Source organism: Cherax quadricarinatus, chromosome 88 (genome assembly GCF_038502225.1).
Source record: "Cherax quadricarinatus isolate ZL_2023a chromosome 88, ASM3850222v1, whole genome shotgun sequence".
NCBI lineage: Eukaryota > Metazoa > Arthropoda > Malacostraca > Decapoda > Parastacidae > Cherax > Cherax quadricarinatus.
The window spans coordinates 65815-209993 of NC_091379.1; the positions used below are offsets into that span (position 1 = coordinate 65815).

Sequence of the window (144179 nt, forward strand, 5' to 3'; positions counted from 1 at the left end):
CACAGGAGATTCATCTTACTTAATTATGAACATTTATTCCCGTCATTATTTAACGATACTTGACCCATTTGTCCTTGACTGCTTGTACTTGGCCACTATAAGGACACCAATGGAAATAAGCCATTCGGTCACTTTTTTTTTGGGGGGGGGGTTATCCTAGGTAATTTACACATGTTACTTATGTATGGTAATTAGTGTAATGTATTTATATGTTCATGTACCTAAATAAACTTACTTATTATCTTCTTGGACACCTGGGTGCCTTGATAATGAAGGGGGGGGGGGGGGTTAGGCCTATTGCGGCCTAAGCTGTTAGTTGCCCTTTAAAACCCCAACAACAAGGTGCCACTCTTCACCTCAGTAAGTTTATTTTTGCTCTTCTCACGTAATTTTAAACTTGTGTAATGATTTTATATAGTAAATTCTGTAGAATTAAACTTAAGGTAACCCAAGAGAGTTCAATAAATAAGTATACATATTTCCGCCGCATAGTCTGTACCCTTAATGATGTTACAATAATAATAATAATGATCTTTATTTCTACAAGTACATGATATAACTTATACAGACCATAGTTGACATCATTGACATAATATATAAAAAAGACCCTGGTTATGCAGAGTATTTCTCGCAACTTGGGTTAATTTTGTCCCCAGGATGCGACCCACACCAGTCAACTAACACCCAGGTACCTACTTACTGCTAGGTGAACAGGGACAGCAGGTGTAAGGAAATATGCTCAGCATCTCCACCCGTGCCGGGGATTGAACCACGAACACTCAACGTGTGAGGAGAGTGCGTCGTCAACCAGGCCACGGCATCACTGTAGGAAGGAGCCCAAGCTTGAACTCTGAGTCTGGTTATATTTTTACACCCTTCAAAGGTGGTGTCTTAATGCTGATGAACGCTTGATCCAACTTCCTTACCTGGGTTGCTGAAGGGCTCTTGATTAGATCTCTTGATACTGGCGAATCAATCTTGAGCTAAAATTTTTTCATGATGCTAGTGAAGAGTTCTTGATCCAACCTCCTCCATGGTGTCACTTTGGTGATGGTGAAGGGCCCTTGATCCAGCCTACCTTCAAGGTGCCTTGATGTTGAAGAGTTTGTTTCAGACTACTTTCAAGGTGCCTTGATTATTATTATTATTATAATCAAAAAGAAGCGCTAAGCCACAAGGGCTATACAGCGCTGCTCAAGGTGCCTTGAGCTAACCTTCCTGTTCGAAGATCAAGCCTGATTTAAAGGCACTGCACAAGCCTTTTTGATTGAACACTTCAAATCGATTAAAAGAATAATGTTCGTGAATTCATGTCCCATAATACCAATAAATAAGGCGTGCCTATTTTTTTTCCTTGAGAAAATGCTTGGAAAAATCATCTTGTGCCTTATAAGATCAAGGTCAGAGTCAAGGGTAAGCTTTGTGTTACTGAAGTTCATTATAGCACCCCAGTACGGGTGAAAACATTAGAACTTGTTTCCTTAAGACACCTGCTGTCCATGTTCACCCATCAGCAAAATAGGTACCTGGGTGTTAGTTGACTGGTGTAGGTCGCATCCTGGAGACAAAATTGACCTAATTTGCCTGAAATGCTCAGCATAATAAGGGGCTTTCTTTGTAGTATGTCACTGATGTCAACTATGGTCTGTATAAGTTGTACATGTAGAAATAAAGATTATTATTATTATTATGCTTCATCTGGTTTAAAATGACATCCAACAGGTCCAGCATGACGGACACAGCTGAGTCTGGCAGACACATGGCATCTGTCATGAACCAACTTGAAGATACATCTAGAGAAATTAAGGAATGCTATGAGAGGTTAGATAACATATTTTTTTAGTTTTTCAAATTAACTTCATTTCTGGGTGTACATCGTGAAATTTTTTATGACATTTGTCTGTATGTTCTTTCACACAATGTATTTTGGAAGAAAGCAGTGACATGTGAAACATGAATTTAGATTTTAAAATATTTAAAAAAAATTAATAAAATCAATGGGCCACAGGAAAAATTTTGATTATCTGACCAAGCTTTGTTTTGCCTAGTAATCAGAAAACAAAAATTTATATTGCATAGAATAATCTGAAGTGTATACAAGCTCATTTGTTTCTCATGTGTATTATGAAATTTTGTTATAAATTTTTTTTTGTATATTGTATTTGGCATTATAACCATCAACTTTGTTTTCCTTTTACTGCATTTTTCTTTTAATATATCACTGTATTGTAAAAAAATATATACTGTAAAAATTTTATTAGTGTAAATATTTTAGTCATTACTTGAGATGATAATGTATTAACATAATGCTGACTCCTTCTGGGTTTGATATATGCAGCATTTTACAATAGTACTCTGTACAGTATAAATGTGGATGAGCTTGGATCACAATGGTAGGCAATATTATCCTCATAACACGTGTTTAGGTAAGGTTTGGGAAAATGCAGGTCTAAGTTTTTTTTTCCTCGTACAATTACTGTTCAAAATGTCTTCACCCTTGTAGAAAAATGGTAATATACAGTAGAGTAAAGTGTATCGATAGAACTGAGTGGAGACAAATAGTTTTTGGGACTTGACAAGCTGCTGGAGTGTGAGCAAAGTACATATTTTGTGAAGGGATTCAGGAAAACTGTTTATCCGAACTCAAGTCCTAGAGGTGGGAAGTACGTTGCCTGCACTCTAAAGGAGGGGTTTGGGATGTTTGCTGTTTGGAGGGACATCTGAACTGTCGTATCTGTGCACCTATGAGAAGACAGCGATAGTGTGAATGATGGTGAGAATGTTGCTTTTTACAGGTCACCCTGCCTCAATGGGAGACAGCCAGTGTTAAAAAAAATGCATTTGCAATTATTGTAATACTAAAACTTTGATTGCAGGCTAGACTTTATAGAGACAAAGCTGAGGCGCCGCCACTACCCAAGTGAAGAGAAAAAACGTCTTGAGAAGGAGGTTAAGGACATTAAAACACATCTTTCACAACATGAGAAAAATCTTCGTAGTCTTCGTGGGGAAAACCGCATTGCTATGGTGCTCTCAGTGTTGATATTGGCCTTAGGCATTATGATTTATATTGTTTACTTCATTTTTTTTGCTAGCTGAAATTTTGTGGTATGAGATTATAAACATTAAAGATGTTTATAGCTAGCTATTTGTTATAAGCTTGTTTGCATTGATTATCAGTATGGTGCATAGTATTTCAATAAAATGTACTGTACTATGTTGGTAGCAAATATCAAATATATTCTTTGCTAATCATCTCTTCCATTTTCAGATAAACATTTACTGTAGTATTAAGGTGATAAGATACATTCCATCTTCCATATGAATATACTAGAGGTAGCTACTATATTAATTTTTAACAAGTCAATTATTAATTTCATATTTACTTAGCAAGATTTTGATGGTGCAATAATTAAAAAAAAAATGTGCAACTGACACTTGTATTGTAACTGATGTACACATGAAGTATACTGTAGGGAAAGTAGGTATAACATTAGTGTTGAAAAAGGTAATGCAGCACACAAGCATGAACTCTGCAACTAATTATTATTATTATTTAGAAAGATACATAAGCGAACACTAGGACATTAGAGAATGTCACAGTCCGAAGTATTTCCTAATAAATATGTCCTAGTGTTTGCACAAGTGTCTTTCTTAACTAATTTGTCGGTATCTATTACCAAGGTTTATACCATTCATTATTATACTGTACTTGCAAAGTGGTCAAACCATATAGCAATTAAAGGAAGCAAGTTATGCTTGATGAAAAGGACTAAGGTATACCTGATGTACACGTACTAGCTATGCGCCTAGTAAAAATCTTTACAAAGGCCAAGAAATTCATGGGGCCAAGGCTGTTAAGTGTTGTAAGTTTCTAGTACAGTAAGTCTCTTCATATACAATTATTGAATTTTTTCACACACACACACACACACACACACACACACACACACACACACACACACACACACACACACACACACACACACACACAGACAGAGCTGCATCTGATGAATCACTCTCACATTAGTACCTTATAATGGTAGTTCTCTAGTGTGAGTTTCCATAAGCCTTTTTTTACTTGCATATTTTTTTTTAAATGTGGTACAATATGTAGTACAGTTTTCAGCATTTAGCAGTAGTCTTGATATACTACATAGTTCCTGGAAATGATTTCATTCATGGAGAAGTGCTAAATCTGTAGGGGTTATGGAGAACCTGGAAAAAATGAGGTAATCAGATTAATTAATCCATACAAGTTATACAGCACTGCTTTGGTAGCATTTACACAATTTTTGCTTTTATCCACTCGTTAGATTTTTATATTTAGGAATTTCTTAAACTATCTAATGTCTCAAGTTTACTACATGTTGCTTAAGTAGGTATGTGGGTGCTTTTAACGATTGTCCTGTATAAAATTTTTTAACTGTCATTAGGGAACAAGCAAACTCATGGATTACAAATACATTAAATATTTTATTAAAAGTTTTAACATCATTTATCCTATGAACACTAACATCAAAGAATACTTATTCAAAGGCACTTCTTTACATTAAATATGCATTGCTAATTTCTAACAAGATTTGATAACCTTAAAGATAGTTTTAGTTTATTGACAAGGACAGACCAGCCATATGGGAGGTGCTGTCCTTCACTCGGAGGTTTGGTGCAGGCAAGTGTACTTTACCAAAGGACTTCCTGATGTTAATATGTCCCACACATTAAAATGTAATGCTCAAGTATTATAAACTTACCTGCTGTATTAAAATGACTTAAGAAAACCCAGAAGGTAAGTTTTCTAAAACCATATGTAGAATCAGTCCTGTTTTATATTGTGCCAAAAAGCATAATATAAAACATGGTGCCAAGAGGAATTATATAATATGGAAGTTTTTACATAAGCTATACTATAAAATCCTGTTAAACCATTAAATACACTCATTCCTTACAAAATTATAAATTTTTCACATAATTATATAATACTGCCAAACCCTATTTTACAAGGGACAGTCACACAAATATAGTTGCTAAATCTTTGGCACCAAGCAAGGCAGCATGTCATAATTCTCATTGTTTCTTTTCTGCCACAGGTCTACGAGGCACAAAATTGTAATAGAAAGTACATATACTTTAACTAAACATTTCTATAAGAGGGAAATTAATGAGTACCATCATTAGTCTAACAGTCCAATACCATCATTTGATCAAAATGAATGTTTTAATCACAATCTAAAAGCAAATCTTGAATGTTCGTACACTCCGTCATTTTCCCGATTTCTACTGGGATGGATAAGAATAAAAGAATGGTTCAGTGTGACATATCATAATGAAGCACTAAACCCTTAAGAGTCATACAGCACTGCAGGGTAGGGTGTGCTAAAGGTTTAATATGCTTGACCAGAGACCAGTGAGGGTTAAGAGCATAAGAGGTAAAGTTAGGAAGGGCAGTGAGGAGTGCCAAAGGAAGTATAATTAAAGTTAGTATAACAAATCTGTTGCTGACAAAAAAATCAGAGGGTTGGTGTGACAGTAAAGGGAAGGAGCTGATATAAGTGGCAGAAGTGCTGGAGGTGAGGAGAATTCAGGTATTTAAAGTCAATGACAGTAAATCAACTTCAGTTATAAAGTTAGTCTACATTAACCCCTAAACTGTCCAAACGTAGATCTACGTTTTTTTACATGCTTTCAAATGGAGAAAATCAAGGTCGAAATGCTACTTGTGAAAATGTAGATCTACGTTGGACAGTTGAAGGTTTAAAAAAAGATTTTCATAAAGGAAAACAGAGTACAACTGGCATGCCTCTTAATCTGATTATAAAATAATAATAAGCACCAAATTTTACATCTCTGTAAAAGAGGTTGAAAATGAGCACTGTGCTCACAGAAGACAGAAGATTATCAGCACAACCTAAAAATTCTCGTAGTGATGCTGGACCTCTGCTTCTCTTCATGACAGGACTAGCAAGCCATGACATGTCAAAGCACTTGTGAGAGTGTTACCCACAACCAACAGCAGTGAAGTGGGGATGGCCACAAGCCTAAGTGCAATTTGATTAAATGCAGTTAGTTGATCATCTTAACTCTACCATCAATCTAATGTAGAGTTAGTACTAAGAAACAGTTGGAAAAAAAGTAACTGCCTGCAGAATAATAAGACTAACTGCAAAATGTGAAAAGGAGTATACAAATTCACTGCCCTGAACACCAAAATGGAACATACACAGCAAAGGATTCCTGTATGTCTACAGCGGATGCAACACAACCAGAACTGAATACAATAAGATGGAAGTGGAAAGTACAGTGCATGCACTCTGAAGGAGGGGTGTGGATATGTTGCGGTTTTTGAACTGTAGTATATTGGTGTAGCTCTGGCAAGACAGTGATGGAGCGAGTGATGGTGAATGTGTTTCTTTTTTGGGTCACCCTGCCTCGGTGGGAAATGGCCTACGTCTTTAAAAAAAAAAAAAATTACATTCAAGGAAAGCCCTAAAACTGTGATCATTCAGCACCTCATGGCAAGGATGAGAGAAGAAGGGGGTTAATTTATGTAGCAAATAAGAAATCAGAATTTGCCTTCAAGGTAGCAAGTACCCTGAGTAAGAAGAGCTGAGTCAGCAAGTCAATAGTGGTGGCATCTGAAACAGTTATTTGATGATTAAGACAATATAACAGAGGAAGTGTGTATGAAAAAATGAAAGAATTGGTTCACCTACAATGCACACTTATGAGAGACTATAGCAAATAAGACAGGCATGGTGTTAACCCTTTGACTGTCGCAACCCCCAATCCTGAGGTGTCTCCTGGTGTCGCAAAATTTAAAAAAAAAAAATGATTTTTCTTATGAAATGATAGAGAGAATCTTTTCCCGATTGTAATGACACCAAAAAAAACGAAATTTGATGGAAAAATGACGGAATTATGCTCTCGCAAAGTTAGTGACCTCGGCGCAGTTTACAAATTGGCGATTTCGCCCACTTTCAGCCCTATTTTCGGCTAATTCCCTTGTTCCAGTCGCCCAAACTCATAGCTATTTCTTTAGAACTCCATTTTTTTCTATCGATTGAGTACAAGAAACTGCCCATTTACCGATTTCAACTACCTAATAATGTGGTCAGAAATTTGCAATTTGGTCAATTTCACGAAAACTAAAAAATATGACAATTTAAAAATAAGGTCCAGAATGAACAATGCAGACATTCCTGGCTCTAAAATAACATTTTCTTCATCAGTCACGTCTCCAGGCCCCTCTGATATTACTCTTGCTTTCTATTTTGAATTTTTATTAAAACAAAAAATAGAAGACTTTATTGGACAATGGCATCATTTGTTTACTTTTGAACATTGGCAAAAATCAAACATTTCCCCTACTTTGAGCTCCATTTCTAGGTTCTTTTTATAGTAAAATCAATCAAAATCACCTCTATTTCTATAATATGTTTTCCATTCTATCAAATGAGACCAAGAAAACGAGAATACAACCATAAATACTATACGAAAATAGACCACAAAGTCGGCATTTTAATTAAAAAAAACGGTCGGAGTTTTTTTTCTCATTATGCACTGTGTGCTCCAGGATTTTTTTTATATGGTGCACACTGACCACACAGACCCATTCTCTCACATGTGGGCCTACCAGCTTTCTCCTGCTTGATTTGAAGCCGCTAGAATTTATGAGTATATATACGTCAAACACGGTACCTCGTAAGACGTATATATACGGCCGCGACAGTCAAAGGGTTAATATGGATGATGGTATTAATGCATGGTGTCGATGTGGATAATGGTATCAAGGCATGGTGTTGATGTGGATGATGGTATCAAGGCATGGTGTTGATGTGGATGATGGTATCAAGGCATGGTGTCGATGTGGATGATGGTATCAAGGCATGGTGTTGATGTGGATGATGGTAGCAAGTCATGGTGTTAATGTGGATGATGGTAGCAAGAAGTGTCCACAGTATATATGTGCTATAAAAATACTAGTCATCTGCAGCAGTGGTTCTTCAAAAATATGAATAGGAAAATATTGGGGTTTAAAGTTATCGATGTGCACATCAGTAGCATTACTGGAGTTTACCTGGAGAGAGTTCCGGGGGTCAACACCCCCGCGGCCCAGTCTGTGACCAGCATAAGTGAGAGATTGGAAATAGAAACAGTGTGTTTGACTGGAAAGAGAAAAATAGCAGTCTTGGAGTATAGGAACTTCCTCATAAGCTAGCCAAGAAATTTTACAATGGACTGAAGGATATGAGAAAGGAGGATTGCTCAAAGATGATGAGGGAATGAAAGACAGGTGTGCGGAAGGACAGGGGATAGTTGGGGTAGAGGAGAGTGCAAGAGGAAAAGTAAAATTACAGTTGGTGAAAAAGTTAGTGGAACTTTCAACATGGTCAGCAAGAGTTAATGTGCTGGAGCAGCAGAGACAACAAAAGTGAATTCTAATATGTTAAACTGACAGTGCAACCTGACAGTCCTCGCACAGTAGTGCTGGGTGTTCCACGAGGTATCCACGAATGAGGCGCGTGTGGCTAATAAGTATGTAGGTACTTAGGAAAGCAGTCTCCTAAACACAACAGCGGTGGGAAGACAACAGCTAGAAACTCAAACATGGCTGGGCAGAAAACAATTTGCTGTGGACCAGCTCAGATAAATGTTGTTGCTGTCAGTTGCAGAATTGTCAAGAGATCGTTGAAAAATAATCTGAGCAAGGAATATCTGTGGGAGGTAAAAGAACATGTGTGTAACTAATGTGACGCATTAGTTGCACATGTCCTTTTATATAACACATTGTCAGTACTTCTACCAACATTATTATAACCCTGTGGGAACTTGGAAGGTCATGAACAGCTTCTATACAACAAGATGGACAACAAACAGCAACTACACTCTGACTGTACCTTTCTTAAGTTTATCACTTCGTCTGAGACCACTCATTCCTAGAATGACTAAGTCTAGAACATGTTCATACAGCATGACACCAATGAAACAGTCATCTGCCCAAATAAAATTGCAGGCCCATAGATATAGCTCCAATTGCATCCAGTTTCCTATCCGTTTCATAATAAAAATGCTTTCAAATGAGCTGAGGTAGGTAACAGCTCTTAGCTTGTAAATAAAGGTTGGCACTCTTCACTTAAACCTGTAAAAACCCTTGTGTGGATTAAAAAAAAAAAAAAAAAAATAATACAAGGGTCATGAAGACTGGGGAAGGAGCAAGACCAGAAACAGTATAGAGTAGGGGGACAGAAGCTGTGCACCTATCTTAAAAAGAAAGACCTAAGGGTGAGTATTGTGCCTAGTATATCACCATAGGCTCACTTCAGTTGAATAACTTTGCAGTTGATGCTTGTCTGGCAAATCTAAGAGCAGCCTTCAGGAATCTCAACAGTGTCATACCAGGACCTTCATAAAACACTTTTTTTAGGCCATCTTGGGGTATGCAACACAAGTATGGACCCCCACACACCTGAAAATGCATGTAAAGACACTGGAAAAAGTGCAGAAATAGTATGCAACAAGGCTTCTTCCTGAGCTAAGGGGCATGAGTTGTGAGGAGAGGCTAAAGGAATTAGACCTAATGACATTGGAGGACAGAAGAACCAGAGAGGACATAACATACAAAGTACTCATTTGAAGCTATAAGGTAGACAGAGAAAGAGAGAGAGGCTGTTCGAGACATGAGAAATGGGAACTCGGGGACACCGTTGAAAGTTAAAGGCACAGATGAGCCACAGATGTTAGGAAGTATTTTTTAAGTCAGAATGGTCAGGAAGTGGAATGATTTTGGTGAGGAAATACAGGAGGCAGATTACATACATAGTTTTAATTAAGAGCCAGTATGATAAGGCCCACGAGGCTGAGAGGGAGCGAATCTGAAAAGTGACAGGTTAAGAAGGGCCAAGAGCCAAGACTCAACCCCTACCCCTGCAACCACAAGTGGGGTGGGTGTACACACACACACACACACACCTTCATACTTTCCGATAATCAGACAAGGTATTGTACCTTAAAGGCTTCTGGCAGCATCTTTGATACCATCTTCAGTGGTACTGTACTTCATTTACATAACATTCACACAGTTGCTTTCTTCATCCTTCACTCTCAATGCTTCATCTGCAATGTTCTTTGTTCTTCACTTGCATCTGTAGTCCAACACTACTTGCTAATCTTAAGCTTTCATTTACTTTCCTGATGTATTAAGTCAAATCTGTAAACTAATAAAAAAGCAGAATTTTTTTGTGTGCAATATTTAACATTATCAGAATAAAGCAACTTGTACTGAAACTTTTCAACTTTCTAAGCACCTTCTCCAAGCTATCAATAATCTTATGTACAGCACTTCATTGGCACTTATAATAAAGAAACTTTAGTATTTCTACAAAGATTTTTTTTTGAGGATTATGTGTAGCACAGTAATGCATATGTATACACAGTACTGCAGGTGCTCCTCAATATGCGATGGGGTTACATTCCGAAGATCTCATCACGAGTTGAAAATATCGTTAGTCGAATAAAGTAACTACTATCACTGAATAAGTAAATAAACAAATAATTACTATAAATACCAATACTCAAAACTTAATACAGTACATGTAAATGAATAAAAGATCAAAATTCAATGTTTGATGACTATTGAATGTGCATCACTCTCACACCATCATACAGTCAAAATATCACAAGTCAAACCATTGTAAGGTGAGAAGCATCAGTATATGTTCAAAGACTTGAATAACCCCAAGTTCAAATTACATGTTGTGTACACATTGCTGGGAGAAAAAAACATCTCTACAAGTCCCCCAATCATGGATGAAATCATCACTCCATCCAATTAAGGAGCTCACAGTTGAACAGGTTTGATCGCTGCTTAGCGAAATGAGGCAGGGATGACATGTGCTCCAACCCCAGCCACAATGTAAACACAGCACTAATACATGTACACTGTATGAATAAACAAAAAGAATGGATGGTTACTTGAACCATGGTCCATGTATGTAGAAGGCCCAACTCTTCAACCACAGAATTCGTGTAGAAAATTTTCTAGCAATGGATGATGGTTACACTGTTGGACCTGCTACCATGCCTCTTGACTCATGAAATCGCAATAACATGATTGCAATCAGACCACAGAATGAGCGAGGTTTGAACCCATGGCGAGTAGTCTTAAAACTCCAGGCCACTGTGTAAGTCACTGGGCCAGCTGGCTACAACAAGATTCATCTAACTAGGTGCTAGGTATACAGTGGACCCCCGCATAACGATCACCTCCGAATGCGACCAATTATGTAAGTGTATTTATGCAAGTGCGTTTGTACGTGTATGTTTGGGGGTCTGAAATGAACTAATCTACTTCACAATATTCCTTATGGGAACAAATTCGGTCAGTACTGGCACCTGAACATACTTCTGGAGTGAAAAAATATCGTTAACCGGTGATCCACTGTATTTCTATACACCATAGAGGGGTTAGCCTGGGCCCCACTGTGGGGCTTACGCACTGGCCTGGAGCTTTACGACTCGCTGGCCATGGATTCCAATCCCACCTGTTCTATGGTCTGAGCCTCTTCATTCTTCTGTTTACTCGCTGACAGTTACTTATGATTTATCTTGGATTTATACACCTGTATACACAAAATGTATACTATAGAAATGGGAAGCAATAATCCACTTCCTTAACTTAATTAACCCTTAAACTGTCCAAACGTAGATCTACGTTAGAATGTGTAGCGCTCCAACCTTGATTTTCTCTCTAAGAAAGAATGTAAAAAAAAAAAAAAAAAAAGTAGATCTACATTCGGAGCACTTCGCGAGCGAACGTAGATCTACGTTTGGACAGTCAGAGGGTTAAAATGCATTGTTGCTATTAGCCATATTATCACATTGCAATACTTGTGAAGTACAAGCATTAACATTATACTGTTATTGGCCATAACACAAGTAAAAGAGGCCTGAGAATTAGCTAATCCTCACAATAAGACTACGAAAATGTAATTCCACTGATATAAATGCACTTCAATATCCAATATACTGTATCATAGATGCACAAATAGGCATTTATAAATAGTATTCTGGTGGAATAATACACAAATAACTCATAGAAGAGAAGCTTACTACAACATTTCAGTCCAACTTGGACCATTTAGTGTAAATGGTCCAAGTTGGACTGCAAGTTATCACAAGTTTCTGTCTCCTATATGCGGGTTATTTGTGTATTGTTCCATTCACGGTATTGTGCCTTTTTGTTCTTTCTGGCAGAATAATATTTTGCTGTATACTAAACCGTCTATACCCATTTATATCATAGTGTACGTATATTGTATCAAATATATTTTGCATGTTGATGCCATGAAGAGAATCATCTCTGGAAGATCAATGCCAACATTGCTACAATGACTGACTCAACTTTCTGATGGTGAACACTCATCATCTTGTTAGCTGTTAACATTACAAACCCCAAAAACAGTTGTAATGCATTTATAACCTGAGATAACACAATGAGTAAAGGTAATTCATGATTTTATCTGTAAAGTCTAGAATGGCCTAACAATGATTTTTAAACAACAGTTTTGCTTAATAAATAATGTAGTTTAAGCTGGTTTATGATCTCTCACTAGTCACCAGTAGTTCCCAACCTTTTTGCTTTGACAAACTATTAACTAGAAGGATTTTCAGGCCCTCATGCTTATGAAAAATTTAAATATGTATATAACATATATAATACAGTGCATATATATACATACACACACACAAACATAGTTACCCTTTCTATTTTTAAGCTTAGTTTGGATCAGAAGCCAAGGTTGGGGACCCAGGCACTAGTGCAATTCATATAAGTTATAATTTGCTAAAATCTAAGTTATCAAGGGACAGACTGACTTGGACTCCATCACCTTATTCTCTACCTGTGGGTTAACATTTAGGATCAAAGCTCATGGGGACAAAATCTTGGACCTACATTATTTGTCACAAGCATATACATCTAATATTATACTGACTACGGAGATAGTCAATGTTTCTCATTCTGAAGCATGCTACATAACACACTAGTCAAAATTTCAAGTCACATTTTATCACTACAGAGGATGGATGGACTATCTACAAGAGGTCAGTAGGTATGTTAAATCACAGGAATAACATTGGCAGACTAAACTCCATATTACATGGTTTTTATCACATATATGACTGGAAAGTCAGAAATTTACAGCATTAATAGACATACAATTCTATTTTTCACGCAAAGCCATATGAAATATTAATTAGCAGATGGGAATAATACACAAATTCCTTTTTTTAATATAAATTCTCACTAAAAAAAAAAAATAGAAATGTTAAATGCATATTTATGAATTTTCACAAAATATTTATTCTGCAATGAGGGTGAACTAAATAGAAGTCAACCTGGAGAGTACTAGAGGTACCCACTCTTAAAATGCAAGATGTGACTGCAAACACTCAACACCTGGGAGCAGCATGTCTGCCACGCAAGGTTCAGAGCCGATCATCCTCACCATAGCAGAAACTGAAGCTCATCATATCTGGATGAAGGCAACAATTTAAAAAAAAATAAAAAAGGCTAAACTACATACAATAAGGACAGGATTCTGAACTAGTGGTATCAGTAAAATCTATTAATGCATTTACAGAAAAGCTATTGTTTTACAACAGTACTTTAAACTACTTGTTGGGGGTGGAGTAAGAGAGGGCATAGGAGGTACTGCACTTAACTTTTTTTTTAACAAACCAGTCATCTCCGACTGACGTAGGGTGACCCGAAAAAGAAGAAAGGCTTGCCAGAAACATGCTGACATTACAGTTTGGATGGAAAAAAAAAAAAAAAAACTGCTACATCCCCACCCTTCCTTCAGTGTGCAGGCACTATACTTCCCACCTTCAAGACTATTAAGTCAAGAAAGATTCAAGGAGACAGTATAAATTAATGTTCGCAGTTCCAGTAAGACGAAGGTCAACACGAGCAGCGTCATGCAGAATATAAATACATTCCAAGAGAAAGGATAATCACATGAAACACCAGAATGTGACAAATGAACTCAAATTCTTTCTTGTGTACCCTCCTCCATACATCTTATTCACTAACTTGTAAATAGTGTAAGAGTCTCCTTGGGGAAAAACAAGAAAATTCCAATACATACTGGCATGTTAAAGAATAGTAGTAATAATAAAGAGGTTGAAAAATAAAGTTGCCTCTATAACTTTCCTGGTGACAAAGAATATAATTCTGGGTCATAATTTTTCTAGTCTATAAAGCATGTTTAATATTCCTATTATGTACAGTACGGTACCTGGAGAGGGTTTTGGGGATCAACTTCCCTGCAATCCAGTCCTTTAAAGTACAGCACTGTACTACATTCATCTTCCTGCAATACCTGGACTCATTCTTCTCTCCATTTCCATGTACAGTACCTAACTAGAAGACAAGTAAATATAACATGCATGTATGCATGCATGCAGAAAGACTATAGAATTTATGTACATCCTATGTATACTGTATGCATGCTATTAACTGCAGTGGGAAGCACTTTGATATGAGCGGTACATCACAACCTACTCGCTACACTGTGATTCTCTTCTGTAATTTGATTAAAGCATCAAATGGCAAACAATTGATAAATGAGAAACTCTTCTGTTGCAAAACTGAAACACAGGTAAAAAGGGATATGTATATACTGACCCTGCTGAAGGGGTCTCAGTTAATTAATTGGGACAGGAGTAAATTTTGTGATCATCTCTTAATACATCTTAGTCTGTCTTAATTAATGTATGTAGTTTGCATTTTCTTTTCAGAAGAGTTTGTATATAGTTATCTTTTCCTTATGTCAATTTTCATTCTAAATGGCTTCACTCATCTCTTAAGCAATAAAAACTCCCTCCCTTCCCGTAGTTTTATGGTCATCACCCTCTTTCTTCACTACGAATGAAGCATAATATATTAATGTGATATCAGTTTCCTCATGATAGTCACCTGTGACCTCATTGTGTATTACTGTACAATACACTGAACACACTTCAGTTACAGTAAATATCATTGACAAACAAGAAAAGACTCATTTACACTGAAGCTTAAAAATAAAGCTCATTGATATAGTCTATATAATACAGAAGAGTATATAATTAGTTATGTATGGTAAGCATGAAATAATTGAACTAATTGACAATGATTAATATTAAACTGTCTGTTTCTTGGATAAACCTTCAAATACTGTAATGACTGACACGTAAAAATAACATAAAATATACCACGAAATGGCGACTACAACTCTGTTTCTGAAGTTTGCAAAAAATAATTTGTTGGCATAATAATTACTGCATTTAACAAAATAATTTTATTTTATATATAGTAGAGCACTCTCATGCCAGATGCTTGGAACTTGGAGTTACAGAAAAAAAAAAAATTCACATGAAAAACTTTATAAAATTCAACGCACACAAAAATTCAGAAACAAAAACAATAGGGCACTTGCCAATGACTGCTATAATTGTCCTCTTCTATTTGCACAGTACACATTTATACAGTACAGCTAAGTCTTCATTAGTGTGAATAATGAATCCCATGAAGTGGTCACATCATTCGAATTTACAGTATTTGAATTACAGGAGGGACCCGGTCACACAGCTCTGAAGTGACGCCGTCCATCCTTACCTTACGCAACCAATGTCCGAAATGGTAACAACGGCAAAGCACCGGTAAGAGCATGAAACATAATGAACAATGGCTCAATTAAACCATACCACGGGCTAGTACTGAGCTTGTGGTGAGTGAGTTGCAAAACTCCAGGCCAATCCCAGCCTGTGGTATGGTTTGTTTGCAATTGTGTCATTATGATTTTGTGAGTCATAATGGCTCAAAAGCCAACAAAAACATGGAACACCAAAAATAGGTGCTGTATAAACAGGGCCCTCCTATATATGTAATCTTTGTGAACGGTTTCAAGAGTATGGTAAAAACTAGCATTAATATCGCACTCACTGGAAATTCACACTAATCAAGACCGACTTAATTTATTATAGTACATCACGTGGGGTAGGTGGTGGTATGGGAAATGTGTTATTACAGCATAATATATGCAAGAATGGTTGCTCTTAACTGTTAAAAAACAACTGCCATGCCATTGCTGCGTTTGCATGTTTTTTTAACGCTTAAATAATTTTGTCAACTGTTTTTTTTGAAATTTATTGATGCATCACATGTTTTCTGGAACACTGTCACACAACTGTATTGGCTGCAGGTTTTGTTGTCATTCACTTGCTATTAACAACCTACATAATTTGGGAGGTGGGTGGGTGGGTAGGTCAGTCAGTCGCTCCCTCTTCCCTTTCTCCTTCTCCCTTCTCTTTATCTTCATAATCTTTATATCTTTATCTTTCTCTTAGTGCCTTGTCAAGCACCTACATATCAGATGTAATAAATGACCAAGAGAAGAAATCTCTCCAGTATCAGCAAAATTGAAAAGAATTAAATGGGGTAAAATTACAATACATAATGGTGCCACCACTGGGATGGGTAGTGAACTGCTGAGCCAATTAATGGAGCTAAAATTCATTTCCAGTGGAATAATCTGTCACTTCCCTAAACCAGCTGGACTGGCAGCCAACTGGACCAGCTGCCTGGGATTATATTTAAGCTTTCAAGAATTCACTAAAACTCTATGGAATGTGAAAACCCCATGAACAAAATCAAGGAAAAAAAAATCCAGCTTTTTCTAGTCAAAAAAAAAAAAAAAAAAAAAAAAAAAAGTAACTGTGCAGTGAATGCTTTCTTAACCATCCACCACTTAAAACAAATTTTGACTATCACTCCTACTTGTAAGTTCAACTATTAAAACAGTTACCCAGCATAAAGCTATGAAAATAATCGATATCAACTAAGACCAACTGCGCTTCAACAAAGAATACAATTATCAAGTATAGTACAGTATAAAAAAATTTAAATTACATTAATTATTCACATATAAATAAAAAAATAAATAAATTTCTAAGTAGACCATTTGAATTTGGTACAATATTACAAACTTTAATACCATTCCCCATAATGCTTCGACATGCACAGTCCTAACATACTGTATTTTCCGGAAAATAAGGTGCACCTGTGTTCCCCACAAAAAGTCTTGGAAAATCAGCTTGTGCCTTATATGCTCAAGGTCAGGGTCAAGGGTAGTCTGTGTTAAGCTTTAGTATAAAGCAAGAGGGTAATTAGCCCTTGAATGTGATTTCTGATTTACTGTTATGATACTTCTGTCATGTGCCTTATATGCCAGAAAATATATTATATTCTGAATCTTGAATTGAAATATACAGCGATACGAATAAAAAATAACTTAAAATGTGGCCCAAACTTCCGACTGAAAGTCACTTGCGAGAACAAGTCCTCAAACACACACAATCATAGAGACCACAAATCATAACTCAACAGGTGCAGTACTTGGCACTGTTTCTACCCATCAGTGCACTTCCATCTATCTCCTCTTAAGTCATTCTTCTTTCCAGGATTCCAAACACTCCTCCAGACACCCAATTCCCACACTCTCCCAAAACCTGTATGAGAGAGTATGACAAGAAAACATGGCAGAATGTTGTTTCTGCTATATAATTATCATAGTGTGTAGGGTAGCAGCACACTGCTAATGCATCCAAATTTATTATATATAAAAATATCACACAACACGTCATTCAATTAAAAAAAAATTACATCACTACTTATCTTCAAAAAATCCACTGATCAACCTAAATAGTCTTTCCAGCTAAGCTGTTAAAAAGCTGGCTTGACTCTTATTAAATGATAAAAAGTAATAAAAACCATCATTAATAGTGTTTATCAGCTTATTTTTCAAATCTATTTCAAGTGCTAAGATCTGAACACCATAAAGAACACACGAGTTTCGCTGTCTCCTAATACATGTACATTCATTTTCCCCATAATTTACCTTGTCCATAATTACTATCGTATTTACTTTGCTTTCGTAAGGTGAAGTCTAGGGTCTTTCCTTAATTCATGGTATGGTAGATTACAGGGAAAAATGAACACTTTATTAGAAGACATGGGAACTTGCTTGCCCGTAAACTTTCTTCAAATCTATTTCAAGTGCTAAGACCTGAACTCCTTAAATGTCTTCAAATTTCTTGGTTACCTGTTAACTTATTCCACAAAATTTACAGTACCAATGACGATGTACACTGTACTAAAATGTCAGTAAAATATAAAATACCAAAAGGAAGGTCTTAGAGATAACAGGAAAAGAGGCATCAAAAATGTAGAGAAATAAATCCAAGACTTAAATGACTTGTGTATTAATGAGTGAGATGACCTGAAGGCGAGTTAGAAGTAGGGCTGGATTAAGACATGGGCTTTAGGGGCTGCAGCCCAGGGGCCCTCTGCCAGCTGGAGGGCCTCCAGAGATGTTATCAACTTACAATTTACTGATGTTTTGGAGAAAACTGTTTCCAAGAAATTACGTAAAGCAAATGTTTGAATTTTAATTGTGAAATTAAATTTCACATTTCTTAAACTTTTTTCAATTTGAAAATATCACTGGAGGCCTCACAGTACCTGTAGCCCAGGGGTCTATAAAATCTTGATCCAGCTCTGGCTACAAGCACCAGGAAGGGAAGCTATGACTTAAATGAGTTGCTATACTGTCAACTAGTGTGAAAACTTACACAAAAGTTGCAGAACAAGCTTTAATTAAGCCAATATTTTGCTCTGTGTAGAGCTTTATCAAGTCATGACTTTATGAAGTCCTAGACAGAGTACACCAATGTCTCAATAAGAGATTCTTCTGTAACTTTTATCTGTCTTCACACTAACAATGCTGCTTTCTGCCCTCTTGCAAACTCTTTCTTGTGAGGCTGGCCTTAGATACAATCATCCCCAGATATTTCAACTGCCTTTAGTGTCATGGATAGTTTAAAAGGACACCGAAGGAAGGACTAGAAAAATCTGAGAACAATATAAGAATCTATTGGAGAGACTTGCATACACACCATTTACTGCCCGTTATCTTACGCAAGTTAACTTTAACAAATAATAAATCTTACAGAGAACTACCGTGCATGAAGTTCGCTGAAGATTGCTTATTAATTTACTTTCCATGGCACAAACACACATACTGGCAATGAAAAATTTGTGTACTCTTGTATGCATAAATACAAAGCAAAATAATGCAGGTAATTACAAATGCATACAACCGATACCCTGTGTCAGGTTTTTCTTAATATAATTAACAGAGCACATTCAAGATTTCTTTATAGCACAAGTGTTCATCCTTAACAAAAGCTAATGAATGATTGGTAAAGAGGACCAGCCTACAGACCAACCACACTTTGCTGCAATGGGAAAGAAGAACGAGGGACTGATACCTTAACAAATGTTGATCACTGGGACGGAGGTACTCAAGGTACATCAGTTATTTTGGCAAGTCTATCTATGAGCATCATACAGCTAAGTGGAATGCTATAACCCAAACACCAGGAAGAAGAGCATTCTGTGTAATAGGAAAATTTCCCCCATTGGATAATGCTATACAGGAGGGCCACACATACACAGCACCATCTTTTCGATGTTCCACATTTTCACTGGCTTCAAATTGAGCCAGTGCTCATTATGTGATAAATGATTTAGAAAACTAACAAGTTGAAAAGTTAAACACTTGCACAACATTTAGGAATCTTTATTGAGGAAACATTTTCTCAATACAGATAAATGTTGCACAAGTGTCTCATTCTTTCATGTTCTTTATGTTCCATGTGCCGGTGATTGTCACCGGTGGGGCTCAACTGAAAACCAGGAAAAGCACGCAACACCAAAAATAGGTGTTGTATAAGCAGGGCCCTCCTACAATTATTTTTCCTAACATTCATGGAATTTGTTATTTTAAATCACAAAATAACAAATACAGCATTTATAAGGAATTTTTACCCCAGTTGCATTTTTTAAAAATATCACATGACCAAAATCTATATCCATGGGTAAACAGAAGAGCACATGGTTAAACATTGCTAGTTTGAACATTATTTTTTTTCCATGGATTATCCACACTGAGCTGATCTATGACACAGACCATCACAGGTACAGGAGGGCCCTACATATATAGAAGCTATTTTTGGTGTTCCACATTGTCGTTGCCTTCCAATCGAGCTATTGTTCCACGAGCCGGGGGCAGTCACTGGCAGGTGGAACATAATGAACAATGGTTCAATTTGAAGCCAATGAAAACATGGAACACTGAAAAGAAGATGCTGTATATGTATTGGACACAAGCTAGTCATACTCTCATGTGCCCCATAGGGATTTCCTGCATTGGTTTATATTTTACACTCACAGATTTGTACCCCAAACATCGACTCACATTATATCATATTGCTTTATAAGTCAGAGCAGTTTGAAGCATTTTCTGACATACCACATTTTTAATTATTGTCTAAATGCTTAAAAGAAGTTTAAAAGAAATTCTTGTTTGCACTACCTTGTGCATGCCAAATCCAAGTTCCCATGAACTTTCTGCCAAATTCCCTCCACACTATAAAGAATGAGATTAATATGTTGTGAGTGTAACTCACTCTGGTTTATGTAACCAAGGAGAATACAGTTGTTACCTCATGCTGGAGAGCATCTCTCTACACCTTGTAGTCTTGAGTTTGTATTGGTAAAATACCAACAACATATTAGATCAACAAACATGTGCAACTATTAAGACATTTGTTGGATTCTGTGTAATAACTGGGAAGTACATCTCGTCACCTTTAAACTTTAAGTGCTAATGAGTTTCCCCTCAAAGAACTGTCTTATTAGTTGCAAGTGTATTCATTCACCTAACGACTCTGCATTTTATTGGTGTTACCTAGTAATGTAATGCTAGACAGAATCACATTAACATACATGTGAATTTCTAGATATGGTTTGAATTTTATTGAGCAGGATTGATATTTATCCTAATCCAGGATCTTTATTTTCTTAAATACCCCTTAGAGTATAATAAGTATTGTGTAGATTCTATGGTGTATGACTCGTTACAAAAAAAATCCATAATAAGGAAAATCTGTTTCCTTACATTCATGTTATCAGACATGACAATTCACTTGAAAATCCTGTATATTTGTTCAATAGTTCTGTATCTCAAGCAATCATCTATTGTTAATATTTATCATAGTGCATTTAGTTTAAAAATTTCCTAATGAAACTGGAAATCCCCTTGTAGGCTCAAATATGAACCATTAAGAATTATTTTTTTTAGTATTTTATAGTCTCTGTAAGCCTTTATTATTTATAATTACATATTTTTGTTGTTTTCATCTTCAATTAAGAGTGAGTAATATATAGAGCACTCCAATGTGAACCTACGCATTCAGAAATACAATGAAGGTTCATTTATACTTAATGATGCTACAATTTCCACAGATCAGTCACATTAAAAACTGAATTGAATGCAACTTGATCAGGCCCTTGCTCATTTCTCAAGAGCTGAGTGAATTTAAGTATTCCTTCACCTGACAGACTAGTATAAAATACAGCTAAAAATCCTTAAAAATGAAAAAAACTTCTATGGCATAAATACAACTTTTGCTTACGAACAAATGGGTAAAACTTATCTGTTAAAAAATCATTCGAAGAATGCCTCCTTCACAGAAGGCATAAAATTTATTTAACAGCTAGTGCAATTATCCTTTTAGAATACCATTGTCATTTCATCAGCCAGCAGGTGCTACAGAGTCTGTGGCTCAGAGAAACACACCACACCTGGGTGTAGAACAGGAGGCTGTGTTGTCCTCTTGAACACCTTGAAAAGAAAATCAAACAATGACAATCAATCCAGAGTTATTGACTGTTTGACTCTAATGGCAGCAGCCACACCTGAAGTTCCTAACATGTTGCCAGAGAATCGCATCAACCAAATAATCTCTGAAACCAATACTAATCTGGTAATTCTATGAGTAGCCTTCAGGAACCTCAACAAACCGACAGTAACAATGAACATGCACACGCTACATTAAGTCAGTTTGTCCATAACCATTGTGAAGGAGTTTAATAATGAACCTTAATTTTCTCCAAGTGTCCATTCCAAATTGTGGGTTAGATATTAACTGTTCCAGCCCCCAGTTCTGCAGCTTATTCTTTCCAATTATATACAGGAGGGCCCCACATACAAAGCACCTATTTTCAATGTTCCATATTGTCGTTGGCTTTCAATTGAGCCACTGTTCCGCCCTCTGGTAAGAATCGCCAGTGGCTGGAACATAATGAACAACGGCTCTATTTGAAGCCAACAAAAATGTGGAACACCGAAAAGATGGTGTTGTATATGCTGGGCCCTGCCATGCTGGCAAAACTTACCTCATCCAAGAAGTGAGCCAACACTTGATAATACCCAGGGCATTTCCAGGTCTCATTATGTGAACCTTGAGTGAACTGCATAAGACGTTTTGCTGGCGAAGCACAACAATGGTACAACTCCATCATCATGCGGGGAGGTACCAGGGAGTCAGCCTGGCCCGAGAGGAACAACGTTGGCACTACCACTCGGCACATTTTGTATTTAGACAGGTACTGTGGAGACACAGAAGATAGCATTTACAAATTAAAAATATTGTTGTTCTCAAATGTTATTTTTTGTTGTATTTTAACACACAGGCTGTTACCCACCAAGGCAGGGTGACATGAAAATGAAAAAAAGAAAACACTTTCATCATCACTCACTCCAACATTGTCTTGCCAGAGGTGTGCCAGTATTACAGCTCAAAAACTGCAAAACATCTCCACAAAAAACACTAAAACTGCATGGATCTTCTAATATACTGACAACAAAGACTACTCAGCTTGAAATGTGAAAAAAAAAAAAAACATCCTGAAGGAATGTGTCATAAAAAGAAAGATACAATAATAGAATAATTCTCAAGGAGATATACAAGCCATCTTATTAGCAGAATATAAACTAACCTTATTCTTGTGACACCAGTGAGGTAATTTAGCAAGAACTTTCACACCAGAGAAGAGCACCTTGGCCATATCTGGTATAGATGTAAAAGTATTTTCAATCACCACTCCTGCCACTCTGCTGCTGATCTCTGTCCGGCTCACACAGTCCACGGCCACTGCTCCACCTCAAAATTTATGTTCTTCTGTTAGTCACTGCTCAGTTCATAATAACTTCTTTACCTAACAATGCTATGCTCATTCATGGAACACCATACCCTAATATACAAGTGAAAAGGGCTGGGTTTGATTAGTACCTGAGGTACTGAAGCAAATTTTTGGGTAGCTTTGAGAAAAAGTTGGACAAATAGGTGGGTGGGAATGGTTGGTTTTGAGAAGAACCTGCCTTGTATGGGAGAGTAGGTTTACTGCAATGTTCCTCCATTCTTATGTTCTTAATGGAAAAAGCTTCAGTCACTTCTAGAGTGATCAGGGGTTACAGGAATGAAACATTGTCTAATAAATATGTCTTAGTGTTTGCTAACATGTCTTTCTAAACCAATTTGTCAATATCTATTACCAAGGTTTATTTTTATTATTTTATTATTAACACAATGGCCATTTCCCACCAAGGCAGGGTGGCCCAAAAATGAAAAACTTTCACCATCATTCACTCCATCACTATCTTGCCAGAGGTGTGCTTACACTACAGTTATAAAACTGCTACACTAACACCTCTCCTTCAGAGTGCAGACACTATACTTCCCATCTCCAGGACTCAAGTCCGGCCTGCCGGTTTCCCTGAATCCCTTCATATACATTACCCTGCTCACACTGCAACAGCATGTCAAGTTTATACCAGTATATGCATTTATAACAATGATACCTAAATACTGCATAATACCTCATTACCTCTTATGCCTCAATCCTTTGAAGAAACTCCTATACGAACCAACCACGTCATATTTTTCAGAATTTCAGGTGCTCCTTTCTTTACGATGGGGTTATGTTCTGATGAACCCATAGCAAGTGTAAACAAACGAGACACTTGTGGAACATTTGGGTATCTTTATTCCAAAAATGTTTTGCCATGCAGTGGCTTCTTCAGTCCAATGCAGAGAAAGGTGGAAGAGGAGTTTGAAGTAATCGGTCCCTTGACCTCGAACTGAAGAAGCCACTGCTTGGTAAAATGTTTCCAGAATAAAGATACATAAATGCTGCACAAGTGTTTCATTTATGAACTCATCGTAAAGTGAAAATATCCCAAGTTGAATATGATAAATAACTACTGTTATTGAATAATAAATAAACAAATAATTACTGTAACTAAATACCAGTACGCATTTAAAAGTAAATAAATGAATAAAAGTTTATCCTATCAATAAATGTACAGTACAGAATGTGTATTGCTATTCCACCATCGTAAAGTCAAAATATTGTAAGTCAAACCACAGTAAAGCAAGAAGCATCTGTATGACTCACTAGGGTCATACAGTGCTGCAAGTACAGTTTTAAAGATTCACTGTCAATGAGAGATACAAGTATGTCATGTATAATAAATCATAAAAAATTTCTTACCTAATGATCTACCAAATACTATTATTTTATTTTGATCTATATCTGATCTTGTCTTGAGGTAGGATATAGCAGCTTGAGCATCAAGATAAAGCCCTTCTTCAGAGGGTGTGCCCTCGCTCAGTCCATAGCCACGGTACTCCAACAACAGCAGGTTGATGCCAAGCCATCGATACATTCCATATACATTGCTTAGCCTGTACATGTATAAAAATCATTAAATCAGAATAAAGTACAGCATAATGGGTAATTCCAGAAGAGATCAACTATTTTTTTTTAACAATGGCCATTTCCCACCAAGGCAGGGTGATCTGAAAAAGAAGAAACACCTTCATCATCAATTACTCCACTGTCTTTTCAAAGGCACACCTACACTACATTTCAAAAAAGATAGGGGTGGGGTTCAAACCTAAGGAGAACGGTCTTAAAACTTCAGGCTAGGCCAGGCCAGCTGGCCGAGAGGCTTATGCACTGACCTGCAGTTTTAAGACTTACTTGTCATGGGTTAAAACCCCACTCATTCTGAGGTTTAATAAAAGATAAAAAATAATACTGTTCCACTACCACCTCAATTTTGCTGAAACACTTTTGGGCAGTAGTTCCCAAACTTTTTTTTAAGGCCATGTAACTCCTTACACACTGAGTCAACACACTCACCATTACCTTTGCTACTTGAACTTAATGTGTTCACAATCATATGAATCATGATGTACCTCCATTACCTTCATTTTACAAATGTCATGTATTTACAGCTGCACTAAAGGGTAATTAGGCATTTTTCAAACAGCCAATTCCATGGCATCTTATATGAATGACAATGGAAAATAATAAGACTTATGGCATTCACCCCAGCAAATGTAAGATTGGGGAAGAGGCCAGAAGACCAGACACAGTACAAATTCAGAAGATTGAAGCTGTAGACCTCACTCAGAGCAAAAGACTTAGGGGTGAGCACAGTTCCCAGCATGTTGCCAGAATTGACGAGTAAGGCACACGTGGAACAGTCGAGTATCTTTATTGTTGAAAAGTTTCTATTACACAGTGGCTTCTTCAGTCAAATACAGAGGCAGTAGTGAAATGATGATGATGATGTAATTAGTCCATCAACCTTGGAGAAATAGTATTGAGGTAGTCAGCCCTTCAGCCTGGAGAAGAGCAGCTCCATGGTCTGGAATGATATGAAGCTGCAGCATGAGAATGGGGTCTTAAATCCTGTCAAAGGTGAGGTGGAAGATCTTGAAGATATTGCAGGGGACAGAATTCACTGGTAGAAACAGGAAGGTAAGAACTGATAAGCACTGAAGCACTGCCATTTTCAGCATATGTTCCCAGAGACTCGCATCAACCAAATAGTCTCTGAAGCCAATATTCATCTGGCAAATCTGCGAGTAGTTTTCAGGAACCTCAACAAAGACATTCTGGCCTCTCTATACAACATATGCCAGACCCATCTTGGAGCATGCAGCACCAGCACTGAACCCACACCCGAGAAAGTAGAGGTATGCAACAAGACTAGTTTCAGAACTAAGGGATATGAGCAACAAATTATTATTACAATCAAAACAAAGTACTAAACTATGAGCTACAAAGAAAGATTAATGAAATTAATTTAATGACAATGGAGGACAGAAGGACCAAGGAGACATAATAACATACAAAATATTCAGAGGAATTGATAGGGTAGAATAGGACAGGCTACCGAGCCACAGGGATGTCGAAGTATTTCCTCAGTCTTAGGATAGTCTGGATGTGGAATGACCCTGATGAAGACAGGCTCCATACATTTTAAGAGCAGGTGTGATAGTGCCCACAAGACTAGCAGGGAGTGAATCTGGCAAGGGACAATTTGAGAGGTGGCGTGAGGAGCCAGGACTCGATCCTTGCAACCATATATGGGCGAGTACATAATTGAAAGTATAGTATCTCTTGCAATGTATTAAAACTTCTGCACACAGATGGTTAACTTTCATGATAAAGAATACAATATTATTTACTTGGATTTTAGTAAAGCTATTGATAAGAGTATCACACAATACCCTTTAAAAAAAATGCACAAACTCACCTATGACCCAAATTCCCTGCATTGCCATGAAAATAAACAAAGGTTGGTGCAGACTTCACAGCCATGGAATCCTGCTTGACAAAAACGGCATGAAGTTTGGTCCCATCACGTGCATACAAAAACAGGTTCTCTGATGGCAAGCCAATAGAGGAGGGAGGTTGCACTAACACGCGAGAGTCCGGGGGAAAGTTGGGCCAATAGACAAGCAGGTCGCTGATCTGGTAAACTACTCCTGCAGGTAAAATATCTTAATGTGAGAATGCCAAGTTGACAAATATGAAGGAAAATAATGAGAGATATAAAATTATAATAGTAAACTGTGAATAATTTACCAAATGATTAATACTGTAATACACAGATCAGAATTATTTATTATTCTGCTGACAGTTTCAATTTATATTATTTATAAATAAACATTAATACATATTGTACATAAAATCAAATTCTGACAAGAGCTGAACTGTTTCTTTATGGATATACAAAACTAAACGCCATTTTTTTCTTTCTCACCTGAGAAGGCAAAGAGAAGGAGAACAAAGGCCAGGAATCCTCCATACAGCCAGAAAAGTACAAATATTAAAATAATCACTGTTCCAGATGTAAACCAAAATTTCCTCATCACCGTCAGTACCAGCCCAGCTACAAATTTGATTACTGCAAAGTCCGCTTTCTGCTTTGGGGTCATCTCATCTTCACAGTCATGGTGATGGTGGTGGTGGCAGACTCTTGGCCGTGGCGGCGGGTTGGGCGGCAAGCATGACTGCCCGCTCTCTAGGTCACTCGAAGCCATACCGATGGACCTAACCATTTATGTTAGGAATACACTTTACAGAGATTTAGAAAAGGCAGTTTATATAGACTTTCCTGTAGCACAAAGTCTTTACTGTCATAATTCTATCTCTTAATTTTGTTGGCTTTAATAAAATTTCTTCCTAATTTATAACAAGGTTGAGTTTCTGCCAAGAATGTTTCCATGACAATCACTTAAAAAATTCTTCTTGAAGATGCAGGTGAACCTGAAAACAAGCAGCTCTTAGGGGATTCCATTCCTGAAAAACAAGAGCATTTATTATGTTTAGTAAAGGGCTGCATAAATAACAAGGCAACAAAAAACATAGTACACATAGCAAGACCCCCGTATCAACAGATTCAGTATCCGCGGTTTCAGTTATCCACAGTTTACTGTGGCCCAGAAACAACACAACAGTGATGTTGTGTTCACTTCAATTAGTACCAGGACCAGGTTAAGCTTTAGGGGTTGCAGCTCAGGGGTCTCCAGAAATTAAGCAAAAAGTGTGCACAGTTACTGCGCCAAGTTTATAATTGTAGCACACTGCCAAAGATTTTACCACTAGCAAACTGCCTTGGTTATGCATAACTGTGTTAGTCTAACTGTTTTTAACTGCTGCTTTTGTGTATTCCCTCCCCCACCATCTACTATTACACTATAGTAACTATTACCCAGGTACCTATTCACTGCTAGGTGAACAGGGGATCTCAATGGAAATAAGTCATTTTGTCTGACTGTCTTGGGTTATCATAGGCAAGTTACACACATGTTTAACCATGTATGATAATTGTACATATGTGTACTTGTACCTAAATAAACTTACTAATGGAAATTTGTCTGAACGTCTGGCCCAGCCGGGTAATCAAACTACGACTGGAACATTATTGTAAATTCAAAAAAATATGATAAAGAAATTATTGAAGACAGGTCACCACGAGCACAGTTCTATCCTGTAGCTGCCTAGGATAACCCAAAGAAAAGTCAGACAAAGTGACTTACTTCCATTGGGGTCCTTGAACACGTACTTCCCCATATGGACCAAGTACAATACATTCAAGGACCTCAATGGAAAGAGAGTCACTGACTTTTTGGGTTATCCCAGGTAATTTACACATGTTACTATGTATGATAACTGTACTTATGTGTACCTGTACAAAAATAAACTTACTTAAACATTGGTAATAACAGGTCACGTACAGTACTTACTTTCAACATCTAACATAGTACTGATATACAAAATACACATATTATAATGACTTAACCCAGAATATCCCTCCAAATCCTCAAGAAGATATATTTTCAACAGAATCCTTATATTGTTTTTCATTAATTTAGATAAATATGTATAGATTCCCAGCACAGAAATATTAAAGCCATCTCTGCACTCACCACTTCCCAGCCTTCTCTCCTCTCCTCTGTTGGCTTATATCTCTCACAGTCACTAATAACCAGCTGTCTCTCGGCTCTCCAGGTTCTTATTAATCCCACTGGAGGAGAAAAAAGGCCATTACAAAAAAATTTCCTTCTTCCACACGGCAGATTTGTTTTGTTTTGAAGGATCAGATGATATAATAAAGGTGTGAGTAAGCCAGAACCTGAAGCTAAACTAGACAAAAGAGAATCTAGAACCTTTATCTTATAGGAGATTATTCTATTATAATATCCCGTATCTTACTTATATAGAATTCAATACTTTCTTTAATATTTTCCTGCACTTATGGCCACCCCAGTGACTGCTCACACTTGTAAATATTTAACTTTTAAATGACGCAATGTAAACTTAAATTATGAAGATAAATATGATGATAAATATTGGGAGATTAACGAGGCTGTTAAGGATGATTTAACAGGTATATTCACCAATTCGCTGGTTTACTTGTCGCTCGTTGAACGTCATGAGAGGCAATGACCTGCTGACATGTTGACGGGGAAGAGCTAAACTCTTAGGGGTCAAACAGCTCGGTAATTATGGATGTCCAGCCCTTTTGAGTTTTACTGTAATTTATTACTAAAAATGTCCAATATTAGGTTGTTGTTTTGATGGACAGATTTCGTTCGGATTTTCGTTCGGATTTTTAACCCCGGAGGGTTAGCCACCCAGGATAACCCAAGAAAGTCAGTGCGTCATCGAGGACTGTCTAACTTATTTCCATTGGGGTCCTTAATCTTGTCCCCCAGGATGCGACCCACACCAGTCGACTAACACCCAGGTACCTATTTGCTGCTAGGTGAACAGGACAATAGGTGTAAGGAAACGTGTCGAAATGTTTCCACCCGCCGGGAATCGAACCCGGGCCCTCCGTGTGTGAAGCGGGAGCTTTAGCCACCAGGCCACCGGGACACTGATTTATGTTGTATAAATCCAAAGAATGTAACCAAAAATAACGAAATTCAACCAAAAATAATGAAATTCAACCTAAAATAACGAAATTCAACCTAATATAACGAAATCCAACCTAAAATAACGAAATTCAACCTAAAATAACGAAATTCAAACTAAACTTTGGGTAACTTAACCTTACTCCGCCAGCGGTGTATACTCGACTAGAGCGTCTTTGTCTATGCTCGTGCTGTTTGGCCAAGAGTGTCAATACTAGACGTTGATTGGCCCTCACGTCCTGCACGTCCCAAATATATTTTTTTTTTCTAATGTCTTGCAAAATAACAACTTCCACAAGAATTAACAAGCTGTGTCAGGGTATAGACATGATGCAATGTTCCGTAGCTGGGTTGGTAGCGCACTCAGCTCACACACTGAGGTACGTGGTTCGATCACCGGTACACCATACCCCCGGCCGGGATTGAACCCGCGGTCATAGAGTCTCAAAACTCCAGCCCGTCGCGTTAGCCACTAGACCAGCTAGCCACAATAAGATTCATCCAACTAGGTATATTTCTACACCATAGGAAAGTTAGCACAGGCACCTCTGTGACCACAAATGCAAGTTTTTACAGACGAATCTGGTCTAGTGGCTAACGCGACGGGCTGGAGTTTTGAGACTATGACCGCGGGTTCAATCCCGGCCGGGGGTATGGTTTATTTGCAATCGTGTCATTACGATTTCTTGAATCACCGGTACGGTTGAAAACATCAGGACGTGTTTCCTTAGGTCACCTGCTGTCCCTGTTTACGCATCAGTAAAATAGGTACACAAGTGCTAGTCGACTGGTGTGAGTTGCATCCTGGAGACAAAATTGACCTAATTTGCCCGAAATGTTCTGCGTAACATGTGGCTTTCAGCTAGGCCTATATTCCCTGTACATGTACTTGTAAAAATAAATTATTATTATTATAGTGTACTGCTTGTTCATGGTTGTGAAGGCTGGTATATCAAGCGGGATTATTGTTATAATAAAGAAGTGCTAAACCACAAGGGCTATACAGCGACATCAAGCGGGAGTAGAATAAATTAGCTGTGAGGTTGTCACACCAACGTATGTCCTGGCATCATGAAGGAAGCCTAGGTCGCTAGGCACATAATGTTGGTAGGATTGTTTGGTCCACTGGTTTAGAGCGTCGTGAATTTTGACTTGCTTCCCACGAGGAGGACTAAAACAACATGGGTTCAATCCCCCGGCTAGCCACAGTGTGTTATTGCTTAATACCACTTGTTCCTGGTTGTATTGATGTGTATAGTGCATTGTTCCATTATAACATGTGTATTGTACCATTACAGCATATGTATAGTGTATTGTTCCATCATAACATGTGTATAGCTTTGTTCCATTATAACGTGTACACTGTATAGTTTTGTTCCATTATAACGTGCATACAGTGTATTGTTCCATTATAAATACGTGTACAGTGTATAATTTTGTTCCATCCACTATGACATGGTTTTGGATGGTCGCTCCTGCTTCTCAAACTCCTGGACCACTATGACATAGTCTTGGATGCTCTGGAGGACAAACAGAATGCAGTTGTCGTATACACAGACTTTGTGACAGCCTTCGACAAATGGTGTAATATCACACAAAATGCGTGATAAAGAAATATCAGGAAGAGTGGGTAGATGGATCTATAACTTCCTGTCAAATAGAACACAAAGAGCAATAGTAAACATAGTACGGTCAGTGGCGGCTACAGTGAGATTAGTTGTTCCACAAGGTGCAGTATTTCCTCCCATCTTTATCCTTATCCTCATATCTAACATAGAGATGTAAGCCACAGCACCGTGTCCTCTTTTGCTGATGATACCAGAATTTGCATGACAGTATCATCCATTGACTACACTGCAAATCTCCCAAGTCTTTAAATGGGTCTCAAAAAATAATATGAAGTTCAATGAAGACAAATTTCAATTATTCCGCTATGGAAAACGCGAGGAAATAAAAACTGGATCGGAATATAAAACAAATTCCAGCCACACAATAGAACGGAAAACTAATGTGAAAGACCTGGAAGTGATAATGTCAAAGAATCAACTTGAAAAGATCGCAACGATGTATCTACCACATGTACTAGGAAAATGATATGATAATGAAAACCTTCAAAAGTAGGGATTCCAAGTCATTGATGATCCTCTTCAAATCGCTTGTTCTCTCTAGGCTGCAATATTGATGTACACTAACGGCCCCTTTCAAGGCAGGCGAAACTGCAGACTTGTAGAATATTCAGAGAACTTTAACTTCACGTTTAAGTACAATAAAGCACCTCAATTGCTGGGAAGTCCCCTGACCTGCGCTCCTGGAACGCAGGCGAGAAAGATACACGAAAATATACACTTGGAAAATCCTAGAGGGACTAGTCCCAAATCTGTACACGAAAAATTACTCCCTACGAAAGCAAGACTCAGTAGACGATGCAGCATCCCCCCCAATAAAAAGCAGGGGTGCCACAAGTACGATTAGAGACAACACAATGTCAGGGGCCCAAGACTGTTCAACTGCCTCCCAGCATACATAGGGGGATCATAATAAACCCCTGGCTATCTTCAAGAGGGGCTGAATAGATACCTAAAGTCAGTAGCTGATCAGCCGGGCTGTGGTTCGTATGTTGGTTTAAAAGCAACAGCTTGGTTGATCAGGCCCTGATCCACTGCGAGACCTGGTCACGGACCTGACCCTGGGGGCGTTGACCCCCTAAACCCCCTCCAGGTATCCATAACGTAGGTTTAATCAGTACTCGGAAGGACATGGAAAAACAGAAGTGATATGAACCATACAAAAAGTGTTTTATTTTTATAATTTACAAAGTATTGTGAAGTTACTCACATCACTAGACACGGGAATTATTATTACTCTCCTCCGTAACTTATTACTATACACTTTATTATTCTGCTTTAATATTAATTACCAGACATTGCTATCACATTATTATTCTGCTCTTGTGAGTATCAATAAATATTAATGATCACTATACATGGTTACTATATTACAGTGTTCTTATATATATATATATATATATATATATATATATATATATATATATATATATATATATATATATATATATATATATATATATATATATATATATACATTAATTTTCTTACCAGGTTCCTAACTCGCATTTTTTTATGGTGTGTAAATACTAGTATTTTGTTTATGTTAAGTGAGGTTAGCCTCGGCTAACAAAGGAAGATGCCGACACGTCTGGCAAGGCGGTAGTCGAGGCGTAACTGAGGTCGTTGTATTATAGTGACCTCGTTGGCTTAAAGGAGACGTGGTATACATAAGGGGGTCACTTAACACTAAATGCAGGTCACACTATCATTGTAAGCTGTTAAATAGTCATAATTAATTATATCTATCTTTATATGTATAAGGAAGGTCACAATTCATGACGGAGGTCACGTCAGAGTAGAGAGAGTACATCAGAGTAGAGAGCCACGTCAGAGTAGAGAGGTAACGTCAGAGTAGAGAGGTAACGTCAGAGTAGAGAGGTCACGTCAAAGTAGAGAGGTCATGTCAGAGAGAAGTCACGTCAGAGGAGAGAGCACGTCAGGGTAGAGGTCACGTCAGAGTAGAGAGGTCATGTCAGAGAGAGGTCACGTCAGAGTAGAGAGCACGTCAGGGTAGAGAGGTCACGTCAGAGTAGAGAGGTCACGTCGGGGGACAGCAGTGATACTATCAGCTCTTCACTGGGGATACCTTGATGCCGGTGAAGGGCTCGTGATTCCAGGAATTGGAGCTACCGTCCCGTTCCTCGGATCACACATGACTCACTCATACTCCCCCCCCCCAGGTAAAATGACTCCTATCATTCCTATGGATAACTTGAATACAATAATAATAATAATAATAAAATATAATTACTACTACTACTACTACTACTAATAATAATAATACAAATAATAATAATAATAAATAATTACTACTACTACTACTAATAATAATAATACAAATAATAATAATAATGATATAATTACTACTACTACTAATAATAATAATAATAATAAGATATAATTACTACTACTACTAATAATAATAATAATAATACAAATAATAATAATAATAAGATATAATTACTACTACTACTACTACTAATAATAATAATACAAATAATAATAATAATAAGATATAATTACTACTACTACTACTACTACTACTACTACTACTAATAATAAAGATATAATTACTACTACTACATCGACACCACGCCTAACCCTTCTAGGGCAGGGTAGGTGCCTGAGAGAGTGATCGACACCATGGCCAGCCCTTCTAGGGCAGGGTAGGTGCCTGAGAGAGTGATCGACACCATGGCCAGCCCTTCTAGGGCAGGGTAGGTGCCTGAGAGAGTGATCGACACCATGGCCAGCCCTTCTAGGGTAGGGTAGGTGCCTGAGAGAGTGATCGACACCATGGCCAGCCCTTCTAGGGCAGGGTAGGTGCCTGAGAGAGTGATCGACACCATGCCTAACCCTTCTAGGGTAGGGTAGGTGCCTGAGAGAGTGATCGACACCATGGCCAGCCCTTCTAGGGCAGGGTAGGTGCCTGAGAGAGTGATCGACACCATGGCCAGCCCTTCTAGGGTAGGGTAGGTGCCTGAGAGAGTGATCGACACCATGGCCAGCCCTTCTAGGGCAGGGTAGGTGCCTGAGAGAGTGATCGACACCATGGCCAGCCCTTCTAGGGCAGGGTAGGTGCCTGAGAGAGTGATCGACACCATGGCCAGCCCTTCTAGGGCAGGGTAGGTGCCTGAGAGAGTGATCGACACCATGGCCAGCCCTTCTAGGGTAGGGTAGGTGCCTGAGAGAGTGATCGACACCATGGCCAGCCCTTCTAGGGCAGGGTAGGTGCCTGAGAGAGTGATCGACACCATGCCTAACCCTTCTAGGGTAGGGTAGGTGCCTGAGAGAGTGATCGACACCATGGCCAGCCCTTCTAGGGCAGGGTAGGTGCCTGAGAGAGTGATCGACACCATGCCTAACCCTTCTAGGGTAGGGTAGGTGCCTGAGAGAGTGATCGACACCATGGCCAGCCCTTCTAGGGCAGGGTAGGTGCCTGAGAGAGTGATCGACACCATGGCCAGCCCTTCTAGGGCAGGGTAGGTGCCTGAGAGAGTGATCGACACCATGCCTAACCCTTCTAGGGTAGGGTAGGTGCCTGAGAGAGTGATCGACACCATGGCCAGCCCTTCTAGGGCAGGGTAGGTGCCTGAGAGAGTGATCGACACCATGCCTAACCCTTCTAGGGTAGGGTAGGTGCCTGAGAGAGTGATCGACACCATGGCCAGCCCTTCTAGGGCAGGGTAGGTGCCTGAGAGAGTGATCGACACCATGGCCAGCCCTTCTAGGGCAGGGTAGGTGCCTGAGAGAGTGATCGACACCATGGCCAGCCCTTCTAGGGCAGGGTAGGTGCCTGAGAGAGTGATCGACACCATGGCCAGCCCTTCTAGGGCAGGGTAGGTGCCTGAGAGAGTGATCGACACCATGGCCAGCCCTTCTAGGGCAGGGTAGGTGCCTGAGAGAGTGATCGACACCATGGCCAGCCCTTCTAGGGCAGGGTAGGTGCCTGAGAGAGTGATCGACACCATGGCCAGCCCTTCTAGGGCAGGGTAGGTGCCTGAGAGAGTGATCGACACCATGGCCAGCCCTTCTAGGGCAGGGTAGGTGCCTGAGAGAGTGATCGACACCATGGCCAGCCCTTCTAGGGTAGGGTAGGTGCCTGAGAGAGTGATCGACACCATGCCTAACCCTTCTAGGGTAGGGTAGGTGCCTGAGCCCGAGCCTTTAGCTCATAAGACTGTCATTCCCATTTGCCCCCTTGGGGCGGGGATGGCAGACCAGAGAGGCCTAGCTTGTGGTTAGGCCTGGGGACAGTTGGTCCCATAGATGAGGAGGTACTCGTGCCTCCTCCCATGGGAAACTTAGGTCTCAGACACTCCCTAAAGAGGGAGCCAAGGCCGGGCCACCACTTGGAAAAGGCCCGGGCCGGGAGAATACCGGCGAATATTTAATAAGAATAATGTAAAAGAGAGTCAGTAAAGAGATATCTTTAAAAAGTCAGTAAAGAGATATCTTTAGTCAGTAAAGAGATATCTTTAAAAAAAGTCAGTAAAGAGATATCTTTATAAAGTCAGTAAAGAGATATCTTTAGTCAGTAAAGAGATATCTTTAAAAAGAGTCAGTAAAGAGATATCTTTAAAAAGTCAGTAAAGAGATATCTTTAAAAAGAGTCAGTAAAGAGATATCTTTAAAAAGTCAGTAAAGAGATATCTTTAAAAAGTCAGTAAAGAGATATCTTTAGTCAGTAAAAAGATATCTTTATAAAGAGTCAGTAAAGAGATCTTTAAAAAGTCAGTAAAGAGATAACTTTATAAAGAGAGTCAGTAAATATATATCTTTATAAAGAGAGTCAGTAAAGAGATAACTTTAAAAAGAGTTCACTGTTCTGTCCAAGTCCCTAATTCAACCATTTTTTCCCCCGGTGTTAAAACAAACACAAACACACAAAACAAGTAAATACATTTTTTTTGTTTGGATATTGTTTGGGGGGGGAGTACGCTGTTTTTATTATATATGCATTGTTAATTAACTTTTCACAATGGAAATTTCTAACTATAGAAATCTGAATTGTTTTAAATTTTATGCATATACAGTTCCCCGTTTTTTTTATTTTATTGTTTGGACTTCAGTTTGAAACAGTAACTAAAATAAAATTGAATATATATATATATATATATATATATATATATATATATATATATATATATATATATATATATATATATATATATATATATATATATATATATATATATATATATATATATATATATATATATATATATATATATATATATATATAGTTTTTTAGATAGGCTTAAGTTTTCTCATCTTTACAGTGTTTGTATATATATATTCGTAATGCATAAATAACTCGCACATACGAGAGGTTACGACGATGTTTTGGTCCGACTTGGACCATTTACAAAGTACAAATCGGGCCGAAATGTCGTGGTAAGTTTCTGTTTGATATCGCCGTGGAAATGTATATATGTTAGGTAATAGCTGTACAGGGTATATACACTGAAGTGTGTATATCTCAGTGTATATACAATGAAAGCTTACTTAAATCCTAATTTTAAATATCGAATTATTCTTAACAGTTGAATAGATTTCATTCAGTTTTAATGACCCTCGTGTAGTCGACAACCTTTATACCCAATTAAAAAACCGAGATTCAAAGACTCGGTCCACCACAGGAATTACAGTCACTTGTAAATAACTAACTTCAAGAGTGGGTGACGGTGGGTAATCTTTCTTTTTAAGATTATCTTTGAACATGATTAAATTTTGATTTACATGGTGATTGGAATTATGGGTTAAGGTCAGGTATGAATTATGGGTTAATGTCAGGTATGATGTGTTTGTTGGTACTGGACATTTTACCGCGGGAGACGATATCACCCGAAGTAAAATTAAGTTAGGTTAGGTAAGATTAGGTTAGGTTAGTTTAGGTTAGGTTAGGTAAGGTAAGATTAGATTAGGTTAGGTTAGGTAATATTAGGTTTGGTTAGGTTAGGTTAAGTTAGGTTAGGTTAGGTTAGGTTAGGTTAAGTTAGGTTAGGTTAGGTTAAGTTAGGTTAGGTTAGGTTAAGTTAGGTAAGACTAGTCAGGAAACAGGACAAATGTTTCCTGACGCGGGTTTTAGTCATATGATGATCCACAGCTGGAGCTTATGGTCATCTGACCGAGGCCTTCCACTGGCTTACACTTCTACCCCTTTAAAAATTAGATTATAATTATAACCATTTATATAGAAGCAAGATAAACAGTGACAGGTTAGGTAAGATTCGGCAGGAAACAGGACAACTGCTCCCTGACGAAGTTCTTAAGTTCATATGATGACAGGCTATCTGGAGGTTTCGGTCATCTGGCCGAAGCCTTCACCTGGCTTACTCGCCCACCCCGTTAAAATTAAAGATAGCATTATTTGATGCTGTTAGAAATACAGTGGGATTCCAAGAAATCACCAACAGTGACAACAAACATTACTCAACAACGCAGGTGGAAATGGTTATGTTAGGCAAGATTTGTCAAGAAACAGGACAAGTGTTTCCTGACGCGCGTCTTAGTCAGATGATGACCCCCCGTTGGAGCTTTTGGTCATCTGACCGAGGCCTTCCGCTGGCTTACCGGTCCATCCCTTTAAAAATTATGGTCAGTTATAACCATTTAGTTATTTTTCAAGTGAAAATAACTTCTTGGGGGAAAATCCTGGGTAATTTACACATGTGTACCTGTGCCTAAATAAACTTAATCATGTTTGGTGGCTTGGTAGGCAACGTTTTTGCCTCACACATCGAGTATCTGTAATTCAATCCCCGGCTGCGTGTTTTAAAAACATGGGGCGTGTTTCCTTACACCTACTGTCCACTCAGAAGTGTTCAAGAAATGGCTAAGTATTTTATCCACAGTGGTATATTACAGACCATTCTGGAGAAATACCCTGACTTTGCTAGCTGTAAATAAAGCATTACCACATATGTGCATGTGTGTGTGTGTGTGTGTGTGTGTGTGTGTGTGTGTGTGTGTTTGTGTGTATGTGTATGAGTGTGTGAGTGTGTGTGTGTGTGTGTGTGTGTGTGTGTGTGTGAGTATGTGTATGAGTGTGTGTGTGTGTGTATGAGTGTGTGTGCGTGTGTGTGTATGAGTTTGTGTATGTGTGTGTGTGTGTTTATGTGTGTGTGTATGAATTTGTATGTGTGTGTGTGTGTGTGTGTGTGTGAGAGAGAGAGACTCAGCAATCAACATTTGCACCAATAACTCACTACAGTTGTGACCGGGTGTGGAAGTGTGAATTGCTCATTACTCTAAAATTTGTTCATGATTGTAGCCATGTATAAACGTTGATAAATTAGACACATGTGCAACTCTTGGGTATCTTTACTGAGGAAACGTTTCGCCACACAGTGGCTTCATCAGTCCATACAAAGGAGAATCTTGAAGAACAGGAGGAGAATGAGGTACCTCATTCTCCTCCTATTCTTCAAGATTCTCCTTTGTATGGACTGATGAAGCCACTGTGTGGCGAAACGTTTCCTCAGTAAAGATACCCAAGAGTTGCACATGTGTCTAATTTATCAACATGTCGGTTCTCTGAACCATTCATCTACAAACATGTATAAACGTAAGTAACCATTCTTACAGTATTCATTACCTTTGTAACTTGTGAGTTCATTACCTTTGTAACTTGTGAGTTCATTACCTTGTACCTAGTTCAGCCATCAAAACTTTGGGGCCCAGTCCCTGGACCCATTGTGTACCTCTGTAATCTGTAAATACCTTTATAACTTGTCATGATTGTGACTAGACCTACCTGGAGTTCATTACCTTTGTAAATTGTGAGTTCATTACCTTTGTAAATTGTGAGTTCATTACCTTTGTAACTTGTGAGTTCATTACCTTGTACCTAGTTCAGCCATCAAAACTTTGGGGCCCAGTCCCTGGACCCATTGTGTACCTCTGTAATCTGTAAATACCTTTGTAACTTGTCATGATTGTGACTAGACCTACCTGGAGTTCATTACCTTTGTAAATTGTGAGTTCATTACCTTTGTAAATTGTGAATTCATTACCTCTGTAACTTGCTCAGCTATCAAAACTTTGAGGCCCAGTCCCTAGACCCATTATGTACCTCTGTAATCTTTTGACTACCGCCCACAGGATGGGTATGGGGTGCATAATAAACATATTAAACTAAATAACCCGTTCACCTAGCAAGTAGGTACCTGGGTGTTAGCTGACTGGTGTGGGTCACATCCTGGAGGGACAAGAGTGAAGGGCTACATTGGAAATAAGATACAGTCCTCCATGATGCACTGACTTTCTTGGGTTACCCTGGGTCGCTGACCCTCCGGGTTAAAAATCCCAACAAAATCTTATTGTATCTTAAATCTGGCTCGCTTGATGGTATTTTCTTTATTAGTTTCACGTGATCTGCGAAAAGAGATACCTCTAATTCAGTTTCTTCCGTCATGTCAACCGTAGATCGTTTGGTAGCAAACTCAACTCACACGCTGAGGTTCAAGGTTCGATCCCCAGTACGGGTGAAAACATCGGGAGCGTGTTTCCTTAAGACACCTGCTGTCCATGTTCACCTAGCAGTAAACAGGTACCTGGGTGTTAGCCGACTGGTGTGGGTCGCATCCTGGGGACAAAAATTAACCTAATTTACCAGAAATGCTCTGCATAACTGGGGACTTTCTATATAGTATGTCACTGATGTCAGCTATGATCTGTGTGAGTTGTATCATGTATGTGTAGAAATAAAGATAATTATTACTAAACAATACTGACCCCACTGCCGACCCTTGTGGAACCCCACGTGTCACACTTGCCCACACCGACATCAACAATGTCAACAACTACAACAACACATTTACGTAAAATGAATAAGACAAATGCAAGACTTCAATATCTTCCGAAATAAAGAATACCATCATGTTGCACATGTATCTTATATACTAACTTATCGGCATCTTATACCATTATTGAAGTAATACCTCTAAGTAACCTACATATGTCTCCTGACGGAGGTGTTGTTGGTGGTAGTCATGGTGGTGGTGTTTAAGATGGCGGCGAAGAGGAGCTGGATGCTACTTTGTTATTTTTGTCTGTGTTATTGGTCAAGTTGGTGCCCTCCTTCGTGGCTCGTGGTGAGGTGATGGTGGTGGCGGAGGGCCTTCCCTTGGCTGACCCCTGACGCACGTAGTCGTGGGGAAAGCGTGGACGACTCCCGTTAGTGGTGGGTACTCCGGGACGACCCTCGCTGGCAGCGGGAACTTCGGAACGATTCTCGTTGGTAGTGGAGACTGCAGGATGACCTTCATTGGTGACTTTCGGGCGACTCACGTTCTGGGCGGGGACACCAGGACGATCCCCGTTGGTTGCAGGGACTCCAGGACGACCCCCATTGGTGGCAGGGACTTCAGGACGACCCCCGTTGGTGGCAGTGACTCCAGATCGACCCCCATTGGTAGTGGGAATTCCAGGCCGATCCTCGTTACTGGTTGGGGCTCCAAGACGACCCCCATTGGTGGCAGATACTCCAGGACGACCCCCGTTGGTAGTGGGAACCCCAGAACGACCCCCATTAGTAACGGGTACGCCAGAACGACCCTCGTTGGTGGTGGGGACCCCAGAACGACCCACATTGACGGCGAGGACTCCAGGACGACCATCGTTAGTGGTGGGGACTCCGGGACGATCTGCAGTGGAGACAGCAAGACGACCCGCTGTGGTAGTAAGGACCCGGTGACGACTCATAGCGGTGGGGGTCCCCAGACGACTGGCAGTGGTTGCAGTGGGCACTCCAGGACGACTCGAGGTGGTGGTGGTGACCTTGGGACGACCTGCAGTGGTGGTGGTGGGGAGGGTCCCGGCCGAGTCCTTACTGGAGGTGCTACTTCGGAAGGAGGAGCTGCCCCGGAGGTTGACATCTCTACGGCGGGAGGGACTGGAGGTGGTGGTGAGGTCGTGGGGGCTCTCTGGCGTGGTGGTGGCGTTGGCTAGGTTACTATGGGAGGTACAGCTGCTCCCGTGGGTGACGCAGGAGGCGTGGCTGAAGGAGTGAGTCTGTAGTACTTTGCTGGGTTTTGGGTCATGCCGCTGTGCTGAGCTGTACTCTGATGTCTTGGTCTCCTGGTGCTGTGCCACGCTATCTTGAGCTGTGCTATAGGCTGACGAATCGCAGTCTGTGTGCTGTGTCATGCTGTAGTCACCTGACACGCTGTTGTGACGTTGTGGTAAACCATATGGCAAAGAGTCGGTACTACGTTGCTGCATCATGTTATAGCCTGACGGTGCGCTATCCTGCCTCTGGTGGTGATGGTGGTGGTGCTGCTGCTGTTGTTGTTGGTGGTGGAGGCGAGAGAAGGACACGGGCCCCACATTATCATATCTCTGGGTGTCCCGCCATAGGGGTCCGTGGAAGCTACTGCGGCGGGGGTGGTCAGTGATGTGATGGGTGGGGCAGGCGCTGACGATGTGTCGGTCGTCATCGTCGTCAGTGGTGTGCTGGTGGCAACAGTCGTTCCCCTGACACCTGGAGAGAGAGGCACACTGGTGTCCCGAGCTCTGCAGAGTGTTGAGGACAGGGGTTCGGGAGGGACGGGAGCGCTGTAGGGTGGCGAACTGAGACGGGGATGTCCGCCTGCTCCGAGGACCCAGCGTAGCGTACCCCATTGGCGCTCCTGCAAAAACATTTATTTCTTCACTCATTTTAAGGGGAAGGGGGCGAAGCCCTAAGACAGTAGGGGTCATATAGCTCCTTGGGAAATATGAGATAATAAGCCACGGTTCTAAGCCATGGCGAGTGAGTCGTAAAACTCCAGGCCAGTGCGTAAGACACTCGTCTCACTCGCCATGGGTTCAAATCCCACCCGTTCCGTGTTATTACGATTTCGTGAGTCGTGAGGGAGACAATAATATTCGAGCTAAGAAAAGGGAGGAGAGCTCCAATTCTTTGAATTCAGAGCCAGCTCTGAATCAACTGGCAGATGAGCGGGCGCTTTGGTGCTTCAGGCAGGAGGTGCCAGATCATAAGGCCTTTCATGCGCACTGAGTTTTTATACAGGCTGAACTGCACACGGGGATCTCCAAGAGGCTTTTGTGTCTAGATTGTCTCTTAAATCATGATTTTCCTTGAAGAGGATGCGCCACGGTAATAATTATCTGCTTAAGAATTACAATTGAAGTTACTCTCCTCGTCCCAAGGCGCTGTATGACTTTCACGGTTTTAGCGCTTCACCATAAATTTAATATAATATGAAAATAGCTTCGTTCCAAAAAATGTAATCCAAATGGATTACATTTTGTTTACCTCTAGAGCCGTTTCCCGTCAAGACAGAGTGACCCAAAGAAGGATACACAACAATATATATTACAGAGCAACACCATACGACAATTGAAGATGAATATTAACATACCAGAAGAGGAGGACTGAGTACAGTGAGCATCGTAGTACTCAGTACTGAGTGTGTACAAGCTGGAGGGGCTGAGGCTGGAGTACGTGGGTCTACTCTGTTGCTGCTTCTCACTCTGCTGTTGGCTCTGGTAGTAAGAGCTACCCTGACAAAGCGGTTGTGGGCGTGAGGGTGGGTGGTATGGGCAGCCAGGGGGCGGCAGTGGGCGGACGTAACCCTGGGAGAAGGTGCGGGAGTGGGTGCTGTGGTAGGAAGCTAGGGATACCTGGTCATCTGCTGGTTGAGATCCCGAGTCTCTCCTCTGCAGCTGCTGCTGAGGGAGTGTGGGAGAGTGGGTGTCGTAGGTACTTGAGGTTAGTGAGCACACCTCAGGGTTAGTGGGAGGGTGAAGGTGACCGTTTAAGGGAGTGGTGGCAGGAGATGGGGCACTAATTCTCGTCTGCTGTGTCGGTACTCCGCCGTTCTGCCTTCCACATCCACTGCCGCCACTTGGTTGTACGTTCGACGTGGCGGTTTTCACCGTTCCGCCGCCGTTCTGGGGTGAGGGGCTGTTCTTCCTGACGAGTGCTCCGTTCTGAAGGAGGGCGAGACTGGGACGACCCCTGTCTGTGCTTGACACCCCTGAGCCTCGCCTCTCACACTCGTCCACCAGCGTCTGTGCCTCCTGCTGTACCCACAAGAAGTTATTATTATTAGTGTCTTCAATCATCCTAGCCGCGTACATGCACTCACATCAAAATGTTTGATTTGAGGATCTGTGTTGTAGCATGATTGAATTTCCATTAACATCGATTAATTCCTTTACTTCTTTAAACATTAGGACATTAAAAAAATAATTATTTTACCCTTTATATCCTTCTCTCTTTCTCTCTCCCCTTTTCTCATTCAAGTGTTAGGAAACAGGTATCTTGTACCTAATGACATTAATCTCTCTCCATCTCTTTCTCGCCTCGGAATATTTTTGTCTATATATCAATCTTCACCTCAGGTAAACAATATAAAAGTCAATATTGCGACTGAGTAAACATGAACAAAATTTAAAGTTTTTATGGCCGTCATGAAGAGTGACGACAAAAAAGTTTATGTAGTAAAACAAATATATAAAATACTGATAAAGAGGCTACACAGTATTTACGAAAGAAAATAATTTTTAATTTGAGACGTCCTCTTTCAATGACTCTTGATTCAAGGAACTGGAGCTACGCTCCTCTTCCTTGGATCACCTTGGAAGAGAGGAATAAAAGAGACATCAGGAGTGATGGTCAACTTACCTTGTAGGTTGTGAGGGTGTTGGAGAGAGTGCTGGAGTTGGCAGTGTTGGCGGTGGCGAGGGAGAACAGGATATCATGATGGAGACCAGGTGTGGCGGAGCCCACGGTGCTACACAGGGTGTCTGAGGCGCCTGCCTTGCGGGACATCCCACCTGCACACACAGTAATAATAATAATAATAATAATTATAATAATCTTTATTTCTACAAGTGCATGATACAAATTATACAGACCATAGCTGACACCAATGACATACTATAAAGCCCCTGGTTATGCAGAGCATTTCCAGCAACTTAAGTTAATTTTGTCCCCAGAATGCGACCCACACCAGTCGACTAACACCCAGGTGCCTCCTTACTGCTAAGTGAATAGGAATAGCAGGTGTAAAGTGACGAACACTTAAGTACCTATTTTGCTGCTAGCTAAACAGGGATGGCAGGTGTCTTAAGGAAATACGCCCAATATTTTCACCCGTACCGGGGATCGAACCACGGACCTCAATGTGTGAGTTCAGTGCGCTAATAGCTCGGCTATGGGACACATCTATTAGGAAAATGATAGGATGAATAATGAGAACCTTCTAAACTAGAGATGCCAAGGCAATGATGATCCTCTTCAAATCGCTTGTTCTCTCTAGGCTGGAATACTGCTGTACACTGACTGCCCCTTCCAAAGCAGGCAAAATTGCAGACCTTTAGAATATACACAGAACTTTCACGGCACGTATACGTACAATAAACCACCTAAATTACTGAGAATGGATAAAGTCCCCTGACCTGTACTCCTTGGAACGCAGGCGAGAAAGATACATGATAATATACACTGAAAAATCTTAGACTAGTCCCAAAATCTGAACACGAAAATCACTCCTTACGAAAGCAGAAGCCTCGGCAGGCGGTGTAAAATACCCCAATGAAAAGCAGGGGCGCCATGAGTACGCTAAGAGACAACACAATAAGTGTCAGGGGCCCAAAACTGTTCAACTGCCTCCCAACATACATCAAGGGATTACCAATAGACCCCTGGCTGTCTAATGAGGGAGCTGGTCGGTACCTGACCAGCCGGGCTGTGGCTCGTACATCGGTTTACGTGCGGCCAGCATTAACAACCTGGTTGATCAGGCTCTGATCCACAGCGAAGCCTGGTCATAGACCGGGCCGCAGAGGCGTTGACCCCTGGAACACCCTCCCAGGTATTTATCACAGCCTCATCAAAAGATCCTCTCAGTCTTCTCAGTTTTCCATTTCTTTACCAAAGTGTGTGAACATTTAGTGAAGATATTCACAGCGTGTGGGAGCGTGCCCACACGTACCCCACAGCGTGTGGGAGCGTGCCCACACGTACCCCACAGCGTGTGGGAGCGTGCCCACACGTACACCACAGCGTGTGGGAGCGTGCCCACACGTACACCACAGCGTGTGGGAGCGTGCCCACACGTACACCACAGCGTGTGGGAGCGTGCCCACACGTACACCACAGCGTGTGGGAGCGTGCCCACACGTACACCACAGCGTGTGGGAGCGTGCCCACACGTACACCACAGCGTGTGGGCGTGCCCACACGTACGTGTGGGAGCGTGCCCACACGTACGCGTGTGGGAGCGTGCCCACACGTACACACAGCGTGTGGGCGTGCCCACACGTACGTGTGGGAGCGTGCCCACACGTACACCACAGCGTGTGGGAGCGTGCCCACACGTACACCACAGCGTGTGGGAGCGTGCCCACACGTACACCACAGCGTGTGGGAGCGTGCCCACACGTACACCACAGCGTGTGGGAGCGTGCCCACACGTACACCACAGCGTGTGGGAGCGTGCCCACACGTACACCACAGCGTGTGGGAGCGTGCCCACACGTACACCACAGCGTGTGGGAGCGTGCCCACACGTACACCACAGCGTGTGGGAGCGTGCCCACACGTACACCACAGCGTGTGGGAGCGTGCCCACACGTACACCACAGCGTGTGGGAGCGTGCCCACACGTACACCACAGCGTGTGGGAGCGTGCCCACACGTACACCACAGCGTGTGGGAGCGTGCCCACACGTACACCACAGCGTGTGGGAGCGTGCCCACACGTACACCACAGCGTGTGGGAGCGTGCCCAGACGTGTGGGAGCGTGCCCACACGTACACCACAGCGTGTGGGAGCGTGCCCACACGTACACCACAGCGTGTGGGAGCGTGCCCACACGTACACCACAGCGTGTGGGAGCGTGCCCACACGTACACCACAGCGTGTGGGAGCGTGCCCACACGTACACCACAGCGTGTGGGAGCGTGCCCACACGTACACCACAGCGTGTGGGAGCGTGCCCACACGTACACCACAGCGTGTGGGAGCGTGCCCACACGTACACCACAGCGTGTGGGAGCGTGCCCACACGTACACCACAGCGTGTGGGAGCGTGCCCACACGTACACCACAGCGTGTGGGAGCGTGCCCAGACGTACACCACAGCGTGTGGGAGCGTGCCCACACGTACACCACAGCGTGTGGGAGCGTGCCCAGACGTACACCACAGCGTGTGGGAGCGTGCCCAGACGTACACCACAGCGTGTGGGAGGGTGCCCACACGTACACCACAGCGTGTGGGAGGGTGCCCACACGTGTGGGAGGGTGCCCACACGTGTGGGAGGGTGCCCACACGTGTGGGAGCGTGCCCACACGTACACCACAGCCTCATAAACAAAAAACAACTTCTCAATCTCATAATCTGTTCCATTTCTTTATGTGTGAACTTTTATCAGAGTTCCTGAATGGCCAAGACTTGACCAGATTCTCACCTGAGGATCGTCTGGCGATGGAGCGTCGTCGGACGAAGCAAGCAATGATGGCAATGTTGAGGACCAGGAGAGCAGCTCCCGTCAGCGTCATGATCAACAGAATGAGACGAGGAACACGCCACCTGCTACTGCTACTGTTGCTGCCTGACACACCTATCCCCAAGTAGACAAAGAAAAAAAAAATTAAACAGCGCCACACTCTTGGTCCTTCAAGGACCCCAAGGGAAATAAGAAATAAGTCACCTTGACTTCTTTTGGGGTTATCCTGGGTAATTTACATATGTTACTATGCAAAATAATCACTGTGAAAAAATAGTGAAATTCCAATCGATTTCGTGACTTCTCACATTATCAAGGACCTTGATAATGTGATAAATCAAGAAAGCGCTTGGAATTTCATTATTTTTTTCACATTGGTTTTTCTGCATATTGTGATATCACTTGTTTACTGTGATTTTACTGCATATGTTAGTATGTATGATAACTTATGTAACTATTTATGTGCATCTACACCTGAATAAACTTACTAAAGTTGTTTTCTCGTCATTCACTGCATTAATAAGGGCTTTTAAATTATTGCATATTTATGTATAATAATTTATAATAAAAATATTTATTATTAATTGTTGATGTTATTATTAATAGTATGAAGGTGGGAGGGTAGACTGACCTAGGAGGGTAACTAGTAGAGGAGGCGAGAGGTAGTCAGAGTTGCCCTGGTCGTTCCTGGCCATGATACTGAAGAAGTACTCTCCTGCTGGCCTAAGGCCACCCAGAGTGGTGCCTGCTGTGTGTCCGCCAGAGACCTCCACGAACTGTCTCACGAAATCGTCATAACACGATTGTAAACAAACCACTGAACTGGTGAGGTTTGAACCCAAGGTGAGTGCGTCGGAAATCTCCAGAATTATACGACTCATTCGCCACGGATTCAAGCCTCATCCGTTCAGTGGTTTATCTCATCAATATGCATTAAAATTGTTAAAAAAAGACACTTATTAACAGAAGTGTAAATCAATATTTCTGATGAATTAAATACATGTACAACACTTGGGTATCTTTATTGTGGGAACATTGCCACAATAACATGTATCTAATTTATCTTAATATTAACGAAAATGTTTCAAATTAAAATGGTTACTCATAAAAAACATCACAGGCGTATGTGTAATAACGCGAAATAAATAACTCGCCAAATTATAATAACACTATTGTAAACATTACACAAATAACCGGCGCACAGGATGGAGATAAAAAGTATAAAATACCCGAGAACTTCCGTGAACTTCAAGTCACAGACAGTTCTACCTGGGTAGATCTGTTTGTGACTTGATGCAGCTCTCAGCTGTTCTGGACGACTGATGTTACTAGTAAACAACCCACGGAACGGTCAGTGGTCGAATCTTAACAGTTTCGTGGCTCAAAATGTACAGTGATGAAGATTAAAAGGTCACGAATTATGTGGCTGGAATAAATCACGAATAACCCGCACTTAAATTATTATTACAGTATTGCCATTATTATTATTAAATTATTATTATTATTATTATTATTATTAGTATTACAATTATTACATTATTACTTTTATTATTATTATATTCACGGAGAAGGGCTAAACCCATAAGGGTCATAGGGGGCCAGGAGGATGGCTAAAAGTCCCCCGACCCTCCAATCCTATCTTCTGGACTTCTCCGATTTTCTCGCTCAGTTATCACACACACACACACACACACACACACACACACACACACTTCCCAAGAGCTGGATACTTGTAATATACAATACAGTAATATTTCTACACCTGGGTGTTTGTTTTAAGGTGAAGAATATAAGGGTGAGACAATACCTGATACTGGAGGGTACCAGCCGGGCGGTACCTGAGAGTGTAGCCACGGGGTTGTCCACCCTGGAAGTTAGGAGTCCAAGCCAGTGACACCGAGTACTGGGTGATGTTGGTCACCTGACCAGGTGGTGGAGGGGGAAGCAAGATGGGGGAAGGGTGGGGCATGGTGGAGATAGATGAAGGGAAGTTGAAGGATTGATGAAGGGAAAATAGTGGAGGGAATGGATGGACAGGGAAGTTGAGAAAACCAGGAAATAGGAGAGACAGAGAGACAGAATGAGAGGAAGAGAGAGAGAGAGAGAGAGAGAGTAAAGCAAATTATTATTTAACACCCAGTGTTTATAATCATGTATCTCACTATAAACATTATGTCATATATAAACATGTCAACAAATATATTTAATATATATAATCGTTAAAATATTTGCTGAATTATGAAAAACAGAAAAATTACTTAGAATTATTATTACTTATAATTGGTACACTAAATTTACCCAAATTTACACTAAATTTACCCAATTTACATTAAATTTACCCAATTTACATTAAATTTACCCAATTTACATTAAATTTACCCAATTTACACTAATTTACCCCCCAAATTTACATTAAATTTACGCTCTACTCTCCTGGTGCTTAGGTACTTACGGTGAGGTTGAAAGGCGTGTGTGGGCGTGTGGGCGGATTGAGAGCGAGATGGGCTGAGTCGGAACCCAAAGGGTTGTGGGCAGTGCACTTATACTGGGCGTAGTCTTCCTCCTGCACCGCCCGTACCTCCAACACCCCCGCCCACACCACCAGCCCGTCCACCAGCTGACACAACATACAAGTATTATTATTATTAGTATTATTAATTATTATCATTGCCATTATTCCCAATTATTATTGCTAATTATTAATTAGTCATTTTTATCACTGTTAATTATTATTATTATTAGTAGTAGTAGTTGTAATATTATTATTATTACTATTGTTAATTATTATTATTATTGTTACTGTTGTTAATTATTATTGTTAATTACTATTATTGTAATTATTATTTTTTTAATTATTATTATTACCCACCTGAGGGTCGTGGATGACATATTTCTCTGTGTTATGAAGACTGAGGTCGTCCTGGGTCGTCCAGACGAAGGTGGGGGCGGGGGCGGCCCTCACACGACACACCAGACGACCCTCCCCGCCCACCGCTGCCCATGCACCACCAACACCACCACCCTCCTGCGTCACCACTGGCGCCTCTAAGTCGACAAACCAAGTATTAGTGGCTCTGGGGTCACTTGTAACACAAAACAGCATTAAAAATAAGCTGACATTGAGTGTAAAGTTGATCACCTTAATGGACTGGGTCTAGGACTTTCACAGTGCAACCAGAGCGTCGTCAGGAGCTATGTATTGAGGCTGAGAGGCAGTGTGAATGTGATCGTGCGTGTATTCACCTATATGTGGTTGCAGAGGTCGATTCATAGCTCCTGGCCCCGACTCTTCGCTGGTCGCTACTTGGTCCTCTCTCTCTCCCTGCTCCATGAGCTTTATCATACCTCTTGTTAAAGCTATGTGTGGATCCTGCTTCCACTACATCACTCTACAGATTGTTCCACTTCCTGACAACACTATGACTGAAGAAATACTTCATAACATTCCTAAGACTCTTCTGACCTTTCAACTTCCGGTTGCTGGTGTGTTCCCATCTCTGGAACATCCTGTCCCTATCCACCTTGTCAATTCCTCTCAGTATTTTATATGTCGTTACCATGTCCCCTCCATCCCTCCTGCCGTAGTGTCGGCAGGTCGCTTTTTCTTAACCTCTCCTCGTAGGACATTTCCCCTTAGCTCCGGGACTAGTCTTGTTGCAAACCTTTGCACTTTCTCTAAATGTGTGTATGTGTGTGTGTACTTACGTGTGACGATAACTTTAGTAGCGACAGAAGGCGCGGAGGACACCACATTAGAGGCGTGGCAGAGGTACACGCCCGTGTCCGCCCACGTTGCCTCCTCCAGCACCAGGCGAGCCAACCCCACGCCCGTGCTCAACATCTGATTGGAGCTGAAAATAATGGAAAGCCAACCCATCAATATAACCCATGGAAAGCCAACCCTCCCATCAATATAACCCATGGAAAGCCAACCCTCCCATCAATATAACCCACACGGCTTTACTCCCCACCAGTATAACTCACGGCAACCATTCACGACAGATAAAAGGACTCACCTATTGTGGGCGTCCCTGGTCCAAGTGAGTGTGGGAGGTGGGTTGGCGTGGGCGGTGCACTCTATGGTAGCTGCACCGCCCTCACCCACGGTCACACGCTCTGCTGCCTCCACTTGTTCAGCGCCATCTATGTAACAGTCAGTTCATCTTTTTAGTGCACATTAATACCCTTCAATACTTTTTACCAATAATAATAATAATTTAAAAATTACAATAATAATAATTTAAAAATTACAATAATAATAATTTAAAAATTACAATAATAATAATTTAAAAATTACAAAAATAATAATTTAAAAATTACAATAATAATAATTTAAAAATTACAATAATAATAATTTAAATATTACAATAATAATAATAATTTAAAAATTACAATAATAATAATAATTTAAAAATTACAATAATAATTTTAAAATTACAATAATAATTTTAATATTACAATAATAATTTAAAAACTACAATAATCCTGGGATAACTACAATAATCCTGGAATAACTACAATAATTCTGGGATAACCACAATAATCCTGGGATAACTACAATATCCCTGGGATAACTACAATAATCCTGAGATAATTACAATAATCCTGGGATAACAATAATAATCCTGGGATAACTTCAATAATCCTGGGATAGCTACAATAATACTGTAATAACTACAATAACCCTGGGATAACTACAATAATCCTGTGATAACTACAAAAATCCTGGGATAACTACAATAATCCTGGGATAACTACAATAATCCTGGGATTACAATAATCCTGGGATAACTACAATAATCCTGAGATAACTACAATAATCCGGGGATAACTACAATAACCCTGGGATAACTACAATAATCCTGTGATAACTACAATAATCCTGGGATAACTAAAATAATCCTGAGATAATTACAATAACCCTGGGATAACTACAATAATCCTGTGATAACTACAATAATCCTGGGATAACTACAATAATCCTGGGATAACTATAATAATCCTGGGATAACTACAATAATCCTGGGATAACTACAATAATCCTGTGATAACTACAATAATCCTGGGATAACTACAATAATCCTGTGATAACTACAATAATCCTGGGATAACTACAATAATCCTGGGATAACTACAATAATCCTGGGATAACTACAATAATCCTGGGATAACTACAATAATCCTGGGATAACTACAATAATCCTGGGATAACTACAATAACCCTGGGATAACTACAATAATCCTGGGATAACTACAATAATTCTGGGATAACTACAAAAATCCTGGGGTAACTACAATAATCCTGGGATAACTACAATAACCCTGGGATAACTACAATAATTCTGGGATAACTACAATAATCCTGGGATAACTACAATAATCCTGGGATAACTACAATAACTCTGGGATAACTACAATAACCCTGGGATAACTACAATAATCCTGGGATAACTACAATAATTCTGGGATAACTACAATAATCCTGGGGTAACTACAATAATCCTGGGATAAATATATCTTTTCTTGGTCTCATCCAAGATAATTCATATATATTTTATAGGTAGCAACGGCCTCTTGATCTAAAGAATTGGAGCCACTCTCCTCCTCCGTGGATCAAACCTCCCGTTCCTCAGGCGCTATGTGACCCCTGCGGGTTTAGAGTTTCTCAGTTAATGTGATATTAATCTCTCTCCCAATTTTCCTCCCTCTCTCTTTTCTCTCCCTCTCCCCCTCCCTTTCTCTTTCTTTCCCTCCCTTTCTCTTTCCTTCCCCTTTTTTCTCTCCCTCTCTTTCCCCTCTCTCCTTCTCTATCTCTCACTTCTTCCCTCCCTCCATGGTCACCCTGGTCTCCCTCCCTGGTAACCCTGGATACTCACACTGTATATTAAGGAAGAAGGAAGCGTTGATAGCGCCCCTGGGGTTGTAGGCGCTGACGGAGTAGTTACCCGAAGCCGACCTGCTGACACTACCCAACCTCAGCTCTCCTCCCGTAGCCTCCAGCGTCTCCTCTTCTCTCCTCCACCAGTACCTGCACCACACTAGTACATGTACTCACACCTACACTAGTACCTGGAAGACACTACTGCATGTACTGATACCTGCAGTACCTCCACCAGTACCTGAAAGACACTGCTGCATGTAATGATACCTACAATAGTACCTGGAAGACACTACTGTATGTACGGACACCTACAGTACTTCCATTAGTACCCGAAAGACTACTGCATGTACTGACACACTCCCTTCACCAGTACGTTAGATTGTGGTTAGTGGGTTTAAGTTTAAGAAAGACTTGCCTAGTATAGGCCAGTAGGCCTACTGCAGGGCTCCAATACAACTGCAGCAGCAGTTGCCCTTAAAACTGTGATTATTTACGAATTTCTGCTAAAACAAGAGAAATATAAAAAAATATTATTCAAATCGCTCTGAATCGTCGAAATATAGAATAAAATTACATTTTAGCATATTTTTCTTATTTTTTTCTTTCTTATGTTGTTAATGTGTTTAATATATACCTGATGGGGCCGGGGTTGGCGGTAGCTGAGGCGGTGATCACCAGCTGTGTCCCCTCGTGAACGTCCAGCTGCTCAGCTGGTCGCACCACCCACAGTGGCGAGTCTGTCAACATGTATAATACAACTGTATAATACAACACTGGTGAGTCTGTCAACATGTATAATACAACTTGTATAATACAACACTGGTGAGTCTTTAATAGTAATACTGATGGAGGGTAGTACCAGAGGCTACTTACAGGACAGTACTAGTACTACTGAGGGAGGACAGTACTAGTACTGCTGAGGGAGGACAGTACTAGTACTGCTGAGGGAGGACAGTACTAGTACTACTGAGGGAGGACAGTACTAGTACTGCTGAGGGAGGACAGTACTAGTACTACTGAGGGAGGACAGTACTAGTACTGCTGAGGGAGGACAGTACTAGTACTGCTGAGGGAGGACAGTACTAGTACTACTGAGGGAGGACAGTACTAGTACTGCTGAGGGAGGACAGTACTAGTACTACTGAGGGAGGACAGTACTAGTACTGCTGAGGGAGGACAGTACTAGTACTGCTGAGGGAGGACAGTACTAGTACTACTGAGGGAGGACAGTACTAGTACTGCTGAGGGAGGACAGTACTAGTACTACTGAGGGAGGACAGTACTAGTACTGCTGAGGGAGGACAGTACTAGTACTGCTGAGGGAGGACAGTACTAGTACTGCTGAGGGAGGACAGTACTAGTACTGCTGAGGGAGGACAGTACTAGTACTACTGAGGGAGGACAGTACTAGTACTGCTGAGGGAGGACAGTACTAGTACTACTGAGGGAGGACAGTACTAGTACTGCTGAGGGAGGACAGTACTAGTACTGCTGAGGGAGGACAGTACTAGTACTGCTGAGGGAGGACAGTACTAGTACTGCTGAGGGAGGACAGTACTAGTACTGCTGAGGGAGGACAGTACTAGTACTGCTGAGGGAGGACAGTACTAGTACTGCTGAGGGAGGACAGTACTAGTACTGCTGAGGGAGGACAGTACTAGTACTGCTGAGGGAGGACTGTACTAGTACTGCTGAGAGAGGACAGTACTACTGAGGGAGGACAGTACTAGTACTACTGAGGGAGGACAGTACTACTGAGGGAGGACAGTACTACTGAGGGAGGACAGTACTACTGAGGGAGGACAGTACTACTGAGGGAGGACAGTACTACTGAGGGAGGACAGTACTAGTACTACTGAGGGAGGACAGTACTAGTACTGCTGAGGGAGGACAGTACTAGTACTACTGAGGGAGGGCAGTACTAGTACTGCTGAGGGAGGACAGTACTAGTACTACTGAGGGAGGGCAGTACTAGTACTGCTGAGGGAGGGCAGTACTAGTACTGCTGAGGGAGGACTGTACTAGTACTGCTGAGGGAGGACTGTACTAGTACTGCTGAGAGAGGACAGTACTAGTACTACTGAGGGAGGACAGTACTAGTACTACTGAGGGAGGACAGTACTACTGAGGGAGGACAGTACTAGTACTGCTGAGGGAGGACAGTACTACTGAGGGAGGACAGTACTAGTACTGCTGAGGGAGGACAGTACTAGTACTGCTGAGGGAGGACTGTACTAGTACTGCTGAGGGAGGACTGTACTAGTACTGCTGAGAGAGGACAGTACTAGTACTGCTGAGGGAGGACTGTACTAGTACTGCTGAGGGAGGACTGTACTAGTACTGCTGAGAGAGGACAGTACTAGTACTACTGAGGGAGGACAGTACTACTGAGGGAGGACAGTACTAGTACTGCTGAGGGAGGACAGTACTACTGAGGGAGGACAGTACTAGTACTACTGAGGGAGGACAGTACTACTGAGGGAGGACAGTACTAGTACTACTGAGGGAGGACAGTACTACTGAGGGAGGACAGTACTGCTGAGGGAGGACAGTACTAGTACTACTGAGGGAGGACAGTACTAGTACTGCTGAGGGAGGACAGTACTAGTACTACTGAGGGAGGGCAGTACTAGTACTGCTGAGGGAGGACAGTACTAGTACTGCTGAGGGAGGACAGTACTAGTACTACTGAGGGAGGACAGTACTAGTACTGCTGAGGGAGGACAGTACTAGTACTACTGAGGGAGGACAGTACTAGTACTGCTGAGGGAGGACAGTACTAGTACTACTGAGGGAGGGCAGTACTAGTACTGCTGAGGGAGGGCAGTACTAGTACTGCTGAGGGAGGGCAGTACTAGTACTGCTGAGGGAGGACAGTACTAGTACTACTGAGGGAGGACAGTACTAGTACTGCTGAGGGAGGGCAGTACTAGTACTACTGAGGGAGGACAGTACTAGTACTACTGAGGGAGGACAGTACTAGTACTACTGAGGGAGGACAGTACTAGTACTACTGAGGGAGGACAGTACTACTGAGGGAGGACAGTACTAGTACTGCTGAGGGAGGACAGTACTAGTACTACTGAGGGAGGACAGTACTAGTACTACTGAGGGAGGACAGTACTAGTACTGCTGAGGGAGGACAGTACTAGTACTACTGAGGGAGGACAGTACTAGTACTGCTGAGGGAGGACAGTACTAGTACTACTGAGGGAGGACAGTACTAGTACTGCTGAGGGAGGACAGTACTAGTACTACTGAGGGAGGACAGTACTAGTACTGCTGAGGGAGGACAGTACTAGTACTGCTGAGGGAGGACAGTACTAGTACTGCTGAGGGAGGACAGTACTAGTACTGCTGAGGGAGGACAGTACTAGTACTACTGAGGGAGGACAGTACTAGTACTGCTGAGGGAGGACAGTACTAGTACTACTGAGGGAGGACAGTACTAGTACTGCTGAGGGAGGACAGTACTAGTACTGCTGAGGGAGGACAGTACTAGTACTATTGAGGGAGGACAGTACTAGTACTACTGAGGGAGGACAGTACTACTGAGGGAGGACAGTATTACTGAGGGAGGACAGTACTAGTACTGCTGAGGGAGGACAGTACTAGTACTGCTGAGGGAGGACAGTATTACTGAGGGAGGACAGTACTAGTACTGCTGAGGGAGGACAGTACTAGTACTGCTGAGGGAGGACAGTACTAGTACTACTGAGGGAGGACAGTACTACTGAGGGAGGACAGTATTACTGAGGGAGGACAGTACTAGTACTACTGAGGGAGGACAGTACTACTGAGGGAGGACAGTACTAGTACTGCTGAGGGAGGACAGTACTAGTACTACTGAGGGAGGACAGTATTACTGAGGGAGGACAGTACTAGTACTGCTGAGGGAGGACAGTACTAGTACTACTGAGGGAGGACAGTATTACTGAGGGAGGACAGTACTAGTACTGCTGAGGGAGGACAGTACTAGTACTGCTGAGGGAGGACAGTATTACTGAGGGAGGACAGTACTAGTACTGCTGAGGGAGGACAGTACTAGTACTGCTGAGGGAGGACAGTACTACTGAGGGAGGACAGTACTAGTACTGCTGAGGGAGGACAGTACTAGTACTACTGAGGGAGGGCAGTACTAGTACTGCTGAGGGAGGACAGTACTAGTACTGCTGAGGGAGGACAGTACTAGTACTACTGAGGGAGGGCAGTACTAGTACTGCTGAGGGAGGACAGTACTAGTACTACTGAGGGAGGGCAGTACTAGTACTGCTGAGGGAGGACAGTACTAGTACTGCTGAGGGAGGACAGTACTAGTACTACTGAGGGAGGACAGTACTACTGAGGGAGGACAGTACTACTGAGGGAGGACAGTACTACTGAGGGAGGACAGTACTACTGAGGGAGGACAGTACTACTGAGGGAGGACAGTACTAGTACTACTGAGGGAGGACAGTACTACTGAGGGAGGACAGTACTACTGAGGGAGGACAGTACTAGTACTGCTGAGGGAGGACAGTACTAGTACTACTGAGGGAGGACAGTACTACTGAGGGAGGACAGTACTACTGAGGGAGGACAGTACTAGTACTGCTGAGGGAGGACAGTACTAGTACTACTGAGGGAGGACAGTACTAGTACTACTGAGGGAGGGCAGTACTAGTACTGCTGAGGGAGGACAGTACTAGTACTACTGAGGGAGGGCAGTACTAGTACTGCTGAGGGAGGACAGTACTAGTACTACTGAGGGAGGGCAGTACTAGTACTGCTGAGGGAGGACAGTACTAGTACTGCTGAGGGAGGACAGTACTAGTACTACTGAGGGAGGACAGTACTAGTACTGCTGAGGGAGGACAGTGCTAGTACTACTGAGGGAGGACAGTACTAGTACTGCTGAGGGAGGACAGTACTAGTACTGCTGAGGGAGGGCAGTACTAGTACTGCTGAGGGAGGACAGTACTAGTACTACTGAGGGAGGGCAGTACTAGTACTGCTGAGGGAGGACAGTACTAGTACTGCTGAGGGAGGACAGTACTAGTACTGCTGAGGGAGGACAGTACTAGTACTACTGAGGGAGGACAGTACTAGTACTGCTGAGGGAGGACAGTACTAGTACTACTGAGGGAGGACAGTACTAGTACTGCTGAGGGAGGACTGTACTAGTACTACTGAGGGAGGACAGTACTAGTACTACTGAGGGAGGACAGTACTAGTACTGCTGAGGGAGGACAGTACTAGTACTACTGAGGGAGGGCAGTACTAGTACTGCTGAGGGAGGACAGTACTAGTACTGCTGAGGGAGGACAGTACTAGTACTACTGAGGGAGGACAGTACTAGTACTACTGAGGGAGGACAGTACTAGTACTGCTGAGGGAGGACAGTACTAGTACTACTGAGGGAGGACAGTACTAGTACTGCTGAGGGAGGACAGTACTAGTACTGCTGAGGGAGGACAGTACTAGTACTACTGAGGGAGGACAGTACTAGTACTGCTGAGGGAGGACAGTACTAGTACTGCTGAGGGAGGACTGTACTAGTACTACTGAGGGAGGACAGTACTAGTACTGCTGAGGGAGGACAGTACTAGTACTACTGAGGGAGGGCAGTACTAGTACTACTGAGGGAGGACAGTACTAGTACTACTGAGGGAGGACAGTACTAGTACTACTGAGGGAGGACAGTACTAGTACTGCTGAGGGAGGACTGTACTAGTACTACTGAGGGAGGGCAGTACTAGTACTGCTGAGGGAGGACAGTACTAGTACTGCTGAGGGAGGACAGTACTAGTACTACTGAGGGAGGACAGTACTAGTACTGCTGAGGGAGGACAGTACTAGTACTACTGAGGGAGGACAGTACTAGTACTGCTGAGGGAGGACAGTACTAGTACTGCTGAGGGAGGACAGTACTAGTACTACTGAGGGAGGACAGTACTAGTACTGCTGAGGGAGGACAGTACTAGTACTACTGAGGGAGGACAGTACTAGTACTGCTGAGGGAGGACAGTACTAGTACTACTGAGGGAGGACAGTACTAGTACTGCTGAGGGAGGACAGTACTAGTACTACTGAGGGAGGACAGTACTAGTACTGCTGAGGGAGGACAGTACTAGTACTACTGAGGGAGGACAGTACTAGTACTGCTGAGGGAGGACAGTACTAGTACTACTGAGGGAGGACAGTACTAGTACTGCTGAGGGAGGACAGTACTAGTACTGCTGAGGGAGGACAGTACTACTGAGGGAGGACAGTACTACTGAGGGAGGACAGTATTACTGAGGGAGGAGAGTAGCAGAGGTTACTTACGGAGAACATTAAGAACAAGGTTAGTGTTCACAGCAACACCCAGACCATTGCTCGCCTCACAGGTGAAACTTCTGCCGTTGTCCTCAGCTGCAGTTGACAGGTGTAGCTCTGACCTGTGGGAAGGACAAGTTAGTGAAGGTTCTCACTGACCCGTGATAGCACTAGCTTCAACGTGGGTGTGACTCACCTGGTATCAGTACCACCATACATGCCCGGGGTGGTGGTAGCACCAGCTGCCCCCGGGTATAACTCACCTAGTGTCAGTACCACCATACATGCCCGGGGTGGTGGTAGCACCAGCTGCCCCCGGGTATAACTCACCTGGTGTCAGTACCACCACGTATGCCCGGGGTGATGGTAGCACCAGCTCCCCCCGGGTATAACTCACCTAGTGTCAGTACCACCATACATGCCTGGGGTGGTGGTAGCATCAGCTCCCCCCCCGGGTATAACTCACCTGGTGTCAGTACCACCACGTATGCCCGGGGTGATGGTAGCACCAGCTCCCCCCGGGTATAACTCACCTGGTGTCAGTACCACCACGTATGCCCGGGGTGATGGTAGCACCAGCTCCCCCCGGGTATAACTCACCTGGTGTCAGTACCACCACGTATGCCCGGGGTGATGGTAGCACCAGCTCCCCCCGGGTATAACTCACCTGGTGTCAGTACCACCACGTATGCCCGGGGTGATGGTAGCACCAGCTCCCCCCGGGTATAACTCACCTGGTGTCAGTACCACCACGTATGCCCGGGGTGATGGTAGCACCAGCTCCCCCCGGGTATAACTCACCTGGTGTCAGTACCACCATACATGCCTGGGGTGGTGGTAGCACCAGCTCCCCCCGGGTATAACTCACCTAGTGTCAGTACCACCATACATGCCTGGGGTGGTGGTAGCACCAGCTCCCCCCGGGTATAACTCACCTGGTATCAGTACCACCATACATGCCCGGGGTGGTGGTAGCACCAGCTGCCCCCGGGTATAACTCACCTGGTGTCAGTACCACCACGTATGCCCGGGGTGATGGTAGCACCAGCTCCCCCCGGGTATAACTCACCTGGTGTCAGTACCACCACGTATGCCCGGGGTGGTGGTAGCACCAGCTCCCCCCGGGTATAACTCACCTGGTGTCAGTACCACCACGTATGCCCGGGGTGATGGTAGCACCAGCTCCCCCCGGGTATAACTCACCTGGTGTCAGTACCACCACGTATGCCCGGGGTGATGGTAGCACCAGCTCCCCCCGGGTATAACTCACCTGGTGTCAGTACCACCACGTATGCCCGGGGTGATGGTAGCACCAGCTCCCCCCGGGTATAACTCACCTAGTGTCAGTACCACCATACATGCCCGGGGTGGTGGTAGCACCAGCTCCCCCCGGGTATAACTCACCTGGTGTCAGTACCACCACGTATGCCCGGGGTGGTGGTAGCACCAGCTCCCCCCGGGTATAACTCACCTAGTGTCAGTACCACCACGTATGCCCGGGGTGATGGTAGCACCAGCTCCCCCCGGGTATAACTCACCTAGTGTCAGTACCACCATACATGCCTGGGGTGGTGGTAGCACCAGCTCCCCCCGGGTATAACTCACCTAGTGTCAGTACCACCACGTATGCCCGGGGTGGTGGTAGCACCAGCTCCCCCCGGGTATAACTCACCTAGTGTCAGTACCACCACGTATGCCCGGGGTGATGGGAGCACCAGCTCCCCCCGGGTATAACTCACCTAGTGTCAGTACCACCATACATGCCTGGGGTGGTGGTAGCACCAGCTCCCCCCGGGTATAACTCACCTAGTGTCAGTACCACCACGTATGCCCGGGGTGGTGGTAGCACCAGCTCCCCCCCCGGGTATAACTCACCTGGTGTCAGTACCACCACGTATGCCCGGGGTGGTGGTAGCACCAGCTCCCCCCGGGTATAACTCACCTAGTGTCAGTACCACCATACATGCCTGGGGTGGTGGTAGCACCAGCTCCCCCCCCGGGTATAACTCACCTGGTGTCAGTACCACCACGTATGCCCGGGGTGATGGTAGCACCAGCTCCCCCTGGGTATAACTCACCTAGTGTCAGTACCACCACGTATGCCCGGGGTGGTGGTAGCACCCTCTCCCCCCGGGTATAACTCACCTAGTGTCAGTACCACCATACATGCCTGGGGTGGTGGTAGCACCAGCTCCCCCCGGGTATAACTCACCTGGTGTCAGTACCACCACGTATGCCCGGGGTGGTGGTAGCACCAGCTCCCCCCGGGTATAACTCACCTGGTGTCAGTACCACCACGTATGCCCGGGGTGGTGGTAGCACCAGCTCCCCCCGGGTATAACTCACCTCGTGTCAGTACCACCATACATGCCTGGGGTGGTGGTAGCACCAGCTCCCCCCCCGGGTATAACTCACCTGGTGTCAGTACCACCACGTATGCCCGGGGTGGTGGTAGCACCAGCTGCCCCCGGGTATAACTCACCTGGTGTCAGTACCACCACGTATGCCCGGGGTGGTGGTAGCACCAGCTGCCCCCGGGTATAACTCACCTGGTGTCAGTACCACCATACATGCCTGGGGTGGTGGTAGCACCAGCTGCCCCCGGGTATAACTCACCTGGTGTCAGTACCACCATGTATGCCCGGGGTGGTGGTAGCACCAGCTGCCCCCGGGTATAACTCACCTGGTGTCAGTACCACCATACATGCCTGGGGTGGTGGTAGCACCAGCTCCCCCCGGGTATAACTCACCTAGTGTCAGTACCACCACGTATGCCCGGGGTGGTGGTAGCACCAGCTGCCCCCGGGTATAACTCACCTGGTGTCAGTACCACCACGTATGCCCGGGGTGCTGGTAGCACCCGCTCCCCCCGGGTATAACTCACCTGGGGTCAGTACCACCAGCGATGCCCGGGGTGATGGTAGCACCAGCTGCCCCCGGGTATAACTCACCTGGTGTCAGTACCACCACGTATGCCCGGGGTGGTGGTAGCACCAGCTGCCCCCGGGTATAACTCACCTGGTGTCAGTACCACCACGTATGCCCGGGGTGATGGTAGCACCAGCTCCCCCCGGGTATAACTCACCTGGTGTCAGTACCACCATACATGCCTGGGGTGGTGGTAGCACCAGCTGCCCCCGGGTATAACTCACCTGGTGTCAGTACCACCACGTATGCCCGGGGTGGTGGTAGCACCAGCTCCCCCCGGGTATAACTCACCTAGTGTCAGTACCACCATACATGCCTGGGGTGGTGGTAGCACCAGCTCCCCCCGGGTATAACTCACCTGGTGTCAGTACCACCACGTATGCCCGGGGTGATGGTAGCACCAGCTCCCCCCGGGTATAACTCACCTGGTGTCAGTACCACCACGTATGCCCGGGGTGGTGGTAGCACCAGCTCCCCCCGGGTATAACTCACCTAGTGTCAGTACCACCACGTATGCCCGGGGTGATGGTAGCACCAGCTCCCCCCGGGTATAACTCACCTGGTGTCAGTACCACCACGTATGCCCGGGGTGATGGTAGCACCAGCTCCCCCCGGGTATAACTCACCTAGTGTCAGTACCACCACGTATGCCCGGGGTGATGGTAGCACCAGCTGCCCCCGGGTATAACTCACCTAGTGTCAGTACCACCACGTATGCCCGGGGTGATGGTAGCACCAGCTCCCCCCGGGTATAACTCACCTAGTGTCAGTACCACCATACATGCCTGGGGTGGTGGTAGCACCAGCTCCCCCCGGGTATAACTCACCTGGTGTCAGTACCACCACGTATGCCCGGGGTGATGGTAGCACCAGCTCCCCCCGGGTATAACTCACCTAGTGTCAGTACCACCACGTATGCCCGGGGTGATGGTAGCACCAGCTCCCCCCGGGTATAACTCACCTGGTGTCAGTACCACCACGTATGCCCGGGGTGATGGTAGCACCAGCTCCCCCCGGGTATAACTCACCTGGTGTCAGTACCACCACGTATGCCCGGGGTGATGGTAGCACCAGCTGCCCCCGGGTATAACTCACCTAGTGTCAGTACCACCACGTATGCCCGGGGTGATGGTAGCACCAGCTCCCCCCGGGTATAACTCACCTGGTGTCAGTACCACCACGTATGCCCGGGGTGATGGTAGCACCAGCTCCCCCCGGGTATAACTCACCTGGTGTCAGTACCACCATACATGCCTGGGGTGGTGGTAGCACCAGCTCCCCCCGGGTATAACTCACCTGGTGTCAGTACCACCACGTATGCCCGGGGTGATGGTAGCACCAGCTCCCCCCGGGTATAACTCACCTGGTGTCAGTACCACCACGTATGCCCAGGGTGGTGGTAGCACCAGCTCCCCCCGGGTATAACTCACCTAGTGTCAGTACCACCATACATGCCTGGGGTGGTGGTAGCACCAGCTCCCCCCGGGTATAACTCACCTGGTGTCAGTACCACCACGTATGCCTGGGGTGGTGGTAGCACCAGCTCCCCCCGGGTATAACTCACCTGGTGTCAGTACCACCACGTATGCCCGGGGTGATGGTAGCACCAGCTCCCCCCGGGTATAACTCACCTGGTGTCAGTACCACCACGTATGCCCGGGGTGATGGTAGCACCAGCTCCCCCCGGGTATAACTCACCTAGTGTCAGTACCACCATACATGCCTGGGGTGGTGGTAGCACCAGCTCCCCCCGGGTATAACTCACCTGGTGTCAGTACCACCACGTATGCCTGGGGTGGTGGTAGCACCAGCTCCCCCCGGGTATAACTCACCTGGTGTCAGTACCACCACGTATGCCCGGGGTGATGGTAGCACCAGCTCCCCCCGGGTATAACTCACCTGGTGTCAGTACCACCACGTATGCCCGGGGTGATGGTAGCACCAGCTCCCCCCGGGTATAACTCACCTAGTGTCAGTACCACCACGTATGCCCGGGGTGATGGTAGCACCAGCTCCCCCCGGGTATAACTCACCTAGTGTCAGTACCACCATACATGCCTGGGGTGGTGGTAGCACCAGCTCCCCCCGGGTATAACTCACCTAGTGTCAGTACCACCACGTATGCCCGGGGTGATGGTAGCACCAGCTCCCCCCGGGTATAACTCACCTAGTGTCAGTACCACCATACATGCCTGGGGTGGTGGTAGCACCAGCTCCCCCCGGGTATAACTCACCTAGTGTCAGTACCACCACGTATGCCCGGGGTGGTGGTAGCACCAGCTCCCCCCGGGTATAACTCACCTGGTGTCAGTACCACCACGTATGCCCGGGGTGGTGGTAGCACCAGCTGCCCCCGGGTATAACTCACCTGGTGTCAGTACCACCACGTATGCCCGGGGTGATGGTAGCACCAGCTCCCCCCGGGTATAACTCACCTAGTGTCAGTACCACCACGTATGCCCGGGGTGATGGTAGCACCAGCTCCCCCCGGGTATAACTCACCTAGTGTCAGTACCACCATACATGCCTGGGGTGGTGGTAGCACCAGCTCCCCCCGGGTATAACTCACCTAGTGTCAGTACCACCATACATGCCTGGGGTGGTGGTAGCACCAGCTCCCCCCGGGTATAACTCACCTGGTGTCAGTACCACCATACATGCCTGGGGTGGTGGTAGCACCAGCTCCCCCCGGGTATAACTCACCTGGTGTCAGTACCACCATACATGCCTGGGGTGGTGGTAGCACCAGCTCCCCCCGGGTATAACTCACCTGGTGTCAGTACCACCACGTATGCCCGGGGTGGTGGTAGCACCAGCTCCCCCCGGGTATAACTCACCTGGTGTCAGTACCACCATACATGCCTGGGGTGGTGGTAGCACCAGCTCCCCCCGGGTATAACTCACCTGGTGTCAGTACCACCACGTATGCCCGGGGTGATGGTAGCACCAGCTCCCCCCGGGTATAACTCACCTGGTGTCAGTACCACCACGTATGCCCGGGGTGATGGTAGCACCAGCTCCCCCCGGGTATAACTCACCTGGTGTCAGTACCACCACGTATGCCCGGGGTGATGGTAGCACCAGCTCCCCCCGGGTATAACTCACCTGGTATCAGTACCACCATACATGCCCGGGGTGGTGGTAGCACCAGCTCCCCCCGGGTATAACTCACCTAGTGTCAGTACCACCACGTATGCCCGGGGTGATGGTAGCACCAGCTCCCCCCGGGTATAACTCACCTGGTGTCAGTACCACCATACATGCCTGGGGTGGTGGTAGCACCAGCTCCCCCCGGGTATAACTCACCTGGTGTCAGTACCACCACGTATGCCCGGGGTGATGGTAGCACCAGCTCCCCCCGGGTATAACTCACCTAGTGTCAGTACCACCATACATGCCTGGGGTGGTGGTAGCACCAGCTCCCCCCGGGTATAACTCACCTGGTGTCAGTACCACCATACATGCCTGGGGTGGTGGTAGCACCAGCTCCCCCCGGGTATAACTCACCTGGTGTCAGTACCACCATACATGCCTGGGGTGGTGGTAGCACCAGCTCCCCCCGGGTATAACTCACCTAGTGTCAGTACCACCACGTATGCCCGGGGTGATGGTAGCACCAGCTCCCCCCGGGTATAACTCACCTGGTGTCAGTACCACCATACATGCCTGGGGTGGTGGTAGCACCAGCTCCCCCCGGGTATAACTCACCTGGTGTCAGTACCACCACGTATGCCCGGGGTGATGGTAGCACCAGCTCCCCCCGGGTATAACTCACCTAGTGTCAGTACCACCACGTATGCCCGGGGTGGTGGTAGCACCAGCTCCCCCCGGGTATAACTCACCTGGTGTCAGTACCACCACGTATGCCCGGGGTGGTGGTAGCACCAGCTCCCCCCGGGTATAACTCACCTGGTGTCAGTACCACCACGTATGCCCGGGGTGATGGTAGCACCAGCTCCCCCCGGGTATAACGCACCGCCTGTCCGGACCACCACGTATGCCCGGGGTGATGGTAGCACCAGCTCCCCCCGGGTATAACTCACCTGGTGTCAGTACCACCACGTATGCCCGGGGTGGTGGTAGCACCAGCTCCCCCCGGGTATAACTCACCTAGTGTCAGTACCACCATACATGCCTGGGGTGGTGGTAGCACCAGCTCCCCCCGGGTATAACTCACCTGGTGTCAGTACCACCACGTATGCCCGGGGTGGTGGTAGCACCAGCTCCCCCCGGGTATAACTCACCTAGTGTCAGTACCACCATACATGCCTGGGGTGGTGGTAGCACCAGCTCCCCCCGGGTATAACTCACCTGGTGTCAGTACCACCACGTATGCCCGGGGTGGTGGTAGCACCAGCTCCCCCCGGGTATAACTCACCTAGTGTCAGTACCACCATACATGCCCGGGGTGGTGGTAGCACCAGCTCCCCCCGGGTATAACTCACCTGGTGTCAGTACCACCACGTATGCCCGGGGTGATGGTAGCACCAGCTCCCCCCGGGTATAACTCACCTGGTGTCAGTACCACCACGTATGCCCGGGGTGGTGGTAGCACCAGCTCCCCCCGGGTATAACTCACCTAGTGTCAGTACCACCATACATGCCTGGGGTGATGGTAGCACCAGCTCCCCCCGGGTATAACTCACCTAGTGTCAGTACCACCATACATGCCCGGGGTGATGGTAGCACCAGCTCCCCCCGGGTATAACTCACCTAGTGTCAGTACCACCATGCATGCCCGGGGTGATGGTAGCACCAGCTCCCCCCGGGTATAACTCACCTAGTGTCAGTACCACCACGTATGCCCGGGGTGGTGGTAGCACCAGCTCCCCCCGGGTATAACTCACCTGGTGTCAGTACCACCATACATGCCCGGGGTGATGGTAGCACCAGCTCCCCCCGGGTATAACTCACCTGGTGTCAGTACCACCACGTATGCCCGGGGTGGTGGTAGCACCAGCTCCCCCCGGGTATAACTCACCTGGTGTCAGTACCACCATACATGCCCGGGGTGGTGGTGGTGATAGCACCGTCTATGGTAGCTTGCTGGGAGGTCCAGGTGAGGCTGGAAGGGGGGATGCTGGAGGAAGCGTCGCATCGTAGCGTCACAACCTCTCCGGCCTCCACCGTACTGGGTTTGACGCTACCTCGTACCTCCCACGGTGCAACTATCACGATACGCCACAGGTACCACGGTACATCATACGGACCACGCCACGGTACACCACAGGGGCAGAAATATGATTTACCATTTATTAATTTTATGAAGAAAATGTAATCAGATTAATCAGATAAACTCTCGCGTAGAGAGAGAGAGAGAGAGAGAGAGAGAGAGAGAGAGAGAGAGAGAGAGAGAGAGAGAGAGAGAGAGAGAGAGAGAGAGACAGACAGACAGACAGAGGGAGGGGAAATGAGCGTTCGTATTGTATGTGTGTGTGTGCGTGTACCAGCACATATATGTATACATATATACATGCCTACATACATGTGTGCATGACTGTGTATACATATGTGTATGACTGGTTATGTACGCACGTATGTGTACGACTGTGGGTATTCACTTACTTATGTGTATGACTGGCTGTGTACGCATGTACATATGTGTATGACAGGTTGTGTACGCATGTATGACTGTGTGTGTAAGTATACATGTATATACGTGTATGGAAACTCAACAAACAGGACCCGCATCAGGAGTCTCCATAACACCAGCACACACACACACACACACACACACACACACACACACACACACACACACACACACACACACACACCACACACACACACCACACACACACACACACACACACACACACACACACACACACACACACACACACACACACACACACACACAACACACACACACACACACACACACACACACACACACACACACACACAGTCTTCCCAATTAACAAAAAATATATGTTTTTTTAAATTCTGATGCAAATTCCAGCATTTTCCTCCCCAAAAATTGATGGAATAAAACTTTACCACTTTGACAAATCTTTCAAAAAACAAAAATGAATCAAATTAGGATAATTTTGAATCCGCGTTACAGAAAGTCGATCGGCGGGTCACGTAAAGGAGAAAAATCTATTGCAACTTTTTTTTATATTATCCTATAATATATATATATATATATATATATATATATATATATATATATATATATATATATATATATATATATATATATATATATATATATATATATATATATATATTCGGATCATTATTTAGTTGTAGCTACAGTTAGAGTAAGATAATAAAAATAAATAAATAAATAAATATATATATATATATATATATATATATATATATATATATATATATATATATATATATATATATATATATATATATATATATATATATATATATATATATATTTTTTTTTTTTTTTTTTTCAACAAGTCGGTCGTCTCCGACCGAGGCAGGGTGACCCACCGAGGCAGGGTGACCCACCGAGGCAGGGTGACCCACCGAGGCAGGGTGACCCACCGAGGCAGGGTGACCCACCGAGGCAGGGTGACCCACCGAGGCAGGGTGACCCACCGAGGCAGGGTGACCCACCGAGGCAGGGTGACCCACCGAGGCAGGGTGACCCACCGAGGCAGGGTGACCCACCGAGGCAGGGTGACCCACCGAGGCAGGGTGACCCACCGAGGCAGGGTGACCCACCGAGGCAGGGTGACCCACCGAGGCAGGGTGACCCAAAAAAGAAAGAAAATCCCCAAAAAGAAAATACTTTCATCATCATTCAACACTTTCACCACACTCACACATTATCACTGCTTTTGCAGAGGTGCCCAGAATACAACAGTTTAGAAGCATATATGTATAAAGATACACAACATATCCCTCCAAACTGCCAATATCCCAAACCCCTCCTTTAAAGTGCAGGCATTGTACTTCCCATTTCCAGGACTCAAGTCCGACTATATGAAAATAACCGGTTTCCCTGAATCCCTTCACTAAATATTACCCTGCTCACACTCCAACAGATCGTCAGGTCCCAAGTATCATTCGTCTCCATTCACTCCTATCTAACACGCTCATGCACGCTTGCTGGAAGTCCAAGCCCCTCGCCCACAAAACCTCCTTTACCCCCTCTTTCCAACCCTTTCGAGGACGACCCCTATCCCTCTTTCCTTCCCCTATAGATTTATATGCTTTCCATGTCATTCTACTTTGATCCATTCTCTCTAAATGACCAAACCACCTCAACAACCCCTCTTCTGCCCTCTGACTAATGCTTTTATTAACTCCACACCTTCTCCTAATTTCCACACTCCGAATTTTCTGCATAATATTTACACCACACATTGCCCTTAGACAGGACATCTCCACTGCCTCCAACCGTCTCCTCGCTGCTGCATTTACCACCCAAGCTTCACACCCATATAAGAGTGTTGGTACTACTATACTTTCATACATTCCCTTCTTTGCCTCCATAGATAACGTTTTTTGACTCCACATATACCTCAACGCACCACTCACCTTTTTTCCCTCATCAATTCTATGATTAACCTCATCCTTCATAAATCCATCCGCCGACACGTCAACTCCCAAGTATCTGAAAACATTCACTTCTTCCATACTCCTCCTCCCCAATTTGATATCCAATTTTTCTTTATCTAAATCATTTGATACCCTCATCACCTTACTCTTTTCTATGTTCACTTTCAACTTTCTACCTTTACACACATTCTCAAACTCATCCACTAACCTTTGCAATTTTTCTTTAGAATCTCCCATAAGCACAGTATCATCAGCAAAAAGTAACTGTGTCAATTCCCATTTTGAATTTGATTCCCCATAATTTAATCCCACCCCTCTCCCGAACACCCTATCATTTACTTCTTTTACAACCCCATCTATAAATATATTAAACAACCATGGTGACATTACACATCCCTGTCTAAGACCTACTTTTACCGGGAAGTATTCTCCCTTTCTTCTACACACCCTAACCTGAGCCTCACACAGCATTTACAGCATTTAGTAACTTACCACCTATTCCATAAACTTGCAACATCTGCCACATTGCTCCTCTATCCACTCTATCATATGCCTTTTCTAAATCCATAAATGCAATAAAAACTTCCCTACCTTTATCTAAATACTGTTCACATATATGCTTCAATGTAAACACTTGATCTACACATCCCCTACCCACTCTGAAGCCTCCTTGCTCATCTGCAATTCTACATTCTGTCTTACCTCTAATTCTTTCAATTATAACCCTACCGTATACTTTTCCTGGTATACTCAGTAAACTTATTCCTCTATAATTTTTACAATCTCTTTTGTCCCCTTTCCCTTTATATAAAGGGACTATACATGCTCTCCGCCAATCCCTAGGTACCTTCCCCTCTTTCATACATTTATTAAACAAAAGTACCAACCACTCCAACACTATATCCCCCCCTGCTTTTAACATTTCTGTCATGATCCCATCAGTTCCAGCTGCTTTACCCCCTTTCATTCTACGTAATGCCTCACGTACCTCCACCACACTTACATTCTGCTGTTCTTCACTCCTAAAAGATGGTATACCTCCCTGGCCAGTGCATGAAATTACCACCTCCCTTTCTTCCTCAACATTTAAAAGTTCCTCAAAATATTCTCGCCATCTACCTAATACCTCCCTCTCCCCATCTACTAACTCCCCTACTCTGTTTTTATCGGACAAATCCATACTTTCCCTAAGCTTTCTTAACTTATTTAACTCACTCCAAATTTTTTTCTTATTTTCATTAAAAAATTTTTGACAGTGCCTCTCCCACTCTTTCATCTGCTCTCCTTTTGCACTCTCTCACCACTCTCTTCACCTTTCTTTTACTCTCCATATACTCTGCTCTTCTTATAACACTTCTGCTTTGTAAAAACCTCTCGTAAGCTACCTTTTTCTCTTTTATCACACCCTTTACTTCATCATTCCACCAATCACTCCTCTTTCCTCCTGCCCCCACCCTCCTATAACCACAAACTTCTGCCCCACATTCTAATACTGCATTTTTAAAACTATTCCAACCCTCTTCAACCCCACCACTACTCATCTTTGCACTAGCCCACCTTTCTGCCAATAGTCGCTTATATCTCGCCCGAACTTCCTCCTCCCTTAGTTTATACACTTTCACCTCCCTCTTTCTTGTTGTTGCCACCTTCCTCTTTTCCCATCTACCTCTTACTCTAACTGTAGCTACAACTAAATAATGATCTGATATATCAGTTGCCCCTCTATAAACATGTACATCCTGGAGCCTACCCATCAACCTTTTATCCACCAATACATAATCTAACAAACTACTTTCATTACGTGCTACATCATACCTTGTATATTTATTTATCCTCTTTTTCATAAAATATGTATTACTTATTACCAAATTTCTTTCTACACATAGCTCAATTAAAGGCTCCCCATTTACATTTACCCCTGGCACCCCAAATTTACCTACTACTCCCTCCATAACATTTTTACCCACTTTAGCATTGAAATCCCCAACCACCATTACTCTCACACTTGATTCAAAACTCCCCACGCATTCACTCAACATTTCCCAGAATCTCTCTCTCTCCTCTACACTTCTCTCTTCTCCAGGTGCATACACGCTTACTATAACCCACTTTTCACATCCAATCTTTATTTTACTGCACATAATCCTTGAATTTATGCATTTGTAGTCCCTCTTTTCCTGCCATAGCTTATCCTTCAACATTATTGCTACTCCTTCTTTAGCTCTAACTCTATTTGAAACCCCTATATATATATATATATATATATATATATATATATATATATATATATATATATATATATATATATATATATATATATATATATATATACTTATATATTATTTTGTAAATGCTGACTCATCAAGGGGGGGAGGGTGCCTTGACGCTGGTACAGGGTTCTTGATTCAAGGTACTGAAGGTGTCTAACCTTTCTATGTCTTGTACTTAATTCCCTCTCAGTGCCAAGGTGTTGTAGGAGCCCCTACAGGTTTTGTGCTTCCCCAGTGATGATGATGATGATGATAATAATAATAATAATAATAATAATAATAATAATCAGTAATAAATAAATAGTAATAATAATAATAATAATAATACTAATAATAAACAATAATAAATAAATAATAGTAATAATAATATAAATGATGAAATAATGATAATTAATAATACTTTTAAATAGTACCCTAATTATTACTAGCCGAGTCATTATTACTGCTAATTATTCCATTATTACTAGCGCTACCACTACTACTAGCTGTGTTATTATTATTACGGTTAGCGATATTATTACTACTAGCAGCGTCACTGTATTATTAATATGCTAGTATAACTAGTGAAAGCATTTCTACTAGCACTACTAATACTGCTTACACTACTGCTAATACCGCTACTACTACTATCACCACTACTACCCTCAGCGGTACTCACAGAGGACAGAGAGGGTGTGGGAGGTTGTGAGGGGTATTGGTGAGGCGGGGTTCACCGCCTCACACCTCACATCCACCCCATTATCAGACGGGCGTACCTCCACCTCCGCCCGCGCCCGTGCCACGCCCACATCCACGCTCACCTCCGTCGCCACCTCCTCCTCTCCCTTGTACACCCTGCCAGGGAGAAAGATAGTGGCAGGGAGACAAAGTTCAGCACAGGTGAGCTAGACTCATTAAAATCACCGAATTTAATAATAATAATAATAATAATAATAATAATAATAATAATAATAATAATAATAATAATAATATTAGTAACAACAATAATAATAAAAATAATAGTAAAATAACAATAGTAGTAATAATAATAATAAAAATAATAATAATAATTGTAAAAATTGTAACAACAACAATAATAATGATAACACTAATTGTAACAGCAACAATAATAATAATTGCATTGAGGTATCTGCGGAGACAAAGATCATTATCCATGGACGCAAAAAAGGGAATGTACGAGAGTATAGTGGTACCAACACTTTTATATGTGTGAAGCTTGGGCTGTGAAGGCTGCAGTAAGGAGGCGGCTGGAGGCAGTGATGTCGTGTCTGAGGGCAATGTGTGGTGTAAATATTATGCAGAGAATTCGTAGTGTGGAAATTAGGAGGTGTGGAGATACTAAAAGTATTATTCAGAGGGCTGAAGAGGGGTTGTTGAGGTGGGTTCGTCATTTAAAGATGATAGAGCAACATAGGATGACTTGGAGGGTGTATAATCTGTAGTGGAGAGAATAAGGGGTAGGGGTCGTCTTAGGAAAGGATGGAGGGGGTAAAAGAGGTTTCGTGTACAATGGGGGCTTGGACATACAGCAGGCATGTGTGAGCGTGTTAGACAGGAGTGGAGACGAATTGTTTTTTGGGACCTGACGAGCTGTTGGAGTGTGAGCAAGGTAATATTTTAAGGGATTCACGGAAACCAGTTAGCCGGACTTAAGTCCTGGAGGTGGGAAGTACAATCCCTGCATTTTAAAGGAAGGGTTTGGGATATTGACTCTTTGGAGTGACATCTAAACTGTCATATCTGGGCGCCTCTGCAGACACAGTGATTATGTGTGAATGATGGTGAAAGTGTTTCTTCCTTTTTTGGGTCACCTGCCTCGGTGGGAGACTGCCAGCGTGTTGAAAAAATAACAATAATAGTAATAATAACAATAATAATAATAATAATAATAATTAACAATAACAATAATAAAAATAATAACAGTAACAATAATATTAGTAATTACAATAATAATAATAATACTGACGTACCTGATGGTGGGTGGCGGGTGACCTCCCACACTGACACAGGTCAGGTCAAGGTTGGTACCTGCCAGCAGCGCCTCGCTCAAGTCACACTCGAACTCTGGATGACCTGCAGGTCCTGAAATGAATGGTTGTCTAGGGCAATTGGTGTAAATTGCTGGCTAGACAGATACTGCAAGGAACTTGCAATCCCATTCATTGACAACTGGAACAACTTTTATGGCAAACATGATATGTATGCAAGGGATGGGGTTCATCTCTCTGGGGCAGGGGTGGTAGCACTTGCAGACTCGATTGAGAAGGCCATTGGTGAAATGCCTATGATTTTAAACTGATGGAAGATAGAGGTATGGGTGTGTGTGGGAAACAAGCAGGTTGCAACACTAGGGTTGGAAACAGTAAATGTATAAAAGGCATTCAGCATGAAGTTATAAATAAAGACAATAGAACAGGTCAGCAAACAAAGGGGGACAGCAGAGGGCAGCAAGGGACTAGCTCCCTTAAGGTTTACTATACTAATAGCAGGAGTGTTAGAAATAAGATAGATGAGCTAAGATTAATTGCAAGTGCAGGAAACATAGATATTATTGCTATAACAGAGACCTGGCTCAATCTGAAAGATAGAGAGATGCCCTCTGAATGTCACATACAAGGCTATAAATTATTCCACACTGACAGGGTCAACAGGAAAGGTGGTGGAGTAGCGATGTATGTCAGAGACAATTTAAATTGTTGTGTTAGACAAGATATTAAATTAGAAGCGTCAGCCACTGAATCTGTTTGGTTACAGCTTCTCGAGGGCCGAGAAAAACTAATTTTGGGTGTGATTTACAGGGCCCCAAATCTTGATAGGGAGTGCAGTAAACTTCTATGGGACGAAATTCGTAAGGCATCTACATACGAAAATGTTGTGCTAATGGGAGATTTCAACTATAGACAGATTGACTGGAGCAATTTGACAGGAAATTTAGAGTCGGGTGACTTTCTTGATACGATCCAGGATTGTTTTTTAAAACAGTTTGTGACAGAGCCAACTAGGGGAAATAACCTCCTTGACTTGGTTCTTGCCAGTAGGGAAACACTAATTAATAATCTTGAGGTTAATGATGAGCTTGGGGAGAGTGATCACAAATCACTCAGTTTTAACATATCATGGAATTCCCCTAATAATGGCAATCAAGTCTCCGTCCCTGACTTTCGCTTGGCTGATTTCATAGGACTGAAAAATTACTTAGGTGGGCTGAACTGGAATGACCTGACTAGGGGTCAGGTAGGTGGTGATGGTTGCCGATATGATGCTTTCCAGGGCATAGTTCTAGCTGCTCAGTCAAATTATGTTCCAAATAGGGAAATCAGATCAAACAAAAATGATCCTAAATGGATGAACAATAGATTAAAATATCTGATTGGTCAAAAGAGAGGCATATATAGGCAAATCAAAAGAGGAGAGGGGCAATTAAGAAATCGATATATTCAGTTAAAGAGAGAAATAAAAAAGGGAATTAGAAAAGCAAAAAGAGATTATGAGGTTAAAGTTGCAAGAGAATCGAAGACTAACCCAAAAGGATTCTTTCAGGTATACAGAAGTAAGATCAGGGACAAGATAGGCCCACTCAAAAGTTCCTCGGGTCAGCTCACTGACAGTGATAAGGAAATGTGTAGAATTTTTAACACATACTTCCTCTCAGTTTTTACACAGGAGGATACCAGCGATATTCCAGTAATGATAAATTATGTAGAACAGGACGATAATAAACTGTGCACTATTAGGGTCACAAGTGACATGGTCCTTAGGCAAATAGATAAATTAAAACCTAACAAATCCCCAGGCCCTGATGAACTGTATGCAAGGGTTCTAAAGGAATGTAAAGAGGAGCTTAGCACACCTTTGGCTAATCTTTTCAACATATCACTACAAACTGGCATGGTGCCAGATAAGTGGAAAATGGCAAATGTGATACCTATTTTCAAAACAGGTGACAGGTCCTTAGCTTCGAACTATAGACCAATAAGCCTAACCTCCATAGTGGGAAAATTTATGGAATCAATAATTGCCGAGGCAGTTCGTAGCCACCTTGAAAAGCATAAATTAATCAACGAATCTCAGCATGGTTTTACAAAGGGGCGTTCCTGCCTTACGAATTTATTAACTTTTTTCACTAAGGTATTTGAGGAGGTAGATCATGGTAATGAATATGATATTGTGTATTTGGACTTCAGTAAGGCTTTTGACAGGGTCCCACATCAGAGACTATTGAGGAAAATTAAAGCACATGGAATAGGAGGAGAAATTTTTTCCTGGATAGAGGCATGGTTGACAAATAGGCAGCAGAGAGTTTGCATAAATGGGGAGAAATCAGAGTGGGGAAGCGTCACGAGCGGTGTTCCACAGGGGTCAGTGTTGGGCCCCCTGCTGTTCACAATCTACATAAACGACATAGATGAGGGCATAAAGAGCGACATCGGCAAGTTTGCCGATGACACCAAAATAGGCCGTCGAATTCATTCTGACGAGGACATTCGAGCACTCCAGGAAGATTTGAATAGACTGATGCAGTGGTCGGAGAAGTGGCAGATGCAGTTTAATATAGACAAATGCAAAGTTCTAAATGTTGGACAGGACAATAACCATGCCACATATAAACTAAATAATGTAGATCTTAATATTACGGATTGCGAAAAAGATTTAGGAGTTCTGGTTAGCAGTAATCTGAAACCAAGACAACAGTGCATAAGTGTTCGCAATAAAGCTAATAGAATCCTTGGCTTCATATCAAGAAGCATAAATAATAGGAGTCCTCAGGTTGTTCTTCAACTCTATACATCCTTGGTTAGGCCTCATTTAGATTATGCTGCACAGTTTTGGTCACCGTATTACAGAATGGATATAAATTCTCTGGAAAATGTACAAAGGAGGATGACAAAGATGATCCCATGTATCAGAAACCTTCCCTATGAGGATAGACTAAGGGCCCTGAAACTGCACTCTCTAGAAAGACGTAGAATTAGGGGGGATATGATTGAGGTTTATAAGTGGAAGACAGGAATAAATAAAGGGGATGTAAATAGTGTGCTGAAAATATCTAGCCTAGACAGGACTCGCAGCAATGGTTTTAAGTTGGAAAAATTCAGATTCAGGAGGGATATAGGAAAGTACTGGTTTGGTAATAGAGTTGTGGATGAGTGGAACAAACTCCCAAGTACCGTTATAGAGGCCAGAACGTTGTGTAGCTTTAAAAATAGGTTGGATAAATACATGAGTAGATGTGGGTGGGTGTGAGTTAGACCTGATAGCTTGTGCTAACAGGTCGGTTGCCGTGTTCCTCCCTTAAGTCAATGTGACCTGACCTGACTAGGTTGGGTGCATTGCCTTAAGCCGGTAGGGACTTGGACCTGCCTCGCATGGGCCAGTAGGCCTTCTGCAGTGTTCCTTCGTTCTTATGTTCTTATGTTCTTATGAATCAGAGTATATAATAAACATAAAATCTAATAACAATAATAATAGTAATAATAATAGTCAACTGAGGAAGAGTGGAGTTAAATGAAGTTATTTTGAGATATGCAACACGAAATCTGTTGTAAAGGATCATAGTGTGTGACTTTACTTATAATAGTGAGTGACCTTACTTATAATAGTGACAGTGACCTTATTTATAATAGTAACAGTGGAGACCTTATAATAATGAGTGGTGACCTTATAATAATGACAGTTGTGACCTTATAATAGTAACAGAAGTGACCTTACTTATAATAGTGAGTGGTGACCTTGTAATGACAGTGGTGACCTTATAATAGTGAAAGTGGTGACCTTACTTATAATAGTGACAGTGGTGACCTTACTTATAATAGTGACAGTAGTGACCTTCCTGACGACTCTCTCAATGGCTGGGTTGAGCGCCCGACATTCTACGGTGAGGTGGGTGAGGTTGGTAGGTGTGGGTGTAAGGTGGGTGAGGTGGGACGAGGTGACCCACCCACCTGACCCATCACGACCCACCACCGCCTTGCTGCGCTCCAACACCTCTCCTGCGAAGCCGGTGCGGGACCCAACCAAACGTATTAATAACTACACTTATGTTAATAAAACGTTTATACAATAAAATGGATTTATAACAATAAAACAGATTTATAATGAAAAGTATTTATAACAATAAAACGGATTTATAATAAAACGGATTTAAAACACAAGGATTTATAACAATAAAACGGATTTAAAATAAAACGGATTTATAACAAACGAATTTATAACAATAAAACGGATTTATAATAAAACGATTTATAACATTTAAACAGATTTATAACATTTAAACAGATTTATAACAACAAAACGGATTTATAACAAACAGATTTATAGCAATGAAACGGATTTATATTAGTAAATGAATTTGTGCCAATAAAATGGATTTGTATTGATAAGTTGGATTTCTATAGTAACACAAATCTGAATTGTTTACATTTGATGTGTTCAATCGAACACAGAGGAGACAGAAGACGATGTCATCAGTCCATCAGCTTTGAAGACGTAGCTTTGAGGTGGTCAGTCCCTCAGCCTGGTTCCAACTTCAGTTTCAGCTTGACATTGTTCCAGACTATGGAGCTGAACTCTTCTCCAGGCTGAGGGACTGACCACCTCAAAACTTCGAGGGTGATGGACTGATTACATCTCCACTGCTGCTAACTCCTCTGTACTCGACTGAAGAAGCCTACTGTGTAGGCGAAACGTTTCGGAATAGACACCAAACTGTTGCACATGTATCTTATTAACGTGTCGGTATTGTATATCATTATCATATTTACACCATAACTAACTTAAAGAAACTTCTCCCAATATAACTATGCCACAATAATATAATAATAATAATAATAATAATAATAATAATATAATAATTATAGTATAATAATGATACTACTACTACTACTACTAATAATAATAATAACTAAAAAAAGGAAAGCTTCAGCAGCACGACTGTCTCACGATCAGTGCACGGAGGATCGAGCTTCCACCGCTCCTTGCGTTGAATGACTCACAATGGGTTTAACTATCACGTAATTATTTAAATTCCAGAAGTGTCTCTGGTCCAACTTGTTGCTAGAGTTGTTTGTCTTCAAGATTTTGTGACCTAAATTATGTATTTACCATCTTGAGGAGAGTGAAGGGAAAGCTGGATGGTTGGAGGTACTACTCTCACAAGTAAGGTTAAAATGTTATGATGTACCTTGGATGGTCCAGGTGAGTGAGGCTGGAGGGTTGGAATCACTACTCTCACAGGTAAGGTTCAACACTCCACCTGCCTCCACTTGGCTGGCTCCACTGATGGTTACCGTAGCAGGCGCATCTGCCAGGAAAAAAATTAATATAAAATAACCCACACTTAAGAAACTGGAACTTATGACTATGTCTCGGTCTGACTTGGACCATTAACAAGTCACACTGAAGTGAGAAGGAAGGAGTTCAGAATATATAAGAGAGGGGGTGGGGGAAGGGAGTGATAGAACGAGAGGAGGTAGTAACAGCAGTATAATATATACGAGAGGGGGTGGGGGAAGGGAGTGATAGAACGGGGGAAGGGAGTGATAGAACGAGAGGAGGTAGTAACAGCAGTATAATATATACGAGAGGGCGGGGGAAGGGAGTGGTAGAACGAGAGGAGGTAGTAACAGCAGTATAATATATACGAGAGGGCGGGGGAAGGGAGTGGTAGAACGAGAGGAAGTAATAGTTAGTAGTAATAGTAGAAGTAGCAGCAGCAGTAGTATCAGTAGTAGTAGCAGTAGAGGGGGTGGTTTTGGTTGCAAATTTGAGTAAATTCATTTTATACAAAGACTCACTGTGTATCACCCACAGAAATTAAGACTATTTTCTGTAATTCACACATGAGTCACATAACAAGAATGCATAAGAGCACTTTTTATGTAACAACGGTTTGACTGGTTAATGGGATTTATCGCTTATTGATGGTACCCTGTTCACCACTAGTTAATAATACTTTAGTCCTGAATATAAAAAAATAAAATAATTTCACGGTGTACATACATTGATAAAATACTGAGAGGAATCGACAAAGTGGACAGAGACATGACGTTCCAAAGATGGGACACAGCAACAAGGGGTACCCGGCTCTCGGTGCCTAATTTTATTTAGGTACAGGTATAATAAGTACAATTATCATGAACAGTTTAAGACTTGTGTAAAACCTAGGATAACCCCAAAAATCAAAGTGACTTATTTCCATTGTGGTCTTTGTAATAGCTTATTATTTCAAGCCTAGCAGTAAGTTACAGTAGAAATCAGTCAGGATTATAACCTTAATATTAAAACAGCCTAATAACTCAACTGTGTAAAAATCAGTTACAGTTGACGTTGTAAATATATACACTCAAGCAATATAACAAATGTTATGTGTAAATTATCTAGGATAACCCCTCCCAAAATTGTACTTATAGTGAGTTTATTTAAGTATTTGTACAAATAAGTACAATTACCATACACTGTAAATTAGGATAATCCGAAAGTCAGAAAAACTGACTTATTTCCACTGAGGTCCTTGTAATATCTTATTATTTACAGCTTAGCCGTAAGATACAATAAAAATCAATCGTGATTATACCTGCTGATGACTATATTTGTGCCTTGGAGCACAGACTAAACCATTTGGCAGAACTCACAGTATACAGTGAGGGTGAGGTTGGCAGTGAGAGGGGTCTCAAGGAGGTCACTGGTGACTCGACACTCATAGAGGGCACTATCCTCCTGCGGGGTCACCGCCAGCTCGTGCTCGTTCACCACTCCTTGTTCCTTGCTCTGGTCGTCTCCGCCACGCACAGTAGTCGTGGTGTCGTCGACAAGTCGTCCCTGGCGGTACCAGAGGACCCAGGGTCGAGGGTTGCCCCCTGTTGACCGACACGACAGGGAGCGTCGCTCCCCGGCCAGGAGGACCTCGTCTTGGGTGTAGCCGCTGATGACAGGTGGTCCTGGTGGGTCTGCGGGGAGAGATGTTGCCATGTCAAAGAAGCACATGTTATATCTTGGTAGAGACAGTCTCTACTTCCCTGTGGGAAGAGATGTTGCCATGTCAAAGAGATACAGGTATCATAGCTGGGTCGAAACAGTCTCAATACCATGACTGGAACAATACACAAATAACCCACACATAGGAGAAATAAACTTATGACGACGTTTGGGTCCTACTTGGTTCATTAACTAGACACACACTAACATACAAAGGTAAGGGAGCCAGTATATATACGAGAGGAGGGCAGGGACGGGAGAAAGACGTAGAAAAATAAAAAGAAGGAAGTGAAAATAGTAATGGAAGAGGAGGTGGAAATAGTAGTGTAGTAATACATGTGCAGGTGTTCGTTAGAGCCATGCAGGTGTGTTGGAGAATCCATGAAGGTGTGTTAGAGGAACCGTGCAGGTGTGTGAGGAGCCATGCAGGTGTGTTAGAACTACGCAGTGTTAGAGGAGCTATGCAGGTGTTAAATGAGCCATGCAGGTCTGTTAGAAAAACCATGCAAATGTTGCCGATGGTAAGGTCTCGGCGGGGGCGTTGACCCCAGGAAGCTGGGGCACTGACCCCCCGGAACACCCTCCAGGTATGACGTAACACATGCTACTTGTCGGTATTATCAGTCATTTTCAACTTGTACTTGTAGGGTGGAAGAGAGGCACGGCGCCACTAACTTACGGAGAACGGAAAGAGTGACGGAGGCAGCGAGTGGAGTGGGCAGGTCCTGGAGTGTTGGGTGTAGCGCCTGGCAGGAGACTGCTCGTCCATCATCACCTGGTCTGGCTGTCACCTTCACCTGACTCCTCACGTTCCACCTCCTAGGTGATGTTGAAGGCTCCACGTGATCTACCTGAGAATCTGCTACGGAGACAGCAGGTGAATGGCATGTAAGAGTATATCCTAGTATATTACAGCCAGATACAACATTAGGGTATATTCTGGCAATTGAAAAATAATCAAAATGAAAACACCAGGACGTTTTTTTCCAATAAAGTGTCCTAATATTTTCCTTTTATGTCTTTATCCACCTTACTATCGTATAGTATTTTTACCGGCATGTACCACCAAAAATCATTCTGAACTTAACGAAAAAAATATATTTCACTGTGTTTGTTTAGTATTAAATTACTGTAAACAAATCTAAAATATATTTAGTTGGGTTAGGCTAAAATAAATTATTCTTGTTATAATAAGGTTAGGTAAGTTTTCTAAGTTTCTTTTGGTGCAAAATTAAAAATTTTTACATTAACATTAATGAAAAAAATATATCTTTAAACGTATAAGAGAAAATTTTAGAACGGACTTAATTTTAAATGAGTTCTTGCTAATTGACCAGTTTAACATATTCTGCACGACATATATATATATATATATATATATATATATATATATATATATATATATATATATATATATATATATATATATATATATATATATATATATATATATATATATATATATATATATGCAATAAGATCACAGTAAACAGGTGATTTCAGAATATGCAAAACAATCACACTGAAAGAATAGAGAAATTCCAAGCGCTTTCGTGACTACTCACATTATCAAGGAACTATGAAAGTAAAGCATCCAAGGAAGCTATATAAGGGGTCTGGCCAACACCTCACTATCAGATCCCACAACGGTTAAACACCTGACGCGCGCCGACCCAACTTGGATAGGTCCTATGCACAACTCACCCACAAACTATTCTACCCAAGAAAATTTAAAAATTATTATTTGTCCAGTGTATTATTAAATTCTTCCAAAATTCTATTAATTATAAATGGATCTAATTTATATAAACCAAAGGAAATATTCATATTATTGTCAAAACTGCTTTTTATGAAACAAGATTCAATTATATTCCTGTCGACCATGGACTTGCTTGATACTACTTTCTCAACTTTTTGAAAATCAATACGATGGTTAAAATCTCTTACATGAATAAATAGAGCATTGGAATCTTGTCCAGTTCTAATGCTATATTTATGTTGTTTTAATCTTAGTTCGAGATTTTTTCCAGTTTGACCGTAATAAACTTTATCGCAAATTTTACAAGGAATCTTATAGACACATCCATCAGCATTTTGGGGGGAATTCTTTATCAAAAGTTTCCTTGGATGCTTTACTTTCATAGTTCCTTGATAATGTGAGTAGTCACGAGAGCGCTTGGAATTTCTCTATTCTTTCAGAGTGGTTGTTTTGCATATATATTTATATATATATATATATATATATATATATATATATATATATATATATATATATATATATATATATATATATATATATATAAAGAAAATGCCTTCATCATTCAACACTTTCACCTCACTCACACATAATTAATCTTTGCAGAGGTGCCCAGATACAACAGTTTAGAAGCATATATAAAAATATATAACATATCCCTCCAAACTGCCAATATCCCAAACCCCTCCTTTAAAGTGCAGGGATTGTACTTCCCATTTCCAGGACTCAAGTCTGGCTATATAAAAATAACCGGTTTCCTTGAATCCCTTCGCTAAATATTACCCTGCTCACACTCCAACAGCTCGTCAGGTCCCAAAAACCATTCGTTTCCATGCACTCCTATCTAACACGCTCACGCACGTATACAATATACTTAAACTAGCCTCCCTCAGAGCTCCTCTGTACGACAAAGAAAATGTAAATGCCATGATACAAAGAAGCATATGTGTAGATTACCTAGAATAACCCAAAAAAAGTCAGGCACAGTGACTTATACCATTGATATTTGCCCATTTCTAGCTATACCTGAGAATCGAACCAGAGATCTTCCGGTTGTAAGACGAACAGGCTTACCAGAGAGGAGGAGTATACTAACCTGGGTGGAGGAGTAGGCCAGCCCTGTACCAGGCAGCACGTGGAGGCGGCCTAGCGTCCTCCACGACACACTCCAGGGTGAGGCTGGTGCCAGACACCACCTCCACCACAGCCCCGTCATCCCAGCCTACCAGCCTCACCCGCCGCGGTGACACTGTCAACACACACATATATATGGGGGTCAACACTTCTATTGTTACTAGCATCATGTATGAGAGTCAACACTTATACTGTTGCTACCATCATGTATGAAAGTCAACACTTGTACTGTTGCTACCATCATGTATGAGAGTCAACACTTGTACTGTTGCTACCATCATGTATGAGAGTCAACACTTGTACTGTTACTATCATCATGTATGAGAGTCAACACTTGCTCTGTTGCTACTCATGTATGAGAGTCAACACTACTGTTACTATCATGTATGAGTCAACACTTGTACTGTTACTACAACATCATGTATGAGAGTCAACACTTGTACTGTTGCTACCATCATGTATGAGGCCAACATTTGCACTGTTGCAATCACTTGAACTGTTGCTACCATCATGTATGAGAGTCAACACTTGCACTGTTGCTACCATCATGTATGAGGGTCAACACTTGTACTGTTGCTACCATCATGTATGAGAGTCAACACTTGAACTGTTGCTACCATCATGTATGAGAGTCAACACTTGTACTGTTACTATCATCATGTATGAAAGTCAACACTTGTACTGTTGGTACCATCATGTATGAGAGTCAACACTTGTACTGTTGGCACCATCATGTATGAGAGTCAACACTTGTACTGTTGCTACCATCATGTATGAGAGCCAACATTTGCACTGTTGCTACCATCATGTATGAGAGCCAACATTTGCACTGTTGCTACCATCATGTATGAGAGTCAACACTTGCACTGTTGCTACCATCATGTATGAGGGTCAACACTTGTACTGTTGCTACCATCATGTATGAGGGTCAACACTTGTACTGTTGCTACCATCATGTATGAGAGTCAGCACTTGCACTGTTGCTACCATCATGTATGAGAGTCAACACTTGCACTGTTGCTACCATCATGTATGAGGGTCAACACTTGTACTGTTGCTACCATCATGTATGAGGGTCAACACTTGTACTGTTGCTACCATCATGTATGAGAGTCAACACTTGCACTGTTGCTACCATCATGTATGAGGGTCAACACTTGTACTGTTGCTACCATCATGTATGAGAGTCAACACTTGCACTGTTGCTACCATCATGTATGAGAGTCAACACTTGTACTGTTGCTACCATCATGTATGAGAGTCAGCACTTGTACTGTTGCTACCATCATGTATGAGAGTCAGCACTTGCACTGTTGCTACCATCATGTATGAGGGTCAACACTTGCACTGTTGCTACCATCATGTATGAGAGTCAGCACTTGTACTGTTGCTACCATCATGTATGAGGGTCAACACTTGCACTGTTGCTACCATCATGTATGAGGGTCAACACTTGTACTGTTGCTACCATCATGTATGAGAGTCAGCACTTGCACTGTTGCTACCATCATGTATGAGAGTCAACACTTGCACTGTTGCTAACATCATGTATGAGGGTCAACATTTGTACTGTTGCTACCATCATGTATGAGGGTCAACACTTGTACTGTTGCTACCATCATGTATGAGAGTCAACACTTGCACTGTTGCTACCATCATGTATGAGGGTCAACACTTGCACTGTTGCTACCATCATGTATGAGAGTCAACACTTGCACTGTTGCTACCATCATGTATGAGAGTCAACACTTGCACTGTTGCTACCATCACGTATGAGGGTCAACACTTGTACTGTTGCTACCATCATGTATGAGGGTCAACACTTGTACTGTTGGTACTATCATGTATGAATGTATGAGAGTCAACACTTGCACTGTTGCTACCATCATGTATGAGGGTCAACACTTGTACTGTTGCTACCATCATGTATGAGAGTCAACACTTGTACTGTTGCTACCATCATGTATGAGGGTCAACACTTGTACTGCTACTACCATTATGTATGAGAGTCAACACTTGCACTGTTACTACCATCACGTATGAGAGTCAACACTTGTACTGTTGCTACCATCATGTATGAGAGTCAACACTTGCACTGTTGCTACCATCATGTATGAGAGTCAACACTTGCACTGTTGCTACCATTATGTATGAGAGTCAACACTTGCACTGTTGCTACCATCATGTATGAAAGTCAACACTTGCACTGTTGCTACCATCATGTATGAGAGTCAACACTTGCACTGTTGCTACCATCATGTATGAGGGTCAACACTTGTACTGTTGCTGCCATCATGTATGAGAGTCAACACTTGTACTGTTGCTACCATCATGTATGAGAGTCAACACTTGCACTGTTGCTACCATCATGTATGAGAGTCAACACTTGCACTGTTGCTAACATCATGTATGAGAGTCAACACTTGCACTGTTGCTACCATCATGTATGAGAGTCAACACTTGCACTGTTGCTACCATCATGTATGAGAGTCAACACTTGCACTGTTGCTACCATCATGTATGAGGGTCAACACTTGTACTGTTGCTACCATCATGTATGAGAGTCAACACTTGTACTTTTGCTAACATCATGTATGAGAGTCAACACTTGCACTGTTCTTACCATTATGTATGAGAGTCAACACTTGTACTGTTGCTACCATCATGTATGAGAGTCAACACTTGTACTGTTGCTACCATCATGTATGAGAGTCAACACTTGCACTGTTGCTACCATCATGTATGAGAGTCAACACTTGCACTGTTGCTACCATCATGTATGAGGGTCAACACTTGTACTGGTGCTACCATCATGTATGAGGGTCAACACTTGTACTGTTGCTACCATCATGTATGAGGGTCAACACTTGTACTGTTGCTACCATCATGTATGAGAGTCAACACTTGTACTGTTGCTACCATCATGTATGAGGGTCAACACTTGCACTGTTGCTACCATCATGTATGAGGGTCAACACTTGCACTGTTGCTACCATCATGTATGAGGGTCAACACTTGTACTGTTGGTACCATCATGTATGAGAGTCAACACTTGCACTGTTGCTACCATCATGTATGAGGGTCAACACTTGTAATGTTGCTACCATCATGTATGAGGGTCAACACTTGCTCTGTTGCTACCATCATGTATGAGAGTCAACACTTGCACTGTTGCTACCATCATGTATGAGGGTCAACACTTGTACTGTTGCTACCATCATATATGAGGGTCAACACTTGCACTGTTGCTACCATCATGTATGAGTCAACACTTGTACTGTTACTACCATCATGTATGAGAGTCAACACTTGTACTGTTGCTACCATCATGTATGAGGGTCAACACTTGCACTGTTGCTACCATCATGTATGAGAGTCAACACTTGCACTGTTGCTACCATCATGTATGAGAGTCAACACTTGCACTGTTGCTACCATCATGTATGAGAGTCAACACTTGCACTGTTGCTACCATCATGTATGAGGGTCAACACTTGTACTGTTGCTACCATCATGTATGAGAGTCAACACTTGTACTGTTGCTACCATCATGTATGAGAGTCAACACTTGTACTGTTGCTACCATCATGTATGAGAGTCAACACTTGCACTGTTGCTACCATCATGTATGAGGGTCAACACTTGTACTGTTGCTACCATCATGTATGAGAGTCAACACTTGCACTGTTGCTACCATCATGTATGAGAGTCAACACTTGCACTGTTGCTACCATCATGTATGAGGGTCAACACTTGTACTGTTGGTACCATCATGTATGAGAGTCAACACTTGCACTGTTGCTACCATCATGTATGAGGGTCAACACTTGTACTGTTGCTACCATCATGTATGAGGGTCAACACTTGCACTGTTGCTACCATCATGTATGAGGGTCAACACTTGTACTGCTACTACCATTATGTATGAGGGTCAACACTTGCACTGTTGCTACCATCATGTATGAGGGTCAACACTTGTACTGCTACTACCATTATGTATGAGGGTCAATGGTTCTGTTAACTGCCAGAATTATATATTTTCATGGGAGCCATTTTGCTAACTGTAATTTCAAGTTTATATTAATGTTTACAAGTTCCAAATTATTATTAATTTGTAAGTTTTAAGCGAGTATATGTGCTAGTCATTCAGTGTTAAGGTGGGAGAGGGTTAATGTAGGCTCGATCCTCCGTCCAGTAAAGAACGAGCCACTACTCTCACATCTAGGCTTCCCCAGAAACCTAGATGTGAGAGTAGAGAAGTCATTTCAGCGTCCTTGTTAACTCTGAATATAAGTATCTGTATTCTTAGGCTCTTTAGGGAGGGGGGGAAGGTTCTTCGATGGTAGTGAAGGGTTCTTGATCCAATAAATTTGAGCTACTCTCCACTTTCTTGAATCAAATTTGATTGTCTCCCATTTTTTCAGGTGCTCTGTGAATACTACTACTACTATTAATAGTAGTAGTAACATCAATAATAATAAAATAATAATAATACCAACATAATAATAACAAAAATTATTATAATAATAATAATAATAATAATAATAATAATAATAATAATAATAATAATAATAATAATAATAAATATAATAATACGAATAATAAAATTAATAATACTCACAGAGTACGGTGAGGTTAGCAGCGGCCCAGATGGGTGGACTGGTGTCAGTAGGTCCCACCTGACACTGGTACTCGCCGTCTTCAGTGAGTGTGACACCAGTGATAACCAGGTGGTGTTCCCCCAGCTCGGGGTCGCCCGCGTACTGGTACCGTGGGTACCCGGGCACACCACGCTCGAACCCTGCACAGGAGTGCATTTAAGTACATGGGTAAGTCTAGTAACACGAGGCCCCGTGATTCGTATCAAGGTTACAATCAGAACCAAGAATATTTGAGAGATATGAATCATATCTCTTAATTATTATTATTACAATTCGAATTAAAAATAAATGAGATATGATTCATATCTCTCAAGCGAATGCATACTGAGAGTTCATTTTAATCCCAATTTTCTAGATTAAATTATTCTTGTCTGGTGTTGTACAAGTGATTTGCAGCCTTAATGGCACTCGTGAAGTATACTGGCTTTTAAACTTAATAAGACAGCCAATCATGTCCAGGCTGTCTGCTAAGAAAGGCAAGCTATATTCTATCTCTAATTCTGACTAGGTAATTCAGATAAGGATAATATAAAAATATAATAGTGAATATAGTATTAGGTCCACTAAGCTGATATATTCGCGAGCACTCACACGTATTTGTATATATGCTAACAGGGAGTCTGTTCCACTTATACACAACTTTATTGCTAAACCAGTGCTTTCCTATAATAGAAGGTTGCCCGAAAACATAAACATGATCTACTAGGTCACTACGTAGCACCAGCACCTGCCCAGACACCAGCACCTGCCCAGACACCAGCACCTGCCCAGACACCAGCACCTGCCCAAACACCAGCACCTGCCCAGACACCAGCACCTGCCCAGACACCAGCACCTGCCCAGACACCAGCACCTGCCCAGACACCAGCACCTGCCCAAACACCAGCACCTGCCCAGACACCAGCACCTGCCCAGACACCATCACCTGCCCAGACACCAGCACCTGCCCAGACACCAGCACCTGCCCAGACACCAGCACCTGCCCAGACACCATCACCTGCCCAGACACCAGCACCTGCCCAGACACCAGCACCTGCCCAGACACCAGCACCTGCCCAGACACCAGCACCTGCCCAGACACCAGCACCTGCCCAGACACCAGCACCTGCCCAGACACCAGCACTTGCCCAGACACAAGCACCTGCCCAGACACAAGCACCTGCCCAAACACCAGCACCTGCCCAGACACCAGCACCTGCCCAGACACCAGCACCTGCCCAGACACAAGCACCTGCCCAAACACCAGCACCTGCCCAGACACCAGCACCTGCCCAGACACCAGCACCTGCCCAGACACCAGCACCTGCCCAGACACCAGCACCTGCCCAGACACCAGCACCTGCCCAGACACCAGCACCTGCCCAGACACAAGCACCTGCCCAAACACCAGCACCTGCCCAGACACCAGCACCTGCCCAGACACCAGCACCTGCCCAGACACCAGCACCTGCCCAGACACCAGCACCTGCCCAGACACCAGCACCTGCCCAGACACCAGCACCTGCCCAGACACCAGCACCTGTCCATACACCAGCACCTGTCCATACACCAGCACCTGTCCATACACCAGCACCTGCCCGGACACCACCACCTGTCCATACACCAGCACCTGTCCATACACCAGCACCTGCCCAGACACCAGCACCTGTCCATACACCACCACCTGTCCATACACAAGCACCTGTCCATACCCCAGCACCTGTCCATACACCAGCACCTAGGCTCACCTGCCCACACGCCACATACACGCTGGTCAGCATTATACACTCTGAGGTCATTACTATCATTCAGTTAACCCTTGCCTACGGTTCATTACACACACTGGTAGAATTCGAAATGTTCCAGTCCGAAAACACCAATGTAGTGAACTACAATACAATGCCAGGAAGCCATAACTAACCTACACTACAGAGAGAAAAATGTTGACGTTTCGGTCCGTCCTGAGCTTTCATCAGGTCACAAATATGACTTGTTAAGGGTCCAAGATAGACAGAAAAGCTGCTTGAAGTTTCTTGCCCAAAGCGTGGATTAGTTTTTTATTGTTCCAGGAATATTGTTTTAACGTGAGAAGAGCGATAACCTAATAAAAATAGAGAAGAATAATAAAGAAGAAAGAAGAGGAGAAGAAGAGAGGACTAAGAAAAATAATCAAGCAATTTTAAAATCTACAGTGTTTTGCTTGCTAGTGTTGTGAGATGGTTGAGTCCTAGCACCGGCTCGTACCTACCAAGTGCGAAGCCATCCTTGGTCCACTGAGCCTTGCCCTGCTGGTGCTCCACCACGCACCTCAGGAAGACGTCATCCCCTTCAGACACCTCCACACTCTCAGGACACACACTGAACCTCTGCTGCTGACCCACACCTGTGGGGGAAAAGCAGTGTGGAGAGTTGGTGTTAGTGCTCCATCACACACCTCAGGAATACGTCGCCTCCAGCATCAACTACATATTTGTGACGAGGTGCATCATTCATTACTATAATAACACATATGAATAGTACTGCCCCAAATATAACTTCAAAGTGCCATCGTATAGCACATCGCGTAATAATAATTATAATAATAACACTATTACTACAACTATTACCACCACTTAAAACAATATAATAATAATAATAATACAAAGAAAATTTCACACAAAATTCGAGAACAAAATGGGAGGACATTTCTAGCATTAGGTTGGTGGGAGCATAAAAAACAGCGTCTCATTGGCCCTTAAGTCGGTAATCAGGGGAGGCTTCAGCTGGTGATTGGAGATTTGAAATTTTGAAAGTGGCGGAGAACTGTGAGATCTGCAGGATTGATGGGTAATTGTTGTGTGTGTGTGTGTGTGTGTGTGTGTGTGTGTGTGTGTGTGTGTGTGTGTGTGTGTGTGTGTGTGTGTGTGTGTGTGTGTGTGTGTGTGTGTGTGTGTGTGTGCGAGCGTGGTTGTGCATGCGTGCGAGCGTGGTTGTGCATGCGTGCAAGCGTGGTTGCGCATGCGTGCGAGCGTGGTTGTACATGCGTGCGATCGTGCCTGTGTCCACACATTCGCGATTCCAGGAGTCGACTCTCAGCTCCTGGCCCTGTTTCTTAACTTGTCACTCTACGTATTCATTCCCTCTTAGCCTCGTGGGACCTGTCGTACCTGCTCTTAAAACTATGTATGAAGCCTGCATGCAGCACTTCCTCACCAAGTTCATCCCACTTCCCAACCACTCTGAGACAAGAAATACTTCCTAACATCCCTGTGACTCATCTGAGCCTTTAACTTTCAACAGTCCCCGAGTTTCCGTTTCTTGCCTCTCACACAGCCTATCCCAAGCTACCTTATTAATTCCGCTGAGTATTTTGTATGCCAGTATGTCCTCCCTGGCATGTTGTATAAAGAGCATGGAATGAGTCGTTGTTGAGATTCGTAAAGGCTACTCTTAGATTTGCCAGACGAGCATTGACTGCATAGGTTATTCGGCTGATGTGTTATACTGGGCACTATGCTCACCCCTACGTCTTTCTCTTGGAATGAAGTCTGCAGCCTGTGTACTCCTAGTTTCCTGTTCTCTTGCTCTTTCCCCAATTTTCATAAACTTGCATTTACTAGGGTTGTATTCAGGAAACCACTTATCTGACCACTTTATCATTTTGTCCAACTCCCTTTGAAGCCTTTCCCTTTCCTCGTCTGTTTTTCTTCTCATCGTTAAGCTTTACATCTTCATCGAACAGGGAAAGTCGTTCACGTAAACCAGAAGCAGAACTGGTCTAATACCGATCCTTGCGGAAACCCCTTGGTTACTCTTTCCCCATTCTGACGTCTCTTTCCTGATAGTCACTCTGCTTCCTTCCAATAGGATACTCTTTGATCCACCGGAGTACATCCCTGTTATTCCTGGCTGAATCTCAAGTTTTTGGGCCCAAATTCTTGTAGGGTACAATTTCAAACGTCTTCATGCAAACTAAAAAAAATGCAATCCACCCACCCGTCTCTCTCGTCGCACATCTGTTACTGTTACAGAACTCATCAAGTTAATAAAATCTGGCATCCCTAAACCCATGCTTTCCAAGTGTTTTAACACTCTCCCCTGATAAGTGTCTCCAGTGTGTGTGTGTGTGTGTGTGTTGGGGAGAGAGTGAGAGAAAGGGAGAGGTTGATGGTTGGGAGGGGGGGTCAAGCTATGAATGAGGCCTCACCCTCCCAAGCAACACACACACAAAGGGCATCATGAAAGCAGACGTTTAGCGTGTGTTGACACTTGTCTGGAGGGTTGCCCGCTCCACCATCCTTCACCTTGCCCCGGGCCTAACTCCACTCTCGCCTCGTGATCTATTTTTTCTATGTATTGCACTGGCATTTTCACCTCTACTAAGGTAGTGGGGAACAACATTCTTTCCCCCAGTACTGGTGGCACCAGTGGGAGGCCGCCATTGAGAGTTTGTTTACATTATCATAAAGGTTACTTTAGGCTTGCTTTTACGGGATTGTTAGCCTTCTGGTTGGGCTGTAGCGCTCTTTTGCCCTGTTGGGATGTTGACATAACCTCCAGGGCTGCTCAGTGGTTGTACTAGCCTGGGGCTTTCGACCATATGAACGAAATTGAAGTATTATATCAGGCAAAACCGTGAGAAACGGTGAGAATATCTGAATATTCGTCTTTGGAGCAGTGAAGGAACTGTGTTAACCCAAGATTTTGAACTGTATGGACGCTATGTTAACCATTATTATGATTCCTCCTTTATTCACACTTCTATCTCTCCCTCCTTCACTGACTCCCTCGCTTACTCCATGCCACTCCCTCATTCGCTACTTTCCACTCGTTCACTCCCTCTCATCTACTCCCTATCCTTCACCTCCTTTATCCCTCCTTCACGCCCTCTTCCATTCCCTACCCTCCCTTTGTCCTTCACTTTCGTCCTCTTCGCTATCTCCCTCCTTAACTACCCTGCTCCCCCCCCTCTCTCTCTCTCTCTCCCAGAGGGCAGTACCCATTACATGAAGCCAGACTTCATACAGCTAAATAAGCTTTATATATATAATTAAATCATGTCAGGGCAAGTAATATTATAACTATGGAATGCCTAAATAATCAAGTCACAAAATAAATCCATACGGATTTTGCGCTTTTTGAATATAATACTAACACTTAACATTAATACTATTACTAGTACCAATACTAGTATAATACCAATACTGTTACTAATACGAATACTATTACTGCTACTATACTTCTCATACTACTACTACTACTACTACTACTACTACTACTACTGCTGCTGCTGCTGCTGCTGCTACTCCTACTACAACTAATACTAATACTCCCACTACTACTAATAATAATAATAATAATCATAGCAGGAAGGCAGTATGGAACATACGATGATGATCACAAAATATAGAGTATTTATTCAGCGCTATGATCACTTCCTTGGGCTTGATTGTTCACTTATTCACAAATCTCTCAATCCACAGCAGGATTTGAACTTACAAACTCGGCATCAGAGTACACAGTACTTTATGCACATTTTATGTGTGGATAGAGTACTGTGTACTCTTTGATGAGAGTTTACATGTTCGAATCCTGTTGTGGACTGAGAGATAATGTCTGTAAATAATTTCGCCTGTTTGCGAACTGTTAAGTATCGTGAAGAAATAGAGATCGTCAGCACACTAACCCACGTAACATAACCATTCAAGGCAAATTTATTCAGAAAATACTCCAAGTTTGCTAGTAAAAACATCAAATGCAGTTGAACAAATGACTAACAATTTTAATGTTGGATTGTAATTTTGTTCACGAATTAAGCGCCCAGATGGAAGTCCTCTGTGAATCAAAAAAAAAAAAAAAAGGCCCGCTTCTCTGCACACTAGGACTATGGGGTGCATAATAAATTAGAAGCCTCGCTGGTAAAAATTCAATTAAAATTCAATTCTCCTGGCGTAGAGACTCACCACCTGTAGGCCTGTAATGATTATGTGTGCAATGCAATCAATGTCAGAAGGAAAATAAAAAAAAGTTGAAAGAATTTAACCCGATAAAAATATGTAAATCAATGACTTTCTCTATTCCTTTTCTAATTCCTTCCCTAATTCCTTGCCTTACATTTGTAACATTCCTCAATCCCTACCCACTCAAACACTCTCCTCTAACTCCCTCCACACTCTCTCTAACCCCTTATCTTACGTCCACCCCACATTTTTTTTGTTATTATTATAAGTTGTTATTGCTATTATTATTATTATGTGATTATTATAATTACTATTATTATTATATTTATTATTCCAAACAAGAGCTATGCTCGTGTAGACTCTCACTTAAATCAGCTTAAAATAATAGCCTAATCAGGCTAGACTCCAGAATCTGTGAGCTCTAAATACCACAAACAAAGATAATATTTAATAAATTACCCGACAAAGTTAGTTTAATATCTATTTATACCTATCGGCGAAGCAGAATAATTAATAATAATAATAATAATAATAATATAATAATACCTTTAGCTTGACACCCCTCAAGGAGGGAGTGCTTAGATGCTCGGAAGGGTTCTTGATCCAAGGAACTGAAGCTGCGCTCTCCTTCCTTGGATCAAATATGATTAACACATTCTTTAGGGCGCGATTTATGACCCTTGCGAGTTGAAGGAATTTCTCTTCAGTATAATTATTATTATTATTTTCACTATTATCGTCATTTATTATTATTGCTAGAATTATCGTATGGTGAATGAGAGGTAATCAAGTTTGAGCCGAGGAAGGGGAAGGTAGTTCCAACCGAGAAAAAGGCTACGGGTTTAAATGTTATTCCGCAGACTGAGGTCAGCGGTGATTACTAATTGAGTCTTGAAGACGAGTTGAACCAACAGTGAAAGGGTCATGCAACACCTGGAAATGGGTAGCAATCAGGTTTGATGCGAGGAAAGGATGGGGACTTCCAGCTCCATTCACGAGTCCGTCATTAGAGGAAGTCAAACGTGGCAGTTCAAGACCACAGAGTTTTGACCTCCTCCTCTTCACGACCTTCATATAAATAATATAAGTACACAGGAGCTCTACACAGTGGTCTACGTCTCTCACTGTAAATACACTGAGAGTTTACTTAATACACACACACACATACATACATACATATATATATTATTGTAACCACGAACGAGTGGTATTGATCAATAACAACACTGCGCTAGCCAAGGATTCGAACCCATGTTATACTGGCCTGCCTCATGGTAAGCGAGAACCACATGACGCTTTAAACCACAGGACCACCCGAACCCTATAAGAATGGTGCAGCCAGCACACAGCTAGCTGTTGAGCCACCATCCGAGGGCATACGGAGGTGTGGGAGCTTCTAAGCTAATTTCATTCTCATCCCTGTTTGGTGTACTAGCCTCACGAGCAGTATTTATATATTATTGTAACCACGAACGAGTGGTATTGATCAATAACAACACTGCGCTAGCCATGTGGTTCTCGCTTCCCATGAAGCAGGTCAGTACAACATGGGTTCGAATCCTTGGCTAGCGCAGTGTTGTTATTGATATATATATATATATATATATATATATATATATATATATATATATATATATATATATATATATATATATATATGTCGTGCCGAATATGTAAAACTGGTCAATTAGCCAGAACTCATTTAAAATTAAGTCCTTTCTAAAAATTTCTCTTATACGTTTAAAGATATATTTTTTTCATTAATGTTAATGTAAAAACTTACAGTTTTACACCAAAAGAATCTTAGAAAACTTACCTAACCTTATTATAACAAGAACAATTTATTTTAGCCTACCCCAACTAAATATATTTTAGATTTGTTGACAATAATTTAATACTAAACAAACACAGTGAAATATATTTTTTTCGTTAGGTTCAGAATGATTTTGGCGAAATTATTGCATACACAAATTTTCACTTGTCCTATATGGCAAGATGAGCGTTGCTATTTAAGCCAAGATCGCAAGTTCTGCCTATTCGGCACGACATATATATATATATATATATATATATATATATATATATATATATATATATATATATATATATATATATATATATATATACACACACAATAAGATCACAGTAAACAGGTGATTTCAGAATATGCAAAAACAACCACTCTGAAAGAATAGAGAAATTCCAAGCGCTTTCGTGACTACTCACATTATCAAGGAACTATCAATATAATATATATATATATATATATATATATATATATATATATATATATATATATATATATATATATATATATATATATATATATATATATATATATATATATATATATATGTCGTACCGAATAGGAAGTATTTGCGATCTTGGCTTAAATAGTAACGTTCATCTTGCCATATAGGACAAGTGAAAATTTGTGTATGCAATAATTTCGCCAAAATCATCCTGAACCTAACGAAAAAAATATACTTCACTGTGTTTGTTTAGTATTAAATTACTGTGAACAAATCTAAAATATATTTAGTTGGGTTAGGCTAAAATAAATTGCTCTTGTTATAATAAGGTTAGGTAAGTTTTCTAAGATTCTTTTGGTGCAAAATTAAAAATTTTTACATTAACATTAATGAAAAAAATATATCTTTAAATGTATAAGAGAAAATTTCAGAGAGGACTTAATTTTAAATGAGTTCTTGCTAACTGACCAGTTTTACATATTTGGCATGACATATATACTCTGATACCGGAATCTGGCTGTGTGGATAAAATACTGCATACTCTGACGCCGAGTTTGCAGGTTCGAATCTTGCTGCTGAACCGAGAGATAGTTTGTATGTGTGTTTATATATATATATATATATATATATGCATAATAGAGCCACATGTAGAAATAAAACCAAATGTATTAAAATCAGACACGTCAGGGTCGTCAGGACTCTGTAATCCCCTGTGGGACTCCAACGCTGCCGTCAGAATGTAAACACTACCGCTAGGCTACCGTGGAAGGAAGTCCAGCAGTGATGAAAGATTACATTCTCTCTCTCTCTCTCTCTCTTTGGTATTGCTCCACCATCATGAGAGAGACGAGTCGACATTACCTCTGGTCTAGTTCTGTCGAGAGGGATCGAGTCCGATTTTCGAAAAATGCTTTACGGAATCTGAAATCTAGTTTTGTATGTCATGCTATGTCGAGTAGGGGGTGACTTGACTTCCTCTTCGCCATGATATATTGAAACATGAATATACTTCCTTTTTACCCTCCCCGTCCTTCGATCAAACGTAATTACACTCCCGTCCTTAGATCAAACGTAATTACATTCCCGTCCTTAGATCAAACATAATTAGATAGCACTTTCCAGTAATGATAATACTTTTTCTGAACTTGTTATTTTTAGTGGGGCGTAACGAATTTAGCACTATCCAGTAATAATAATAATAATAATGATAATAATAATAATGATAATAATAATAATGATAATAATAATAATAATAGAATTTCTTCATTACTTCTCGAGTTAAGCAGTAGAGTTAACATGGACTCTTCCCCTCTGCTGCACATTAATTGCGTCGAGAGGTATATTAATTTATTTTCTCTTATGTGTCAAACTATGTCGAATGAGGTGTGAATTGACTGTGAGGGACATCGACATCCAATCTTCCTACCGTGAAAAGTTACGTCAGCTGGAGACTGGATTGATTCTCGACCTGCTCTTTGTAAAAGTGCTGTTAGGAGTGTCTCTCTCTCGCCTCGTGTAATGTCGAAAGGATTTAATCGACTTCTACTCTCCTTGACCGGCCTTGACACGCAGTAAGACTGAGCCACAGTGAACACTGTCCAAGGATCCCTCGCAGCTTCGAGTACAGTGGAGATGGTATAGCTTTCCCTTTGAGTGAACATCACATACGATGGTGTTTGATCCTTTCCCAAGCGTCGATTCCATGCCACCGTACCTCCAGAAATTATGGAATCTTAAGGAAGGTTACCTGAAGATGGGTGTGTGCTTATCTATATGTGGTTGTTGGGGACGAAACCTAGCTCCTGGCCTTGCCTCTCAACTTACCGCTCGCCAGGACTCATTCTTTAAAACCGGCGACAGGAAACACTCGTCTTGTTGCCTGACAAGCCTTACCTAGCCTATCCTAAATTCCCTCTTTGTTTCTTGGGCCCTATCGTACTTGCTTTTAAAACTATGTATGGAGCCTGTCTCCATCACTTCCCCATCGAAGTCATTCAGATCTCTTACTTCCTTGAGTCTAAGAAAATGCTCCTGACATCCCTGCGGTTCGTCTGTATCCCTCGAATAGGTGTTTTCCCGCCTATTCATCGTCCCTATTAATTCCTATGAGTATTATTTTCATCATGTCTCCCTTTTTCTTGTTCTCTAATGTCGTTAGATTAAATTTCGTTAGCCACTCCTCGCAGCTCAAGCCCCTTAGCTCACTTTCTCCTGATTCGTAATTTTTTTTCAGATGCGGGTTCCCTACTGGTGTTGTATACTCCAATATGGGCCTAACATATATTGTATAAAGGGCCTGGAATGACTCTTTGCTGAGATTTCTTAAGGCTACTCTTAGATTTGCTAGACGAGCATAGTGACTGCAGAGGTTATTCAACTGATGCGAGTCAATGACTAACATCAAATATACGTACGTACGTACGTGTGCATGCGAGCGTGTATGTGTATGTACTCACCTAATTGTGGTTTCAGGGGTCGATACTTAGCTCCTAGCCCTGGTATGTGTGTGTGTGAAGCAATCTAAGCAAAAGAATATAATCCTAAGATTATGAAATATTGCACTTTTACTGTTTTTAACTATATTCTACCTAAAGTTAGAATTGATGACTTACCTCCTTGAATAACGAAGCTGAAGATAACCAGGATAACGAACTGAGTTGGTGGTGTCCTGGGAACCGGTGATGTCATAGCCGTGGCTGAATCACAGTATTTATCTCAACAATGACGCACTATATATGGCAATTCTACCAACGTTTCTTTACATAGATTACACATCAAAGCAACGGAGATAGAAAAGTCTTTGTTATATAATACTATTTATGTTCTCAGTAACGTTCCATTTCACTTTAAGGAGATTGGTTCACTGATACTAAGTATCACAGATTTACTAACTAAATAATATATTGTCGTAGTATCCACTACGCTAATAGTTTGCTTATATCCATAGTTTTTATTTTCCAAAATGACACGCAATCCGAAATTCCAAAGATTCTTACCAATTTACAGAATATTATCAAAAGTTTTGGTATTCACTGCACTATATTGTTCCAGCACATAGTATCTTACCAATATATTGCTCTATGTAAGTGATCACATTTTTTTTTATCTCTCTGCAAGTTACAGAATTTCTGAACTGATTATTTCCCTTGTATATAAAGTGATTATACTGCTGCACTTCCCTTATTTACAGCTCATGACTGTGAATAGTTAATGACTGTGTGACCAGAAAATAAAGAATAAATTCTTACCAAAATACGTGAATACCGCAATAAAGGGTCTGATTACTTGTTGGCGCGCTCCTGGACTTCTTTCTCAAGCGAGTAATTTCTGAGGGAGATTTGTCCCGTCAAACTCAAATTATACCCGGCAGATTCAACCGGCGCTTTGTTTGTCAGCATCAGTAAGCCCTTTGTTTTGTAATGTGGTGCATCATATATTCCTTTGAATATACGACAGGTCACATGATAACGTTTATTAATAATAATAAGTGCTAATCACAGCCACAATTTTTAAGGTGGAGGGGTAAGCCAACAGAAGGTCTCGGTCAATTACCAAAAGCTCCAGCTGCGAGTCCTCATATAACTAAGACCCATGTTAGGAAACAGTTGCCCTGTTTCCTGACAAACCTTACCTAATAATAATAATGATGATAAATGTATAAAATATTAACAAGTTTAGACTGCAGGTTAGTGGTGCGTAGGACCAGGTCTCACATTATTACATTCATAAAAAAACCTTCAGGGATCAAGCAGAGCTTGAGAGGAACGGGATACCATCAAGTTTGATCTACGGAGAGATAGTATCTCTGCCAGAAATGTTTATAACCAAGCCTAAGGAGCCTAATTACTACATCAGTCAATATATTATCCTAGTGTGTGATGCATCTACCCAGGTTACATCACTGAATATTATCCTAGTGTGTGATGCATCTACCCAGGTTACATCTGTCAATATTATCCTAGTGTGATGCATCTACCCTAGTTACATCACTCAATATTATCCCAGTGTGTGATGCATCTACCCTAGTTACATCACTCAATATTATCCTAGTGTGTGATGCATCTACCCTAGTTACATCACTCAATATTATCCTAGTGTGATGCATCTACCCTAGTTACATCACTCAATATTATCCTAGTGTGTGATGCATCTACCCTAGTTACATCACTCAATATTATCCTAGTGTGTGATGCATCTACCCTAGTTACATCACTCAATATTATCCTAGTGTGATGCATCTACCCTAGTTACATCACTCAATATTATCCTAGTGTGTGATGCATCTACCCTAGTTACATCAGTCAGTATTATCCTATGGAGTGATAGATCTATCCCAGTTACATCAGTGATATCCTAATTAGTAACAGACCTACCCGGGCTGCATCAATCAGTGTTATCCTAGTGATGTATCTTGCCAGTTTTCTAAATGAATTCCTTTGCATTCACTTCTCACCTAATTTTTCCTAATGCCAGGCACAGATATACTAAGGTATATTCTACATTTTCCTTCAGGGAACTTTCTTTGACTAACAACTTTATCATGAAGAGTAAGTTAAAAGTGATGGAATCTACAAAATTAATTACTTTTTCTTATTTTTGAGTACCCGCACTTTATTTTTTCACTGATCATGTTTGTCATTATGAGTCAAGTACCTTCAGTGATGACACTGAATCGGTAATAAAGATTAAGACACATGCACAACAGTTGGGTATCTGTATTCTTGAAACGTTTCGCCCACACAGCAGGCTTCTTCAGTCAAATACAGAGGCAGCAGGTGTAGCAGTGACATAAAACTGATGTAATCAGTCCATCAACCTTGGAGAAAAAATATGAGGTGGTCAGTCCCTCAGGAGGGAGAATAACTCAGCTTCAAGATCTGGAACGATATCCAGACTAAGGGACTGACCACCTCAAATACTTTTCCTCCCAAGTTGATGGACTGATTACATTATCATTATTTCACTACTACACCTGCTGCCTCTGTATGTGACTGAGGAAGCCTACTGTGCAGGCGAAACGTTTCATCAATAAAGGTACCCAACTGTTGCACATGTCGGTATTTAATACCATCTTCAAAATAATCAGTCAAGATCAGTTTTAAGTTAAAAACTTTAGCGCCATTAGTTTGGCAAACAATTTAGTTTGCAGTGTAGACACGCAGTTGTTAGTTCATTAAGATGGTAAACAATTTAGTCTGCCTAGTTAATTTTTATGCTAATTTCCGAAATGCAACATTTTTCTGACTAAACAAATATCATAACAATCACTCCATTTGCAACAAGGTAACGCTTCATCAACACGTTAGTGTCACAGTGTTAAATCCGTGTGGGTAAAAGCGTGTTTTACAACTTTAAGAGAAGTTTGACAATATACAAGAGAGGAGAGCAGCGCGGAGCAGCGGCGCATCCTCCCACCTCGAAGCACCAAGACCAACTGATTTTTTTTCCCTTTGGCTTTTACTCTCATGGTTTGTCCCCTCCCCCTCCCATAACCCCACCCCTCCCACTCCCCTTTCCCCTCCCACTAAAACTTCCCCTTTCCCCCTCTCATTCAAACTCCCCCCTTTCCCCCCTCCCCAATCAACTCACCCTGCCTCCCTCTCCCAATCCCCGTCACCCCTGCCTCCCCTTCCAATCCCCCTCACCATGCATCCCCCTTCCAATCCCCTTCAACCACTCTCGCCTCCTAATCCCCCCCTCACTGCCTCCCACACACTCCCCCTTCCCCTGCAAGGAGAGGCGGGGGGAGAGGGAGGTGTCTCCACGTTGGCAAAGGACTCTTGATCCAAAGGATTGGAGCTACCTTCCCCAATCTGAATGACCCCCCTACGAATTTAGCTCTTCCCGTGAATATAATAGGTATTAAATTCTCCCATGTACCATTACTACGCCATCCATAACTACCATCACTATTACTACAACCACCACTATTACAACCACCACTTCTACAACCACTACTACTACCACATTTTAACACCCCCAGTACCACTACCCTACCCCCCCTACAACAACCCCTACCAAACCTACGCTCCACTGACCAGGTAACCGGGCAAAAAATTGTTACCAAAGGGATATAGATATAATGTTTGTCAGGAAACAGGACAAGTGTTTCCTGACGTGGGTCTGAGTCATATGACCCACAGCTGGAGCTTTTGGTCAGCTGACCGAGGCCTTCCACTGGCTTACCACTCCACCCCTTTAAAAATTATGGTTATGATTATAACCATTAGGGGAGTTTTATTTTCCTGCCAAAGGGATTTTTGTGATTAAAAATTGTTTGATCGGACTGATGACCGCGTCTCCACCGCTACCTGTGTTAGTTAATGTGAATATACACGGCGGTCTACCTCTGTCAATAATAATAATAATAATAATAATAATAATAATAATAATGAGAAAATAATGACAGTAATAATAGTAACAATAACATTAACAATAATAATTATAATAGTAATAATAGCAATAATAGTGGTAGTAATAATAATAGTAATAAAATTAATAGCAATAATAATAATAGAGTGAAAGAGAGAGAGAGAGAGAGAGAGAGAGAGAGAGAGAGAGAGAGAGAGAGAGAGAGAGAGAGAGAGAGAGAGAGAGAGAGAGAGACAGACAGACAGACAGACAGACAGACAGAGAGAGAGAGAGAGAGAGAGAAAGACTGACAGACAGAGAGAGACAGAGACAGATAGAGAATGAAAGAGAGAGAGAGAGAGCACCTGAGGATAAAGAAAGCCATCATAAAGTCTTCACAAACCCAAAATTAACTGAGTGAATTAAACCTGGATTCTTACTTTCTTGTTCTGTCTCTGTTTTATCCAAGGGAGAGAAGTGTTACCTTCTTATACTCCTATAATCTTCTCCCTATTCTCCCTATTCTTCCTATTCTCCATATTCTCCCTATTCTTCCTGTTCTCTCCAGTCTTCGCATTTGACATTTACTTACATGTTAATAATCAAATTAACAGTAATAATAATAATAATCTTCATTTCTACCAGTACAGGATATAACTTACACAGACCATAGCTGACATCAATGACATACTATATAGAAAACCCCTGGTTATGTAAGGCATTTCCCTCAACTTAGGTTAATTTTGTCCCCCAGGATGCCACCCTCACCAGTCAATTAAACTTACACCTGCTGTCAATGTTCACCTAGCAGTAAATAGGTACCTGGGTGTTAGTCACCTTACACCTGCTGTCCCTGTTCACCTAGCAGTAAGTAGGTACCTGGGTGTTAGACACCTTACACCTGCTGTCCCTGTTCACCTAGCAGTAAGTAGGTACCTGGGTGTTAGGTGACTGGTGTGGGTGGCATTCTGGAGGACAAAATTAACCTAAGTTGCGGGAAATGCCTTACATAACCAGGGGTTTTCTATATAGTATGTCATTGATGTCAGCTATGGTCTGTGTAAGTTATATCCTGTACTGGTAGAAACAAAGATTATTATTATTATTATTATTATTATTATTATTATTATTATTATTATTATTATTACGTTATCCTTATCATTGGATCTGTACTTCAGTTCCCTGACTTGAGTCTGAATGCCTTCTATTCTCCCTACGGGTTTAACGCTCCCCCATGATTATAATAATGAAATAAAGGAAGGCTGGGGGATATTTGGAGTTTTTAAGACAGTGGTGTTGGCGCACCTCTGGCAAGACAGTGGAGTGAAAATAATGATAGTGTTTCTTTCTTTTTCGAGTCACCTTACCTTGGTGGGAGACGGCCGACGTGTCAAATAATAATAGTAATAATAATAATAATAATAATAATAATAATAATAATAATAATAATAATAATAAAATAATGATAAGGGTAATAAGAATAATAATAATACATATGATGATAATATAATAATAAAACAAATAATGATGATAATAATACAAATAATGATGATAATAATACAAATAATAATATAATACTACTACAACTAATAAAAATAATTGGTAATAGTTAAGAAACATAAGTGTTAGTCATTAAAAAGTGTCACAAGTCCCTCTTCCCATTTTCTTTCTCAAGTTTCTTGGGAACTTTTAACGTTGTCTGTATAACTTGGATGCTAAAGTTCCCCACTTTCTGCATAATCTGAGAACTCGTCGCAACTTTCTCTTTCTGCGAAGTCAAGAATACATACTAGAACATTTCTATTTTCTGAGTATGTTAAGAGTGTCTCCCGTAGCTGGGTTGGTAGTGCACTCGCCTCGCATACTGAGGTCCATGGCTCGATCCTGGGTACAAGTGGAAATACTATGGGTGTGTTTCCTTAAGACATCTGCTGTCTATGTTCACCTAGCAGTAAGTAGGTACCTGGATGTTAGACACCTTATAAATGCTGTCTATGTTCACCTAGCAGGAAGTAGGTACCTGGGCGTTAGTAGACTGGTGTGGGGCGCATCCTGGGACAAAACTAACCTAATTTGCAGGAAATACTCAGCATAACAAGCAGCTTTCTATATAGTAATATATTATTGATGTTACCTATGGTCTGTATACCTTGTACATGTACTGGTAGTAAATATATGAGAGCGGAGGATGGTGTGAGGTAGAGTGAGGAGGGAGGGTGTGAGGTAGAGTGGGGAGGGAGGGTGTGAGGTAGAGTGGGGAGGGAGGGTGTGAGGTAGAGTGGGAGGGAGGGAGGTAGAGTGGGGAGGGAGGGTGTGAGGTAGAGTGTGGAGGGAGGGTGTGAGGTAGAGTGAGGAGGGAGGGTGTGAGGTAGAGTGAGGAGGGAGGGTGTGAGGTAGAGTGAGGAGGGAGGGTGTGAGGTAGAGTGGGGAGGGAGGGTGTGAGGTAGAGTGAGGAGGGAGGGTGTGAGGTAGAGTGAGGAGGGAGGGTGTGAGGTAGAGTGAGGGTGAGGTAGAGTGAGGAGGGAGGGTGGGAGGTAGAGTGGGGTGGGAGGGTGTGAGGTAGAGTGGGGAGGGAGGGTGTGAGGTAGAGTGGGGAGGGAGTGTGTGAGGTAGAGTGAGGAGGGAGGGTGTGAGGTAGAGTGGGGAGGGAGGGTGTGAGGTAGAATGGGGAGGGAGGGTGTGAGGTAGAGTGGGGAGGGAGGGTGTGAGGTAGAGTGGGGATGGTGTGAGGTAGAGTGAGGAGGGAGGGTGTGAGGTACAGTTGGGATGGAGTGTGTGAGGTAGAGTGAGGAGGGAGGGTGTGAGGTAGAGTGGAGAGGGAGGGTGTGAGGTAGAGTGGGGAGGGAGTGTGCGAGGTAGAGTGGGGAGGGAGGGTGTAAGGTAGAGTGGGGAGGGAGGCTGTGAGGTAAAGTGGGGAGGGAGGGTGTGAGGTAGAGTGGGGAGGGTGTGAGGTAGAGTGGGGAGGTAGGGTGTGAGGTAGAGTGGGGAGGGAGGGTGTGAGGTAGAGTGGGGAGGGAGAGTGGGAGGTAGAGTGGGGAGGGAGGGTGTGTGGTTGAGTGGGGTGGGAGGGTGTGAGGTAAAGTGGGGAGGGAGGGTGTGAGGTAGAGTGGGGAGGGAGGGTGTGAGGTAGAGTGGGGAGGGAGGGTGTGAGGTAGAATGGGGAGGGAGGGTGTGAGGTAGAGTGGGGAGGGAGGGTGTGAGATAGAGTGGGGATGGTGTGAGGTAGAGTGAGGAGGGAGGGTGTGAGGTAGAGTTGGGATGGAGTGTGTGAGGTAGAGTGAGGAGGGAGGGTGTGAGGTAGAGTGGAGAGGGAGGGTGTGAGGTAGAGTGGAGAGGGAGTGTGTGAGGTAGAGTGGGGAGGGAGGGTGTAAGGTAGAGTGGGGAGGGAGGCTGTGAGGTAAAGTGGGGAGGGAGGGTGTGAGGTAGAGTGGGGAGGGTGTGAAGTAGAGTGGGGAGGGAGGGTGTGAGGTAGAGTGGGGAGTGAAGGTGTGAGGTAGAGTGGTGAGGGAGGGTGTGATGTAGTGTGGGGAGGGAGGGTGTGAGGTAGAGTGGGGAGGGAGGGTGTGAGGTAGAGTGGGGAGGGAAGGTGTGAGGTAGAGTGGGGAGGGAGGGTGTGTGGTAGACCGGGAGAGGGAGGGTGTGAGGTAGAGTGGGGATGGAGGGTGTGAGGTAGACCGGGGGAGGGAGGGAGTGTATCAACCCCCCCAATCCTTCCAGCTTGTTTAGCTTCATCCATGTAGCAAGATTTTGCTAGGGTAAAAAGCGATGGTGGGCGCTGCCAGGGCGAGGCGGAGGTAAATCCGCCAAAATCCGTCTCAATCCTCGTGAATCCGGATGTCCATCGATCGCGACCTGACGAACGCTAGTAACCCAACAACACAACCATACAACCAAACACTTTCAAAGAATCTTTAGAAACTCAACCAATAAACAAATTCTCTTATAGATAAATCCTATGACCAGTAAGGTCATATATGTATTATTTACATGCCACTGAAAGAGTAGTATGCATATAAAGACATATTTATACTCTGTTTAACATGGGATTCCAACGCGCCGGCCTCTGTTCCAATATTATTTTGCAAGTCAGCTAAAGGAACGGTAGTAACCCAACAACATATCTAGCCACCCAAACACTTTTAAAAACATTAAGAGAAACAACCAGTGAACAAATTCTCTTATAGATACACTATATGATCAGAAAAGTCAAATATTCAATGTTTATATGACAAGGAAAGAATAGTATGCAGATGAAGACTTAGGTTTATCTTGCTAGACATGAGATTCCAACGCACCGGCCTCTGTACCAATATTATTTTGCAAGTCAGCTAAAGGAACACTCGCTATTTACATATTATTTTGTGAAGTCACTCGTAAACTTCAAATATTTCTAAAAAGAAACAAGAGGAATTTTTTCCGGTTAAAATTTGTTACAGTTTAAAATGAAATAAATTTATGTTTATATACTTTAATCCAACCCAAACTAATCTAACCCAGCGTATCCTAACCTAACCAGGTTATCCTGGGTGACTAACCCTCCCTACCCCAGGTTATCCTGGGTGACTAACCCTCCCTACCCCAGGTTATCCTGGGTGACTAACCCTTCCTACCCCAGGTTATCCTGGGTGACTAACCCTCCCTACCCCAGGTTATCCTGGGTGACTAACCCTCCCTACCCCAGGTTATCCTGGGTGACTAACCCTCCCTACCCCAGGTTATCCTGGGTGACTAACCCTCCCTACCCCAGGTTATCCTGGGTGACTAACCCTCCCTACCTCAGGTTATCTTGGGTGACTAACCCTCCCTACCTCAGGTTATCTTGGGTGACTAACCTTCCCTACCCCAAGTTATCCTGGGTGACTAACCCTCCCTACCCCTGGTTATCCTGGGTGACTAACCCTCCCTACCCCTGGTTATCCTGGGTGACTAACCCTCCCTACCCCAGGTTATCCTGGGTGACTAACCCTCCCTACCCCAGGTTGTCCTGGGTGACTAACCCTCCCTACCCCAGGTTATCCTGGGTGACTAACCCTTCCTACCCCAGGTTATCCTGGGTGACTAACCCTTCCTACCCCAGGTTATCCTGGGTGACTAACCCTTCCTACCCCAGGTTATCCTGGGTGACTAACCCTCCCTACCCCAGGTTATCCTGGGTGACTAACCCTCCCTACCCCAGGTTATCCTGGGTGACTAACCCTCCCTACCCCAGGTTATCCTGGGTGACTAACCCTCCCTACCCCAGGTTATCCTGGGTGACTAACCCTCCCTACCCCAGGTTATCCTGGGTGACTAACCCTCCCTACCCCAGGATATCCGGCATGATGTATTGGTTGGTAGTGTGTCAACAGTATATTAATAATAATAATAATAATAATAATGATAATAATAATAATAATAATAATAATAATAATAATAGTAATAATAATAATAATAATAATAATAATAATAATAATAATAATAATAATAATAATAATAATAATAATAATAATAAGTATAGTTTATCGCTGCAATTTAGTGTTTAATTAATGTTAAGTTAATGAAAGGTAATTAACCACGGGATAAACTCTGCTAATTAATCCATTTATGGAGGATTTTTATCCAGTGACTTTGAACGAAGGACAGGAAGAATATCAAGAATTGTTGTAGTGGTGGTTGTTGGGTAGTAGTGGTGGTTGTTGGGTTGTAGTGGTGGTTGTGGGGTAGTAGTGGTGGTTGTAGGGTTGTAGTGGTGGTTGTGGGGTTCTGGGGGGGTTGTTGGGTTGTAGTGGTGGTTGTGGGGTTGTAGTGATGGTTGTGGGGTTGTAGTGGTGGTTGTGGGGTTGTAATGGTGGTTGTGGGGTAGTAGTGGTGGTTGTAGAGTTGTAGTGGTGGTTGTTGGGTTGTAGTGGTGGTTGTTGGGTTGTAATGGTGGTTGTGGGGTAGTAGTGGTGGTTGTAGGGTTGTAGTGGTGGTTGTGGGGTTGTAGGGGTGGTTGTTGGGTTGTAGTAGTGGTTGTTGGGTTGTAGTGGTGGTTGTTGGGTGTAGTGGTGGTTGTGGGGTTGTAGTGGTGGTTGTGGGGTTGTAGGGGTGGTTGTAGGGTTGTAATGGTGGTTGTGGGGTTGTAGTGGTGGTTGTTGGGTTGTAGTGGTGGTTGTTGGGTTGTAGTGGTGGTTGTTGGGTTGTAATGGTGGTTGTGGGGTAGTAGTGGTGGTTGTAGGGTTGTAGTGGTGGTTGTGGGGTTGTAGGGGTGGTTGTTGGGTTGTAGTGGTGGTTGTGGGGTTGTAGTGGTGGTTGTTGGGTTGTAGTGATGGTTGTGGGGTTGTAGTGGTGGTTGTGGGGTTGTAGGGGTGGTTGTTGGGTTGTAATGGTGGTTGTGGGGTTGTAGTGGTGGTTGTTGGGTAGTAGTGGTGGTTGTTGGGTTGTAGTGCTGGTTGTGGGGTTGTAGTGATGGTTGTGGGGTTGTAGTGGTGGTTGTGGGGTTGTAATGGTGGTTGTGGGGTAGTAGTGGTGGTTGTAGGGTTGTAGTGGTGGTTGTTGGGTTGTAGTGGTGGTTGTTGGGTTGTAATGGTGGTTGTGGGGTAGTAGTGGTGGTTGTAGGGTTGTAGTGGTGGTTGTGGGGTTGTAGGGGTGGTTGTTGGGTTGTAGTGGTGGTTGTTGGGTTGTAGTGGTGGTTGTTGGGTTGTAGTGGTGGTTGTTGGGTTGTAGTGGTGGTTGTGGGGTTGTAGGGGTGGTTGTAGGGTTGTAATGGTGGTTGTGGGGTTGTAGTGGTGGTTGTTGGGTTGTAGTGGTGGTTGTTGGGTTGTAGTGGTGGTTGTTGGGTTGTAATGGTGGTTGTGGGGTAGTAGTGGTGGTTGTAGGGTTGTAGTGGTGGTTGTGGGGTTGTAGGGGTGGTTGTTGGGTTGTAGTGGTGGTTGTGGGATTGTAGTGGTGGTTGTTGGGTTGTAATGATGGTTGTTGGGTTGTAGTGGTGGTTGTGGGGTTGTAGGGGTGGTTGTTGGGTTGTAATGGTGGTTGTGGGGTTGTAGTGGTGGTTGTAGGGTTGTAGTGCTGGTTGTGGGGTTGTAGTGGTGGTTGTTGGGTAGTAGTGGTGGTTGTTGGGTTGTAGTGGTGGTTGTGGGGTAGTAGTGGTGGTTGTAGGGTTGTAGTGGTGGTTGTGGGGTTGTAGTGATGGTTGTGGGCTTGTAGTGGTGGTTGTAGGGTTGTAGTAGTGGTTGTGGGGTTGTAGTGGTGGTTGTTGGGTTGTAGTGGTGGTTGTGGGGTTGTTGTTGTGGTTGTTGGGTTGTAGTGGTGGTTGTAGGGTTGTAGTGGTGGTTGTTGGGTTGTAGTGGTGGTTGTGGGGTTGTAGTGGTGGTTGTAGGGTTGTAGTGGTGGTTGTGGGGTTGTGGTGGTTGTGGGGTTGTAGTGATGGTTGTGGGGTTGTAGTGATGGTTGTGGGGTTGTAGTGGTGGTTGTGGGGTTGTAGTGGTGGTTGTAGGGTTGTAGTGGTGGTTGTGGGGTTGTTGTGGTGGTTGTGGGGTTGTAGTGATGGTTGTGGGGTTGTAGTGATGGTTGTGGGGTTGTAGTGGTGGTTGTGGGGTTGTAGTGGTGGTTGTGGGGTTGTAGTGGTGGTTGTTGGGTTGTAGTGGTGGTTGTGGGGTTGTAGTGGTGGTTGTAGGGTTGTAGTGGTGGTTGTGGGGTTGTTGTGGTGGTTGTGGGGTTGTAGTGATGGTTGTGGGGTTGTAGTGATGGTTGTGGGGTTGTAGTGGTGGTTGTGGGGTTGTAGTGGTGGTTGTGGGGTTGTAGTGGTGGTTGTAGGGTTGTAGTGGTGGTTGTTGGGTTGTAGTGGTGGTTGTGGGGTAGTAGTGGTGGTTGTAGGGTTGTAGTGGTGGTTGTGGGGTTGTAGTGGTGGTTGTGGGGTTGTTGTGATGGTTGTGGGGTTGTAGTGATGGTTGTGGGGTTGTAGTGATGGTTGTGGGGTTGTAGTGGTGGTTGTGGGGTTGTAGTGGTGGTTGTTGGGTTGTAGTGGTGGTTGTAGGGTTGTAGTGGTGGTTGTTGGGTTGTAGTGGTGGTTGTGGGGTAGTAGTGGTGGTTGTAGGGTTGTAGTGGTGGTTGTGGGGTTGTAGGGGTGGTTGTTGGGTTGTAGTGGTGGTTGTGGGGTTGTTGTGGTGGTTGTTGGGTTGTAGTGGTGGTTGTGGGGTTGTAGTGATGGTTGTGGGGTTGTAGTGGTGGTTGTAGGGTTGTAGTGGTGGTTGTGGGGTTGTAGTGGTGGTTGTTGGGTTGTAGTGGTGGTTGTGGGGTTGTTGTGGTGGTTGTTGGGTTATAGTGGTGGTTGTGGGGTTGTAGTGATGGTTGTGGGGTTGTAGTGGTGGTTGTGGGGTAGTAGTGGTGGTTGTTGGGTTGTAGTGGTGGTTGTGGGGTTGTAGTGGTGGTTGTGGGGTTGTAGTGGTGGTTGTTGGGTTGTAGTGGTGGTTGTGGGGTAGTAGTGGTGGTTGTAGGGTTGTAGTGGTGGTTGTGGGGTTGTAGTGGTGGTTGTGGGGTTGTTGTGATGGTTGTGGGGTTGTAGTGATGGTTGTGGGTTGTAGTGATGGTTGTGGGGTTGTAGTGGTGGTTGTGGGGTTGTAGTGGTGGTTGTTGGGTTGTAGTGGTGGTTGTAGGGTTGTAGTGGTGGTTGTTGGGTTGTAGTGGTGGTTGTGGGGTAGTAGTGGTGGTTGTAGGGTTGTAGTGGTGGTTGTGGGGTTGTAGGGGTGGTTGTTGGGTTGTAGTGGTGGTTGTGGGGTTGTTGTGGTGGTTGTTGGGTTGTAGTGGTGGTTGTGGGGTTGTAGTGATGGTTGTGGGGTTGTAGTGGTGGTTGTAGGGTTGTAGTGGTGGTTGTGGGGTTGTAGTGGTGGTTGTTGGGTTGTAGTGGTGGTTGTGGGGTTGTTGTGGTGGTTGTTGGGTTATAGTGGTGGTTGTGGGGTTGTAGTGATGGTTGTGGGGTTGTAGTGGTGGTTGTGGGGTAGTAGTGGTGGTTGTTGGGTTGTAGTGGTGATTGTGGGGTTGTAGTGGTGGTTGTGGGGTTGTAGTGGTGGTTGTTGGGTTGTAGTGGTGGTTGTGGGGTAGTAGTGGTGGTTGTGGGGTTAGAGTGGTGGTTGTGGGATTGTAGTGGTGGTTGTGGGGTTGTAGTGGTGGTTGTTGGGTTGTAGTGGTGGTTGTGGGGTTGTAGTGGTGGTTGTTGGGTTGTAGTGGTGGTTGTGGGGTTGTAGTGGTGGTTGTGGGGTAGCAGTGGTGGTTGTTGGGTTGTAGTGATGGTTGTGGGGTGTAGTGGTGGTTGTAGGGTTGTAGTGGTGGTTGTAGGGTTGTAGTGGTGGTTGTGGGGTAGTAGTGGTGGTTGTGGGTTGTAGTGGTGGTTGTGGGGTTGTAGTGGTGGTTGTTGGGTTGTAGTGGTGGTTGTTGGGTTGTAGTGGTGGTTGTAGGGTTGTAGTGGTGGTTGTTGGGTTGTAGTGGTGGTCGTGGGGCATCAGCGTGTCTCAGTGTATATACAATGAGTGGTGCATATCTCAGTGTATATACAATGAGTGGTGCATATCTCAGTGTATATACAATGAGTGACACATATCTCAATGTATATATAATGAGTGGCTCATATCTCAGTGTACATACAATGAGTGGTGCATATCTCAGTGTATATACAATGAGTGGTGCATATCTCAGTGTATATACAATGAGTGGTGCATATCTCAGTGTATATACAATGAGTGACACATATCTCAATGTATATATAATGAGTGGCTCATATCTCAGTGTATATACAATGAGTGGTGCATATCTCAGTGTATATACAATGAGAGGTACATATCTCAGTGTATATACAATGAGTGGTGCATATCTCAGTGTATATACAATGAGTGACACATATCTCAATGTATATATAATGAGTGGCTCATATCTCAGTGTATATACAATGAGTGGTGCATATCTCAGTGTACATACAATGAGTGGTGCATATCTCAGTGTATATACAATGAGTGGATCATATCCCAGTGTATATACAATGAGTGGTGCATATCTCAGTGTATATAATACAATGAGTGGTGCATATCTCAGTGTATATACAATGAGTGGTGCATATCTCAGTGTATATACAATGAGTGGTGCATATCTCAGTGTACATACAATGAGTGGTGCATATCTCAGTGTATATACAATGAGTGGATCATATCCCAGTGTATATACAATGAGTGGTGCATATCTCAGTGTATATAATACAATGAGTGGTGCATATCTCAGTGTATATACAATGAGTGGTGCATATCTCAGTGTATATACAATGAGTGGTGCATATGTCAGTGTATATACAATGAGTGGTGCATATCTCAGTGTATATACAATGAGTGGTGCATATGTCAGTGTATATACAATGAGTGGTGCATATGTCAGTGTATATACAATGAGTGGTGCATATGTCAGTGTATATACAATGAGTGGTGCATATCTCAGTGTATATACAATGAGTGGTGCATATCTCAGTGTATATACAATGAGAGGTACATATCTCAGTGTATACATAACGTTGTATGGGTCTAGTGCACAATATGTCGCGCACCAGTCGTTAATCCAGACTAAAGTCACTGACTTCGTAAATGGTACAAGTGGGACAGTAACGTCATTTTAATGTTGTCTCTCCTTTGTGTGGATTATTTGTTCCAATCATGGTATTGTGATTTTTATCTTATTTAACTCCAAACTATTTGTATCTGCGTCCACAAATAATACGAACTGATCATACAGCAACACTGCATATACATGCTGGGGAGTATACATGCTGGGAGTATACATGGTGGAAGTATACATGCTGGGAGTATACATGGCGGGAGTATACATGCTGGGAGTATACATGGCGGGAGTATACATGCTGGGAGTATACATGCTGGGAGTATACATGCTGGGAGTATACATACTGGGAGTATACATGCTGGGAGTATACATGTTGGGGAGTATACATGCTAGGAGTATACATGCTGGGAGTATACATGCTGGGGAGTATACATGCTGGGAGTATTCATGCTGGGGAGTATATATGCTGGGAGTATACATACTGGGAGTATACATGCTGGGGTATACATGCTGGGGAGTATACATGCTGGGAGTATACATGCTGGGAGTATGCATACTGGGAGTATACATACTGGTAGTATACATGCTGGGAGTATACATGCTGGGAGTATACATGCTGGGAGTATACATGCTGGTAGTACTCATGCTGGGAGTATACATGCTGGGAGTATACATACTGGGAGTATACATGCTGGGAGTATACATACTGGGAGTATACATACTGGGAGTATACATGCTTGGAGTATACATGCTGGGAGTATACATGCTGGGAGTATACATGCTGGGAGTATACATACTGGGAGTATACATGCTGGGAGTATACATGCTGGGAGTATACATGCTGGGAGTGTATACATGCTGGGAGTATACATGCTGGGAGTATACATGCTGGGAGTATACATGCTGGGAGTATACATGCTTGGGAGTATACATGCTGGGAGTATACATACTGGGAGTATACATACTGGGAGTATACATGCTGGGAGTATACACGCTGGGAGTATGCATGCTGGGAGTATACATACTGGGAGTATACATGCTGGGAGTATTCATGCTGGGGAGTATATATGCTGGGAGTATACATACTGGGAGTATACATGCTGGGGTATACATGCTGGGGAGTATACATGCTGAGAGTATACATGCTGGGGAGTATACATGCTGGGAGTATACATACTGGGAGTATACATGCTGGGGATTATACATGCTGGGAGTATACATGCTGGGAGTGTATACATGCTGGGAGTATACATGCTGGGAGTATACATGCTGGGAGTATGCATGCTGGGAGTATGCATGCTGGGAGTACACATACTGGGAGTATACATGCTGGGAGTATACATACTGGGAGTATACGTGCTGGGAGTATACATGCTGGGAGTATACATGCTGGGAGTATACATGCTGGGAGTATACATACTGGGAGTATACATGCTTGGGAGTATACATGCTGGGAGTATGCATGCTGGGAGTATACATACTGGGAGTATACATGCTGGGAGTATACATGCTGGGAGTATACATGCTGGGAGTGTATACATGCTGGGAGTGTATACATGCTGGGAGTATACATGCTGGGAGTATACATGCTGGGAGTATACATGCTGGGAGTATACATGCTGGGAGTATACATGCTTGGGAGTATACATGCTGGGAGTATGCATGCTGGGAGTATACATACTGGGAGTATACATGCTGGGAGTATACATGCTGGGAGTATACATGCTGGGAGTGTATACATGCTGGGAGTATACATGCTGGGAGTATACATGCTGGGAGTATACATGCTGGGAGTATACATGCTTGGGAGTATACATGCTGGGAGTATACATACTGGGAGTATACATACTGGGAGTATACATGCTGGGAGTATACATGCTGGGAGTATGCATGCTGGGAGTATACATACTGGGAGTATACAAGCTGGGAGTATACATACTTGGAGTATACATGCTGGGAGTATACATGCTGGGAGTGTATACATGCTGCGAGTATACATGCTGGGAGTATACATGCTGGGAGTATACATGCTGGGAGTATACATGCTTGGAAGTATACATGCTGGGAGTATACATACTGGGAGTATACATACTGGGAGTATACATGCTGGGAGTATACATGCTGGGAGTATGCATGCTGGGAGTATACATACTGGGAGTATACATGCTGGGAGTATACATACTGGGAGTATACATGTTGGGAGTATACATGCTGGGAGTATACATGCTGGGAGTATACATGCTGGGAGTATGCATGCTGGGAGTATGCATGCTGGGAGTATACATACTGGGAGTATACATGCTGGAAGTATACATGCCGGGAGTATACATGCTGGGAGTATACATGCTGGGAGTATGCATGCTGGGAGTATGCATGCTGGGAGTACACATACTGGGAGTATACATGCTGGGAGTATACATACTGGGAGTATACGTGCTGGGAGTATACATGCTGGGAGTATACATGCTGGGAGTATACATGCTGGGAGTATACATACTGGGAGTATACATGCTGGGAGTATACATACTGGAAGTATACATGCTGGGAGTATACATACTGGGAGTATACATGCTGGGAGTATACATGCTGGGAGTATACATGCTGGGAGTATACATGCTGGGAGTATACATGCTGGGAGTATACATACTGGGAGTATACATGCTGGGAGTATGCATGCTGGGAGTATGCATGCTGGGAGTATACATACTGGGAGTATACATGCTGGGAGTATACATACTGGGAGTATACATGCTGGGAGTATACATGCTGGGAGTATACATGCTGGGAGTATACATGCTGGGAGTATACATACTGGGAGTATACATACTGGGAGTATACATGCTGGGAGTATACATACTGGGAGTATACATGCTGGGAGTATACATACTGGGAGTATACATGCTGGGAGTATACATGCTGGGAGTATACATGCTGGGAGTATACATACTGGGAGTATACATGCTGGGAGTATACATACTGGGAGTATACTTCGATCCCTATTTTAGGGATTAAAATAATTCTTGTTTGGTGGTGAAAAGGTTATATCGTGTAGCCTTCAAGGCCATGGTGCAGTTGATTGGTTTTAAACCCTCATGAACCAATACACAAAAGGCCTATGCAGAGAGTAAAGACTAAGAAAAAGTCGCCTTGCATCCTGGGATACGGCCGGTAGGCTGTGTGTGTGTGTACTCATCTAGTTGAGGTTGCAGGGGTCGAGTCCTATCTCCTGGCCCCACCTCTTCACTGGTCGCTACTAGGTCAGTCTCCCTGGACCGTGAGCTTTATCATACCTCTGCTTAAAGCTATGTATGGATCCTTCCTCCACTACATCGCTTCCCAAACTATTCCACTTACTGACTACTCTGTGGCTGTGTGTGTGTGTACTCACCTATTTGTGGTTGCAGGGGTCGAGTCACAGCTCCTGGCCCCGCCTCTTCGCTGATTGTGTGTGTGTGTGTGTGTGTGTAGAATTCCTGCATTGTGAATGGAGAAAATCGATGAAGTATATTTCTCCCTCACTGACAGTGCCCTTGGGAGAAAGAGAGAGAGAGGGAGGGAGAAAAGAGAGAGAGATCATTCACTTATTCCAAGGATGACTCATGTCCGGAACATGTTCGTACAGCATAACAACATCATCGAAATAAAGTCAGTTGACCGAATGAAATCCCCGGCCCACAGATGGCTCTTAATAAAAAGGTTTTTAAATGAGCTGATGTAGGTAACAGCTTTTAGCTTGTAAATAAAGTTAGGAACCCTAAACGTAACTTTGTAAAACAGTATGTAAACCAGAGAGAGGGAGAATAACTCTGGGATAGAAAGTGATACAGTTATTTTAGATTGTTCTAATTATTGTATTAATTTTAATGTCTCTCGATGTAACTGATGTGTTAGTGATGTCTGTACTTCATATCCCCAGTACTGTAACATCCCGACCCCATCCTTCAGAGTGCAGGCACTGTACTTCCCACCTCCAGGACTGTAACATCCCCAGATGCAGTGTGAGACACACAAAGTAAGAGACAAGACTGGGCAGTGTACGTCACTCTCCAGAGGCAGTGTGAGACACACACAGTACGAGACAAGGTTGGGCAGTGTACGTCACTCTCCAGAGGCAGTGTGAGACACACAAAGTAAGAGACAAGACTGGGCAGTGTACGTCACTCTCCAGAGGCAGTGTGAGACACACAAAGTAAGAGACAAGACTGGGCAGTGTACGTCACTCTCCAGAGGCAGTGTGAGACACACAAAGTAAGAGACAAGACTGGGCAGTGTACGTCACTCTCCAGAGGCAGTGTGAGACACACAAAGTAAGAGACAAGACTGGGCAGTGTACGTCACTCTCCAGAGGCAGTGTGAGACACACAGTACGAGACAAGGTTGGGCAGTGTACGTCACTCTCCAGAGGCAGTGTGAGACACACAGAGAAAGAGACAAGACTGGGCAGTGTACGTCACTCTCCAGAGGCAGTGTGAGACACACACAGTACGAGACAAGGTTGGGCAGTGTACGTCACTCTCCAGAGGCAGTGTGGGACACAGAGTAAGAGACAAGACTGGGTAGTATACGTCACATTCCAGAGGCAGTGTGAGACACACAGAGTACGAGACAAGGCTGGGCAGTGTACGTCACTCTCCAGAGGCAGTGTGGGACACAGAGTAAGAGACAAGACTGGGTAGTATACGTCACATTCCAGAGGCAGTGTGAGACACACAGAGTACGAGACAAGGCTGGGCAGTGTACGTCACTCTCCAGAGGCAGTGTGGGACACAGAGTAAGAGACAAGACTGGGTAGTATACGTCACATTCCAGAGGCAGTGTGAGACACACAGAGTACGAGACAAGGCTGGGCAGTGTACGTCACTCTCCAGAGGCAGTGTGGGTAGCAAAGTCACTGAAGACCAGCCCTCACACATCCTGATCGAAGCGAATCAATACTTATGTTACGAGGGACTTTACCGGTCTTCGAGAGGGAGTGGAGGGTGACTTAGGAGGAAGGGGAAGAGGAGGAAAAGAAAGAAGAGGAGTATATGAAGAACGCGGAGGAGCGAGAGAAGAGAAAAATAGAAGGTAGGAGAGAAAGATGAGTAGGTCGAGAAGACGAGGGAAGAAATAGAAGAAGGAGTGAAAGAAAAAGAAGAGAAAGAGGAGGAGTAGGTTTATGTAGGCATGATAGGCAGAACAAGTAGGTTGACAGATGTAGAGAGGAGTAGATGGATTCATGAGTACTTGACAGGTAGATGGTAATAATGTTGGTAGAAGTACATACAATATGTTAGACAAAAAGGACACAAGTACAACTTGAGTCCTTTACCCAACGGCTTTGTCAAGCCGTTACGGCTTGACAAAGCTCCTTGAGAGCGTAACGTTGGCACAATAAAATGTCTTTTTACCTAACAGATAGAAGGTAATCGTTGTAGCACACCACAGCACTTCGTACGATATATACACAGAGACGTGTATGTCTCTCAGTGTATATATACATATACACTGTATATATACATATACACTGAATAAATACCCTCAATGTATATATACTCTCTTTTTAAGATATTAAAGTGTCCTTGACTGTTGATATACAGCTGTCATGGAGCCTTAATGACCCTCGTGTAGTAGATAAACTTCAAGCTCAATTAATCAATTAACTAAACTCGACTCTTCCTCAGGTCCCACGGAATTCCCAGCTATGAATGCGAAGAACAGCGCCCGTATTTGTTGCAGTTATTATATTTATGTGGCAGTGCTAATTTCGTAAGCGTCAGGGACTAGAGTGAATTATAGACTTCCAGTCGTTTAATGATTTTCTTAAATTTTGATAGCTGATGGGTGGCTTTATTTACTTTTCAAGCATTTAAGTAGTCCGTCTGGCGCAACTGATGTTATTTTTTTTAGCCTCTCGGGCATTTAAAGTTGAATGTTTTGGTACATCCAGATTCAAAAGGCAACCATGTTGAAGTCTCGGTGAAGAACCACTCAGATATCTGCTTTGTAAGTGCCCTCAGAAGCACTCAGCTGTAGCCAATGAGAGCTGTCGTCTCATTTCTCTCCGCTGATTTTCCCGCGCAATAAGTTGTTTATTTCAGCAGAAAGTCGTGATTTATCTTCTCCCTCACACGAAGAAGCGCCCAGCAACACTCCAGTAATGTTGATCAATGGTTCAGAGAACCGACAAGGTGATGAATTAGACACATGTATAACACTTGGCTATCTTTACTGTGGAAAAGTTTCGTCACACAGTGGCTTCATCAGTCCTTAAACAAAAATGAATGATGAAGATCGGAAGGAGTTCGAGGTAATCTGTCCCTCAGCTTGGAGTCGGTATAATCAGTCCATCAATCTTGAAAAGAACACAGCATATACGCGAAGTAACTTACATACTGTAGACAAGTGAGGTGAAGCAGTCGTAGGTGATATCACAGTTCAGAGATCCACATATGGAAGTAAGTCATGCCTATAAGAATGGAGGAACACTGCAGAAGGCCTACTGGCTCATACAAGGCAGGTCCTTATCTTAGCAGTCTTTACTCCTGTAAGATTTTCTTTTGGGTTAGGCAAGTGAAGAATTCTCTGTATCGATCCCAAAATGTTGCTGTGTCTGACAGGAATGTTGATAAATGGTTCAGAGAACCCACAAGTTGATGAATTAAAGACATTTGCAACACTTGGGCTACACTCCTGTCGGACTCAGAAGAAGGACCGGGAGCTACGACTCTACCCCTGCAACCACAAATAGGTGAGTACATCAAAGAAATACGTAATAAGTGTTCTTCAGTATAAGTGCATAATTTTGAGTGGGGTGGAGGGGTAAGCCAGCGGAAGGCCTCGGTCAGATGACCAAAAGCTTCAAGTGCGGGTCATCATATGACAAAGACCCGCGTCAGGAAACACTTGTCCAGTTTCCTGTTTGCTGTATAAATGTATAAAAGAATGATGGACCAATTACATCGTCTCCAGGCTGAGAGACTGAATATCTCAAATTCCTTCAGATCTTCACCATTCTTCTTTGTATTGGACTGAAGAAACGTGGCGAAACGTTTCCTCAATAAAGATACCTAAGTGTTGCACATGTGTCTAATTTATCAACTTGTCGGTTCTCCAAGAAGATATAAACCAAGTTTTCCAATGGGCAACAGAGAACAATGTGATGTTCAATGAAGAAATTCCAACTACTCCGTTATGGAAAACTGGAGGAAATAATAACTAGAACTGAGTATACTACAAACTTCAATCACACAATAGAGCGGAAAAGTAATGTGAAGTACCTGGGTGTGGTAATGTCTGAGGATCTCACCTTCAAGGATCACAACTGTAAGAAAACTGACAAGCGATGCCAAGCCAGTGATGATCCTTTTTAAATCACTTGTTCTCTCTAGGCTGGAATACTGCTGTACATTAACATCCCCACTCAAAGCAGGTGAAAGTGCAGATCTAGAGAATGTACAGAGAACCTTTACTGCACATGTAAGTACCATCAAACACCTTAATTACTGAAAACGCTTGGAAGCACTTGATTTGTACTTACTGGAAAGCAGGCGAGAGAGATACATCATAATCTACACCTGGAAAATCCTAGAGGGACTGATCCCTAACCTGCACACAGAAATCACTGCCTACGAAAACAAAAGACTTGGCAGGCGATGCAACATACCCCCAGTGAAAATCAGGGGCGTCACTAGTACTCTAAGAAAAAACACAATAAGTGTCCGGGGCCCAAGACTGTTCAACAGCCTCCCACCAGCCATAAGGGGCATTACCAATAGACCCCTCGTTGTCTTCAAGAGGGAGCTGGATAGATACCTAGTCAGTGCCGGATCAACCGGGCTGTGTTTCGTACTTTAGACTACGTGCGGCCACCAGTAACAGCCTCGTTGATCAGGCCTAGTCATGGACTCGCGCATTTCTGGTTGCAGGAGTCGAGTCACAGTTCATGGCCCCGCCTCTTCACTGGCCACCACTAGGTCATTCTCTAGGCTCCATGAGCTTATCGTATCTCTTCTTAAAGCTATGCATGGATACTGCCTCCATTACATCACTCTCCAGACTATTGCACTTCCTGACAACTCCGTGACTGAAGAAATACTTGCTAACATCCCTGTGACTTACCCGAGTCTTGTGTGTGTGTGACACTAACAATAGTAGCCAAGTGTCTTTGTCTTCAGTTATTGAATTCTTCAATACATGTATTATAAGCGTCGGGGTGAGGCTCTCCACTACCGTCTCCCCCCCTCCCCCAGGCCCTCCCCCAGGCCCTCCCCCAGGCCCTCCCCCAGGCCCTCCCCCAGGCCCTCCCCCAGGCCCTCCCCCAGGCCCTCACCCAAGGCCCACACCCCAGGCCCTCACTCACAGGCCCTCACCCACAAGTTCTTCCCCCACAGGACCACTCCCCCAGGCACTCCCCTACAGGTCCTTCACCACGGGAAGACAATGAACCAAGATCAAATCTCTCACTACCATCACCGTGCCTGAGGACCCGCCCCGCCCTCCACATGTCCACCTCGCACTAACTTAAGATAGCCTTTCACACACGCACACACACACACACACACACACACACACACACACACACACACACACACACACACACACACACACACACACACACACACACATTTTTTTTTTCAACAAGTCGGCCGTCTCCCACCGAGGCAGGGTGACCCAAAAAAGAAAGAAAATCCCCAAAAAGAAAATACTTTCATCATCATTCAACACTTTCACCACACTCACACATCATCACTGTATTTGCAGAGGTGCTCAGAATATATATATATATATATATATATATATATATATATATATATATATATATATATATATGTATATATATATATATATATATATTATCACACCGGCCGATTCCCACCAAGGCAGGGTGGCCCGAAAAAGAAAAACTTTCACCATCATTCACTCCATCACTGTCTTGACAGAAGGGTGCTTTACACTACAGTTTTTAAACTGCAACATTAACACCCCTCCTTCAGAGTGCAGGCACTGTACTTCCCATCTCCAGGACTCAAGTCCGGCCTGCCGGTTTCCCTGAATCCCTTCATAAATGTTACTTTGCTCACACTCCAACAGCACGTCAAGTATTAAAAACCATTTGTCTCCATTCACTCCTATCAAACACGCTCACGCATGCCTGCTGGAAGTCCAAGCCCCTCGCACACAAAACCTCCTTTACCCCCTCCCTCCAACCCTTCCTAGGCCGACCCCTACCCCGCCTTCCTTCCACTACAGACTGATACACTCTTGAAGTCATTCTGTTTCGCTCCATTCTCTCTACATGTCCGAACCACCTCAACAACCCTTCCTCAGCCCTCTGGACAACAGTTTTGGTAATCCCGCACCTCCTCCTAACTTCCAAACTACGAATTCTCTGCATTATATTCACACCACACATTGCCCTCAGACATGACATCTCCACTGCCTCCAGCCTTCTCCTCGCTGCAACATTCATCACCCACGCTTCACACCCATATAAGAGCGTTGGTAAAACTATACTCTCATACATTCCCCTCTTTGCCTCCAAGGACAAAGTTCTTTGTCTCCACAGACTCCTAAGTGCACCACTCACTCTTTTTCCCTCATCAATTCTATGATTCACCTCATCTTTCATAGACCCATCCGCTGACACGTCCACTCCCAAATATCTGAATACGTTCACCTCCTCCATACTCTCTCCCTCCAATCTGATATTCAATCTTTCATCACCTAATCTTTTTGTTATCCTCATAACCTTACTCTTTCCTGTATTCACCTTTAATTTTCTTCTTTTGCACACCCTACCAAATTCATCCACCAATCTCTGCAACTTCTCTTCAGAATCTCCCAAGAGCACAGTGTCATCGGCAAAGAGCAGCTGTGACAACTCCCACTTTGTGTGTGATTCTTTATCTTTTAACTCCACGCCTCTTGCCAAGACCCTCGCATTTACTTCTCTTACAACCCCATCTATAAATATATTAAACAACCACGGTGACATATACATATACATATGCAATAAGATCACAGTAAACAGGTGATTTCAGAATATGCAAAACAACCACTCTGAAAGAATAGAGAAATTCCAAGCGCTTTCGTGACTACTCACATGTGAGCAGTCACGAAAGCGCTTGGAATTTCTCTATTCTTTGAGAGTGGTTGTTGTGCATATATATATATATATATATATATATATATATATATATATATATATATATATATATATAAAGTTTTCTAGGAAGGGTTGGAGGGAGGGGGTAAAGGAGGTTTTGTGTGCGAGGGGCTTGGACTTCCAGCAGGCATGCGTGAGCGTGTTTGATAGGAGTGAATGGAGACAAATGGTTTTTAATACTTGACGTGCTGTTGGAGTGTGAGCAAAGTAACATTTATGAAGGGATTCAGGGAAACCGGCAGGCCGGACTTGAGTCCTGGAGATGGGAAGTACAGTGCCTGCACTCTGAAGGAGGGGTGTTAATGTTGCAGTTTAAAAACTGTAGTGTAAAGCACCCTTCTGGCAAGACAGTGATGGAGTGAATGATGGTGAAAGTTTTTCTTTTTTGGGCCACCCTGCCTTGGTGGGAATCGGCCGGTGTGATAATAAAAAAAAAAAAAAAAAAAAATATATATATATATATATATATATATATATATATATATATATATATATATATATATATATACACTGAGAAATTCATATGCCTGATCACTACGGGTTTAGGTTTACCCGTGAATATATTTTTCCCCATACAAGCTTTCTGAAATAAAACTTTGTTTTCAATTCTTCATTTTTTGGGGGATAAAAATCATTGTGTCTTATATCAGGAATTTTCTACTTGTCTGTTCAGTAAATTGCATTTACTTGCAATTAATGTTTTTCAGCTACAACGAATACTTTTCGGATATATTTTAGATATTACGTTCCTAATATATCGTTTATTATACAGTACTAACATAATTTTGGTAAAATAATCCATTTCTGAGGCGGCTGTGTTGACACCATCAGCTGATAACCCGTCCGAATGCACTCATAAAATTTAAAAAAAATATAGTAAACAAGTCTTATTTTTAGCTGAAACTTTATGCACTTAATATATGTGAAGATTAAAGAAATGTGAGAATAATTAGAATTTACGAAAAGAATTCATAAGACCTCATATTTTACAAACTTTAGATTAAAATATGTTTAAGTCAAGGTTGGGTATATTCGAACACCGAGTTCGTCTTGAGTTTCAATCGCCAGAAGAAAAAAAAAATCAGGAAAAATGGTTCTTTCCAAAATCTTTCTTCTCTGAGGAGACACCTTAATATATGACCAATATTTGACCTTGGTGATGACAGCCACTACTGTATATCGTGATATAAATGTATGGGAGAGGAAGCCAATGTGAATCAATGAGGGAGAACGAGTGAGGAAGGGAGAAAGAGGGAGAATAGGAGAGAGAGGGAGAGAGAGAGAGAGAGAGAGAGAGGATACTCTGATATCAATACACTTCAGAAACAAAATATTAAGATCTTTGTGTAAAAATATAAGGCAACAGAAATTGAAAACGAGAGGCGATGTGGTGAAAGAAAACGGAGAGGGGGACAGCCTTACACAGCCTACCTTGGGGGGCTGAACTCCTTCTGATCCGAGGAATTGGAGCTACCCCTTTCTTGGATCAAACCTGATTACTTCCCATTTCTCAGGCACTGTATGAGCCCTACGGGTTGACTGCTTTCCTGTGAATAATAACAATTATGATAAAATTATTAACAAAAATAATAATAGCTGTAGAAAATTTTGGATTTACCTAAATTTAGCATGTGTAAATTTGAATAATACAATAATTGTGTAATAAAATGTGATGCTGATTTGATCCTTTCAAGAAATTTTGAGTGTGTGTGTGGGGGGGGGGACATAGCTGCAGACTGATGCGGATGAGAGGACGCCATATTGAATTTAATGTGTGAACATTAGTAGTAATAATTGTAGTAGTAGTAGTAATAGTTATATTAGTAGTAGTACAGTAGCGTCAAATTAATTGGGACAAGAGTAAATATTGATAAGGGTATCATGAGAAATAGTGTGAAGGATCCCAAGAAAACCATCAAAGATCTACAGAGAGATTTGGTTCCTTGAAGTTGACAGAACTGCCAGAAAGTCGGTAAAGAAATAATTATTCACTGCTGCTTTGAAGAAAAAACGGCTACTGTGGGCACTCGATCACAAGGGATGGATGACAGATGAATGGAGAGAAATTTTATTTTTGGACGAGGTGCATCTTGAAGTACATGGGTACATATCAGTGGTAGTGAGACAGAGCAAAGGCGAACCTCTTCGGAATGGACACATTCAACAAGCACAAAAACACCCACCTAAGATGTTTTAGGGAAGTTTTACTGCTAAAGGCCCTAGACGGCTTGTTATTGTTGAGGGAACGATGACAAATACAAGACAATCCTGGCAACTCATTTGTTTCCTATTGTGGATAAAGACTTTCCTGATGGAGAAGACATTTTCCAGCAGGATCTTGCTCCATGCCACACTTCCAGAAAAATGCTGACAATCTTCGAAGAGAGTGGGCTAAGAGTTCTAAATTGGCTTGGAAACTCTCCTGACCTCAACCCAACTGAGAATCTATGGGCAATAACAAAACGCAGGATCGCGAAACAGAATTGTTTAACTGTGGAGAAGCTAATTGCTGCTGTTAATAGCACCTGGTACCAAGACGAAGAACTGGCCAAAATGTGTTCAATATTGGTCAATTCTATGCCAAAGTGTGTAGCAATGCTTATAAAAGCAAAGGATAGTCATATCTCTTATTAAATCAATTATATGTCACATCATTGTCGTGTATTTTTCAAATAAACATTAACTATCCAAATGTCTCATTTCATCACTGTCCCAATTAATATGCGCACTACTGTTGTAGTAGTAATAGTAATATTATTATTCTTTCAATGCACCGGCTGCATCCCACCGAGGCAGGGCGGCCCGAAAGAAAAAACAAGTCTCTTTTTAACTTTAGTAATGTATACAGGAGAAGGAGTTACTAGCCCCTTGTTCCCGGCATTTTAGTCGCCTCTTACAACACGCATGGCTTACGGAGGAAGAATTCTGTTTCACTTCCCCATGGAGATAAGAGGAACTAAACAAGAACAAGAACTAGAAAGAAAATAGAAGAAAACCCAGAGGAGTGTGTATGTATATGCTTGTACATGTATGTGCAGTGTGACCTAAGTGTAAGTAGAAGTAGCAAGACGTACCTGAAATCTTGCATGTTTATGAGACAGTAAAGACACCAGCAATCCTACCAAAATGTAAAACAATTACAGGTTTCCGTTTTACACTCATTTGTCAGGACGGTAGTACCTCCCTGGGCGGTTGTTGTCTACCAACCTACTACCACAGGAAGGTAGTACCTCCCTGGGCGGTTGCTGTGTACCAACCTACTACCACAGGACGGTAGTACCTCCCTGAGTGGTTACTGTCTACCAACCTACTACCACAGGACGGTAGTACCTCCCTGGGTGGTTGCTGTCTACCAACCTACTACCACAGGATGGTAGTACCTCCCTGAGTGGTTGCTGTCTACCAACTTACTACCACAGGACGGTAGTACCTCCCTGAGTGGTTACTGTCTACCAACCTACTACCACAGGACGGTAGTACCTCCCTGGGCGGTTGCTGTCTACCAACCTACAACCACAGGATGGTAGTACCTCCCTGAGTGGTTGCTGTCTACCAACCTACTACCACAGGACGGTAGTACCTCCCTGAGTGGTTACTGTCTACCAACCTACTACCACAGGACGGTAGTACCTCCCTGGGCGGTTGCTGTCTACCAACCTACTACCACAGGATGGTAGTACCTCCCTGAGTGGTTGCTGTCTACCATCCTACTACCACAGGACGGTAGTACCTCCCTGGGCGGTTGCTTGTCTACCAACCTACTACCACAGGATGGTAGTACCTCCCTGAGTGGTTGCTGTCTACCAACCTACTACCACAGGACGGTAGTACCTCCCTGAGTGGTTGTTGTCTACCAACCTACTACCACAGGATGGTAGTACCTCCCTGGGTGGTTGCTGTCTACCAACCTACTACCACAGGACGGTAGTACCTCCCTGGGTGGTTGCTGTCTACCAACCTACTACCACAGAACGATAGTACCTCCCTGAGTGGTTGCTGCCTACCAACCTACTACCACAGGACGGTAGTACCTCCCTGGGTGGTTGCTGTCTACCAACCTACTACCACAGGACGGTAGTACCTCCCTGAGTGGTTGCTGTCTACCAACCTACTACCACAGGACGGTAGTACCTCCCTAGGTGGTTGCTGTCTACCAACCTACTACCACAGGACGGTAGTACCTTCCTGGGTGGTTGCTGTCTACCAACCTACTACCACAGGACGGTAGTACCTCCCTGAGTGGTTGCTGTCTACCAACCTACTACCACAGGACGGTAGTACCTCCCTGGGTGGTTGCTGTCTACCAACCTACTACCACAGGACGGTAGTACCTCCCTGGGTGGTTGCTGCCTACCAACCTACTACCACAGGACGGTAGTACCTCCCTGGGCGGTTGCTGTCTACCAACCTACTACCACAGGACGGTAGTACCTCCCTGAGTGGTTACTGTCTACCAACCTACTACCACAGGACGGTAGTACCTCCCTGGGCGGTGGCTGTCTACCAACCTACTACCACAGGACGGTAGTACCTCTCTGGGTGGTTGTTGTCTACCAACCTACTACCACAGGACGGTAGTACCTCCCTGAATGGTTACTGTCTACCAACCTACTACCACAGGACGGTAGTACCTCCCTGGGCGGTTGCTGTCTACCAACCTACTACCACAGGACGGTAGTACCTCCCTGGGTGGTTGTCAACCAACATACTACCACAGGACGGTAGTACCTCCCTGGGTGGTTACTGTCTACCAACCTACTACCACAGGACGGTAGTACCTCCCTGGGTGGTTGCTGTCTACCAACCTACTACCACAGAACGATAGTACCTCCCTGAGTGGTTACTGTCTACCAACCTACTACCACAGGACGGTAGTACCTCCCTGGGTGGTTGCTGTCTACCAACCTACTGCCACAGGACGGTAGTACCTCCCTGAGTGGTTACTGTCTACCAACCTACTACCACAGGACGGTAGTACCTCCCTGAGTGGTTACTGTCTACCAATCTACTACCACAGGACGGTAGTACCTCCCTGGGTGGTTGCTGTCTACCAACCTACTACCACAGGACGGTAGTACCTCCCTGAGTGGTTACTGTCTACCAACCTACTACCACAGGACGGTAGTACCTCCCTGAGTGGTTACTGTCTACCAACCTACTACCACAGGACGGTAGTACCTCCCTGGGTGGTTGCTGTCTACCAACCTACTACCACAGGATGGTAATACCTCCCTGAGTGGTTGCTGTCTACCAACCTACTACCACAGGACGGTAGTACCTCCCTGAGTGGTTGCTGTCTACCAACCTACTACCACAGGATGGTAGTACCTCCCTGGGTGGTTGCTGTCTACCAACCTACTACCACAGAACGATAGTACCTCCCTGGGAGGTTGCTCTCTACCAACCTACTACCACAGGACGGTAGTACCTCCCTGGGTGGTTGCTGTCTACCAACCTACTACATCAGAACGATAGTACCTCCCTGGGTGGTTGCTGTCTACCAACCTACTACCACAGGACGGTAGTACCTCCCTGAGTGGTTGCTGTCTACCAACCTACTGCCACAGAACGATAGTACCTCCCTGGGTGGTTGCTGTCTACCAACCTACTACCACAGGACGGTAGTACCTCCCTGGGTGGTTGCTGTCTACCAACCTACTACCACAGGACGGTAGTACCTCCCTGGGTGGTTGCTGTCTACCAACCTACTACCACAGAACGATAGTAATCCCTGGGTGGTTGCTGTCTACCAACCTACTACCACAGGACGGTAGTACCTCCCTGGGCGGTTGCTGTCTACCAACCTACTACCACAGGACGGTAGTACCTCCCTGGGCGGTTGCTGTCTACCAACCTACTACCACAGGACGGTAGTACCTCCCTGGGTGGTTGTTGTCTACCAACCTACTACCACAGGACGGTAGTACCTCCCTGAGTGGTTACTGTCTACCAACCTACTACCACAGGACGGTAGTACCTCCCTGGGAGGTTGCTGTCTACCAACCTACTACCACAGGACGGTAGTACCTCCCTGGGTGGTTGTTGTCTACCAACCTACTACCACAGGACGTTAGTACCTCCCTGGGTGGTTACTGTCTACCAACCTACTACCACAGGACGGTAGTACCTCCCTGGGTGGTTGCTGTCTACCAACCTACTACCACAGAACGATAGTACCTCCCTGAGTGGTTGCTGTCTACCAACCTACTACCACAGGACGGTAGTACCTCCCTGGGTGGTTGCTGTCTACCAACCTACTACCACAGAACGATAGTACCTCCCTGAGTGGTTGCTGTCTACCAACCTACTACCATAGGACGGTAGTACCTCCCTGAGTGGTTACTGTCTACCAACCTACTACCACAGAACGATAGTAATCCCTGGGTGGTTGCTGTCTACCAACCTACTACCACAGGACGGTAGTACCTCCCTGGGTGGTTGTTGTCTACCAACCTACTACCACAGGACGGTAGTACCTCCCTGAGTGGTTACTGTCTACCAACCTACTACCACAGGACGGTAGTACCTCCCTGGGAGGTTGCTGTCTACCAACCTACTACCACAGGACGGTAGTACCTCCCTGGGTGGTTGTTGTCTACCAACCTACTACCACAGGACGTTAGTACCTCCCTGGGTGGTTACTGTCTACCAACCTACTACCACAGGACGGTAGTACCTCCCTGGGTGGTTGCTGTCTACCAACCTACTACCACAGAACGATAGTACCTCCCTGAGTGGTTGCTGTCTACCAACCTACTACCACAGGACGGTAGTACCTCCCTGGGTGGTTGCTCTCTACCAACCTACTACCACAGAACGATAGTACCTCCCTGAGTGGTTGCTGTCTACCAACCTACTACCACAGGACGGTAGTACCTCCCTGAGTGGTTACTGTCTACCAACCTACTGCCACAAGACGGTAGTACCTCCCTGGGTGGTTGCTGTCTACCAACCTACTACCACAGGACGGTAGTACCTCCCTGAGTGGTTACTGTCTACCAACCTACTACCACAGGACGGTAGTACCTCCCTGAGTGGTTACTGTCTACCAACCTACTACCACAGGACGGTAGTACCTCTCTGGGTGGTTGCTGTCTACCAACCTACTACCACAGGATGGTAATACCTCCCTGAGTGGTTGCTGTCTACCAACCTACTACCACAGGACGGTAGTACCTCCCTGGGTAGTTGCTGTCTACCAACCTACTACCACAGGATGGTAGTACCTCCCTGGGTGGTTGCTGTCTACCAACCTACTACCACAGAACGATAGTACCTCCCTCGGTGGTTGCTGTCTACCAACCTACTACCACAGGACGGTAGTACCTCCCTGGGTGGTTGCTGTCTACCAACCTACTACCACAGAACGATAGTACCTCCCTGGGTGGTTGCTGTCTACCAACTACTACCACAGGACGGTAGTACCTCCCTGAGTGGTTGCTGTCTACCAACCTACTACCACAGGACGGTAGTACCTCCCTGGGTGGTTACTGTCTACCAACCTACTACCACAGGACGGTCGTACCTCCCTGGGTGGTTGCTGTCTACCAACCTACTACCACAGGATGGTAGTACCTCCCTGGGTGGTTACTGTCTACCAACCTACTACCACAGGACGGTAGTACCTCCCTGGGTGGTTGCTGTCTACCAACCTACTACCACAGAACGATAGTACCTCCCTGGGTGGTTACTGTCTACCAACCTACTACCACAGGACGGTAGTACCTCCCTGAGTGGTTGCTGTCTACCAACGTTGCACCTACAATATAATCAATTATAATCAAGGGGAAGCACTAAACCCACAGGACTATACAGCACCTGTGGGGGGGGGGTGGATGGAAGGTATCCACACTCAGTTCAGAGAACTGGAGCACAAATTCAGTTCCCTAGATCAAGAGCCCCTCACCAGCGACAAGAAACCTCCCTTGAGGGGAATAATAATAATAATAATAATAATAATAATAATAATAATAATAATAATAATAATAATAATAGAGCAAGTGGGTCGTCATAAGAGGCACCACCTCTGCCTCATCTTCTCCCCACCATCTATTCACAAGTTATTGGCAGTATTGAAGGCATCTTAATAGGAAAAAAAATGTATATATATGCCTGAAATTTGCATATTAAAATAGGACATGTTGCTATATTTTATGCCATATTCACACACGTCACTTTTACCCCACAGAAAAACGTTGTAAAAGAGACAAAAATTGAGAAAAAGAATCCCCCTCGAAATTCTGAAATTCGTTTTCCAAAATTTAGTAAATGTTTGTATGTAAATATAAATTATTAAATATACTTTCAGTTATTTAATTAATATGACTGGTTTAATTATTGACTTTTTGATTTTAGATTTTTTTATTATATCAGACTGTTTTATATGTATACATTTACCTGTTAACAAATTAATAGCTAAGTGTATATACACTATATATATAATGTGTATACACTATAGTGTATATACAGAGATGTGTAGAACCAAAGGTGTATATCACTGTATATAGAACCAAAGGTGTATATTACTGTATATAGAACCAAAGGTGTATATCACTGTATACAGAACCAAAGGTGTATATTACTGTATATAGAACCAAAGGTGTATATCACTGTATATAGAACCAAAGGTGTATATTACTGTATATAGAACCAAAGGTGTATATCACTGTATATAGAAAAAAAGGTGTATATTACTGTATATAGAACCAAAGGTGTATATCACTGTATATAGAACCAAAGGTGTATTTCACTGTATATAGAACCAAAGGTGTATATCACTGTATATAGAACCAAAGGTGTATATTACTGTATATAGAACCAAAGGTGTATATCACTGTATATAGAACCAAATGTGTATATCACTGTATATAGAAAAAAAGGTGTATATTACTGTATATAGAACCACAGGTGTATATCACTGTATATAGAACCAAAGGTGTATATCACTGTATATAGAACCAAAGGTGTATATCACTGTATATAGAACCAAAGGTGTATATTACTGTATATAGAACCAAAGGTGTATATCACTGTATATAGAACCAAAGGTGTATATCACTGTATATAGAACCAAAGGTGTATATTACTGTATATAGAACCAAAGGTGTATATCACTGTATATAGAACCAAAAGGTGCATATCACTGTATAGAACCAAAGGTGTATATCACTGTATAGAACCAAAGGTGTATATTACTGTATATAGAACCAAAGGTGTATATTACTGTATATAGAACCAAAGGTGTATATCACTGAATATAGAACCAAAGGTGTATATCACTATATAGAACCAAAGGTGTATATCACTGTATATAGAACCAAAGGTGTATATTACTGTATATAGAACCAAAGGTGTATATCACTATATATAGAAACAAAGGTGTATATCACTGTATATAGAACCAAAGGTGTATATTACTGTATATAGAACCAAAGGTGTATATCACTGTATATAGAACCAAAGGTGTATATCACTGTATAGAACCAAAGGTGTATATCACTGTATAGAACCAAAGGTGTATATTACTGTATATAGAACCAAAGGCGTATATCACTGTATATAAAACCAAAGGTGTATATTACTGTATATAGAACCAAAGGCGTATAACACTGTATATAAAACCAAAGGTGTATATCACTGTATATAAAACCAAAGGTTTATATTACTGTATATAGAACCAAAGGTGTATATCACTGTATAGAACCAAAGGTGTATATCACTGTATATAGAACCAAAGGTGTATATCACTGTATATAGAACCAAAGGTGTATATCACTGTATATAGAACCAAAGGTGTATATCACTGTATATAGAACCAAAGGTGTATATTACTGTATATAGAACCAAAGGTGTATATCACTGTATATAGAACCAAAGGTGTATATTACTGTATATAGAACCAAAGGTGTATATCACTGTATATAGAACCAAAGGTGTATATCACTGTATATAGAACCAAAGGTGTATATTACTGTATATAGAACCAAAGGTGTATATCACTGTATATAGAACCAAAGGTGTATATCACTGTATATAGAACCAAAGGTGTATATTACTGTATATAGAACCAAAGGTGTATATCACTGTATATAGAACCAAAGGTGTATATCACTGTATAGAACCAAAGGTGTATATTACTGTATATAGAACCAAAGGTGTATATTACTGTATATAGAACCAAAGGTGTATATCACTGTATATAGAACCAAAGGTGTATATCACTGTATAGAACCAAAGGTGTATATTACTGTATATAGAACCAAAGGTGTATATCACTGTATATAGAACCAAAGGTGTATATCACTGTATAGAACCAAATGTGTATATCACTGTATAGAACCAAAGGTGTATATTACTGTATATAGAGTCAAAGGTGTATATTACTGTATATAGAACCAAAGGTGTATATCACTGTATATAGAACCAAAGGTGTATATCACATTATAGAACCAAAGGTGTATATCACTGTATATAGAACCAAAGGTGTATATCACTGTATATAGAACCAAAGGTGTATATCACTGTATATAGAACCAAAGGTGTATATCACTGTATAGAACCAAAGGTGTATATTACTGTATATAGAACCAAAGGTGTATATTACTGTATATAGAACCAAAGGTGTATATCACTGTATATAGAACCAAAGGTGTATACAACTGTACCTAGAACCAAAGGTGTATATCACTGTATAGAACCAAAGGTGTATATTACTGTATATAGAACCAAAGGTGTATATCACTGTATAGAACAAAAGGTGCATATTACTGTATATAGAACCAAAGGTGTATATTACTGTATATAGAACCAAAGGTGTATATCACTGTATAGAACCAAAGGTGTATATTGCTGTATATAGAACCAAAAATGTATATCACTGTATATAGAACCAAAGGTGTATATCACTGTATATAGAACCAAAGGTGTATATCACTGTATAGAACCAAAGGTGTATATTACTGTATATAGAACCAAAGGTGTATATTACTGTATATAGAACCAAAGGTGTATATCACTGTATATAGAACCAAAGGTGTATATCACTGTATATAGAACCAAAGATGTATATTACTGTATATAGAACCAAAGGTGTATATCACTGTATATAGAACCAAAGGTGTATATCACTGTATATAGAACCAAAGGTGTATATCACTGTATAGAACCAAAGGTGTATATTACTGTATATAGAACCAAAGGTGTATATTACTGTATATAGAACCAAAGGTGTATATCACTGTATATAGAACCAAAGGTGTATATCACTGTATATAGAACCAAAGGTGTATATCACTGCATAGAATCAAAGGTGTATATTACTGTATATTGAACCAAAGGTGTATATCACTGTATATAGAACCAAAGGTGTATATCACTGTATAGAACCAAAGGTGTATATCACTGTATAGAACAAAAGGTGTATATTACTGTATATAGAACCAAAGGTGTATATTACTGTATATAGAACCAAAGGTGTATATCACTGTATATAGAACCAAAGGTGTATATCACTGTATAGAAGCAAAGGTGTATATTACTGTATATAGAACCAAAGGTGTATATCATTGTATATAGAACCAAAGGTGTATATCACTGTATAGAACCAAAGGTGTATATCACTGTATAGAACCAAAGGTGTATATTACTGAATATAGAACCAAAGGTGTATATTACTGTATATAGAACTAAAGGTGTATATCACTGTACATAGAACCAAAGGTGTATATCACTGTATATAGAACCAAAGGTGTATATCACTGTATATAGAACCAAAGGTGTATATTACTGTATATAGAACCAAAGGTGTATATCACTGTATATAGAACCAAAAGGTGCATATCACTGTATAGAACCAAAGGTGTATATCACTGTATAGAACCAAAGGTGTATATCACTGTATATAGAACCAAAGGTGTATATCTTTATATAGAACTGTATATCACTGTATATAGAACCAAAGGTGTATATCACTATATAGAACTGTATATACTGTATATAGAACCAAAGGTGTATATTACATATAGAACCAAAGGTATATCACTATAATAGAACCAAAGGTGTATATCACTGTATATAGAACCAAAGGTGTATATTACTGTATATCAAAGGTGTATATCACTGTATATAGAAAAAAAGGTGTATATCACTGTATAGAACCAAAGGTGTATATCACTGTACTGTATATACTGTATATAGAACCAAAGGTGTATATTACTGTATATAGAACCAAAGGCGTATATCACTGTATATAAAACCAAAGGTGTATATCACTGTATATAAAACCAAAGGTGTATATTACTGTATATAGAACCAAAGGTGTATATCACTGTATAGAACCAAAGGTGTATATCACTGTATAGAACCAAAGGCGTATATCACTGTATATAGAACCAAAGGTGTATATCACTGTATATAGAACCAAAGGTGTATATCACTGTATATAGAACCAAAGGTGTATATCACTGTATATAGAACCAAAGGTGTATATTACTGTATATAGAACCAAAGGTGTATATCACTGTATATAGAACCAAAGGTGTATATCACTGTATATAGAACCAAAGGTGTATATCACTGTATATAGAACCAAAGGTGTATATCACTGTATAGAACCAAAGGTGTATATAACTGTGTATAGAACCAAAGGTGTATATCACTGTATAGAACCAAAGGTGTATATCACTGTATATAGAACCAAAGGTGTATATCACTGTATAGAACCAAAGGTGTATATCACTGTATAGAACCAAAGGTGTATATCACTGTATATAGAACCAAAGGTGTATATTACTGTATATAGAACCAAAGGTGTATATCACTGTATAGAACCAAAGGTGTATATCACTGTATATAGAACCAAAGGTGAATATCACTGTACAGAACCAAAGGTGTATATCACTGTACATAGAACCAAAGGTGTATATCACTGTATATAGAACCAAAGGTGTATATCACTGTATAGAACCAAAGGTGTATATCACTGTATAGAACCACAGGTGTATATCACTGTATAGAACCAAAGGTGTACATCACTGTATAGAAGCAAAGGTGTATATCACTGTATAGAACCAAAGGTGTATATCACTGTATAGAACCAAAGGTGTATATTACTGTATATAGAACCAAAGGTGTATATCAGTGTATAGAACCAAAGGTGTATATCACTGTATAGAACCAAAGGTGTGTATCACTGTATGTAGAACAAAAGGTGTATATTACTGTATATAGAACCAAAGGTGTATATCACTGTATAGAACCAAAGGTGTACATCACTGTATATAGAATAAATGTATATATCACTGTACAGAACCAAAGGTGTATATCACTGTATATAGAACCAAAAGTGTATATCACTGTATATAGAACCAAAGGTGTATATCACTGTATAGAACCAAAGGTGTTTATCACTGTATATAGAACCAAAGGTGTATATCACTGTATAGAACCAAAGGTGTATATCACTGTATATAGAACCAAAGGTGTATATGACTGTATAGAACCAAAGGTGTATATCACTGTATAGAACCAAAGGTGTAAATCACTGTATATAGAAGCAAAGGTGTATATCACTGTATATAGAACCAAAGGTGTATATCACTCTATAGAACCAAAGATGTATATCACTGTATATAGAACCCAAGGTGTATATCACTGTATATAGAACCAAAGGTGTATATTACTATATATAGAACCAAAGGTGTATATCACTGTATATAGAACCAAAGGTGTATATCACTGTATATAGAACCAAAGGTGTATATGACTGTATATAGAACCAAAGGTGTATATCACTGTATATAGAACCAAAGGTGTATATCACTGTATAGAACCAAAGGTGTATATCACTGTATAGAACCAAAGGTGTATATCACTGTATATAGACCCAAAGGTGTATATCACTGTATATAGAACCAAAAGTGTAGATCACTATATATAGAACCAAAGGTGTATATCACTGTATATAGAACCAAAGGTGTATATCACATTATATAGAACCAAAGGTGTATATTACTGTATATAGAACCAAAGGTGTACATCACTATATATAGAACCAAAGGTGTATATCACTGTATATAGAACCAAAGGTGTATATTACTGTATATAGAACCAAAGGTTTATATTACTGTATAGAACCAAAGGTGTATATGACTGTATAGAACCAAAGGTGTATATCACTGTGTAGAACCAAAGGTGTATGTCACTGTATAGAACCAAAGGTGTATATCACTGTATATAGAACCAAAGGTGTATATCACTGTATGTAGAACCAAAGGTGTATTTCACTGTATATAGAACCAAAGGTGTATATCACTGTATATAGAACCAAATGTGTATATCACTATAGAACCAAAGGTGTATATCACTGTATATAGAACCAAAGGCGTATATCACTATAGAACCAAAGGTGTATATAGAAGCAAAGGTGTATATCACTATATAGAACCAAAGGTGTATATGACTGTGTAGAACCAAAGGTGTATATCACTGTATAGAACCAAAGGTGTATATCACTGTATATAGAACCAAAGGTGTATATCACTGTGTATAGAAGCAAAGGTGTATATCACTGTATAGAACCAAAGGTGTGTATCACTGTATATAGAACCAAAGGTGTATATCACTGTATAGAACCAAAGGTGTATATCACTGTATATAGAACCAAAGGTGTATATCACTGTATAGAACCAAAGGTGTATATCACTGTATAGAACCAAAGGTGTATATCACTGTATATAGAACCAAAGGTGTATATTACTGTATATAGAACCAAAGGTGTATATCACTGTATAGAACCAAAGGTGTATATCACTGTATATAGAACCAAAGGTGAATATCTCTGTATAAAACCAAAGGTGTGTATCACTGTATATAGAAACAAAGGTGTATATCACTGTATATAGAACCAAAGGTGTACATCACTGTATAGAACCAAAGGTGTACATCACTGTATAGAACCAAAGGTGTATATCACTGTATAGAACCAAAGGTGTATATCACTGTATAGAACCAAAGGTGTATATCACTGTATGGAACCAAAGGTGTATATCACTGTATAGAACCAAAGGTGTATATTACTGTATATAGAACCAAAGGTGTATATCACTGTATATAGAACCAAAGGTGTATATCACTGTATATAGAACCAAAGGTGTATATCACAATATATAGAACCAAAGGTGTATATTACTGTATATAGAACCAAAGGTGTATAACACTGTATATAGAACCAAAGGTGTATATCACTGTATATAGAACCAAAGGTGTATATCACTGTATAGAACCAAAGGTGTATATTACTGTATATAGAACCAAAGGAGTATATTACTATATATAGAACCAAAAGTGTATATCACTGTATATAGAACCAAAGGTGTATATCACTGTATATAGAACCAAAGGTGTATATCACTGTATAGAACCAAAGGTGTATATTACTGTATATAGAACCAAAGGTGTATATCACTGTATATAGAACCAAAGGTGTATATCACTGTATAGAACCAAAGCTGTATATCACTGTATAGAACAAAAGGTGTATATTACTGTATATAGAACCAAAGGTGCATATTACTGTATATAGAACCAAAGGTGTATATCACTGTATATAGAACCAAAGGTGTATATCACTGTATAGAACCAAAGGTGTATATTACTGTATATAGAACCAAAGGTGTATATCACTGTATATAGAACCAAAGGTGTATATCACTGTATAGAACCAAAGGTGTATATCACTGTATAGAACCAAAGGTGTATATTACTGTATATAGAACCAAAGGTGTATATCACTGTATATAGAACCAAAGGTGTATATCACTGTATATAGAACCAAAGGTGTATATCACTGTATATAGAACCAAAGGTGTATATCACTGTATATAGAACCAAAGGTGTATATAACTGTATATAGAACCAAAGGTGTATATCACTGTATATAGAACCAAAAGGTGTATATCAATGTATAGAACCAAAGGTGTATATCACTGTATATAACCAAAGGTGTATATTACTGTATATAGAACCAAAGGTGTATATTACTGTATATAGAACCAAAGGTGCATATCACTGTATATAGAATAAAAGGTGTATATCACTGTATATAGAACCAAAGGTGTATATCACTGTATAGAACCAAAGGTGTATATTACTGTATATAGAACCAAAGGTGTATATTACTATATATAGAACCAAAAGTGTATATCACTGTATATAGAACCAAAGGTGTATATCACTGTATATAGAACCAAAGGTGTATATCACTGTATAGAACCAAAGGTGTATATTACTGTATATAGAACCAAAGGTGTATATCACTGTATATAGAACCAAAGGTGTATATCACTGTATAGAACCAAAGCTGTATATCACTGTATAGAACAAAAGGTATATATTACTGTATATAGAACCAAAGGTGCATATTACTGTATATAGAACCAAAGGTGTATATCACTGTATATAGAACCAAAGGTGTATATCACTGTATAGAACCAAAGGTGTATATTACTGTATATAGAACCAAAGGTGTATATCACTGTATATAGAACCAAAGGTGTATATCACTGTATAGAACCAAAGGTGTATATCACTGTATAGAACCAAAGGTGTATATTACTGTATATAGAACCAAAGGTGTATATCACTGTATATAGAACCAAAGGTGTATATCACTCTATATAGAACCAAAGGTGTATATCACTGTATATAGAACCAAAGGTGTATATCACTGTATATAGAACCAAAGGTGTATATCACTGTATAGAACCAAAGCTGTATATCACTGTATAGAACAAAAGGTGTATATTACTGTATATAGAACCAAAGGTGCATATTACTGTATATAGAACCAAAGGTGTATATCACTGTATATAGAACCAAAGGTTTATATCACTGTATAGAACCAAAGGTGTATATTACTGTATATAGAACCAAAGGTGTATATCACTGTATATAGAACCAAAGGTGTATATCACTGTATATAGAACCAAAGGTGTATATCACTGTATATAGAACCAAAGGTGTATATAACTGTATATAGAACCAAAGGTGTATATAACTGTATATAGAACCAAAGGTGTATATCACTGTATATAGAACCAAAAGGTGTATATCAATGTATAGAACCAAAGGTGTATATCACTGTATAGAACCAAAGGTGTATATTACTGTATATAGAACCAAAGGTGTATATTACTGTATATAGAACCAAAGGTGCATATCACTGTATATAGAATCTAAGGTGTATATCACTGTATATAGAACCAAAGGTGTATATCACTGTATATAGAACCAAAGGTGTATATTACTGTATATAGAACCAAATGTGTATATCACTATGTATAGAACCAAAGGTGTATATCACTGTATATAGAACCAAAGGTGTATATTACTGTATATAGAACCAAAGGTGTATATCACTGTATATAGAACCAAAGGTGTATATCACTCTATAGAACCAAAGGTGTATATCACTGTATAGAACCAAAGGTGTATATTACTGTATATAGAACCAAAGGTGTATATCACTGTATATAAAACCAAAGGTGTATATCACTGTATACAAAACCAAATGTGTATATTACTGTATATAGAACCAAAGGTTTATATCACTGTATAGAACCAAAGGTGTCTATCACTGTACATAGAAACAAAGGTGTATATCACTGTATATAGAACCAAAGGTGTACATCACTGTATAGAACCAAAGGCGTATATCACTGTATATAGAACCAAAGGTGTATATTACTGTATATAGAACCAAAGGTGTATATCACTGTATATAGAACCAAAGGTGTATATCACTGTATAAAACCAAATGTGTATATCACTGTATATAGAACCAAAGGTGTATATCACTGTATATAGAACCAAAGGTGTATATCACTGTATAGAACCAAAGGTGTATATAACTGTATATAGAACCAAAGGTGTGTGTCACTGTATAGAACCAAAGGTGTATATCACTGTATATAGAACCAAAGGTGTATATCACTGTATAGAACCAAAGGTGTATATCACTGTATAGAACCAAAGGTGTATATCACTGTATATAGAACCAAAGGTGTATATCACTGTATATAGAACCAAAGGTGTATATCAGTGTATAGAACCAAAGGTGTATATCACTGTATATAGAACCAAAGGTGAATATCACTGTATAGAACCAAAGGTGTATATCACTGTACATAGAACCAAAGGTGTATATCACTGTATATAGAAGCAAAGGTGTATATCACTGTATAGAACCAAAGGTGTATATCACTGTATAGAACCAAAGGTGTATATCACTCTATAGAACCAAAGGTGTACATCACTGTATAGAACCAAAGGTGTATATCACTGTATAGAACCAAAGGTGTATATCACTGTATAGAACCAAAGGTGTATATTACTGTATATAGAACCAAAGGTGTATATCACTGTATAGAACTAAAGGTGTATATCACTGTATAGAACCAAAGGTGTATATCACTGTATAGAACCAAAGGTGTGTATCACTGTATGTAGAACAAAAGGTGTATATTACTGTATATAGAACCAAAGGTGTATATCACTGTATAGAACCAAAGGTGTATATCACTGTATATAGAACCAAATGTGTATATCACTGTACAGAACCAAAGGTGTATATCACTGTATATAGAACCAAAAGTGTATATCACTGTATATAGAACCAAAGGTGTATATCACTATAGAACCAAAGGTGTATATCACTGTATATAGAACCAAAGGTGTATATCACTGTATAGAACCAAAGGTGTATATCACTGTATATAGAACCAAAGGTGTATATTACTGCATATAGAACCAAAGGTGTATATCACTGTATAGAACCAAAGGTGTATATGACTGTATAGAACCAAAGGTGTATATCACTGTATAGAACCAAAGGTGTAAATCACTGTATATAGAAGCAAAGGTGTACATCACTGTATATAGAACCAAAGGTGTATATCACTCTATAGAACCAAAGGTGTATATCACTGTATATAGAACCAAAGGTGTATATCACTGTATATAGAACCAAAGGTGTATATTACTATATATAGAACCAAAGGTGTATGTCACTGTATATAGAACCAAAGGTGTATATCACTGTATATAGAACCAAAGGTGTATATTACTGTATATAGAACCAAAGGTGTATATCATTGTATATAGAACCAAAGGTGTATGTCACTGTATAGAACCAAAGGTGTATATCACTGTATATAGACCCAAAGGTGTATATCACTGTATATAGAACCAAAAGTGTATATCACTATATATAGAACCAAAGGTGTATATCACTGTATATAGAACCAAAGGTGTATATCACTGTATATAGAACCAAAGGTGTATATTACTGTATATAGAACCAAAGGTGTATATTACTGTATAGAACCAAAGGTGTATATGACTGTGTAGAACCAAAGGTGTATATCACTGTGTAGAACCAAAGGTGTATGTCACTGTATAGAACCAAAGGTGTATATCACTGTATATAGAACCAAAGGTGTATATCACTGTATGTAGAACCAAAGGTGTATATCACTGTATATAGAACCAAAGGTGTATATCACTGTATAGAACCAAAGGTGTATATTACTGCATATAGAACCAAAGGTGTATATCACTGTATATAGAACCAAAGGTGTATATCACTATAGAACCAAAGGTGTATATAGAACCAAAGGTGTATATCACTATATAGAACCAAAGGTGTATATGACTGTGTAGAACCAAAGGTGTATATCACTGTATAGAACCAAAGGTGTATATCACTGTATATAGAACCAAAGGTGTATATCACTGTGTATAGAAGCAAAGGTGTATATCACTGTATAGAACCAAAGGTGTGTATCACTGTATATAGAACCAAAGGTGTATATCACTGTATAGAACCAAAGGTGTATATCACTGTATATAGAACCAAAGGTGTATATCACTGCATAGAACCAAAGGTATATATCACTGTATAGAACCAAAGGTGTATATCACTGTATATAGAACCAAATTTGTATATTACTGTATATAGAACCAAAGGTGTATATCACTGTATAGAACCAAAGGTGTATATCACTGTATATAGAACCAAAGGTGAATATCACTGTACAGAACCAAAGGTGTATATCACTGTATATAGAAACAAAGGTGTATATCACTGTATATAGAACCAAAGGTGTATATCACTGTATAGAACCAAAGGTGTATATCACTGTATAGAACCAAAGGTGTATATCACTGTATAGAACCAAAGGTGTATATCACTGTATAGAACCAAAGGTGTATATCACTGTATAGAACCAAAGGTGTATATTACTGTATATAGAACCAAAGGTGTATATCACTGTATAGAACCAAATGTGTATATCACTGTATGTAGAACCAAAGGTGTATATTACTGTATATAGAACCAAAGGTGTATATCACTGTATAGAGCCAAAGGTGTATATCACTGTATATAGAACCAAATGTGTATATCACTGTACAGAACCAAAGGTGTATATCACTGTATATAGAACCAAAGGTGTATATCACTGTATATAGAACCAAAGGTGTATATCACTGTATAGAACCAAAGGTGTATATCACTGTATATAGAACCAAAGGTGTATATCACTGTATAGAATCAAAGGTGTATATCACTGTATATAGAACCAAAGGTGTATATTACCGTATATAGAACCAAAGGTGTATATCACTGTATAGAACCAAAGGTGTATATGACTGTAT

The 144179-nt window shown here is 42.2% G+C and overlaps 3 protein-coding genes across 5 annotated transcripts; 1 reads left to right on the forward strand and 2 right to left on the reverse strand.

Annotated features, from left to right (window-relative positions):
- Positions 1-305: 305 nt before the first annotated feature.
- On the forward strand, positions 306-4485 carry LOC128698559 (coiled-coil domain-containing protein 167). Its single transcript, XM_053790839.2, has 3 exons — positions 306-360; positions 1723-1821; positions 2877-4485. Exons 2-3 carry the CDS (start codon positions 1730-1732, stop codon positions 3097-3099), a joined length of 315 nt encoding a protein of 104 aa, XP_053646814.1. The 5' UTR covers positions 306-360; positions 1723-1729; the 3' UTR covers positions 3100-4485.
- Positions 3923-33558, reverse strand: LOC128698558 (protein ABHD13). Of its 3 annotated transcripts, none has more exons than XM_070103792.1 (8): positions 32841-33558; positions 28735-28832; positions 27066-27604; positions 26556-26787; positions 24497-24690; positions 22943-23106; positions 22340-22552; positions 3923-21785 (listed from the first exon to the last, which is right to left on the reverse strand). In XM_070103792.1, exons 3-8 carry the CDS (start codon positions 27361-27363, stop codon positions 21711-21713), a joined length of 1176 nt encoding a protein of 391 aa, XP_069959893.1. In that variant the 5' UTR covers positions 27364-27604; positions 28735-28832; positions 32841-33558; the 3' UTR covers positions 3923-21710. The 3 variants fall into 3 exon arrangements, with proteins under 3 accessions (XP_069959893.1, XP_053646810.1, XP_053646812.1); XM_053790835.2 differs by lacking the exon at positions 32841-33558 and adding an exon at positions 29206-29341; XM_053790837.2 differs by lacking the exons at positions 28735-28832; positions 32841-33558 and adding an exon at positions 29206-29230.
- A 6659-nt stretch (positions 33559-40217) lies between these two features.
- On the reverse strand, positions 40218-99526 carry LOC128698649 (nephrin). The gene is made up of 24 exons (XM_070103793.1): positions 99031-99526; positions 90476-90610; positions 88209-88388; positions 83550-83702; positions 81377-81559; positions 80355-80669; positions 78905-79024; positions 77529-77714; positions 73695-73806; positions 72383-72558; positions 66906-67092; positions 59006-59118; positions 53334-53436; positions 52695-52846; positions 50835-50961; positions 50524-50669; positions 49688-49863; positions 49271-49435; positions 48626-48739; positions 47450-47594; positions 46780-46932; positions 43990-44141; positions 42722-43385; positions 40218-41986 (listed from the first exon to the last, which is right to left on the reverse strand). Exons 1-24 carry the CDS (start codon positions 99104-99106, stop codon positions 40362-40364), a joined length of 5658 nt encoding a protein of 1885 aa, XP_069959894.1. The 5' UTR covers positions 99107-99526; the 3' UTR covers positions 40218-40361.
- Between the last annotated feature and the right edge of the window lie 44653 nt (positions 99527-144179).

Excerpts from the sequence above, each read along its gene's own strand:
- LOC128698559 (XM_053790839.2), top strand. The coding sequence starts at position 1,730 with ATGACGGACACAGCTGAGTCTGGCAGACACATGGCATCTGTCATGAAC. Across the intron at positions 1,822-2,876 it reads ATTAAGGAATGCTATGAGAG|GCTAGACTTTATAGAGACAA; the intron begins GTTAGATAACAT and ends CTTTGATTGCAG.
- LOC128698558 (XM_070103792.1), bottom strand. The coding sequence starts at position 27,363 with ATGGTTAGGTCCATCGGTATGGCTTCGAGTGACCTAGAGAGCGGGCAG. Across the intron at positions 24,691-26,555 it reads GCAGGGAATTTGGGTCATAG|GCTAAGCAATGTATATGGAA; the intron begins GTGAGTTTGTGC and ends ATACATGTACAG. Across the intron at positions 21,786-22,339 it reads TGGCTCACTTCTTGGATGAG|GTGTTCAAGAGGACAACACA; the intron begins GTAAGTTTTGCC and ends TTTCTTTTCAAG.
- LOC128698649 (XM_070103793.1), bottom strand. The coding sequence starts at position 99,106 with ATGACATCACCGGTTCCCAGGACACCACCAACTCAGTTCGTTATCCTG. Across the intron at positions 50,962-52,694 it reads CTTCTTCCTTAATATACAGT|ATGGCGCTGAACAAGTGGAG; the intron begins GTGAGTATCCAG and ends ACTGTTACATAG. Across the intron at positions 49,436-49,687 it reads ATGTCATCCACGACCCTCAG|CTGGTGGACGGGCTGGTGGT; the intron begins GTGGGTAATAAT and ends ATGTTGTGTCAG.